Source organism: Acanthochromis polyacanthus, chromosome 3, assembly GCF_021347895.1.
Source record: "Acanthochromis polyacanthus isolate Apoly-LR-REF ecotype Palm Island chromosome 3, KAUST_Apoly_ChrSc, whole genome shotgun sequence".
Lineage (NCBI taxonomy): Eukaryota > Metazoa > Chordata > Actinopteri > Pomacentridae > Acanthochromis > Acanthochromis polyacanthus.
Window position 1 is genome coordinate 15,426,964 of NC_067115.1, and position 122,420 is coordinate 15,549,383.

The 122,420-nt window shown below is 39.4% G+C and overlaps 6 protein-coding genes across 8 annotated transcripts; 5 read left to right on the forward strand and 1 right to left on the reverse strand.

The window, feature by feature from the left end:
- Positions 1-10,322: 10,322 nt before the first annotated feature.
- On the forward strand, positions 10,323-12,172 carry LOC110960342 (GTPase IMAP family member 9-like). The gene is made up of 2 exons (XM_022207552.2): positions 10,323-11,060; positions 12,161-12,172. Exons 1-2 carry the CDS (start codon positions 10,323-10,325, stop codon positions 12,170-12,172), a joined length of 750 nt encoding a protein of 249 aa, XP_022063244.2.
- Positions 12,173-14,047: 1,875 nt separating this feature from the next.
- Positions 14,048-16,643, forward strand: LOC110961089 (GTPase IMAP family member 4-like). Its single transcript, XM_022208564.2, is given in 4 exon segments — positions 14,048-14,396; positions 14,587-14,658; positions 15,327-16,001; positions 16,004-16,643. Coding segments are annotated over 4 exon segments (1,011 nt in total). The 5' UTR covers positions 14,048-14,386; the 3' UTR covers positions 16,258-16,643.
- Positions 16,644-18,616: 1,973 nt separating this feature from the next.
- Positions 18,617-19,459, reverse strand: LOC110960307 (GTPase IMAP family member 4-like). The gene is given in 3 exon segments (XM_022207505.2): positions 18,617-18,854; positions 18,856-19,214; positions 19,314-19,459. Coding segments are annotated over 3 exon segments (483 nt in total). The 5' UTR covers positions 19,336-19,459; the 3' UTR covers positions 18,617-18,752.
- A 1,854-nt stretch (positions 19,460-21,313) lies between these two features.
- LOC110960316 (claudin-4-like) lies at positions 21,314-23,319 on the forward strand. Its single transcript, XM_022207518.2, has 2 exons — positions 21,314-21,519; positions 21,636-23,319. Exon 2 carries the CDS (start codon positions 21,832-21,834, stop codon positions 22,495-22,497), a length of 666 nt encoding a protein of 221 aa, XP_022063210.2. The 5' UTR covers positions 21,314-21,519; positions 21,636-21,831; the 3' UTR covers positions 22,498-23,319.
- Positions 23,320-27,476: 4,157 nt separating this feature from the next.
- On the forward strand, positions 27,477-38,432 carry slc25a10b (solute carrier family 25 member 10b). Its single transcript, XM_022208575.2, has 11 exons — positions 27,477-28,027; positions 32,591-32,710; positions 33,644-33,758; positions 33,882-33,930; positions 34,014-34,055; positions 34,162-34,205; positions 34,302-34,372; positions 35,341-35,433; positions 35,529-35,606; positions 35,710-35,766; positions 36,698-38,432. Exons 1-11 carry the CDS (start codon positions 27,938-27,940, stop codon positions 36,797-36,799), a joined length of 861 nt encoding a protein of 286 aa, XP_022064267.1. The 5' UTR covers positions 27,477-27,937; the 3' UTR covers positions 36,800-38,432.
- An 18,755-nt stretch (positions 38,433-57,187) lies between these two features.
- On the forward strand, positions 57,188-110,977 carry gcgrb (glucagon receptor b). 3 transcript variants are annotated; one of them, XM_022208588.2, is made up of 14 exons: positions 57,188-57,612; positions 91,484-91,630; positions 91,774-91,870; positions 91,957-92,064; positions 95,033-95,121; positions 95,414-95,520; positions 97,366-97,522; positions 98,430-98,589; positions 100,118-100,178; positions 100,390-100,459; positions 104,422-104,510; positions 104,952-105,096; positions 107,470-107,511; positions 107,858-110,977. In XM_022208588.2, the coding sequence occupies exons 2-14, from the start codon at positions 91,577-91,579 to the stop codon at positions 108,269-108,271; spliced, it is 1,593 nt and encodes a 530-aa protein (XP_022064280.1). In that variant the 5' UTR covers positions 57,188-57,612; positions 91,484-91,576; the 3' UTR covers positions 108,272-110,977. The 3 variants fall into 3 exon arrangements, with proteins under 3 accessions (XP_022064280.1, XP_022064297.1, XP_022064287.1); XM_022208605.2 differs by having other exon boundaries at positions 97,366-97,510; XM_022208595.2 differs by having other exon boundaries at positions 57,188-57,608.
- Positions 110,978-122,420: the final 11,443 nt, after the last annotated feature.

Sequence of the window (122,420 nt, forward strand, 5' to 3'; positions counted from 1 at the left end):
GATAAAAAAAAATAATCCAGGTTTCCAGTTGGCATATACCTTCCACATCCTACACTTCTCTATAAATGACCACTCAGATAGACCTGCCTCTCTGTGGGCTCTGTGAATTCATGGTCATCCTTGATCCTGTGCAGCTACAGCAGCCTCTGTAAGAGGCGTTGGATGAGGTCACGGGAGCAAAAGGATGTGAGGGATGCAGGGTAACAGCAAGACATCATCAGCAGGATGTGACTGTTTTCACCAGGCAACAGAAAATACTGAGTGACGAACAAAAGTTACAAGGTTGTACTGTGGGAGGTGTTGCCATGATACATTTCTAAAGGACAGATTTGTCTCTCTTTTTTTGGTTGTGAATAAGCTGGGTGTTTTTCTGTTTGTGCTGCATTCACTGGAGGCTGTTCGCTTCTCATACCGGAGCTACTGCTGCTCTGTTTCCGTGGTCACTGCTTTTGAGTTCACCGAGCAGCAGATAACAGACCACTCAGGCTTAACATTTGCAACAGACCGAAGGTGATCCTGACCTTTTAGCCGTTTTTCCCCTGCATGGTCATTTGTAACAAGGACAAAAAACAATCTGCTTTTCATGTGTCTCAATAGAAGAATTATTAACACCCTTCCCACCTAAAATTAGTGATAAAAGTGGGACCTCTGAGGCCTCTTTTAAACTTGATAATCACACTGCCATCACTGGTCCCGTGTGTGGTTTTCTCTGAAAAGAAAATTGGATTCAGTTGTAAAGGTGTGTGCTGTGAGTCATCGTCCCTGAAAGCCTCAGAACAATGTCTGACCCAAGGTCAGACAGACCCTCTGAGAGATTTAGAGGACCTCACACAACTCAATTCTTTTTACAAAAAGAACTGCTCCTAATAACGCACATAGGAAAGAATTAGTCTATTATCCATTCCAGTTTAACATTCAATGAGACAATAAAATGCACAGTCACCCAATGATACCTTTTTTGTGCCATTCGAAGGACAGTCAGTGAAATTGGTCATGAAGCACAGGTTTGTTCGGCTGAACAAAAACGCATATCAAGCCCCAAGAAAAGCATATATTTTCAGCTATCCTTAGATTACTAGCAGTATTATTTAGCTGCTGTCACTACTTAGGACACATTTTCTGTTCTTCTATAAATTTTGTGCAGCTTCCAGTTGTAACAGGAGCAGGTTTGCCACTTGGCATTCTCAGTATGTTTTGGAAAAATGAGTCCTTGATTTCAGGCAGAGGCTTCTCCCTCTCTCCGACCTCGATGCAACCTTACACTTCTGCGGCTCAACTGACAGCTCTAACTGGCAGACACGCTAATGACAGCTCCACGATCTGGTTGAAAAATGCCAACATGTTTTAGTGCCTCAAAATTCTTCTTTGAAAATGAGAAAACTTACAAATAGGTACAGAATATGCTAAAAGTCTGAGCCTAGAGCTACATTTTGTATTCTTGTACTGTGTAGTATTTGAGCAGCTGTTACAAAGCAGTGTCCCTGCTGAGATTAATCAGGTTATTCTGATGTTAAAGGCCAAAAGCTATTTTGCACTGTGGAACCAGTGAGCTGTGTAAGTTGAGAAAAGTGCATGATTAGATATTTCATTCTAAGACAGCCCTGCCTGCATGGCTGCTCACATATTTTTCAAACAATAACTGCTTGTTTCTAACATTAGGTTAGTAGAGAAATGGCTTTTATGAGGATTTTGAGAATGTGCAACATGACTGCAATTTCTCGAGTATAAATGTCCCCTAATCCAATAAAGAGAAGAAAAGACAGAGCTGACAGACCTTCATCCTGGAGCAGCTTTCAAACATGGAAATACTGCACAGTGGAAGGAAGTGAATGGAACTTTACACTTAGAAGTTGGATGACTTGGCTGGAAAGAAAAACTGTTAGTCAAACACGAAAATGGCAAATACACATAGCCTGTTTGTTTGTTTGTGTTTTTGACTATAGAAAGACACCAGCCTTCAGATTTCTAGCACATAAACTTCACACAAATCCAAAGATAGACAAGCTTCTTCTCTTAACTATTAACAACCAACTGGGTTCCTTAAGTTTGCAAAGACATGATTGGACAACCATTGTTTTTATGGAAGAGGTAAACAGATAATTAAGGTCAATAGACACCTATTGTATGTAGAAGCTTCACTGTTCTTATTAATTATTGTTTATTTGTATTATTTTGATAATTTCTTGATAACTATTTCCCTGTCACACACAGTACAATAGATACTGATGTCTTCATTGTGTAAAAAAGATAGATATAGATACAGATATATAGATATCAGTATAGATATATAGTTTGCTCTTCCAGCAAAATTCAAAAGGATTCATAACAATTAAGCAGATTTGATTTTTATTCAAATAACATGTGAACTAAACATCAACAAAGTATTAATCCTAAACGTCTACTTTGCAAATGGAAATATGTTTCATTTAACAGTCTTACTATGAATATGATTATGGTTATTATTGTTATTAATACTATGCTGAACGGCAGTCTGAACCTTTTGGACATGCTGTCGCGTGCTGGCGAGTTCACATTGCAGGAAACTGCCATCATTTTTCTCCTGTGTGACCCCAGCAACTTTACCGCACGTGCAGTAACCCTTTACTTTGTTAGCGCAATCGCTGCACACACACACAGCCAAACACTGGTCAGAACAGATGCTGCTGTCTCTGTTTGCACGTGAGGAGCATTCACATATCTTCCCATTGTTCTGTCTGTTTCTACGGCACACACATACAAGCACATGCAACAGAACATAAAAGACTCGCTCCCAAGCCTGAAACATGATGCTGTTTTTCAGCTCAGCCTTGTCCTTCACTGGAAGAATTGATATTCTATGAAAGTGGCTTACAATCATTACATTTTCACAAACCCGATGCACTGCTTTGCATTCTGTTGTTCTGTCGTTTACTGGGGTGAAACCAAACATAGAAATGAGGAGGATTCAACTCGGCATAGAGGAGATGTTGTTGTATTGGTATAGGGACCGTTTGAGCTGATCTATAGCTGGAGTTTGTAACATTTGCAGGAGGTCAGGTGGAAGATAAAATGATACGGTAACTGTTTTTAATACAATTTTTGTAATTATAATAAAAGGTCTCTCTCCATCCCACACAGCTTTCCTTGTTCTTGCAGGACTTTAGCCTGGAGTAGAAAACAAGCATCACATAAAATCCACATTTAAATTTGAATATAAAAATAAAATCTAACTTCTCTTGCTAGTTTTCAACCTTGCCACCTCCTCTATAATGTTTTCAGCACACACCATATCCACAACTGCTGTCATCACATCATTTCTTGACTTTCTCTGACTTCAAACAGAGTGCATGTCGTCAGTCCAATCAGTTACCACTTCAAAGCCACTATAAATCAGATCACGTCCCGGAGATAAGGATGGAGGAGGCTGGTAGGTTGTCACGCAAATACATGACAGAGAAGTGAAAGAAGAGCAATGGAACAAGCACAAACGCACACCCAGGCACCTGCTGCTAGTGGATAGCTCCCTTTTCTTGCTGATTAGTCTCCGGCTTGGCTGCTCAGTGGGCGTTTGCCATCACTGACCCAATCAGGTTGGATAAATACATACAGTCTACTACTACTAATAACTACGACTTGCTGTTTTCTTGACAAATCTAACATTCTGTCAATATCATAGTGGTTAAATAATTACAGCCTCTTCTAAAAGACATTGAAAGTCCTACAATACTGTAATACAAGCAATAAATTATGCTTCAAAATTCAGACTATGTAGCTGAAAACAGTTGGTGAATCACCATTATTCTGTATATAAGCTGTATATGCAAAGTCAATAGATGTTTCAACTAAATTGTGTTTAAAACACAAGCACGAAGAAGGAAACGGTGAGAGGCTTTGTTAAACGGTTTGGAATCAACAAAAAAATTTTCATTGAAAAGTTAAGACGAAAACTCAATAAAGTTCCACCTATAACCACAAAGGAAGAAATCACAGTCGTCTAGTTTCTCCACCCAAACTGAGATTGTGAGAGGAATGCTTTACCTACATTACCGCACAATTTAGGGCACATTTGTATTTCATGATTACTTTTTCAACTGTAATGTTTAATGAAGGCATTTCATTGTTTTAACCAGCTAAACGTTTATCCTTTAAGAAATTAAAGACGCTACAGCATAATGTGCTTCAGACATTTCTCAACTTGTTTTCGACATGTTATATTACATTTTAAATATTTTAAAATATGCAAGCTAACAAAGTAAACATAAACAACTGAAGTACAATAGGCAGGGGCGATTCTAGGATCAGAGGTTTAGGGGTGCTGAGCACCCAGAGGTGCCAGGCAAGATAAATTTCACTGTTTTGTACATTTTAACGCAATTTCATTCCCACATTTGTGAAAGAAAAGCATAACACTTTTTGAAAAAGTCTGTGACTTAACCATCCAATCTGATGAAGGTTATTTAAATGCTGAGTCACAGCAAAGGAGGAATGCACTGGAATCTGAAAGAAACATATCGTAACCCTAATTTCTGAGAAAAGATGACTCATTTAGATACAGCAGCTTCTCAGCATACACATAAACAGCATGTATGTTTCTGGAGTAAACCACCCCCCTATACTGAGTACCAAAAGCATCTAAAATGGACCTTGGATTTATTTTTGGACTTTTATTTCAAATGCAATAGACAGCATCTCTTTCCCTGGTCTGCTCTCTCTCATCTCCCAGAGTCTCTACCTGTTCTTCTCCTCCTTGTATAGTTTTGAAATTAAGCAAATAGTAAAGCATATAGATAATGAGGAAAATGTAATGAAGATATCCTGTTTAGAATGAAGTCCACTGATATCTGTTAAGCGTGCTTCTGGAAAGCATTTAATGTGGGGAGAACACATAACTTTCATGACATATATCCATCCATCCATCCATCCATTCTCTATACACCGCTTTATCCTCACTAGGGTCGCGGGGGGTGCTGGAGCCTATCCCAGCCGACTCGGGCGAAGGCAGGGGACACCCAGGACAGGTCGCCAGTCCGTCGCAGGGCCACATACACAGACGAACAATCACACTCACATTCACACCTACGGGCAATTTAGAGTACTCAATTAACCTCAGCATATTTTTGGACTGTGGGAGGAAGCCGGAGTACCCGGAGGAAATCCACTCATGCACAGGGAGAACATGCAAACTCCATGCAGAAAGATCCCAGGCCCACCCCGGGATTCAAACCAGGGATCTTCTTGCTGCAAGGCGCAAGTGCTAACCACTACTCCACTGAGCAGCCCTCCATGACATATATGTAAAATTATATTGTGAATGGATGTTTTTCTTTGTCAGCTTAACAGGTGCTGTTTTGCGTGCCTCTATTGTCTGTTTGTGTTCTTACCTGGTTCTTCCTGACTCTCTCCTCTCCTTCCCCTTTTTTGCCTCTCCCTCTTTGGACTGACAATCATACACAAATAGATTGTATTCAAGTAGACAAAAAAATACAGAAAAAAGAACAAATACCAACAAGACCAATAAATAACGTCCTCTTTCTCTCTTTGTACTGTCAACTTAAAGGTAAATAACCAAACAATGTGCTTCATATCTAATAAGCGATACAGTCGAGGTCAAAAGTTTACATAGACTTGTAAAGAACATAATGTCATGGCTCTCTTGAGTTTCCAGTTATTTCTACAACTCTGATTTTTCTCTGATAGAGTGATTGGAACAGATACTTCTTTGTCACAAAAAACATTCATGAAGTTTGGTTCTTTTATGACTTTATTATGGGTTAACAGAAAAAGTGACCAAATCTGCTGGGTCAAAAATCTACATACAGCAACATGAATTAGCAATTTTGGTTACTTAGAAAGTTGTGTCAATGAAATGAGCTTCATAGCATGGCCTCTTAACTTCTTGTGAGTGAGGCCATTTAAATAGGGCTTAGTGGATACAAATGCCCACAAACACTACTACGGGAAAGTCAAAGGAGCTCAGCACGGATCTGAAAAAGTGAATCATTGACTTGAACAAGTTAGGAAAGTCACTTGGAGCCATTTCAAAGCAGCTGCAGGTCCCAAAAGCAACAGTGCAAACAATTGTTTGTAAGTATAAAGAGCATGACACTGTTTTGTCACTTCCATCATCAGGAAGAAAATGCAAGCTATCACCTGCTGCTGAGAGAAAATTGGTCAGGAGGGTTAAGAGTCAACCGAGAACCACCAAAAAGCAGATCTGCCAAGAATTAGAAGCTACTGGACCACAGGTGTCAGTGTCCATGGTCAAGCGTGTTTTGCATTGCCATGGACTGAGAGGCTGCCATGCAAGAAGGAAGCCCTTGCTCTAAAAGCGGGTTGAGGGGTGAGGTGGCGGAGACGGCGGAGACTAGCCAAATATTCGGATCCGTTCGTGTGGTTCGTGTGGCGGCGCGGCAGCGGCGGCAGAGATGGCCCGATTAGTCGGATCCGTTCGTCTGGTCTCCCAGGTCCACATTTTGCCCTTGTTTAGTCTTTAGTTAAACTGAAGAATTCCCAAACACCAGTCTTCATAATCTTGTCTTGTGTTTATGCAACGAAGTGAAGCGTGGCTTCAGAGTCGGCAGCCACCCGGCTATTCGGGTGGTGTTTACAAACACGAATGGAGGAGCCGAAATTAGCGAAGAACACGGTGGGATGAGCCGAAATGGGCCGAAGGCGCAGGGAAGAGACGAGCTCCGAATATTTTTGTCTGGGGGGAGGAGGGGGTGATCACATCGACATATGTGTATATGTTATAGACATATGTGTATATGTTTATGTGATCACAGGACGAGATGAGTCGATGTGGGCCGAAGGCGGAGGGAAGACAGTAACGCTGCATATTCTTTCTGCCCGGTGACGACGGCGGGACGGGGACGGGGGGCGCGAATATTCGGATACCAAAATTAATATCCGGATAGGGCCGTAGCGAACGAATATTCGGATATTCGGGTCCAGCCCTAGACGAAGCTAAAATCGAGCTGTTTGGCCACAATGCCAAGCAATATGTTTGGAGGAGAAAAGGTGAGGCCTTTGACGCCAAGAACACCATGCCTACCGTCAAGCACGGTGGTGGTAGTATTATGCTGTGGAGTTGTTTTGCTGCCCATGGAACTGGTGCTTTACAGAGAGTAAATGGGATAATGAAGAAGGAGGATTACCTTCAAATTCTTCAAGATAACCTAAAATGATCAGCCCAAAGGTTGGGTCTTGGCCACAGTTGGGTGTTCCAACAGGACAATGACCCCAAACACATCAAAAGTGGTAATGGAATGGCTAAATCAGGCTAGAATTAAGGTTTTAGAATGGCCTTACCAACGTCCTGACTGAAACCCCATTGAAAACATGTGGACAATGCTGAAGAAACAAGTCCACGTCAGAAAGCCAACAAATTTAACTGAACTGCACCGATTCTGTCAAGAGGAGCAGTCAAAGATTCAACCAGAAGCTTGCCAGAAGCTTGTGGATGGCTACCAAAAGCATCTAAATAAAGTGAAAATGGCCAAGGGACGTGTAACCAAATATTAGCATTGCTGTATGTATATTTTTGACCCAGCAGATTTGGTCACTTTTTCTGTTAACCCATAATAAAGTCATAAAAGAACCAAACTTCATGAATGTTTTTTGTGACAAAGAAGTATCTGTTCCAATCACTCTATTAGAGAAAAATCAGAGTTGTAGAAATAACTGGAAACTCAAGAGAGCCATGACATTATGTTCTTTACAAGTGTATGTATTTATTGACCTGCTGCCTGGATGCTGGACGTCACATTGAGCCGTGTTCTTGCGAGTGACGTGTATTACCCTATCATGAGTACTTTTGACTCAAAGACAAGACGTGTCTTTCTTGGAGTGGAGCTTTAATATACAGGCTTGCCATTCTTGAGTACAAAACGATGTGAAAGTACAGGCGTTGCTTCTCCAGGAGTAAATAAAAAAAGGCACGAAACGTATGGGAATCGGAAGCTCCGTGTTGTCTCTCTACATCAAGTTTGCGCTCACATGTCACAGTGGAAAATCCCAGCAACACATCCGGTGGAGTGACACGTAAGAGCGGTAATTTCACAATAAAATTCTCTATATTAAAATGCATTGAAACGCGCCTGAAAGGCAGAACAATTTATTTTCCAAAGTTACAGGGAACCACAACAGAGGGCTGAAAGAGCCGCATGCGGCTCCGGAACCGCGGGTTGCCGACCCCTGGCCTATGACGATAGGTATGAAAAAGGAGAAAATGTTTTTGTAGTGTCTGTGGTGAATTGGCATTTGCAGTAGTGTCTAGCGGCCACTAGAGGGCAGACTGTGCACACAGAGATAGATTGAAGTTTTATATACTGACTTCAGTATAGAGAACTTTCCTTTGTAAAACACACTAAGACAGTATTACTTGTTATTTTTCTACTCTAGTCTTATTTTAATGTTCTTATTTTTACTTAATTTTCATAATATATTGTACTTACACTATCAGTCAAAAGTTTGGACACACCTTCTCATTCAATGGTATTTACTGAACTATTTTATACATTGTAGACCAATACTGAAGACATCAAAACTTAACACTTTTATGTTGATAACATAATTCTGCATATATTCTTTTAATCTCCAGTATTAATCTAAAATGTAGAAAATAATAATAATAATAATAATAAAAGCATTAAATGCAAAGGTGTGTCCAAACTTTTGACTGGTAGTGTAGATCTTAGTGCTGCTCTATTATCCTCTGTATTTATTCCCATTTAGTGTGTGTGTGTGTGTGTGTGTGTGTGTGTGTGTGTGTGTGTGTGTGTGTGTGTGTGTGTGTGTGTGTGTGTGTGTGTGTGTGTTTTTCTTTCTTTCTTTTTTATTTAAGCCTTTTTAGAATTTAAACGGGTGACGTACATAGAGACCAAAATGTTTTTGTTTTGCTCATTTTACTTTATTTTATTTATTACAAGCCTGTAAACATGTTTATTTCTTCTGTAAAATTGGACATTTTAACATGGGCGTCTGTGGACACTGACTCACTTCTAGAGCCAGTCTCAAAGTGGCCAGTTGTGGACACTTCAGTTTTTGAAAACTTCCGCACTGGCTTCATTTTTTCAACCCTGAAGGTTTGCCACATGCCAGATCCTCATACCATTCCACCTGCCACCAGTGATTTGGCTTCCTCATTCCTGTTCATAGTTTCTTTCCTTAAAAAAGTGCTTTCCAGGTTCATGAAAGTGAAGTTTAAACCACTTAAATTCTTTGCTATTTTACAAAATTTCTAACAATGTTTGAAAAATGGGACCAGCTGTCGTCAAAGTGCGGTGATCTCCAGGGATGAAGGGGTTAAGGAGACACCTGAACCTGTTTTAGTATCTCCTAGTTGAGTGTCATCAGAAAATGGGCGTGTTCTGTTTCTTATGCTATAAAAACTCCGTGCACCTTCCAGCATATTGTACACCTGAAGAAAAACTTGTACAGGCAGGTTCAAAATGAAAGCCCTTATACATTTTAAAGAAGATTGTTTTGCCTACTCATAGAATGTACAGATGTGTCTACACTACTTGGTTATATAACAACAAAAATAGGCCGTTATTTATAATTTCTGTTTAAATGATAATGTTTACTTACTAGCTTTCTTTAAATCTTTTTTCTTTTTTTGGCAAGTGTTTCTTTTTATTTTATTTTTATTTTTATTTTTTTACAGAGATGATGGGTATGAAGATGGTGCGTGGAAAAGCTTGGATCGCGGGTTGCATCCTGGTTGTGCTTGTCACATTTTGTGGGCGAACTGCTGACTGCCAGAATCAAAACCAAGGTATGTGATTTAGAAAAAAATGTCACTGGAAGAGCAGGTTTGTCCTGAGAGCAGAAGAAAAGAAAAAGAGGCTTTAAAGGAGCAACACACAAGATTTTCCACACAAAATTATTATTTTTTTGGTTACATTTTTGTTGTTTTAGTGAACTACCTGCAGGTTTTTCCTCTTTATCCTTCTATTTTCCTCCCAACAGTCATACAAATAGTTCTGAAGTAAAATCATTAATTGAGAAGCTAGATCCTGCTTTTTGATTTAATTACAATAATTGTTATTAATGTCACTTTTTGTTTTTGAATGCATTTGTGCTCTTCCGATACTTAAAATGAAAATCTGTAATTTAAATGCATATGTCATTATGCTGTGTAAATATTACAGTATTATTCTGCAAAATATGAGGTTGGTTAAGAATAAAATGTAAAACTATGTTTGGAAAATTTAAATTTGATTAAATTCATACTGGTGCAACTGATTAGTCTGAATCTGTTTCAGTTTGGTTGTTCACTGAAAAGACTGAAAGTACTTTCAGCGACTCCACAAAATGGATTATTTCAGTAAATGAAAACAATGCTTTGCTCATTTTCCACAGGCTCGAAAGAGATGAGACTCATTCTGGTCGGAAAAACTGGATCAGGAAAGAGTGCCACTGGAAACACCATCCTGGAACGTACAGGGGCATTTAAAGTTGAGGCATCACCTGAATCTGTGACTGATAGCTGTCAGAGAGAAGAGGTAGAAGATGGTGACAGGAAGATTGTTGTGATCGACACACCAGGGCTGTCTGACACAAGCAAAACACAAACAGAAGTGAAAGGCCACATTGAGGAGTGTGTTAGACAGTCAGTTCCTGGCCCCCACGCTTTCCTTTTAGTAATCAGTCTGAAGTCAAGATTCACACAAGAGGAGAGGGATGCGGTGAAATGGATCCAGGATAATTTTGGCTCAGATGCTTCAATGTACACAATAGTCCTGTTTACTCATGCTGACCTACTGGGAAGTAAATCTGTGGAGGACTACGTGGCAGAGAGCGTCCATCTAAAACGACTGATTAACCAGTGTGGAGGAAGATACCATTCGCTCATCAACAACCAGGGAGCAAGCAGAGGTCAAGTCAGAGAACTTCTAGAAAAGATAGACAAAATGGTGAAAGACAATGGAGGAAGTCACTACACTAACGAGATGTATGAGGAAGCCCAGAGGACATTACAGGCGAAAGAGGGCATACACAAAAAGATTCCTTGGCTTAAAGTGTTAAATGCTGCTTCCACGGCAGTTTTCGCTGGGTCAGCATATTTTATGTCACCTGTAGGATTAGCATTAGCAGGGGCAGTCAAAGCTGTTGAATTAGCTTATTATTTCATAGAGTAGTTCTTTTCATTTACATCTAAGACCTTGGGATGAAAAGAGAAAGGTGGAAGAAGCTATGAATGATGTCTATAAATGAGCCAAATAATAGCCTATCAGCTTCATTTTAAGCTTGAAAAAATAATTGTGCATGCTTTCTGTTTATTAAAAATGTGCTTCATGCATCAGTTTCTCTGTGTTGTATTGGCTGACAAAAAACACCTTTTTTTCCCCAATGAAATCTGAAATGCAGATTAATTCTTCTGACTTATTTCCAATTTTATGTACCTATTTATTTGTCTGCATGTTTATGCTGCAGATTGAAGACATTAAGTATCAACCAACATGGAACCATCCTAATTTATGCTGCTGACTAACAGGTTTTTATGTTTATATGTAAAATTATTTGATTTTAAGAAAAGTTAATCTATGCCTCATTAAGAAAACCTTATGTGCTCTTGAATGCTGCTTGTCCTTGTCTTTCTAGGGCAACCATCATTCAGAACAGCCCAGGAGAAAGAAAAAGTTCTCCTTGGGCAAGACATTCATAGTTTACATGATTTTGACAGGGAAAATTTTGCCCATGTGATAATTTATCTAACTACCGCTGATTATGGTACAGTACAATGTTTTATCATAGTTACTGGGCTACATGTTGTAGTGTACTGGTTAGCATTGTTGCATCATTGCTAGAAGGTTCTGGGTTTGAATCTTTCGGTGTGGGGTTTGCATTTTCTCTTGTGCCTGCATAGGTTCTAACCTGGTACTTCCTCCCACAGTCCAAAAACATGCTCTAAATTATCCGTAGGCATGGATGTGAGCGTGCTTGTTTATCTCTATGTGATAGCTATGTGATAGTCTGGTGACCTGTCCATGATGAACCTTGCCTTAGCTCCAAGTCAGCCCCATCCACGCGTATAATAATGTTCCTGCTGTTAAATGAAAACATCTTTTGAAAAAAAAAATGTTTCCTTTGGAAACAGATCAGACTTTTACACAACAAAACATCCAGATGTGATGGAACTCAGGGTTTAATCATGTAACTAATGACTTACCTGCAGCTGCTGAACTGACTGTGCTTGTGTAGTGAAATAAAGTACACAATGACATTTACCAACAGATCCTGACTCATCCTATCTTCTACTTCAGTGTTGTGTTTGGTGTAAACAGAGTTTTTCAATCATATTTCATTATTTAGGAAGCTGAATAAACTGCTTTAGCCTTAGAGTCAGAAGCCAGCATAACAATTATACGTAACCTAACCACCTGGGGAACCAGTATAGTTTGGACATGTTTGGCTGAATTACTCCAATATTACGTACAATTTGTTATTTTGCAGCATAGAACAATTTTACAGTGTCTGAGCAGAGTCATAGATGAGCTGGTGTGCGGAGCTGCAGCAAATGAAGAGGAGTGGGTAGAGAACGAGACTTCACAGATCTACGCATTCACAAGCAAACAATGGTGCAGTTACATCTAAGCTGGGTTAAGGCACGAAGGGATTACTTTCATGGGAAAAAAAAAAACTTCTAAATATGTATCTCTGAAACACAGAGATGAGTTTAAATGTGTTGAATTTATTATGTCATACATAATAATACACCAATCAGAGAGACCAAACCTGTACATTTACTTCAATGCTCAACAAATATGTACATTTACTGAAGTAGAATTTTCATGCAGGACTTTTATGTGCAGAGCAGTATTTCTACATTGATGTACTGGAATTTTTAAATACAACATCTACTTCTCCCACCCTTGATGTTTACTACTATCTGCCGTGAAAGACTTTCTCTTTTTTGTTTTCAAAGTTTTTGACGGTGACTGCGGTTAAAGAGATGTTGCAGGGGAAAGCTGGGATGTGTGGTTGCATGTTTTCTCTGCTGGTCGCATTATGTGCTGACTGCCAAAATCAGAACAAAAGTGTATGATTAAGATGGAGTTAAGTAATGTCACTGGCACAGCAAGTTTGTCTTGTGAGAAGAGTAAACAAACAGTGTAGCAGAACTTCCCACACATGTAATTAAACTAATCTATAAATTTGATATATTCTAATTTTAATTTATATTGATTGCTTAACTGTTTATATTTATACAAAAATAAATATCAGTGCTTTAATTGTGTTGTAGCACTGACGTTGTATGGTGAACTTTGTGCCTCATCCTATTGGTCTATTTAAAAGGTCAGTTTACCCTTTCTTTTTAGAAGCAGAATGTGTTCTTGCCAAGTTGTTTTCACTTACAAGAACTTTGACTATGTGTTTTTGTGCATATCAATAAACAGTAACATCTGGATTAAATTGTTTCCAGTGAGTCGGCAGTAAGAATTAGAAGACAAATAAGAACCCATTTCCTGTCAAACACACTCAAATGCCTATTTATGTAGGTGAAGAACCGTCTCTGAAGGTGTACAGTTAATCCTCTGCATATTTAATAGTTAATGTGATGTATTTTCTATGCAATGAGACAAATAATAGCTTTCAATAGTCTGTAATAAGAAGTCTGTAATCTTAAACTTAAAAAAAAAAACTATTGTGCATGTTTACTTTGTTGTTGGTGATTAGGAATGTGACTCATGCACTGGTTTCCCTATGTTAATTGGTACGTACAAAATATATAGATAATATAGATAAATATTTTAATAATTTTTAAGTCTGAAGTGCAGTTTACTTCTCCTGGCTTCTATTTTCTTATATGAATCTACCTATTTGTATTTGTATGCTTGTTTATCATTAACGTGAGAGAAACTAGGCCCTAAAAATTTGATTTTACATTCATATTTTTACTTCTCAGTACATCAAATCTCAACCAAAGTAGAACCATCCTCATCCAAACTGCTGTCAGATGGGCCTGTCTTTGTTTTTCATATGTAAAATTACTTGGCTTCAATGGGAGGAGACTTCAACAATGGAAGGACGTGATGCGGCCCCAGCAGTTTTTTCATATGCCCCCTTAAAAACAGACCTCATAACATAGTAATGATAAGAATACCTAAAGTGATCGGTTAAAGAGCTTTATTGTTGATCTTGTGTTTTCCTCACCCTTTCTAAAGTGTATCGGCCATATACAGACCTGTTTGGAAAACCTGAGAGCCGTGGACAGCCTCTGTGGGGATTCACATTTTCAGATGTAAACAGAGACAATACAAGGAAATAGGAAGCCCCCTGTTCATAACACAGGCATCCAGAAGTTTCCCAGAAAACTCATGTGAAAGTTGAGCCACAGAGCTCACAGCTCAGGTCTGGAAGAAGAGATTTGGTCACCTGGGACCTGGACAAATCTTAAGTAATGGCTGAAGGTAAGAGAATCTGTCTGACTTAATGTTGAAAGTAAAAACAGGACTGAGCCTTTGGTCATTGTGAGATATTCATGTGATGCGATGACATTGAAAAGAGAAGGAAATAGGAAATATGTAGACCTTGTTAATGATGTCCATGACTAATTGTCTATTTTTTGTGCTTCTCAATGGTATCATTTTATTGTCACAGCAATACCACTCCGAGAGAAGAAACAGAGAACTCTACCTCGGTCTGATGGGTGTGGTCTGAATAACTTTGACGGTAGGCTCCATTGTCTCATTTCTCAAGAAATCTCAGTAATTAGACATGTCTAAATGATACTTTGTCATATGGATGCGAGCTAAACTGTGTTCATTGTTATTGTAAATATATGGTATATTATTGCTTTTGGAATAGTGGGTTTGGGTTGCAGGGTTGGGAAACATTTCCTTCTCTGGTGTTAAAAATACATTTTCTCAGCTTTGGGAAGGGTTTGCAAATATTAAAACTCAATGATTTGAAAACATGAATTAATAATAATTTACCTTGTCTTCCCTCTGAACAGCTTTGACATTCTTCTTCTATGATGTAATTCTTTATCTTGGTTGGATTAAGGCTGAGTAGCTGCAATGACCTCAGATTTGTTAAATGTTTGCTAGCTTGTTGCACTCTTCCATTCGTTGGCACACATTAGCAGCTATTTGCTGTGAACAACTGCCATTCAGCAATATAGTGTGCATATGCATACATATCTGTGCATGACAGGGGCAATGCTGACAGGGTGCTGATTGCTAAAAAGATAAAAGAACACATTGTAGAGTATTTTATACACCAGCCAAGGAGGTTTTTCATGAGACCATGATCCAAAAACACTAATTAAAACACTTACTGCAAGCTAACATGACGATAAATTTGCTTCGTGCACAGCATTAACTTTGTGTCTCCCACAGCTCTGGATCTGTCTGGAGGTTTGAGGATAGTCCTGGTGGGCAAGACTGGATCAGGAAAGAGTGCAACAGGAAACACGATCCTTGGTAGAGCTGCCTTCAAAGAAGACCCGAGCCCCGTATCTGTTACAAAGCACTGTGAGACAGAACATGGGGAGGTTGATGGGACTGAGGTCCAGGTGATTGACACTCCAGGTCTGTTTGATACAGCCATCTCAGAGGAAGAATTAAAAACCAGAATAGAGGAGTGCGTCAAGATGTCAGTGCCCGGCCCTCATGCCTTCCTACTGGTGATCAGACTCGGCGTGAGGTTCACAGAGGAGGAAAGAAACGCTGTGAAGTGGATCCAGGATAACTTTGGAGACGACGCCTCCATGTACACTATCATGCTGTTTACGTGTAAGGATCAAGCCAAAGCTGACAACGCTTTGAAAGAGTGCAAGGAGTTGCGGAGACTCTCGATCACATTCGGACGCAGATACCACGCCTTCAACAACAACGACGCTGATGACCGCGTGCAGGTCACCGAGCTGATCACCATGATCAAAGAAATGGTACAGGATAACGGGGGCAAAAACTACACGAACGAGATGTACGAGAAGGCCCAGAGGAAGCTGAGGGAGGAGGAGGAGCGGAAGAAGCAGGAGGAGGAAGAGAAGAAAGAGGAGGAGAGGAAATATGGGATGCAGAGAGGGAAAAGCAAGAGAAAGAGAGAGAAAGGGTGAAAAAGGTCAGAAGAAAGAATATACGTGTGGCCTCGGCTGCTGCTGTTGCGTTGGTGTTAGCTGGGGCCATTATAGCGGTCGGAGCTGAAACCACGGTGGCTTTGGCTCTAGGAGCTCCTGCACTCGTCCTGGGAGTGTTATGTGGCTTAGCTGCCATTTTGATATGGAAAGGCATAAAATGCAAACCCAAAGCTAATGTTCCTGTATAGCTATAACTGAATGCACAGCAGAAATATTCCAAATACAATATTAACACAATACGTTACTATACTTTTTACAGCAAATCAGTGAATGATGTGTTTTATCCTTTTTTTTGCATTCTGCTTCTGAAATTTTGACTCAACACTGCCATAACAGAAGTATATGAAATTGATAGTAAACAAACGGTATGAAATTCAGTGTTCTTTTTGTTTTCTTTTCACTCGCTTTTTGTATGAAACCGATATATGGATATGAGTTATACTTGAACAGATATTTTGCATTGAGTCCTAATAAATAATATTTAGAGCATAAAATTTGCAAATGTTTTCAGCAACAGTTTATACTTTCTTAACTTATGTGATAATTTCTCAAATAAAACAACTACGCCGATGAATTACTGCTCCTTATTCAAACCATAATGCAGCATTTCCTTTTGTTTATTATTAGTAACATTACAGGCTCATTTCCCTAAAGGAAATGAGAAACAATGGGAAACATCCATTGACTGATCGCATTTGCGGAAACAGAGCAACACCTAACTATTCTGCCACTGTGACATTGTCAGCATATACCATCTCCAACAAAATGACCAAGTATGGGCTGAAAATGGTAACATGTACAACTCCCACCTTTAGATCTGCTTTCCAAGAGTTTAAAAATCCCTGTACAATCTAATCTCCAATGAACTAGGTTTAGGTTGACGACATGCATCTCCCTTTTTTCCTCTGAGAAAGAGACATCATCCATTTGAGCAACCAAACACTGAATTAATCAGTGTGCTCCAGCCTCCTTTAAAAAAAAAAATAAAAATAAAAATTGTTGTCAGGAGCTGAGAAGCACTTGTTTCATCTGGATTTTAAACAAAAGAGCACAGAAAAGCCTGCTTCTAATAGGCAAGGTTCAGAAACTTTAGTAGCAATGTTTAAAACATTCTGAGCATTGTCACTTCACAAACTGTGCAATTAAAAATCAGACTTCCATCAGCTGCTTCATGTCAAAAGACTGTAAAGTGAGATGTGAGTGTAGCACTTAAAATGCAGTGATGTTAGGATATCTATCTACCAATGTAAGACTAAATATAAAAGGTAGAGTATATAGACTGTGTACATTTATGTATAATGCAAGATTATTTATATACGCCTTTTTTTTATTATAAATAATGAAAAATAATTCTAAACCTGCAATACAATGCACAATAACTTATGGGGTTGTTTAGGGGCCAACTGATTATTATAGCCGCAAAGCCAACACTCATCTTTATTCTTTTAGGTTTGAATTTTTAGCCCACCCACCCCAATGCCTGATAAAATTAATTAATTTTTAAAATGGACTACTTTGGCTCTGGTGCAGTCATCTGTCTGCACCTGCCGGCACCACTCTGATCTCAAGCATCGTACCATCCACAGCGCTATCTGACAACCAAATGTGGAAAAGCTCTCCTAATTAAACATGTAATATCTAATTAAGGGCCTTTTAACTATGTTTCCATTGTCCAGTCTGTCCCTTTTACTGCATCTGTCTTCACTAATCAAATATTTTAAATAATTCTGTGGTTGCCAACAGTGAGGTATTATGAGAGTTCAAAAAGACACAAGGGATGAGGAAATAATTCCACCAACTATAGACAAGTTGACACAGAGGGCTACTGAGGTGGTGGAAGAAGAGAATGAAGCAACAGTCAAACCGAATAAAAGACTAGAAATTAACCAAACAGTCACAGCAGTTTCAAGTTGTCATGGTGTGGCAGCACTACTAGGCCTCACATTGTCCCACATGAGTTTTGCATTTTAGATTACAGGTCGTTTTGCCAACTGAGTATTATTCTTAAATGGTGCCCTGGTAGCATTTGTGTGGATATTTGAATTCATTTTCAACAACATCACATTTATCCCATGTTATTTTATTCTCAGAGATAAAATTACATTCGACTTTTAGCAATCAACATATACAGGATTAACATTTGAAAGATTTGTCAAAGCAGGCAAGGTGCGACTTATGCATATCATCGTACACTAATGAAATTATAAACGCAAAAACATAAAAAGTCAAATATGAATTTGTGCTCATGTACAATTATGACAAAGAAAACATGGCTGACTTCATAAAGGTCATGACCCGACTTAGTCAGTGTTTGTTTTTGGTTTGAGCCACCTCCCAAGAACTCCAGTGACCCCTGCAGCTGCAACCATCACCCCTGATCGTGCAGCTGCAGCTACTACTCCTTCCATGGTTGCAGCAGCACCAGCTACAGGAGCAGCAGCATAGAAAGCTGCCCCTATCAAGAAAGAACTTGTAGAGTTCAGGGTATCTCCACATTTTTGCCAAAATTGATTCCTACTCATTTGTTTCTGGAACTCTTCGTATTTACTGCTGGTATAATGGCCCTCATTTAACTGCACAGTGTTGTCTATCTTTTCAAAAAGATCAGCTACCTGTGTGCGATCATTCTTACATGTGTTGTCAAACACAACGTACCCAGCTTTACACTCATTGATGAGCTTTCTCAGTTCTGGACTTCGGCGTATATAGTCCTCGATAGAAGTTTCTTTGAGCTCGTCACCTCGAGTAAAAAGCACTGCTGTGTACTTGGAGGCTTCTTCACCAAAGTTTTCCTTGATCCACTTTACAGCATTCTTCTCCTCATTTGTGAAGCGTACACCCAGTCTGATCACCAGCAGGAATATATGGGGTCCTGGGAGAGACAGCATGATACATTTCTCGATTTCACTTTTCAAATCCTTTTCCTCAATTGATGTGTCAAAGATCCCAGGAGTGTCAATGACAGTCACGGTTCTTTCATCAAAGTGGCCGATTTCTTTCTTACAGATCTTTGTCTCGGAAGATGCATGCATGCTTGTGGCAAAAGCTTTCTTTCCCAGGATGGTGTTCCCTGTGGCACTCTTTCCTGATCCAGTCTTGCCCAGCAGGACAATCCTCAGGTCACTGATAACTGGAGAGCAGGAGTCTTTGAACAAATAGACAGCAAAGCATTCATCTTGAATTCTTGAGTCACCTCACAGTAGGAATGTAAGAAGTGTGCATAAGCAAAAGTAAACAGACTGACCTTCAGCTGACGTTAATCCCATGTTCTTGTAGAGAGCAAGAAGAACCAGGTAACTCCGATTTAACCGCAAAGACTGCCTGGGCTTGTTTCTAACTTGTTCTTCCTGATCACAGTAAGTCTATACTTATGTTAGCCAGTGAGCCCTCCCTCTCTTACTTTCCCTCCCTCTGTGCCAGAGCGGTTTACAGAGAAGTGAAACTCACTCTCACCAACGTGGCTTCCCGGAAAATGAAACTACCAGAAGGATGCTGTATGGATTTAAAGCGTTTTGTAATTGGCTTAATTACAGATTTTGCACACACTCGAGCAAGTGACACTAAATCTGTTTATTTAAAGAAGATTTTTCATCAGAATTCATTGACATTGAGAGGTGATTAGCTTTTATGCACACATGCAACATTCATTGCTAATCAAGGTTCAAGGTACATTCTTTGTACTGTGCAGTAAAATGCAGTCATTGCTGCTCCATGTTACATCCAGAAAAACTGGGTCATTCTGTGTCAATTCATTATCGCTGACTTCATAATGGTTCATATTAAGATGGTTGCTTGACTATCTCAGATTCCTTTTTTTTCAGCTGAAATTCCAACATTATCATGATCTTTACTTTTTTTAGTTTTTGTTTATCCAGTGGGAATTTTCAGTAAATCTCTCACGAGCTGAAAATTGAACAAGACGCCACTTTTACATGTCCATATCTCTTGAAGTATAGTCTTAACATATTCAGGAGATGTTCAGAAGTTTCTGATGAATGGACAGAATACAGCAAGTACTGGCAAACACGCCTCAGTTTTGTCCTTAAAGCTGCTGTCCGGAGTTTGAATCGCAGCGTCTCCCAAAACACTGTTGGTCCCACCCTCCGTCCCTCTGATTTCGCACCTTTATTTGTGCACGTCGACCGGCGCTTTTTGGAATAACATGGGGGTCTATGAGAGGAAGGCGGAGCTCAGGAATAAATTTTCATATCGCGTTATACTAACTTTATATTATAGTATCGAACTAGACTAACACATTTAAGCTTTGTTAAAAAATGATACATAAATTGAAAACAAACGGAAACTCCGGACAGCAGCTTTAAGCCCTCTCACATTCAGGATTTGATTTTAAAAAAAAAACAAACAAAAACAACAGAAAATACAGTTGTTCCCATAAGTTTACATACCCTGGCCAAATTTGTGAATTATTGTCCTTTATTTTTTAGCAAAATATGTTTGTTAATGGAAACATTTTACTTTCATTTAGGGCTGATGTTCAGACAAAGCTATTTATTGTCATGCAATTGTATTTGTTCTGATCATACATGTTTACATAAAAGAATGGAGCACATTTTACAAATTCTGCCAGGGTATGTAAACTTATGAGCACAACTGTATATCTCTAATACATAGGATCTGTTCGAACGATCTTACTATCTAAATGACATTACTAATGCTTAAAAAGTTTTCCTATGTTAGTAGAAATGGGAGTTATGGCCAATTGAAATTGACAATTAAAAAAGTAACTAATTTCCAAAAAGCCAGACAGACATCTTGACCCATGGGTATTTTGATGAAATCTGACATAGTAAAATATGGAAGTATCATCTATTTATGTGCAAAGTTTCAATATCTTTCCATGTTGTCTTCATGTTAAATGTTGAATCTATTTAACCTAATAATTCAACTCATGATGTAGTGCTGCAAAGTACCTCAAACAAAATGGAAGCAGAAGTGTTGTCTCTAACATCATCTGGTGGCTGCTTATAGAACAACTTTATAGAACAACCTCCACATAACCAACCCAGTGGTAACAGCTCAATTGATTACTATGAAAATCAGTGCAGTGGTCAAAACTTTTCTCACAAAAAACTGAATTTGAGGAGTTTGTTTTCTTCACTCCTTCTGGGGTCTCGTCCCTCAGCTTCAGTCTGCCCACTACAGCTCTAAGAGATGACAACATGCTAGCAACCAACAATGTTTGTAACAAAGTGTCCTAGTGTCCTCATGCTGTCACTTCATTTTTGCATAACTAGCTGTGTGTGCATGTGTGTGTGTGTGTTTGTGTTTAATATGCAGTATGACACTGCTGCCCTCCTACACTGTGTATGAAATCGAGCAAGACAGGCTGGCCACTCACAAAAGGATAGAGACACCAGCTACTGACATCATATGGCTTCACTGCACCACCGGGAAACCGTCAAATGAAACCTGAGACCTCTGTTTGAAAGGTAAGTTTTACAGAGAATTGGTGGTAAATTACTTAAATCTGTTATTTTTATGTCTGAATTAATTTAAAATGTGCTTCTATTCAGTAAATTTGCTGAACACAATTTCCTCTTCACAGTATATTTAGGTGTTCAACAAGAAGACTGATGAGAAGGAGGGGACTCACTGAACAACTCACGATCAGTGGACACCTTCCTGTGGACCTGGGTCTCAGTCTTCAAAGTAAGAAAGACAAGACAAAGCCTAGACTCAGGCACTTCTAAAGGCAAAACATCTTTTGACAACAAGAGCCTTCTAAAGTGTCCTCAGTGATCATGGCCTCCACAGGTCTGCAGGTGCTGGGCTTGGTGTTAGCGGTGCTGGGTTGGGTGTGTGGAGCGCTGGTGTGTGCGGCTCCTCTGTGGCGAGTATCAGCCTTCGTCGGTGGGGAGCTGGTGATCGCCCAGGTGCTGTGGGAGGGACTGTGGATGAACTGCTTGTCTCAGACCACGGGACAAATCCAGTGCAAGACCTACGACTCCACTCTGGCCCTGCCCATGTCCGCCCAGGTGGCCCGGGGCCTCACGGTTCTCTCCCTGCTCCTCTGCCTTCTGGCCCTCATGTTGGGGGTGGCCGGGGCCAAGTGCACTCACTGCATGGGCGACGGGAACCAGGCCTCCAAGGCTCGGCTGGCTGGGATAGCAGGGGTGCTGTTCATCGTGGCTGGCCTTGCCTACCTGATACCCATCTGCTGGACCTCCTACACAATCATCAGGGACTTTTATGACCCAAACGTTGCAGCGCCTTTGAAAAGGGAGCTGGGGCCGGCGCTGTACCTGGGCTGGGGGACCAGTGTGCTGCTCCTGGTGGGGGGAGCTCTGCTGCACGTTGGCTCCTCTGCACCAGGAGGAAGAGCGCTGCCTGTTTTCGGAAGAGGAAAGGACAATGCTTCTTCGGTGGCCGCAAGCGAGGGGAAGCAACCGGAAAAATCTTTTGTATGAGGTAATTTTATCGGACGTGCAAAATACGAACAGACTCCGAGGTCACGCCCTATCAGAGGTGTATCTGGAAACTGCAATGTCTTGATCTATTAAAGGATTTGTTGTGTTTTATATTTTCACGAAGAAGAATTTGTTTCTTTAAGTTATTTCATTCCCTCTTTGACATGATACACTACAGAGCAAAAGATTTCCAACAGGATTTACTTTAAGGGCTTTGTGCCATAGAAATGGTTGAAATGGATTGTGGGAGGACTTTAGATGTTTACTAATGCATGTGACATTTCTCAGATTCCACTCTGCCTCTGCTTGTGTTAGTGTGTGTGTGTGTGTGTGTGTGTGGGTGGTGTGTGTACAGAAGGCCAGTGTGCGCTGTGCATCTGTGTATGCTGGTGTTTGTGTGGGCAGTTGGAAGATGCTTGTTTATTTTTCCACTTTTAAAAAAAAATGTATGTCTTTATGCTTAACATTTTTTCCATTATCTTTCTGTGATTTATTTGTTTGATTTATTGATTTATTCTACAGACTGCTTAGTTATTAATTCAGAACCAACTATTTTTGTCAGCTGACTTGAAAAAAAGTTTTTGCATTCATCTTCTGCTTGTATTTGAATAATTCTGTATACAATGAATAAAACAGTTGATTAACATACCAGTATGTTTGGATAGTTGCAAAATGCAGAGTTATAGTTGGTCGTATGATGCTTCTTCTAGCTAAGGTTACCTAACTTAAAAATATTATACCATATACATAATGTTTAAGTGTGACAGTGCACCACTTTTCTTTTGTTTTTCTAATAAATAACTTTCTTTTGATATTTCCTCAGTTATGGGCAATCAATATGTGTGTTTGCTTTCACTACGACTGCTTCTCATTTAAACAGACATAAGCTTCCTTTTCAGTAAAGTGTGTAAGACCATTAACATGGATGGATTATGAAACAAAGGGGCCTTTGGCACAAACATGTAAAAAGCATCCCACCCATCCTACAGAGCAAAACAACCACAAACCCTGTAGTTGTGTTTGTAGTCATCTTGTCCCTTCAAAATGTGTATCTTTAACATGTTTTGCATCCTATTGTAGTCTTCCAATTCGTACTGTCCATTTAGGACATTATTGTGACCGATTTGCTTCTCCTTGAGTTCTTATATTGCCTCTTTGCAGTTATTATGCATCACTTTATACTTGTGTGCTTCCATTTGCACTCATTTGCTATCTCTTTCTGGTCATTTTGTGCTATTTTGAGACCATCTGTGTTGGTTTTATGACTTTGCAGATGGCAGTTTATTTTGCAGATAAAGGCCACGGGTTGACTCATAATCCATCCATGTCTGTAAAACATTGGAATGCTCCACTCTTTCTAATGACCTTATAATTTCAGTACTTTACAGTTGGTTTATTTACTGATGCCTAGAGCTTTTTTCCTTCAAGTCATCACATCGTCTGAACTCATGCATTGGACAAAATCCTCATACAGTCCCATATTAAACATTACTCAGGGCAAAGATTTAGTCTCTTTCACTAACCTGGTTCATGCAAGACCACTGGAAAACAACACCAACGAAGAAAGAAATGACTGCACACTGACTCCAAGCCGCAACTCAGATGTCAAACTAGTAACAGCAGACATGAAACACTTGGGGGCAGCAAACACAAAGTAACTAATGTGTCTCTTACTGAATCATAAGACACCTGCTGATTAGTTTACATGACTACAAAGAGCTCTGATCATGTAAAATTTACAACATACAGCATGAGTTATTCACTGAATTACAAACAGTCCTGTCAATGTGTTTCAGTTTGAGACCACATAAGCAGCTTTAATCAACTTCTTATTTGAGGCTCTGACTGTCTGCTCTCTTCTTGTGCGTAAACACGTTTGTGATTTTTAAAGCCTATTGAGTTTCCTCATTTTACTTTCTACTCTTTGACCTACATGTAGCTGTGAATAAGATAAAGGTTAAGTTGCTTCTTGGTTGCTTTTGGGTGATGTTTTAGAATCCTGTTGTAACATCTGTACCTTTTAAACGTGCCAGTACATGTCAATGTTTCTAGTTTAGCTTCTATAATTTTGTGTTTTTAGGTGTGTGTTAAGCGTGGGAAATAAAAACCTGTGCACCAGTCGAAGAACAGCTTTAAGAGGAGACAATGTTTCCTAAACTGAGTTCACATAGAGCCGACGTGAAGTCAAGTAAAGAATCTGATGTCTGACAGCGTCTCCATGGAGCTTTCCCAGCATGCCACCCTGCTGACTGTGCACAACAGCAGATTTACACCCGTTTTTAAATGCACACGGGGCAGGGCAATGGCAAGCAAAAACCTGCAACTCTCCAGACTGAGCCGGAGGTTCCTCCTTCTTGGAAAGAAAGAAACAAACACTGCAAGTTTATTTTTTCAGTCAGTCTTATCTCTTTTGTGGTGACTCAGCATAAATGTTTCCAAGAACCCTCAGCTTCAAAATCACACCATTTCAAGACAGAACTAAGAAATGTAAATCCAGTATTGATACTGTATATCTCATGTAGCTTTTCAGATAATGCGATTCCACTTAAACAGCATCTAATCCCTCCTGCATACAGTAAAATTTCTGAAAATGGCACCAGAATTACAAGCAGTCAACACTTAGTTTCAGTTCATGATTTGGATTTGTGTCACGTATTCATAAATATGATTCATCAGCTCTAATAATCACTTCTGTCAGCAAACAAACCACACAAGCAGCTACCGCATCTAATGTATGCAATACAATCAGTTTTAGAAAGCATGGTGTCCTTGGAGCTAATGCTCTGCCGTTACAACATATTCTTTGACCATCATAAAGAGTGACCATTAAAGGAAGTTGTGACCTTTGTTCTGAGAACCTGTTGAACTCTGGTAAGTTTTAGATTTATTTCTACTTCCAGATACTGGTAAACATCATCTGCAGAACAAAGATTAACATAGGCACATTTCGTCAAAAAAGGAGCAAACAAAAAATATAGGGCCATGGACGCTTTTCTGCATGTTATTTCCCATTTCTACTGTTTGCTACTGATTATTTGATCTTACAACATCCTCCAAAAGATATGAATAAAGAAAAAACAAGCGGTGTGACTTCTTTAAAGATAAAAAAAATCAAATAAAAAAAACTTTGATGAAAGGTGAACACGCTGATGTGCGTAATTCCACAGTTGAACATAGAGGACAGCAACAGGTTGAACTGTAAGCTGAAAAATTTGAATGTTGTGAAGAAGAAAAGCAACACAAATGTAAAATGTGTACTTCAGCTATCCTCAGGTACTATTTTTCCTTTTAAAAAAAGCTAAAATTATCAAATATGGGGGCTAATGTATAGGCTGGACACAATATCTTGGATTTACAAACCAACAGAATGATGCACATAGTCTGAAACATGTGGCAGCAAATCTGTCTCCACATTCTGAAAATTAAAAGCAAATTAAATGCTTGCATTGAAATTATGTATCTGTATCCCACGCTATTTTTTCACACTTTACTGTTTTTTGTTGTTTTCATTTATTTTACTTTGGTTAACAAAATGACATTAATTTGCAGATGTTGTACCATCCGCAGAGTAGCAATTTTATTTCTTTTGTTTCTGGATTATTTCACCTGCTCTGTGCCCCAGATTTTAATCAACCCAGTTGTTCTACCAGTTTTAAAACGATTTATATCGCAAATTCAACTCATACAATACAGTTCTGCTCCTATCAGGCAGCCCCTACATGGTGACTGAAATGCTATCATTGCAGCAAAATGACTTGATTTCCCTTGTGAGGTTGTTTTTCCTAACTCTCATACAATAATTTATGATACAACGAGTCTTCATTAATCCCACAGTGGGGAAATTTGCATTGTTTCGGTAGAAAAAGGGGATGGTGCAACATTTAAGGAATATCAATACAAAAACTCAAAAAAACAAAAAACACATGACTTTACACTGATATTGTACATAAAAAAACACAATTTAGCATTTCAAACAACACGCCAGTAATTTATGGGCGTTGCAAACATTCATGTTCAGCATGTTCACTTTTTATAGTTGTACTTATCTTTTCTTTGTCTTACTAGTGCTGGATATCCTGTCTTCTGTGGTTGCATTGACCTGGCTGGCTTCAGGTAAATGAGACCATCAGGGAGCAGCAAGTTTTTATACCAGAGCCACAATCAGATCATATCAAGTGTCTCCACTTCAAGGGGTGGACAAGGTTTATTTGATTTAAATATTACTTTACTCATTTGATTTGTGTTGGTAATTAGGCATATTTAGGATGTGTTTTTTTATTATTATCATTCTTTGGACTAAGTAGACCAATTGCACTATCATGTGCTTTTTTTATGTATCATTGTTGTAGTTAGTGCTGGGCTGTTGTGTTGCTTAGTTTAGTTTGGTTTTTTGACCTCTTTTACCGGCCTAAATTTAGTTTTGCTTTTTGTAACTGTCTTTTTTTTGTGTGAAATTAAAGCTGCGTTTGTAATTCACTTGTAAGTCCTTGGTCTTTGTCCTTGGTCTTTGCAGCTTAATGCCTCACAAATGGTAAATGCACAGATTCTTTCATGAGCAAAAAAACAGAGAAGAACTAATGTTGCAAAGATTCTTGTATATATTTAAAGTTTGATATTGCATTGTATTTAAATGTACAGAATATTCACAGTGTACATAGTATACATATGAGAACAATTCTGTAACGTTGCTATCACCACACTAAACAACTACAAACATTCTTTGGTCTCAAAGGTTGGCATAAACTTGGCAAAGCAGCTTTTAAGGCACATGAACTCACCACAGTGGAACACCCTGCTCCACTATCCCATGCAAACAACACGTTATCTCACCAAACCACGCACTCTGTGTGCCAACCCATTTCTTTTTAATGTGTAGTTTGCGCCGGTTTGAGAATGTGGACTCTTAAAGAGACAGGCTGAGGGCTGAGTGCTCTGCAGCTGCGCACAGGCGGCCTGTCGCTTTAAAAACCACATGACAGTTCTGTGGCGGTGACAGTGGGGTATGTAGTGCTCTGTGCTGTACAAGACTTCACCATACTCATACCCCGCTGTTGACCTTTGGATCTCGGGCCCCCGGGGCGGGTAGGCAGCTCCGGCGTCCACAGAGGCAATTGGCTGCGCTCTTTTCTGTCTGTAGCTTCTTCCTCCACCGAACACAGCGGGCAGAGCGTGCGCGCACACACACGTACACCTACACACACGCACACGGCCTTTTACGCGCACTAACATGTGGCAGCGTGCGTGCAATGCTGCTCGAGCCCAAAGTCCCCGGTCCGTGGCGCACTCCCTTATCGGCATGTTTGAAGATTAACGAGGCTGTCGGTGTCCTGTAGACCACGAGCTGCTGCCAACAGGACGTTGGAAGCTGCCAACTGAAAACGGACGCGTAGAGAGAGGAAGTCAGCCCCGAGTGTAGCTGCACCGGACGACGGCTGCTGCCATGACCGAGAAACGGATGTCCCGGTGGTACTTCGGTGGGCTGGCGTCCTGCGGAGCCGCCTGCTGCACGCATCCTCTGGATCTCATCAAGGTGAGGGGCTGGGGGGGGTCGCAGGCCTGCACGCCAGCTGTTCACAGTAGAGGACAACATATCCCGCAACTACCCGCCAACGACAGGGCTCATCGACTCATCGTGTGGCATCAGATGTCAGTGTGTGCTTCCTATAGCAGCTGTGAGGGTGTCACATGTCATCCATGGCATCACTGTAATGCCTGGAGCTATAAGAAGCTGGTGGGGATGTAGGACACAGGTCAGACTGGATAGCTGCATGTGCTCCCTCACATTCACTAGAGAGCAGCTTGTCATCACCTGACAGGTTGATGTTGCAGAGGAGTGAAGCCTCACATCTCATCCACATGCCGGAATACTCAGCGGCACATGACTTTGGTCAGACAAACTGGTCCTCAGGAAGTCATGTGGTGCATAACTATGTGGTCAAGGCTGCTAATCATCACCTTGCAGTGAAATAGTCCTCTGGAGGGCTTCGTGTCTGGCCAAGCATGCTTATTAACTGGTGATGCAATAGAAAGTACAGCTTAGTGTGCTGCTTTCACCAAAAATTTAACAATCAAATGTGTGCCTGTCTATTATGGCTGTTGCCAATGCTTATTCTCATTGCCGATTAAGCTATCAGTTATTTTATGGATTAATCAATTAGTAGTTTGCCAGTAATGTAAAAAAATGATAAAAATGTTGGTCAGCATTCCCCAAAGCCCAAGATGACACCAAGATACTCAATTTATTGTCACAGAGAAGGAAATAAACCAGAAAATGACCAAATTTAATGATATATGAAAGTTAAAACTTGTGAATTATCACTGAAAATTAATAAAAACCTGCAAAGGAAATCCTTACAGTTTTTTTTTCAAGGAACCAGGAAAGATTTTTTGTGGCTCAAATATTTTTTTTCTTCCAGGTTACAAACAAAGAACTCATTGATTAAAAGGTAGACCGCAGAGCTGAGTAGCTGTTGTCAAGTCCTGTGTTAGGACTCAGTATCCAGGCCGAGTGTCTCTAATGCTGACGAGTTTTGGATGCGAGCCTTCATTCATCACAAAACATGACAAGTCAGTTAGTCAGATTTGATAAGATCTACTGGAATGAATCCAGTAAAAAAAATGACGTTAGCTCAGAGGCTCGAGTAAGTGAAAATGCAGAACAAACTTGTCGACATGTCCGTGCTGTTTCAACACCATGTTCGAAATGAGAGCACTCACTGAGATCCACTGTGAGAGCAGACTGGTGCCTGATTAAGTCAAATCTGGTGACTGTTGCATAGCATACAGTTTGTGTATTTCAGGTGCTGTTACACCGTTTCCTCACACTGCAGATTTGGTTTGCATTGTTTGCATAAATCACATGTAAAATGACTTTCAAAATAATGAGGTGTGCTCCACTGCAGCTTTAATAGCTTCCTTTTACTCTCGTGTAACGTAAGTTTTGGTCTAACGCTGTGTATTAGTAACAATAAGGCACAAAAGACCTGTTGTGTTCCCTGTGACCCGACACTGAGGAGGATTGGGACTTTGCAATGCTGTGCTCCATAATCCTGTATATTGTACGGCAGGGCATCTAAATTTAGAAGTTCTGAACTGTAATTTAAAGGAATGGATGCAACTTTCAGCAGAGACAGACATGACTGTTCAAAAGTTTGGAGTGGCTTAGAAATGTCCTTATTTTTGAAAGAAGAGCCATTTTTTTCCACTGAAGATAGCATTAAATTAATCAAAAATCCAGTCTAGACATTGTTAATGTGGTAAATGACTATTCTAGCAGGAAATGGCTGATTTTTAATGGAATATCTACATAAAGGTACAGAGGAACATTTCAAGCAACCATCACTCCTGTGTTCTAATGCTACATAGTGTTAGCTAGTTGTGTTGAAAGGCTCATTGATGATTGGAAAACACTTGTGCTGTTATGTTAGCACATGAATAAAAGTGTGTGTTTTCATGAAAAACATGAAATGGCCTGAGTGACCCCAAACTTTTGAATGGTAGTGTATGTATTGATCAAACACACGTATCATTTAGTAAAGACTCTCTGGTCATGGTGTATTGATTTCCTTGTCTGCTTCAACCCAGATGTGCATTTACCCCTCAGAGATCCTGCCCTGCTGTTGTCTTGAAGTTACTTTGCAGAGTTGCCAAACAAGATTTAATTTGACCTCGCCTTAAGAAAAAGAAAACGATATTTTAGCCCTTTCGGCTCTCTTCGGTGTAACATTTCACAGTGAGTGTGCACAAATATTTCTGTGCAAATACATCCTAGTTTGCTGATAGCGTAACAACGGCAACCCCTGAGGGCTGAGCACACACAGCAGCGAAACCACAAACACGTAAGTCATGCTCTTCAAATATAAAAAGGCTACATGTAACTAAAACACATAAGAGTAAAGAAATGCAAAAATGCATACAAACAGGAGCTGCTAAGATTATTTTAGAGCTCTGGGACACTTTGTGTAAGCACGAGAAACGTAGGATAAAAGCTAGTACAAATACTTTTCTTCTGCTATAATGTGGCTTGATGAAGTCTTGATGGTGGAAGTAACCGTCTAGATTTCAAATATATGGTCAGTTTATTGAAATAGATGTGATTTTGAAACCTGCTGCAGACATGAGGAGCTGCCTGCCTCCTAAAATAACCGACCAGCTCATGTCTGTCATCATCCCAGTAACAACAGTGTGACTAATTAGTGTTCTTAGAGAAAATTTCATCTCAAAGTTGAGATGCAATATGCGGTGTTGCCAGTTACAGCCTCTATTCTGGCATTTATATTTTCTATGCGTTTAGGAAAATTCACCCCAGGAAAGAGCCAAAAGTAAATATATTGAGACTTTTGATGCAGCCGATGGAGGCAGAATGCTGCTAAATATGAGATTCTGAAGCTAAAGTTGCTGCAGGTTGCTCCTCAGTCCTTGTTATTACGTCGTTTTAAGTGTAGTTTGTTGTTATGTTTGGTCTTTTCATGGGAAAATCACCAAAGATAGCCTTTAATTTCCTTTGTGCTTTCCCTCTTTCATGTGTTTTGCCAGCAGGCCCCACTGCACCGAACACATTCCCTTCAATGGTGCATCACAGAAAACGTTGTAGCAGTTATGCTCAAACTACACAGACTGGTAGATACTTATGGTTTCCTGACAGTGATGCCCAATAGTTTTACCTCTCGTACATTCAGAAGCTCAAAGTTTTCAGCCCACCTGGTTATAACTTTCCACTGATGGATTGGCAAAAAAACTTTTCATTCAACACCATCATCAAATCAAGATTTAAAGTTGATGAAAATTTTGGTTAATTTAAAAGAAGAACCTGCAAATGTAATGACAAAACTGGAATCGTCAGCTGTATGTTCTTTTTAGTGCTGATTTGCAGTGTGATGGTGAACCGGTTTAACATTATCTGCTAAATATCAGCATGCTAACATTGTCTTTGCCTTTGCTACTCTAAGATGCACACAATTATCTTATGACTTATTCTTAACTGTTGGAATTTGTTGTAATTATTTATTTTATGTTTTGGATATTTATCTGTTTTTACACTAAAGCACTTTGTTTTTTTAAAGGTATGTATAAAGTTATTGTTGTGATTATAGCATATTAGCATGCATTAGCATTTAGCTCAATACACTGCAGTGTCTAAATACAACCTCACAGAGCTGTTAGCTGTTGTGTTTTTCTTTTTTTTCTTTTTTCTTTTTTGTTGTAAAAGTCATTTGCTACTGGCTCCGTGTACCCTGAAATTACATGATGAAGAGTTTAGGAGAAACTCAGTAAGAAAAATCCTTTGAATCCGTTTTTTTTGGTAAACGGAGGTTTTATTTGAAGCCTGGTTTCCCACTTGAAAAGTTGTATGCTCAGAATGTTTGAAAAATTTATTGTTCTAGATAACTTCTGTTAGACTGGAGTCACTGCCGATGCCTTGAAATCCAGTGAGCTGCAACCAAGATTTGGATTTTGGAAATCATTGAGCGCTTGAACCAAACTGTGAACTAAATGTTTAACTTGCTGTCCGAGTCGGTTTGTGCTGGAACCAGTGTGTCGGTGTGGACCAGCAGGATAGAAGCTGGCAGTGAGTCAGCTGAAATGACTTAGAGATTTATGAGTTGAACTGTGCCTTCATTTAGTAAAGACATTGTGTTTTAAAGGACTCTGACATTCATACCGAAATCATGATTATAACAAAGGACCAAAGGTTGGACCACACCGAGGATTGTTAAAACCTTTAGAGGCCTTGGGCATGATCTTATAAATGCTTGAATCCTCCTCTTCTACCTTCTTTATTGAAACAACGTGGATTTGCATTATGGGAAACGTAGGAACCTATGTTTTTGGGTTTGACCAATACTACAGACTCAAATTCAGGATGTCTCAGCTTTTGCTTTATGTAAAGTCCCCCAACATCACCACAACTAAATGGCTGGAGAATCCTTCTAAGCGGTGGTACATTTAGCTACATGACAGATCAAATTACTCCACAAAACAATTTCTTTCAAATTGTCATTATAGATTTTTTTGTCTGCATTCTTTATCATGTCACAATGTTGCCATACGTGGCTTTAAAATGACCTGAATTCTAATACGACTGTTTTTGCAGGTGCACCTGCAGACGCAGCAGGAGGTGAAGAAGAGGATGTTGGGGATGGCCATCCATGTGATGAAGAACGATGGCGTGTTGGCTCTTTACAACGGCCTCTCTGCTTCTCTGTGTAGACAGGTACATTGATCTGAGTGCAGTCTGATTATCGGCCTGTGTGTGTGTTGTTGTGCTCCTTTGTTTGCACTTTTACACGAAGGCTGGCTTATATAGCTGAAAAATAAACCACAATAAAATATTTTCTGCCAGTCTATATTCATAGTTATTGATCATTTCTAATTTGTAATAAAGACCAGGAGAAAAAAACTTTAGTCTGTTTGCGGAGGTGCGCAGGCAATAATATTAGCTCATCAACAAACAATGCAGACATATAAATACGTTTTGCATGTAATTAAAACTCAATAAGGATACAAGAATGATCTCTCCTTGAAACACATTAAAGAAAAGAAGTAAAAAACATGGAGGTGGACAGTTTCTATATCAGTGTATCACTATTGTTTTATCACCAAATCTGATTTAATCCTATGATTTGCAGATTAGAGTTAAACATTAAGTAATGTAGACATCCTACTACTACTACTGCTACTTCTACTACTACTGCTGATCATGATAATTTCTTTCCTCAACCTGTTTATTCTAAGAATCAGCTTCATTATAGAACCAGTTTGCTGCTTTAACAGGCAAATTCTAACAAGTGCATAGCAGTTACGTTTAAGGCTTGCTCTTTAAACATGGCATGTGGTTATTCTGACTTTTTGTTAAGCTGCTATTTTTAACTGAGCACGTTGGTTTATGGCACCAGGACACTAACAATAGGACAGTTTTTATATAGTGTACAAGAACAACTGTGTGTTCAGGTCTGCAAATGCTGCAGGAGACAAAAGGTGACTTCAGTGAGAAAGAAAGGTTTAATTACAGCCACTGGATGTTGAGAAAGAGTTGGATAAGTTTGATCTTGTTCTTGCAACAACATTGTGTAAGTTTAATAGTTTTGCCCAAGGCTCCCCCTAGTGGCTGAAAAATATAAATGTATGTTTTTTCTTTCTTTTTCAGATGTCCTATTCGCTCACCAGATTCGCCATCTATGAGACCGTGAGGGACATGATGGGCAGCACAAACAAGGGCCCGATGCCCTTTTACCAGAAGGTCCTGCTGGGAGCCTTTGGAGGTGACAGCACACACACATATTCTGCTTCTTCTTGCTTCATACCTCTTTCTCTCTCTTGGTCTCATTCACTTATGTCAGACTTCTATAAAGGACAATGCTCCAACAGGGTTTTTCTGCCAACAGGTTTCACTGGTGGGTTTGTTGGAACACCGGCAGACATGGTGAACGTCAGGTAACATACTATGACAATCCTGCTCAAAATCAGTCATCAAACAGTGGAATTCAAAAGATCTCATTTTTCATTTTTTCCTCTAGGATGCAGAATGACATGAAGCTACCACCAGAACTGAGGAGAAAGTGAGTGTTGTAATTATGTATCTAAGGAAAAAGAAAGAACAACCAAAAAGCAGTTTAAATGTAAATTTCCGAGTAAATAAACACTTAATTTATGGTTTTTTTGCAGTTATAAACATGCCTTTGATGGACTCTTCAGAGTCTTCAGAGAAGGTAAATCCAAAGCAGAATATTGTCGGTTGGTATTTCATCTTCAGGAAAAAAAAATGGCATCATATCTGATCTTTGATCTCCATCCTGTCTTTGCAGAGGGTTTAAGGAAACTGTTCTCAGGAGCCTCCATGGCTTCCAGCAGAGGAGCGATGGTCACTGTGGGGCAGGCAAGTCATACTTTCTCAAAATCTGCAATCTTTGTGGGGTTTTTGGTACAAATATAATTAAGTCAAAAATCCTTTTGAATTCTCAGGTATAAGATCAATGAATAACTACATAGAAGTACAGTTATGTAAGCTTCTTGGGGCAACTCATGGAGTGTTTAATTATTATACTACAGCGAGATAACGCTGTTAATATTTGATTTAATTCATTCATAAGCTGCTCTGGAGCTTCTGATGCTACAACTGATAACAAAGAACACTAAGAGAGTGTAGTGAGGGCTCACTGTGGGCCCGCTTTTACTGCAGTATAAAGTCCAGCACCTCAAAGGAAACAGCACAACCATGGCTAGAGGTAGAGAGAACTGAAAAATGTTTTATAATTTGAATGGATTACCTATAGACCAGACAATAAGGTTCAGTCCAGAATGCACTGAAAGTTAGCAGAAAACTGGTTGTGCTCTAAAATTTTACCACAGAGTGTTAATGAAGTGCACCTGCACCAATACATTTAACAAAACACTGAGTTAAAAGATACCTTCCATCCCAAAACCTGATCGGTATGATCATTGTATAACTGTTATAGTAACAATTCTTTTAGTGTTGTGAAACCAGCAGTATTGTTACTCAATGTATCAATGTAACATTTTTGTCTTACCACTAGAGGGAGCCAAAAACTGAAATATTCAAATGTTGTCACTTGGACTGATTCATATTTGTTGTTTTTCTGACTGACTGTACATAATGACCAACAGTTAGTGTGCTTTACAGTTTTCATTCCAGTATATTAGCGCCATGTGCACAAATTTGTTAAAACAGTCCAAATGTATACATTTGAAAACAAACACAGGCAAATATCTGAGCTCTGATTTAAAAGCAGTGAGAGATTGTGGGGTGCATCTTCCTAAATATTTCTTTTCCCCAGTAAAATTTCACCAGTTTTCTGCTTCTACCCTTTACATTTCCATCTTCAGTTGGCCTGCTACGACCAGGCCAAGCAGCTGGTGTTGGGAACCGGCATGATGGGAGACAACATCTTCACACACTTTCTTTCCAGCTTCATTGCTGTGAGTACCTGATTTTATCCTTGTGCACTGGAAGCCAGAGTCAGTCGGTGTAAAGTTCACCAGGCCCCTTTGCTGACTGAACTGCTCCTCTGCAGGGAGGCTGCGCTACGTTCCTGTGTCAACCTTTGGATGTAATGAAGACGAGGCTGATGAACTCTAAAGGAGAGTACACAGTGAGTACATCCTTCTTTATCCTGAATCTAATTCTCTCAGTCCACTCTGTTTCTTTATCTATATCTGAGCATCCATTTTAACCCGGCATGTCTCTGTCTTCAGGGGGTGACACATTGCTTACGAGAAACTGCTAAGCTCGGTCCGATGGCATTTTATAAGGTAAAACAGTCCTACATGCTAGATATTTATCACTAAAATGTGTTAATTTGACTCGTGAGGAATATCCCATGATGGTTTGATTTTTCCTGAGAAGTAGGAATTGTTCCCTGGCTGCTGTTGAGCAAATAAATTCCTCCCTAGCAGTGGATGCTCTAACAGCATTCATCTTAAATCACCTCTAGTCCTATAAAAAGAAGTGGCTGTGCTCTTCTTTCTTTGTGACAATGCTTGTGGCTTCCTGTTTTCCTAGTAAATAATAAAGACAGACAGCAGCATCCAGCCCGGCAGTCAACTAAACACAGGATTACAACTAAAATACTTTAAATCAGTCCTGCGGAATCTTTCTATTTAAAAATAAATGCAGGGTTTCACTGTCTGTAGTACATGCAAGTAAAGAGTCATGATATAAAGCTTCATACAAAGTTTGGAGATTTTGGAGCCTAACAGAGGTTGTCCATTTCTCTGACAAAACTGCATCAACTGCAGACATTAGATTAAAAATGCCATCTATAAATGCAAACCAAGTGAAGACATGATCATTTTTGCTTTGTTGGTCTGGAATTTGATTTATCAGTGTGATTTAGAATGTGTGTGTGTGTGTATGTTTTCCTAATAATATCATTTTTAATTAATCAGATTGTTGTACAAAAAGAGGCCCAAGTGAAGTAAAAATTAAAAAATAGGGTTATAATGTAATGGTGAAGTATTTGGTTTTAAAAATGTGTTCCTCTGATTCCAAACAGCTGCTCATAAAGAACAAAAACTTTATATTTTGGCTTATTTCACCAGAAGATCACCCTATTCTGCCTGCCACCTTCTTGAAACTCAGCGTCACTCTGGATAAGATCTCAAAAATAGCAAATTAAAGCATTGTTTGTTTTATTGGCCAAGCAAAGTACAAACAGTGATCTAACGCTACATTTTGTCGCAGGGTCTTGTTCCTGCAGGGATCCGCTTGGTTCCTCAAACAGTGCTCACCTTCATCTTCCTCGAGCAGCTCAAGAAACACTTTGGCATTCTCATCATCTCCTGAGCACGCTCAGTGACCGGCCGCTCTTCAGCCCCGCCCACTCAAACACCGTCACCGCCGATCACAGCCCATCAATTGCCATCACTCTGCTCTGCTAGAAGAGAAGGGAAGAAAGGAAGACGTGCAGTTTATTGCCAGCTCGTGCATGTTTTTCTTCTCCTTTTGCTCTACCTCTTTCTCACAAGTAAAAGTTAAACATTTTTGTTTTTATCAGGAGCATCAACTTTCAGAAGGGATTTAATTCTCTTTCAATAAAGGCTTTTAAGGATGCTCAGAAAGAAACTGCAAAATATAGAAGTGCTTTAATAGGATGAATCGATGTCCAGTATAATTTCAGGTACAGATTGGCACATGACAGAAGGAGACGGGCTGAGATTAATTATTAATTTTGAGTTAGAGAGACTCCAGCAGTTCATCTGCCATGCTGAGGACTGACTAAATACTTATTTTAACTCATTCTAAATGAGATTTTGTGATTTATGTTTAGCTCAATCTACAAGTGGTGCCTTCAGGGCACACACCAGTCCAATAACAAATGCAGATTGTAGCTTAAATGTGTTTTCTGTTGTCCTCTAAAACACTTTCTTATTATATTAGGCCGTGAAAGTGTTTAGAATTTTAGCAGAAGTAGAGAATTTTATATTAAACAAACACAGCTTAGCCGTGTCATTACTGCCATTCTGACCAACCCATAATATTTCCCAAAAGCTATTACTAAAACATGACTGAACAAGTTTTAATGTAATTACATAGAAGTCATTCCCACTCGTTGTGACCAAACGCGTTACAATGGTAGTGCTGATTTATTTGTTTGCTTTGTCGTTGCTTGATTAGTCCTTTAGAACTGGAAACCAACTACTAACAGGTTAAAATTTCATTCATTTGGACCTGATGCTCCTTTATGTCATTCCACAAACATCATTTCACTGTCAAATCTGGAAAAGGACCAAGCTTGTGTTTGTGTCGTGTCTTTTAAAAAGGAGAGCGTTAGAGGGGAAACTGTGAAACTGAGAAAAAGGGGGTTGTTGAAATCCTGATGCAAGCAGAGGGTTTTTAAAAATAAAAATACATGACCACTTCATCTCTTAAAGTTTAGTTTTTTAATAGGGATGTGAAGCCTGTGGAGAACTGCTGCACAGTGTGCATGTAGCATTTCCATCTGTAACATCATTGTCTGGTCTACCTGTACTCATGTCAGACTTTATGACTCAGGGTGCTCCTCTGTTTTATAAGGCACTTTATTTTAAAAACCCTAGATTCATACGGACTAACCTGCTGCGTAGAAACACATGCTGTATGTTAAAACGTGTTCTAAAAGGAACATTGTTTTTGTTTTTAATGGTTCCAGTTGGTCTGGCTTTGATTCAGTGAAAGTAAGGACTATCTGTGCTGTGCCTGCTCTGTTTACAGAGATCTTGTAACGTACTGTTGCCTTACAGTGTCTGTCCTGCAGGGGGCAGAATAGTAACGTGTGACTTATCCTGTTATGCATCATAATAAGCCCTGCACCTTCATCCCAAGAGGAATAATAACACTGAAAAAAAATTAAACTGGAGGGACAGTTATGTGCTTGTGAAACTGCATTTTGTAGATCCTTAACTAATGACTTTGGAATTAAAATACTAATTGAAAATAACTGTGTTTGCTTGTTTTTTTTTTCATTGAAGAATAGCAGAGTTATCTTGAGAGTGAAATCAACCAAATCACCCCAGATTTTAATAACATTTTTTCATGCTGCAGACTCACTGGACTGTATTAAATCCATCTCATTAAATGAACAAATGTGATCTTTGCGGCGGTAAACGGCAGAAACGCAAACACACACAGTACCGTGAGGCTGACTGCGACTCAAGCTTCACCTTCAGGGATTCGTCCTCATTAGAACAAGGGCACACTTTAATGTTTTCACCACCAGTTCTTCACACGAGCCCACAGACTCGAGATGTGTACCTATTTTTGCAGAATTATGGCCTCCCAGCCTGAACCATCTGCTTAAGTGGTGGTATTCAGGAGTGATGATAAACGGCTGCAGTGTAACTCCTGTTCCTCTGCCTAGATGAACATAGCTGTAATCCTTCATTAGCACTATCCATCACATTAGCGACACTGACTGTTCACCTCTAGCATCACATATATGCGAATAATTTGCCTCTGCATGCACCCTGCTTCATAATAGCAGTACTATTTTTCCACAGCATGGTATATTCTATCTGTGTGTCCAGTGATATGAACATTCAGGGTTTAGGCCCCAAATTTTCTTCAGAAATGCCTTTTATCCCACTTTATAAGGAGCAATAGCCATCAAACATTCCTGTTTGGAATAAACATTAAGCTGCTGCTTGAGACAAAGAAGACAGAATATAAATTTTTGGCTTCAATTGGTTAATTTTTAATAAACACCTTGTACAGGACAGTCAGTACTGGCACCAACAGTCAGTATTCAGGGTCCATCTTCTGTGAAACACAAACTTTCCCCAGTCTGAAATTTTTTCCTCTCAGGAGGCTCTAGGTGTGAGCTTTAAGCCAAGAAAAGCAAAAGTTCTACGTACATTCACTGTCATGTTTGATTAATCTTTTGAAAACTTTCACATATTGAAAATGCTGCAGCAGATTTGTATTCTGTCTTTTCTGATGTGGAGATTAGTATAATTTGTTATATTGCTGCTGAGATGTGTCAACCTACTTCAAATATTCCCTGACAGGATGGCATAAAATACCAAATGTATTCATAAAACAACAAGGAAAATGGGGCCGGAGCTACAGTTTGATTCGTTTACCATGCACTGCTAAATGGATTAAATTCAATATCTGTAAAGATAGCTGGAAAGAAATTTATTTTCCTTCTTCATGTCAGGGCTGATTTAGAACCACATCTGTGTGCTCTGACGTTGACAGGCCATCGCATGATATTTGACTTCAAGATTTTTAAAAATGTAGTCTCCGATTCCATCTGTAATTCTTTTGTTAAAGGCTCTCTGTGCAACACTCAAAAATAATAGTAATAACAATAAAATAATAATTTTGACTATTAGGCCACATTAGCTTTGTAAAGCACAATGAATGGCGCACACTCAAGTAGCATTATCTTCATTTCAGAATCAGAATCAGAATCAGAATCAGAATATTTATTGTCATTGTCACAAGAACAACGAAATTACGCTCGGAGCATCCATACAGCAGAGTTGATAAGTGCATTTCAAATTCTCTCTGCTTTTCTTATCTTTTCATGCTCTGTTGGATCCATCAACAGACTGGGTCCACTTCTGGATGAACCACAGTAGACTCCTGTGTTGAAATAGTGACACAATAATGGAATCGAAACAGATATGATGCGAGGACAAGTAGCAGAGGAGACTGTCAAAACAGCAGCAGAGACTCTCTTACTGAGCAGAGATGAAACGAGTGCACATAAATTAAGGAATTATTACCGCCCGGCAAAACTGCGTTCCAGAAGGTATTGTTTTCAGCTGCATGGCCTTGCTTGCTTGCTTGCTTGTTTGTCTGTAACAATTTGGTTTCCGCGTGATAACTCGATAAAATATTGATGTAGCCTCACCATATTTGGTACACAGGTGTACCATAATAAGACACAGGTCAAGTTCGAATTTGGTGACCGTGACCTCATTTTCAAGGTCACAGGGGTCATCTTTGTCGCCGGGTGGTCCAAGTTTGGTAAAACTTCTTGTTAAAAATCAAATACTTTGTTCATGAATCTTTTCTTTTTGGGGCTTAAATGCTAAACTGCACTTTTGCTTTTCCAGTGAAGTGTGGGAGGTCATTTTTGCTCTGTGTATAAGCTACAGTTTCAACAGGAGGGACTCACATGCACTAACATGCGCTAACATGTATACATAGCAGACGGTTGTTTGTTGCTATATTAATGTTTTATTTGTGTTCTGTTCTTTAATATTTTGTCATGCATCATCCTTCACTCTGAAAAGTAGGAAAAAGACGGTTTTAAACAGAAGCAGTCATTTGGCATACAGTAACTTTACAACAACAGATGCCACTGAAACTTATAGGATTTGTCCTGTTAATGCTGTAGATGGACAAAGTTGAGAAGCAGCATTAAATATTGGGGAGACAGAGTCAAGATTTAGATTTTTGACTGTTTGCATAAAAAACACAAAATTTAGCTCCTAAAATCAATTATCTGTAGAGCTAAGTTCACCAATATTCAATAAAAACAAAGTGAAAAGATAAGATAAGCAAACTTATGTTCACTGTTGTTATGTTCTGTGATTCTTCTTCCCGCTCCACAATCAATGTTTGTGCATCGACAATAATCCAGATCACTGGATTGTAACATGACAGAGGTCACTCCGTGTAAATTATCACTGACGCCGCTGCAGCTCCTAACTTTACAGCTTTTATTACCAGATGAAAACAATTTTGCACACACATGCTTGTCCAGCACCCAACAGCAGACTCAGTTAGTGAGTGCCCAGTGAACCCAGCTTTAAATTTTACCATTCAGAAAATAAAAAATACCCCACGGCAATACTTCCACTCTGTTTATTTTACAGATGATCTGATTTCACTCCATCTGCTTATGAAGAGCATTGGTGGTATTTGGAGGGCTGTGATTACGGATAATAAAGTAATTCCCTGCTTCGCTGACCAGTATGTGCCAGGCTAGCTGCAGCTCCGTTTAGTCTGAGTACAGTCGAGAGGACAGGGAAAAGTGATTTTAGGTTTTGAGAGGCTGGATGCAGAAACTGCAGGAAATAATATTAGCACAAATGTCACGGTGACCGTAAATGGCAACTAGTTGGTCAACATACTGTCAAGATCATGAGTGTTTGGACACCTTTGTTTTTTTCAGGCTTTTTTGTACAGAAGAAACTATGTGGAAGATGCAAATCTTTTAACACAGAGGGTCAAGGTACTAAAAAGTATTTGGACAGACACAAGTTAAATGATAAATCCTTTGTAGTCAATGAGCACATCAAGCCTTTAGCAGATGTTTTGTTTTACGGTGATGCTCTCCCATCTACACTGTCATTAATGTGATCTTTCTCTTAAGATCAACTGGTTAACTTGACTAGTTGAGGATACCCCCTCCTCTTCACCCTCTAAAGCTCCTTGGCTGACTTGGCTTTCTGTTTAGGATCATAAATGATGAGGTTACCCACTGAGTTTTATTGTGTTTTCGTGAGTCTGAGCATTCATTCTGTTGCTTCCATCAGCAGCGAGATCATCAATAAATGCTAGTGTGGCAGCTCCACTGGCAATCCAATAACCCAGTAACACAAACACCACCATGTTTGACAGATGACTTGTTGCTTTGGTTCTGAGCTGTTCATTTCTTTTCCTTTAAATCATTTTGGCAGGAGGTTGCTTTTGTTTCATCAGTCTCTTGAACTTTCCTTGCAACTTTCACAACTTGGCTTCTCGTAGAGTTGTGAAAGTTTCTCTTCATCATCGACAACATGTCAGTCTTCCTCCTTCACAAGACTTGCTCCTTGGTTTGCTGGTTGTATCAGTTAGCATTTTTAATAAGTTGTGGTATGAAGCATATATGTATAATGTTATATTACAGACAGATTTTTTGACATATGTCATTTTTGCACAGTGTGTATTTTTTTACATCATAGATTTTTGCACATTTTATTACACAAACATATGACAGATGCTTTTTATAACCTTCTTCTAAGCTTTCAGGGTGTTTTAATACGTCTGTGAATAGTTTTTGCACTGAGACTTTTGTGTTCAGGGTTAGATGTGAGTTCTTGACTGTGGTTGTAGCTGCTGTAACAATTTGATCAATTTTATATCTACAATGAAGAATTCATCTACCTTTTATCTTGTTTACTTATTATCTTGAGACATTTTTAGTGTTAGTATTCCAGTTTCTTTGATCCCCTGTAATTTGGGCTCTCTGTGGTAAAAAGACTAATGTCACACATAGTTCTTTTCAGCATTTTTATGTAAAGCTATTCAAGTGAAAGCTGATTGTTGGCATCTTAATGTAGTATCAGTTTTCAGAAATATCAATCCATATATTTATGGCCTAAAAATGTAGCAACTAAAAAGAAAATAACAACAGGAGGATTAAGTTTAAAAAACAGGACTAAAGAAATCTTCCACCTGGCAGCTTTTATGTTCAGCAACAATTGATCTATCAGATATATCTTCTTCCTGACTCAAACACTTAGAGGCTCCTTACTATTACTTTAATTCTCATCACAATCAAGAAAATCCATTGAAATGCAAAGACTGTTCATCTAATGAACAAGAAACTCCTGGTTCCTGCTGGATTTTATATCACACTCCGGTTATGATGAACCAGATGTTTCCATCAGCCTTTGATGATTCGGGGTTGGTTCAGGGTGCTCTGACTGAAAGAATTCTTTCAGAATTAGCTCTAAGTGTGTCTACATGAGTTTCCTCAATGGCTCTTTTTGTAGTAATTTCACATAGAATAGTCCTTGTACAAGTGAAAGCTGATCTCGTGGCCCTTTTAACATTATTGAGGAGATTATTAAAATGAATTCATTGGAAATCGTTCTTTTCTTACTTCACATGAGGTCTGTGTTTGAGATATCATTCTTTTTAGTCAGCTTGACAGGACTGAACATACATTAAGTATATTTTGCAATATTTAGCAGCAACACCTCAACCACATATACACTGAAGTCACAAACTGGATCTCTTCTCTTTCTCAGTGTCCAGACATGTGCATGCATAAATTCATACTTGTACACAGGATGCCATTTTATTTGTTTTTAAATATAACTACATAACTAACAATCTGTTCTGTTTCCTCAGCAGCAGATAAAGTGGACTTATGACTAAAACGGAAATCAGAATAACTGAGTTGGTGTTTATTATTAGCACTACCACAAACACATATTTTTGTTATTTGGCGCATAGTAAAATATCACATCAATAAATAACCGTCTTCAAAGAAGTAAAAATCTGTTACAGGTTGTATCTTGTAAAGGGTTGAAATATAATTCATATTTCAGTGGCTTAGTGCGGCTCCAAATGTCATGTCCAATATTTTTTTCTGGTATCAAACACTAGAAAAGACACCTGATGTCAGTTCACATTCTGGCCACAAGGTCAGGATTTTACAACCGCAGAGACTCTGCAGGACTACCTGATCAGAACACTGAGCTGCAGAGATGTTCCAGCTGTTTGCTCCTATTCCCCACCTTTATGATAGTGACAATGAACTTATGATTGAATTTTCAAATTTTTTTTTTTTGAGAATTTAAAGCTTCCAAATAATGAACCTGCAGAAAACATTAAACACTGAATCTGCAGCTCCCCCTGGCTCTAAATAGTTGTATAGTGAGTTTAAACCCACTCAAATACAAAAAAATGCCCTGCAGTCAACAAAAAAAGTGCAAAAAGCAAATAATATTTAAAGGAGAATAACGTAACACAAAATATAAAACAAGCAAAAGCTATTGTGCAGCTACAACAAAGGCTCGAGCTCCCACCAGCCTCGATTGTGGAACGTTAGCAGCAGTTGTTCTGAGGATCTGAGAGGATTTACAGTTGAATGGGGCATAGAAGTTCAGATATAAGCAGGTGCCAACCAAGGCACGGCTTTCAAAACAAAGAATTAACATTGTTTTGGTGACCAACTCAAGGCCTTAATGCCCTGATTCACTCTCTTCACTCTCATAATGGTTTCAGGTGTAGCATGCACTGCTGCTCTGCATCAACAGACACAACACAGGGAATTCATTTAAGTGCTGAAGAGGCAGATTTTCTTTTTCTTTTAAAACCTTCGCAAAACTCTATACCTAAGTTGAGAACATCTACTGCTGCATGGCATATGGAGGACAAACCGTTACACAGGCAAACAAATGTGGTGGAAAACAGGAAGCCGTTTATTACAACCTCCAAACAAATAGCAGGCTTCAAAAGTAATAAAAAAAATGAGGGAAACTTTGAGGAAAAACTTTCAAGCAGCTACTTCCAACACTTAATCATGAGTCCATAAAGCTCCCAGTATACTCTCCCAGTATATACAGGACAGAGGGCGTGGCTTCCTACTTCAAACTGGCCAATCAGGTCAGAGCTTTAGAAGGGCTTTGACAATCTTAACAGTAACTTCAGGTCAATTTCTGAACATTCTTCCAACCACAATGATTAATTTAGTGGTTACACAATAAGTCATCAATGTCCAACATCCAAGATAAACAAAACATTTCCTTTTGACTTTACTCTCATTACTCCATTGGCCAATCAAATTTAAGTGCCCAACTTCTCATCTACCAATAAAAAAGCGACTTTTGAGGCCGGCTTCCTCTTTGAGCTGCAGCACAAGTTGGCTTCCACATGGGACAAACTCTGACAGGTGAGTACTTTTCAAACTTAATGTTTTATAAGTAGAATGTTTGTTTTAATCAAACAATCAAACTTAGCTTTAAGAGGAAATGCAATTCTGCCTGCAGCCACTGGAATTGTTGCATTAAATTGACAGGAAAATAGTGACTTCGGTCCACCTTTCTGTACAAAAGGTTTACATGTAGAGAGCATAGAGATGGAGAGCTTGATAATACAAAGTATTACAATGCATGCGTGTGTGTGTTTTGTTGTTGTTGTTGTTGTTGTTGTTGTTTTTGTGGCTTGTTAACTCTATTTGATGGCTTTGACAGTGAAAACAGATGGGAAAAATGGGGAAAGAGAGCCAAGAAATGGTATGCTGTAAGGGTTCAGGAATGGAACCAGACTTTCTCATACCCATAGTCACTTAGCTATAGGATCGCCTACTCAAAATGCACATTAAAACCACAAATGTAAAGAGCAACAAGAATAATATTGATGGCAAAATATGTACACCTGTTGATATTAAATATGGAATTGTAGATGATACCTTCATGTGTGACTTGAGAAGGGAGAAGTTGAATCAGAAAGGTGAACACATGCAGAGGAAGAAAAGAAGAAAAGGCCACAAACACAGCTGGAATATATCAGATTATTTATTGTAAGAAAATCCTGTGAAAAATAGAAGAGAGCAGTATGTTACTGAGCCATTTGTCTTTCTTTTTTTAACCTCAACACGTACTTCACCTCCTTCCATATGATTTCATGTTACCCAATAAGATCGATGCTTCTGCCGGCATCGGTGTTATAAATTCCATGTGCAACAGGAAGATAAGTCTCTCTGTGACACACACATTACATTTCTGCTCTGAGGTGTATGTGAATGACTTTCCCTCTGACTGGTTTGCTGGTTTTGTGTGTTTGTGCAGGTTGTGTGGTCAATAGCACGGATCAGAATCTCCTCTGATCGGAGATGTGTAGATAGATGCGAGGTGAGGTGGTTTCAACCTGAGTTAATCTCTCTTTACCCAGGCTTGCATTGCATTCCTGTCACAGTGTCAAAAACATCTGTCAATGCTTTCAGGGAAAATTGTGTCTGTGCAGTGTAATTACTTGTCCCTTCTTGTGTGGCACATTTAACTCCTATTGTATGTGTGCGCATATAATGAGGAGATGGTGGTGAACGATTGTGATGAAGGTGTCGGTGAGTGATGGGAACGGCGAGAAAAGACGGAAAAAGTGGATTGATGTCATTGTGGGTGTGTTATATCTGTGTGTACGTGTCTGTAGCTCTTTGAAATGACATTGAGGTCTGATCTATGCATGTAATGTGACTGCTCTCAAGTTTAAGTGTGATTGAAGTGATCTGTGTCTGTAAAACATGCATCAATAACTTCATGATGGTGTTTCTCTGCTTTGCTTTCCCTCCGCACATTTCCTTTCATCTCTACATTTCCCTCTCGGTTTTCAGGATTATTTATTCCATGTAGTGAGTGTGACAGTAATGTGAGCTGCGTCAGGGGAAATGTGGACTTGCAGATTATAGCAAACCTGTATTACAGGGCTTTAAAGCAATAAACCACAATACTTAGAAACGGGGGAGACTGTGCACCAGCTGGAAAAGCAGATCATTTGCGTGTACAACAATCAGTCACAGCTTTAAAACTTCAGACAGGTGAAATGAGTAACACTGATCATGTTGTTACGATGCAAACCTCGGGTCGAGACGTTCATATCGTTACTACGGCAACATGTACGTGCACTTAAACTGTTTTGCATACCAAAAACAACACCCTCCCCTAATGTCAAGAGCCTCCACCTGCTGGAAAACGCAACCTGTCACAATACAAAGACTGCTCAGGAACATGTCGAGGAACATGACCAAGAGCTCAAGGTGGCCTCCAAATATCCCCCTTATGCCAAACTGATCGCACCGATTGCAGCGACGGAAAGCACCATATCGTTTGGTTTGTGTCCCCAGTCAAGCATGGCAGACGTTATTAGGATTGTCGCCATACAGAATGTGTTCTATTGGTAGTATCGCTTAAAATGTATATTTCAAATGTTTCTATATTGCTCCCATGTCTAAAGTAATTTCTGCATCATTGCTGTTATGGTAACCAAATGCTACACCGTTCGTCACTTCACATTTTATCCTATCTATTTACCTGAGTGGCCAAGCATTCGTGAGAAATGGCTTAATGTTACAGATTTTCTACAGTCTGTAAATTGTGTTGAATGCTGTAATTTTCCTGTGATACATGTGTGTAGCTATTTGTCCACTGAAGCTAATCAATCTACTGACCTTTTTGAATTTTAAAGTACTTGAGAAAAAAATACTGAATCTTCAGTGCAGTGAATGGGTTGCATATGATGGAATTTAATAATCTGCATTTGTTCTGTGGAGGTTTAAGATCCTTGTGATCAAGCATCTGACAGGTATGGTTCACTGTTATTTAATTTAACACAGAAGTAAAATGGAAGTGAGATGACCAAAAGATTGTGTAAACGATTAACGAGACACATTTTCAATATTTATTTTGGGTGAATGAATTGTTGTATTTACTTATTAAATAGCCATTGCTATAGTTTGCTCAGTTGTTCAATCAGTATTATTATAATAATACAGTATAAATCGCATTAATCAACAGAGAAGAGTTTAGCAGCCGCCATAGCCTCTTGATGGTGCTGGTTTTACCTAACAAGGTGTCAACTAACCTGAGTTTTAGTGGTAACAGTAACATTGTAGTCAGTGTCAAATATGATTTATTTTGGATGATTACTTGGTTCTTGTATTTTTCTGGACTCGTGGGTAAGAATGTCTTTACTGTGTGAAGCTTAATACTGTCATGGGTTGGAGGGTGATGATTTTGTGTCTTTCTCATCATGAGAATCATCACCTGATGCTGCAATTTCAGTCAGTTCTACAGAAATGTTGTGCCGTCTTTCAGCTCATCCGTTTGGCTTTATTAGTTTGGATCACTCTCTGCTCACATTATTGTCATTTTGGGCTTCAATAGACAGCTGTTTTCAGCAAAAAAACCAAAACAAACAAGAAGCAAACAAACCAAAAAAACCTCTGAAAAAACCCCTGCACAGCACCAAACAGCAGCCAGACACAGTTTACCGCTTTTGAACAATGTGAAGCTTTAACAGATATTTTTCTCTGGAGTTGGTGGAAAAAGAGAGTCAGGACTGATCTTAAATTAATCAAACACAATACTATCTGAATTATATTATGGTGTGCCAGCTGGATTTTTCATTGAACAACTTCAGTGCCTGTGGTCATTATATTTAGGGTTTTGAAGACAAGAATCCACAGAAGAGTCTTTCATGTCAAAGTGAAAACAGATTTCTTTGATGTAGTGCCAATTAAATACATTTTTGTTTGTAAATTCTTGTCAAAAAAGACAAATTAAATTGATTCAGTGGTAAAGGTGCAATAAAAGGGGAAGACTTTCTAGGGGACTGAATACTTTTTCTAGGCACTGTACATGCTAACAAATTCACCATATCATCCTGCTTTTGTCGCTCCAAAGGGACCAATCAAAAATCATGAGAATATTCCTAACCACACTATGTACAAACAACTCACAAACAGCAGTCAGTGATGGTTAAACCCTGCATCTTAGAATTAAACACTTGTCAGCAGGATCAGTGAGTTTTATTGGAAGGCTTCATAAGGGAACTAAAATCCACAGAAGTCAGATCATCGCCATCTGATTGTCTGGTGCATCAGCTGCACAAATTGCAAACATGTCCTCGGTTTAGATGGGCAAACTGTGGCCTGAAAAGTATTTGCCAAAGACAAGAAAAGTGTGCCAGTCACCAGTTAGTCATCAGCACTAATTTAAAGACACTGAGCAGGATTTTTTTAACCGCACAAAATACAGCCTCAAACATTCCTGCAAAGTTAAATCCACACTTCTGGCTTTTCTGGTTTTGTGTTTGAGGATCTGTTGTGCAGTGCCATGAAGCCCCTAGTTATTTGTCCGCTGTTTGATATAAGCTGCAGATCAAATGATAATCCAGTTAAAATATATCATAAAACATTGTATTTTACATGATGTCATCAGGACACCGCCATTCCTGCACACTTAAGGCACGATTATTTGAAAGTTGTTTAATTACTGTGCATATGTCCTTTAGGATACCCCCAAGTTAAAGATTTCACTCCCACTAACACACATGCACGCATAAGGCACATGCAAAATATTGGTAATAATTAACTGAATGGTGCAGATGGTAGCAAAGACTGATGAATATGAAGAGCTGCCATCTGAACAATGCTTACAAGTCTTTTGCCCAGATTCATGTCTGTGAACCCAAAATCACTGTTGACTCTGTAATCAGAGCCATCAATTCACATCAGCGGTCACTTTAATTAAGGAGTCATATTTATTATAGAAATTATATTTTTGACATTTTTATTCACTCTGTTATGCCATTCATCTGAGTTTGCTCTGCATGGACTCAAAAGCCAGATTTGCGACATCTGATCCAATTAGTAACTTACAAGCATAATGTGGAAACCTGAGGACTACATAGCACATATGCATTGAGGATGGATTTTCAGTGACACAGACGACACTTTACACCCATTTGTTGAAAAAAGAACTCTTGAAATGGGAAATATTTGCATATTAATTGGATTTGTCATTGGGAGAATGCTTGAGTGTCATTTAAAGAAGTTGTCGACAGGTAATTTCCATTTTTGAAAGGAAGAACCATACGAGACACATTATTATTCAAAGCAGAGTATTACACACAGAGCACCTTCGGACATGTCTGGAGATGTTTAGAATATTTAAATTGTGTGCATTAGAGGGAGAGAAGGAGTGATGCCCTAAGTAAATGAATTCTTTGTTTATTGAACAAAACACTCCGACGGCTGAAAACATTATAGGACATTGTTCCGATGATAATCCTCCAGTTTGCAGCTCTCTGTGAATTTAAAGAGTTGAGACAATTTCAGAGCTTAACGCAGTGAATCTATCACAGCTTGGGAATGTGAAAATAACCACTCATAACAATCATACGTGTGCTTGTTCATGTGTGGCTGTACGCACAGTATGTTTGAGAATCCTCTTCCAAAGGATCTGATCTTTGTTAAGCTCAAGGTCAGAGGCCACACGGATCCTGAAATGTGCTTTTCATAAAGACCAGCTGCAATCTGAGAGAGAGGAGGCAAGCTGAGTAAGAGGCGGCGTTGAAAAAGTACAATGCCGAGAAATGAGACCATTCGGCATCTAACCTGACGGGAAAATGGGGAGCCAGGCCTCAGATGAATGGATTCTCATTTACATCTCCAGGATCAGACTAAAGTAAGACTTGGAGATATTTGACAGAATCCTTCAGCTTTTTGTAATTCTTATTCAAAGGCTGTGTGCGTCACAACGGCTCCGTCAGCTCAAGGTCCTGCTGTTTGGAAAAACACGTCTCGGCAGTCACACTTGATCCACAGTGATGTTACGATGCCGTGCAAAGCATTCATTGCTAAGTTTACTCTTCAGCTGCTATCAAGGTTAATTAATTGTCATGAGTTACAGTGTTCAATCATCAAAAAGTTTTAAACCACTGATTTAAATAGTTGAAATATAAAAGGGAAAAAAATTACATGAAAAAATCTGACGGCAAGGGCGTCAGAATAAACACTGGATGCTTAAATACAACAAACAATAGATATCTGTGAAATACTGATCATTTTTATCTGCTTTAAATAAACTAATGGTGGTATATGTCTATAAAATGACATGATTTTGTCCCAGATTTTAAATACAGTAAAAACATGTCATTTCCTTGTTAAACATTGTAAAAGAATGAATGACCATTTTTAAAACCTACAGATTTTTGATGAGGACATTATTTACAATTATGGACTGTGTTTATGATGATGAACATGTAAACAAAGACTTTTTCTGCCGTTTTACTAATTATCTGTAATTTGTGTACAACACCTAAAATCTGTGCAATAACAGCAAACTGCTCAAAAATTTCTCATTTAAAGCTGCTTATAAAAGGCTATTTTGTCGACAGTGTAACCAAAACTAAATCATTAAGCACTGCTTTGTACAAAGGCAAATCTGCAGAATGTAATAGACGATTAATTATTGAACAGTTTACATAAAATCATCCAGATGCAGCATCATTGTGTCTCCCTCCTCATTTACTTCTATTAACGCTGCTGTTACTGAGATCATAAGGGGGGAAAAAAAGAAAGCTTGGAAACTAACAGACTGTCTGCTTTAGATTCCTCTCTGCTCAGACTAATTTTACTTTAAAATGTTGCTTCTTCTCTTTGCAGTATTGCTTCATTCGCTACTTTGGTCCAGTCGTGCCTTGTGGCTTCATTCATAATTTTCCTCTATTATCATATCATTTTAAAATTCACAGAGCAGCTCCATCCTCCCTGACATCACTGACGCGGCCACAACCTTCTCCCCCCACCAGCATTTAGATATTCAACTGGATTACTCATTATTAATAGAGTTTTGCTGCTAATTATGAGACATCGACCCTGAATCGGAGCTATCTGAGCAGTGATGCATCACACTGTGGCTTATTAATGCTAAGTTGTTGTATAGCAATGGAAACTCACAGGAGACAGGAGCGCTTGTTCAGTAGTAACAGAGCAGAAAATGATGCGTGGCAACGTCTTGCACAACACAAATGCACAGTTTTTTTTCAATTAAGAACGAAACGTGTAGCCTACAAATTAATGCAAGTGTAGAAATTGTCTCGCAAGGGAGCACCGTAAAAGATATGTAGCAAAATTGTTCCAGAAATTAGTCTTGTATGGCGGAACCAAAAATAGATGTATGTATGTGTAGACTGCAACCTGACAGTAGAAACTACACTTTATGATTAAAATTGCACTTGTTAATTTAGATGCACCATCCTCAGCTTGTCTAAAGAAATGATCAATTTAGACTAAGTCTAAAGAAGACTTTGATTAAAATGAAGTTGATCAATCTCATTATGAAAGTCATAAACTCTAATTTCCATTTCCCAAAACAGAGAAATACACGGTAGAACCAATGATAATTACATGCAAACATTTATTAACTGATTCGTAGAACAAACGATAAACAACAATGACATGACAACAACAGACGGTGGATAAATGAATGAATAAATAAATGCAGATAAACTAGTGAACTGTGATCATCACTGAAAGCAGTTGGTAGAAAAGGTGATGAATTTAGTGTATCGTGTGTGCATCTCCCATAAACACTTCAGATTCCATGTGTTGTTCTTCCATACTGGTCCTGATCGACCTGCTATCAGAGACTGAGTCCAGATCATCGCTCCGAAGATGATGCATTTCTTTAATGTTCTGATTTAAACTGTTCAATCCATTCCTGCATAGCAAGTGCTGTGAGCTCGGTTGGAAGATCAGAAGGTCAGAATGTCAGTCCTCCAGAGGAGTGGTTTTCCTCACAGTTGACACTTTGACCCTTATCAGATTCTAGTGGAGGTAGGAGGCATCCTGTTGTCTCCAAGAGATCCATGAGTGGTCCTTTAGTACTAAGCATCAGATCGGGAGATGTTCCATTTGCTGGTGAATTTTGGAATTTTCTCTTCTGAAATGGAGTCTTATCAAATTTACAGCTTCGGGGAAGGGTCTTTGGATCTTTGTGCGTTTCTCTGAAATGTTCTGCTCCCTAATATGCTACACAAGGTTAGCACTGATGCTAATTATCAACAATAAACAAATATCAGGAGACTGTGCTTCTGTATGTTTGTTGTAAATCTATGGCTGCCATTACTAAAATCCACTTTAAATGTTTTTTTTTTTTTTAAATCATCTGGAACAAAAATGTGAAAAACTAAACTGCACACATTTTTCTTCATCACACAGAAATGTGATTTAATTTTCACCTTTGTACCCTGAGCTTCTGTACCCTTTAACCTCGCTTTCTTTCCGTCCTATTGGCTGAGCGCCCTATTATTCTGAGGCATAAAGCTGATTCACAGAGCCCAGAGTCATGAGATTGTAGTCAGAGAAAAGATAACGAGCATTGTTTCCCTCATGAGTGTCGTTGCTTCATCAGCATGTGCGTTTACTTCCACGGTCCTCTCCTTGATTTCATGCTTCAGTGCTCTCATAAGCCAACGAGTGCATTACATAACCTGATACTGAGGCACTGCATGAGAAAACTTTTTTTGGAAATCGCTTGTTGAAAAGCTATGCCATAAAACTGATGTTTTATCATTTCATATTTTACCTTTCTCTTTCACCAACTTCCATAATAGAGCTACTTCCCAGACTTCTGACTTGTCAGAACAGGAAAAGCAGAACTGATATCATTATCATTAACATCCAGCAGCAGCATGGACATTAGCACATGACACACTGGAACACCTAACTAGAAAATCCTAATTAGCTTTATTTGTGCGTGACAAGCACAGTTCCGTTGGGTCTCATGCTTGGTGTCTTGTTTTGTGGTCTGCACACAAAAAACTGCTACATGTCTAGAACAGTCGTCAGGTAAAATAAATACAAATGAACAAATCAAACAATTATACTTGGCACATGTGTCCAAGCTGCCCACAAACCCAAGCAGAGCCAACAATGACAAATTTATTCAAATGAAAATACCGTTTAAAAAAAAAATCATACATAAGCTAAAAACATATTCAAATTGAAATATACGTTTTTATTTTTTCGTGCACTGTGCGCACACAAAAGGCAAACAAAGCTTTACAGAGGCCTGGGAGCTGGGCGGCTGTGTGCGGTACTTTTGCTGCCAAAGTTGGAAATTTTGCATTCTTAAAACATTCACAGAATGTTGGGGTTCACTGTTCTAGTGACGTTTGCAGTGGGAAGATTTTTTCCTGATGTTCTTGAAGTAGGATTGCGTTCTGATAATGTTTGGTGTGTACATTCTTACAGCAATATGACCGAACACTATGAAAACATTTTCAGATTTGATATTATTGTAAGATAGGATAAGGTAGGATATAAGTAGCATTATTAAAATGTTTTTGATAACATTGTTTGAACATGATGCTGCAGCTTACCACTAAGAAGGTTTCTTCTTGTTCCGAGAGTGTTCCTTTTAAAAAAATTACAACATTGTGCCCAAACATCCTTAAAACATTTGCCGAATGCAACATTGAGAACATTTTTCATTTGTTGTCATGTAGCATTGCCCAGATGTTTTATAAAACGTTCTTCGCTCTCAGAATGTTACAGGCAAGATGGTGACGCATTGCAATGCAGAAACTTTTTATAAGAACTGTTCTGTCATCTCAGGTCTCAACAACATCCTCAAAACATTTTATGAATGTTGCAATGAGAATGCGTGTCATCATGTAGCATAATCTGCTTCCCTGGCAATCCTTAAAACATCCTCTGAATGTTGTAGCTTAAACATTACATCTCAGTTATCATTTAATCTTATAGGAGCATTATTTGCAGTTGTAATCATTCTTAAAACATTCCTTGAACATTAAATTAAAACTTTTTCTTTAAAACATTATCAGCGCTTTCAGCAAATATTAGCTGGTGTTGTGGCCTAACTGGACTCTTCTGGACAGAGACCTCAGATGTTGTAGCTGGAATCTGCTGGAGGAACTCATAGCCCCAAACTGGTTTCACTTCTCAAGTAAATAACATCAGAATATCTTCACAGTAGATCCTGGTGACTTGGAGCAGTGAGCTGATGTCTCCTTCTCCTGGGTTTTAAATGCAAAGCTATCATTCTCACTCCAGTTTTTTCCTTACATATACCCTTCTGTTACTATAAAGTTCAAACTTGCATTCATCAGCAAATAGGACTTTGTTCCGGTCACGTTGTGTGAAATGTAATTTGTCTTAGTTAGCACAGGCCAGACACTGTTCAGATCACTGACCTTTTGACAGGGCTTTTGCTGATTAGACTCTTGTCTTCTATATTTCGTAAATTCTTTATCTGGGATGAAGTTGTTTCTATCACTCAGTGAACAAAGCTTGATATTGATCTTCTGAATGTGTGCTCACTCTCTGATTGTGCTTAGGACTGAACTGATCCAGCTTCTAAAACGGTGTTTTCGACTGACATGAGTGTCCCGTTTAGAAACCTTTAGCTTCTAAGAGGGACACTACATTACTTTCATTGTTATTGATAGACCTTCCAGCTATAATTTGATGCTGAGGAATCTCTTCCCTCCTTTGATCTGTGGTACTTTCATTTACATCTTAGGCCATGTTTCTCACAATCATAAAGCTTCTTAGTAATATTCTGAGGCACAATCATATTTATAACAGGTGAAAAATATCTAAAAATTGATTGACTTAAACAAGCCTCTGACGAATCCGTTAAATCAATCTGAGCGATTTGAAATCTGACCTTTTGTTCCAACAGGATCATTGCTAATAATGTCCTTCAAATTTGATTGCTGACCTCAAGGTTTCTACTTCATTTTGCAACATGGAACTCCTTGTGTTTTTTTTTCTTAAATCCTCCAACTTTCTGAGTATTTTGCAGATTTATAGATGAAGATGACAGACTTTTGATGCAGTTGGAATGCTGTTTGTGCTGCAGGGATTTGCAGGTTGTGAGTGATCATTTGGAAAAAAATAGCTGCAATGCTGGTTGCACATATCCCCTTCCCTTAATACATCCATGGCCTAAGTCGAAGGCTATGTGTGTGGTTGTCTGCGTACAGCCCCAAACGTGAGGGTATGCATGGACCGTTTGCATATAGCCAGTAAAATAACAACACATGCCAGAAAAGTGAACTGATTTGTGCTTTTTATGCATCTACAGTCATTGGTCTTTCATCTTCTTGCTTTGAGGTAATTGTCTTGTTTTCTACTGTGCGTGTGTGGAACGTGTTGGCGTACGTGTAGCTCTGACTGCAGTAGTCTATGTAAAGAAGTGGCTGCATCCTGGAGTATGATCAGGGATTTACAGCGGCAGGCCTGGACTTCCATACTGCAAACAGCTGTACACTGCAGCTGTGCTATTGTCACGGATGTCCAGACAACATTCTGGTGCGCAGATCTCTTAAACAGTGTTAACACTGGGCTAGATTATGTTGCTCATGACACTGGCTGCTTTTCTGCCCACACCTCCCTGAGGGAAAGCCATAAATGACACCCCCTGTTCACCTCTACCTCATATTTTCACCCTGTAGCCACTACAGCGTCATTGTTCACGATCTAGTAAACAGTTTTATTTATTTTAAAATGCAGAAATAAGTGTTCCATATGTAAACCTAAATCGTCATCTCTTGATATAAAAATCCTTTGGAGTGTGAGGAGGCCACCACTGCCCACTCAGTCAGCGAGGAAAAACGTTCATTCACATTGAGGAGTAGACTCCTGTAAAGCTACCAGAATTTAGGAACAATCTCACTGGAAGTTGAGAGAACAACATTTCACAATAAAGCTTAGACCTGATACAATAATGACAGTTAAAATCTAGATTCTTTTGATTCTGTTCAGATGTTTCGATTGAACTATTATGTTTAATATTCCGTTTTTCTTTATTAGATAACAGTTTTTCAGTGCAGGTTTCCTACCTTCAGAACCTCTGGCTTTAGTTTCATCTCGAATTTCATCATTCTGTGACATTTACAGAGAAGAGAAGGAAACGGAACACTTTTGGAATAAAAAGATGCAACAGAGAGCACCAACTCAAATTTGTGAATGTTGCAGGGTTTTTACATTCCTGTGTTTGGATTAAGCAAATACTTATTCTGCTCTTGGTTTGCGCTCAATCTAGAAAATTGTTAGACTTCAGTTTTGTTTTTCTTCTTTCCTCCCAAATGGATGTGCTTGAATATAGTCTCATTGTGAGATTTAGGCCTTTTACTGACTTGCTTTAGACATTTTCTGAGAGCATCCTTATAATTTTTTTTAACAATTCTCCATGCACTTCAAATAATATGACCCTCTACATGCACCTATTCCTAAGCTAACATATTACTTTATGCATATATACACAAGACGTCTGGTGTTCTGTTGCTGTTAACGTGAAGGTAGAATGCCCCTAAAGGAATAAACACAGTTTAAATATTAAAATGCTAAATTCAGGTGTTTTATTGAGAAACACTCTCACATGCACGCACTGATTTTCACTTCATCTGCAGACGTCCACTGCTTGGAGCTGTATTTTGAAACGTATCACTGGAAGTTAGTCTGTTTATTCTGAGAGATTGTCTGCAGAAATGTGGAGTTTCAGAGCAGCAACAGCGCAGCTCTCAGCCTCTTACAGTCCGACGGTCCGCGCTGCAACAGGAACGAGATTCAGTTCAGAAAAGTGACTTGGAGACATTTTCAGAGAAACGGAGAGATGAAACTCAGAAGTGAGCCTGAACTACTGCCTGATTAGAAAAGAAGCATCTAAGAAGTCACAGTACCCGTTTTCTTTCTTTCTTTCTTTCTTTCTTTCTTTCTTTCTTTCTTTCTTTCTTTCTACTGGGGTGATGCGTCCCGGTTCTGCTCTATGGACTGTACCTGCTGTGATGGGTCGAGCCGGGAGATGAGCGGCGGGCAGTGTGGGGGTGCCAAGGGCGCAAGAGGAGGTCTAGACGTGTAGGTAAAGAATTAGTTTGTTTCATGTTTCCTTTCTATATCTGACTCCTCCGTCTGTGCTCTTTGTGGATGTTAGCTATCTGACATGACTTTGTTAACTAATGCTGGGCTGATTCTCTTTTCCTCTCTGCTGTCTCTGAAGCTGCGTTATTCCAAGAACAGAGCGCAGGCGGAACTTTGTGAGGTGTTTTATGTTTCCATCAAAGACACGAAAGTCACATAATCCGAAAAGCTTGAAAAGTCACTTTATGCTTCTGTGTTTTATGACTTCTTTCTTCTTCTTCTCGAATTCTCTCTGTGTGTGTGTATTTGCACTTTAATGCAGAAAACGTGCGTTCAATGTTTCTCATCCTCACTTCGCAATGAATTACATCGTTAACTGTATTATCGGAAGCAAACCAATCTCACAAATGACCTTTATTAACCATCTGTATGCCTCCATACCACAGTGGCTGATGTCCAATGCAGATACCCTCCAAATAGTCATAGCCCAGCTGTTGTAGCTCGTGTCACACTGGATGATAAGGCAGACCACAGAAGATGAATTCCTGCTGTGTGAGAATTAGTTGATAAGTTGAATATAATTCTGCAGAATTTGATGTGTGATAAATATCTCTGGCTTTCTTCCCCCATTTGGCTTTTGCTTTCCCACAAAGCTGTGAAATGCAGTCCGGTTTTGTGGCTTCCAGTGAGCTGATAAGGTTCCAGCAGAGAGCGATAAGACTGCTGGGGATGCTGAGTATAAATATTTTGTTCTGCTTTCTTGCAATGTGGCTGTTGAGTGATTACTTTGTGGTTTGTTTTCATCAGAAATTGGAGCAAATATTTTGCCGTCTCGACTCCTAAGATTTAATTTCTTGAACCCAAAATGAAATTGATGTCTTGTGATCACGCAACTATGAGTAAAATCAGCAGATCTTTGACAATGTCTGTGAGCTTTTCTTGCTGTCATCTGCAGAGAGGAGTTATTATTGTCTAATGCACCTGCAAACAGAGTCCGTATGCCTTTAGGGACTGAGAGTGCACCTGTAGTTATCAACAATTAGTCATAAATCAATGTTAAGTCCCTGTAGGGGGGTAATGGTGGACAGGTGGTGGTTAGATTGTTTGCAGTTTAGATCATGTGGAGAAAACAGTGATTGTTGTAATGTTTTAACCAAATGACCATATTTTATTTTATTATTACGCCAAAAAACGTATATTTCTATGATTGTTTTGCGTTCATAAAGCTGCAGATGGTATCAACAGAAAACTGACATTTATTATAATCGGATGAACTGACAGTTTGTGCCATCAGAGAAGCTGGACTCCCATCAAAGGCCATTTAAAAGTGGTCCTCTGTTTTAAAAGTGAATGCTGATGTGACAAGGAATTGCTAAATTATTCCTTCCATCCATTCTGAGTTTGAATTTGGCTCTTTGGCAACAAAAACACCTCACGTTTGTGCTTGTGTCTGCACCCAACTTCTTCAGAATGGAGTCTTTTCTTTCTCTCTGTGTCCTTTTGCCCCTTTCTGTGTTTTCATTCACTCTCAAACAAAGTAATAACTTAAGTTGTCCTGCCTGAGGGCTCAGTGGTTTCCCGCAGACATCAGACCACTCTTTTGTAATGGTAGGATGGCCAGAGATTTGATTTGGCTGGTCAAGATGGGCCTGCGCACATGCAGGGAACATTTACAAAGGACAGATATTGATTCACAGACGTCGGTCTACTTCCATGATAGAAGTAAGCTAATGTCTTTTTTCCATTACCTTCTTCCACCTGACAGGTTTCAGGGGCTTAACTTTTTCAATCAATAAAAAAGACAAAGACTGAGGGTTGTCATGAAGGAAGAGTGGGTAAAGTCTCATTCAGCATGACTGTAAATGGAGCCGATCGGGGCCCTTTTTGATCCATGACTGCAAGTCCATTAATACACTGGAGCCTTTTTTTTCATGCTAGAAGATGCATCCTTCTCTGTTAAAGTTGCTGAGACTCCTTTTCAGCGTGCGGCTTCAAAGCTTCAGTAGACAGAAATTTGAAAAAGGCAATAATATAACTAAGAACAGTAAATGTACAGGGAATGAGCACTTCAATTGCACAAATGTAGTCAAGCTAAAAGTAATGTGTGGCTTCTCTTATTACTCAAACCCCACGGTCCCAAGTGAAAGCCCTCATCAAACCCATTTTGCCGCCACATCCAGCCCTCACTGTGGCATCGGTTGCTCTTTATACTGTCTAACATGATCTAGTTCAAAAGACCTGTGATTGGCCAAAGACTCACATGAGTTCACTTTATTGAAAATAAGTTGAAAGGTTACATTAGTTTTGCAAATAATTAAAAAAATCCCTGCACAAACATGACATTGGGAATCATTTTGTTTACATTTATTCCACCTACACATGCTTGTGAATGATTTAGTATAACATTCTGATCCATCCTGTCTCTTCTTATATCGACTAGATCACAAAACGATCAATTCTGTTGCCCAATATACAGTTATGGTTGACACACAGTGACTTCTTTGGGGTTTGCTTGCGTCTTTTCACCCGGTAACTATGGATATCAACTCTGCAATTAATCATAATTTGCTGCCTGGAATTGCAAATTCATAGCTTACAGGAAACATTTACATAGGACCTTGACTACTACGTCCGAACAGCAGGAACAGCGCGTGGGCATTGCTGTTGCGTGTCAGTTAATATAAAACTTAATATAAAAAGTATTCATCTCAACTGGAAGTTTTCTCGTTTTGCTCCTTTTCCACAAGGAATCATGGTCAAATAAATTAAACGGGATGTTTAGACAAGAATTTGTTTAAATCAGTAATGTCAGTGAATTAAAATATAAATTGTAAAATATGCAAATAAGTATTCACCACTGCTCAGGTGGATGCATCTTTGGCCACAGTTACAGCATTGAGCCTGTGCGAATAGATCTGTCAGCCTTGTACATCTAGATGCTGCAATTTTACCCCATTTTTCTCTCCCAAACTACTCAATCTCTGTCAGTTTACAGAGGGATTTGGAATGAACAGCCTTTTTCAAATCCAGCCTTTAATTCTCAATTGGACTGAGGTCTAGGCTCTGACTCGGCCACTCCAGATCATTCACCCTGTTGCCTGTAACCATTTCTTTGTAGCTTTGGCTGTGTGCTTCTGGACGTTGTCTTGCTGGAAAACAAATCTTCATTCAAGTCGCAGTTCTCTTGCAGACTGCTTCAGGTTGCGCTCCAGCAGTTCCTTTTGTCTCATTTGTTTTACCCTCTACCTTTACAAGCCTTCCAAGGCATGCTGCTGAGAAGCATCCCCACATCATGATGCATGATATGCAGTGTTTTGGTGTCTGATGGCCGGAAACTTAGACTTTCTCTTTGCCGTTGTCCAACACAGCTGTAACAGGTGACGGACAGGCAATGGTTGTTATATGCGCAGTCTCTCCCATCTCAGCCACTCCTTCAGAGGAGTCATGGGCATCTTGTCCTCCTTCGCTAGTCTCTTTCTTGCAGAGTCAGTCTGTTTCTGAGGACATCCTCCTCTGAGCAGATTTATACATTTGTCAGATTCCATCCATTTCTTATTCATCCCCTTAATTATGCTTTTCCTTTTCATGGATTTACTTGGAGTGTGCTTTTGTTTTAAAAGGGTCTTTATGCAACAATCACTTGAGACATTCGCTGCCCTTACATGATCTCCATTTTACAATTTGTGTGACTTGTAGCCCCCATTTACTCTGGTGCCCTGTGGAGCTTTTGGTCACTACTATGCAGACAATATTGAGCCTATTTCAGCACAGAGTGGTGCAGTTTACGCTCTGCCATTTGGTTTCGTGTCATTCCACTGTTTGACAGCTAGTGGCAGTAATTTGTACACTAAGGTGGCCGTTCTCCACAAATTGAAGGAAGGGAAGCAGGAATGTGCTTGTTAGCAAATGTGGATGAAAACACACAATGCGAAACGGAAGTCAAAAGTTGGCTTTGCAGGTTTTAGTGAGAAATGCTGGACTTTGCTGAAACTCTCTGGATACCTGAGCCAAGCACTTTCATAGCTGCAGGTTTTTATTTCAAAATATTGATAACATTTTGAACATGTGTGGTTGTATGCTCTAAACAGTGAATTACAGAGCTTCAGTAGTCACACGGACTAAAAGAAAACCCTTTATTAAATGTAATAATAATACTTATCTCAGCAGGAAACGCATATAGAGTATTAGGGCTGCCAATGTTGAACTGGAAAGTGTAGTCAAAACTTAATTTGCTTCACAGGAAGACACTGATGGTAAGAGAAGCGAATAGGAACTGCTACAGAGGCTTTAAGGTGTTCTGAGTGCTCCAGTTTGTGTCTGGCTGAAGTCCACTGCTTCATGAGCTGCACTTTCTAGCAGATCATCCACAGAAACTGCATTTGGCCGCTGGTTTCATTCATGTTTGGCATCCTAAGCTACACAGGAAAGATGATGTAAACATGCACTGACATTTCAGCTCTCAGCTGAACAGTTTTCACTCTCACTGTTTTCTTTTTTTAATCTACGGCAACACACAAGAAAGACAAAAGCTTGTGACAGCGATGTAATGAATGGAAGTCTGAGAAGACGGCGGCGAGCTCACACCATCTTTACTCAAGCATTCGTATTAGTCTCTCCAGCCTTTCCTTCCTGAACTCCTCTTTGTAACCAGAAAACATTGAATACAAAAGTGATAAGTGATGGGTTGAAAACACTTCATGTTAAATTTAAAGTAAAGCAACGAGAATACACATACATGCATACTTTTTAGGAGGAAAAGAGAATACATTAAAAGCACTGGTGAGGAGTAAAACTGAAAGGATGGTTTATGGTTGTTGTGGAATCTTTGCAGTTTCAGGCCATTGTTATCACACTCCAAAACAGAAGGAGGTTTTATGTAAAAGCCAGCCTTGCATATTTCATGTCTATTTTCTTTTGTAGACTTCTGCATTTGGTCTCCCTGTTACTTATTTATTAAGGTAGGTTTATGTAGAGGGTGAGTGATTATGCACGGAGCCTCACGTTAGTTCCCCTCTCATATACACACACACACAGCTGCATGTAAAGTAAATGTGAAGATATACATGCATAAGGCTCATTTAAAGTTTCAATTCTTGATTTTCTTACAGCATCAAAGGTGCTGAGTGGGGTTCTTTAAATGTCGTCCCAGCTGATATCGTGATAGTTAGATTTTTTTTTAAGCTTTTGTATGCTGCCCATTTATCATTTACGCATCTTAAGAAGCCCCATTATTTGTGATTTTTTTCTTTTCATTAGTGATTAAAAAAAAAGGTTTGACAGTTCAGCGAGTGCGTATCGTGTCTGTGTGTGTGTGTGTGTATGTTTTATGCATGTGTGCTGAAAGAAGGCCTGCTCCATAAACACAGTTGTTTATTTAATCAACACTGACCCAGCCTGGTTTCTGACGTATTCTGCTTTAACACACACACATGCATGCAGACACAGACACACACACACACACACACACACACACACACACACACACACACACACACACACACACACACACACACACACACACACACATTCAGAGCACATTAGGAGCAGATTGCTGGTGCCTGGTTAAACAGAGATGTTTTATGTCTGTGAAAATCACATTAATTAGTCTCCCCTGTCTGATGCTGATGTCATCGACGTCAGAGGCCCCTGTGACCGTTTAATGAAAAGGCTGAAGGACGGCGGGACGTAAGGCCTTACAGATGTTAGAAATTGCTGAGCATTCACTGTGTTTCATAAATGCAGTGTAGTTGAACTGGAGTTCCATCCTTTTGCTCTGTGAGTAAAACAGAAGAATTGTTTTTGTGGTCGATAAATTGCGCTGCACAAGAGAGATCACATGTGCAGACACATACATTTGATGAAAGGATTATTACAATATTATCATACTAATATATGCTCATGTATACTGTGTCCTGATGCTACACAAATGTAATTCAGTAAGGATTATATACACCAATTTTTATAATACACAGTTTTTGCACTTGAGCAAAGTCCATATTGCAAACTGTAGCACTACTTAAACTTGACATAGGGCTTTTCCAGACCTACATTACATGCTTATTAAAGCATAATTTAGTATGTAGTGTGCTTTGAACAGAAAAATGATGAATTACATTTCACATAATGGGTTATTTCTGAGTGGGATATGAATGGACAGTGAACCTCATTGTCTTTAAACCATTTCTGTGTAGCTTTGGCTGTAATATTTAGGTAATTGTTTTAACCTGGCAATAGCCAGATTAATAATTGTGTAGTACTTGATAGTACTCCACAATATTAATCTGGGACAGCTCCATGTAAATCCATTCGGAGGAAAGAGGCACGGATTGGACAATGCAACAGTACGTCCCGCCTCTGACAGGTTTGTTTTTAGCCAATAGGAGATTCAGCTAAAACTGACTTAATAGCAGCATCTACACGATCGTTGTCCTCCGTTGCCATGTTTGTTTTGATCTACTGGCGCTTGGTCTCGTCTTCACACCCGGATATCCCGCCCCACACACGAATACTGCTACGTGATTGGCCCGTGCCAACTTGGCTCTGTACGGACAGTGAATGCGGGAGCGGAGCAAGATGGTTTCTTGAGAGATTTGTGAACTCACAAATATTGCGAGAAATCAACTTGCTGGCAAGGTTATAATTGTTTGGCTAGAAAACAAATCATCTCCCAAGTCACTGTTCTCTTGCAGAGTACATTAATTTGTCTTCGAGGATTGCTATTTGTGTTGCTGCATTCATTTCACCCTCTGCCTTTACAGGCCTTCCAGGGCCTGCTGCCTGTGTAGAAACATCCCCACATCATGATGCTGCACAGTAGGAATGGTGTGTTTTGATATAGCATCAAGTGTAATGGCTAAAAGGCAGAATTTTTCTGCCACAAGACCAAGAAACCTTCTTCCAGTTGACTTCAGAGTCTCCCATATGCCATCTGGTGAGTTCTGAGATTTAAGGTGAACTTCTTTCATCAGTGGCTTTTTTTTTCCCCAAATCACTCTCCTGTACACCTTTGAGTAGTGAAAATCAGGTGAAAACTCCTTCATAGTAGTCATAGGTGATTTAGTATGTGGTGTGTTTACAGACAGAAAAGTGATGAATTAAACATCTCTAACAAAGATGCGTTATTTCTACATGTGATATTAATGGATGCTATTTATAACTGTGAAATAGACAATAGAAAAGGAGGAGCAGCGTACAGATGGAAAAGTAAATCTAGAAGTTGCAAGTGGTGATAAGAGAGCTCAAGAAAGGTCTTTCTGATCCCTGTGGTGCGGATACTCATTAAAAATATGTTACTGTGACTTGTTAAGTCTCAGTAGTTAATGGCACGTAATGTGAAAGGTGATCTCACTTATTAGAGTTGTAGTTTCTTTTTTTTTTTTGCAGTGCAGCCCTTACTGATCTTCATGCACATGCCTGCAAAGTCACAGCTGTGTTCACTGAAGTCTGTCATTGGATGAATCTATTCTTCATGCTCCTCTGAGTTTCTGACTGTCAATGAAACTGAGAGCCATTGATCAGGCCACCACATCCATTACTCACTTATGTCATCCCTCACTACTTCCTTACTGTGTTTCTGGCAGGCATCTGTAGTTCTCATCTCATAATGTTCACCATCACTGATAATAGTCCCTCCTTTTTTTTTTTTGCACACCTGCAGGATCGAGTTAAATGCACTTCTTTTGTTGTTCCTGCTTTGTGTCTTTATTTCTTTATCTCTTCACACTCTAAGTTAACCACATCTTTGTATCCTCCACTACACTCTCCCACTCCTCCTGCGAGGCTCGCGATCAAATTACCCCAGTCCTAATCTCCCTATATTTTCTCACTCTCTTTCTTGGAGCGTAAAATTGAACCTCTCCTGCCCCTGCTCGTCCTACTCGGTACGTTGTGTGCATGTGTGCGTGTCTTTGTGTACGTGCAGTCCGCTCATCCTTTCTGCCAGAGTCCTTGCCCTTAACTTTCATTTGACCCTGCAATTGTTTCACAGTGGGACTGTTTATGTTTGGACTGACTAGTATTTTCTCGACACTTGGAGACAAATGATGCCGGATGAGATTCATTGAAAAGACAAATGTGTGAAAAGAGAGGAGAATACTTTAGACACAACTGGAAAAGGAAAGAGGAATGGATGGAACATTGAAATGAACATGTTTCATTTAACTTTAGTTATAGCTGTAATTGCCAATAAATTACTAAATGTAGTGTTTATTTGTTTTTGTCTACAGTATGAGTAAGCCCTGTATCAGTGTTCCTCAGGCAATGTGAATCTTTAAAACTGGCTTACTTTGTAACATCACTTCCTTTGTAGCAGCCACATGGGCACTTAACCAGCTGCTCTCAGACGTTGTTAGTTGTTCACTTCCAGTTGTAACACAATAACTACATTACTGCAGGAAATGGTTTCTCTTGAGTAGCTGCTGATGCTACAGTAGAAGGTCAACTGTTATCTACACAACTGAACCTACGAAAGAAAAATGACTTCTTTTTTTCTTAGCACGCAATACAGTTAAGAGCTTGACAGTGACTCAGAAGACTTTGAAATACCCACCTGGATGAAAAGGCCTTTTGTTTTCTGACTCTGAATTAACAGCAGTGTGGGGTTGAAATGCTAAATGATGTTTAAAACACTAATATAAACTCTAACACCATTCAGACTGCATCAACATTGGTGATGTAGAAAAATGTTCTTCTTCATTGTTTCCCCAGCCAAACTTAGCAAACATACACACGTCAGTACTGAATCGCCTTCAATGGTTAGCTGAACCAATACAACGTAGCATTGTGTAAGCCTCTCTTGCTGCTAAAACAGCTCCAACATGTTCATGTCAGGGTTAGGACATGGGACCTCCAGGGCTGTCCTGTGATGTTTAGCACTGCGATGTTGGGTTGTGGGGTCTTGTTCCTTTGCATCCCGGGATGCTCGATCAGATCTGGGCAGTTTAAAGGTCAGGTCAATGCCTTGAGCTCTTTGCCATCTTCCTCAAGCTGATTCTTAGCAGTTTTGAAGTGTTACTTGACACGTTTTTCTAGCGTGATTGGCCTGCAACAAGATTTAGGTGGGTGGTATGTGTCAGAGTAACATCCACATGATTGCCAAGACTCACAGTTTGCCAGTAGAACACTGCATTGTAATGAGTTGGTGGACATTTCAATGACGGATGTAGTTGCAGGCTCAGATTGTTAGCTGCTAATCTATTCTTAGCTGCTAATCAAATTTATGCTTTAAGGTGTTAACTCACAATTTGTCAAGAAAACAGAATTTCCTAACAATGCTTAATAAAATACACTGAAGTAACATTCACACGGCGTTTTGATGGCCTGGTGGACATATGTTGTAAGTCCATCCACTCTTTGTCTCCTTGTTTCTGTATGTTTACACTGTTAACAGCCAGATAAAGGAAAGACTTTTCTTTGCTCTTAAATAAAGAGCTTTTTGTCAAGAAATTAGTTTGGGCATTCTGATCGGAGCAGTAGAGGCAGGGAATGTGGGGAAAGACAGCCGGGGACATGCAGTGAAGGTCCAGCAAGCACCATCACTGGTGTTTGTACTCATGTGGTATGAACCCAAACAAACACCTGTGATAGATGTGAGTGTGTGGTTGCATGTAATGCAGTTTCCTGAGTTCTGGCAACTTCTCCCACACCTCCATGTAGGTTTTTACTAAGTGCAGCAAATGCACCCAAGACACGCTGGGAGCAAAGCTGGTGAACGATCCAGCGCTTCAAAGCTGATCCATTATACATGAAGAGCTAATATATAATGGTGTGATCTCCTCTGAGTAGCCAGGGGGGGAAAGACAGAGGAAGAGAAGAGGTAAGGCTTTTGCTGTCTGACACTAGGATCAGTCACAATCAGTGCAGATCTGCTGTCGCTGCTGTTTCCTGACACCAGTGAATCCCACCTGACAGTCTCTCTGCACCACCCTCAAACCCGTGACACATCAATGATTTTTAACCAACTACAGCTCTGAGATGTGCATGCATGCCCACAACTGAAGGAATGCAGAGGGAGGATATGTCCAGACCTGTCAGCACTGAGATCACACAGGCGCACCGCTGATGACATCTGAGCGTTACTGAATGAGGTTTAGTGTGGATCGCGTGTGTGTGCTGTTATGTAAAAGACGGTCGGGCTTGTGGAGACCGTATTTATAATTAGACAGGTGAACATTTACCCTCTAGGATATCACTTACCCCCTCTACGTCTTTCACCGACACCTAATGTTTTAGTCATGCTGCATGTCTGTTGCCATGACGGCTGCTGTTGAGACAACCATTATCCCAGCTCTCCATGGGACACACGGGACAGCTGAAGTTTATCCTGTTCAGTCTGCTCTGATGCAAACTCCCCATCCATCACGCAAAGATGTAACTGATGCTGACAAAGCAACAGTAAAATTACCATAAGATCAAGTCAATTAATTTAATCTAATTTAGAAATGATTACAACAAATTTTATGAAGTGATTAAAAATTAAGTAAATTAATTAATTAAAATATAATGTAAAAGTTTTTAAAAATGTAATGCATTAAGTAAAAAAAACAAATTTAAAAAGTCCAGTAGCTAATAAAAAAATTAAAATTAAGAATAAAATCAAACAAATTAAAATGGAGATATACAAATAAATGTACATTTGTATTTCATTTTTTAAATTTATTTCATGTTTAATTAAAAATCAAAACTTGCTAAAATTAACATAATTTAAAAACGTATTTCAGTCCTCCAGTTTAAGGACAACAGGGAGTTCAGAAAAACTACCATGAGGGTTGCCACGCCAATTAAACAATCCATTTACTTTTAATTGAATGGAATCTATTGAGATAATGATGAAGCTTGCAAACTTCCTTGTTGGCAAAAAAAAAAAAAAAAAAGGGAAAAAAAACTAATTTGACAACACTACATATAGGATACAAATAGGAAACAAAAAAATAGACATACTTGTCCAGCTATTCAGCCATAGTAGCAAAGTGACTCTATAGAGTAGTAACCTTTGGCCCCCAGAAGCGTTTTCCTAATGCTTTTGATGATTTCTTGATTTATTTATTTTTTGACACTGGTGCAGTTTTGGTTTCTAGTAAAATATCTCAGTATCTATTAGATGGATTGTGTTGAAGTGATAATATTTTAGGTCATTCCGTAATTTCATCATCATCTGGGCCAAATTCCTCACCCACAAAACTAATAACATCCTTGTTGATCTGAGCTGTAGATCATCCTGCCAGCATTGTAATTTTGAACATGTTGCCATAGCATTGAGCTCAAAGCACCGCTGGGCCACATTACAGCCTCACAGAGCTGCTAGCATAACCGGAGGCTCTTCCAAGCTGAAATATTTAGAATTTACAGACCGTCATTCAGTTGTGTAGGTGGACAACAGGGGGCACTGGGCCAGTAGTCGACTAAACCACATAGTTTGTAATTTTCCTATAGAAAGACACATTTAGTGCTTTCTAATCTACCTGCAGGATGGTATCATCTGCACCACTGCCTTCCACTCCTGTTAGCAATCACCATCACTAAAGCAGGAGGATTTTATGATCTGACAGAGCCATGGTTAAGGTTTGATTAGATTAAGGAACATAAAGCTTTTATTCAGAAATCTGGATTCAGAGAAGCGTGAATGTTTAACAGCGAGCATCACATGAATCTAAATGAATGGAGTGAAACTGGTAGATGAATGAATCAGCCTTCAAAGATATTTTATGTTTGTGAGCAAATGGAAGTTGTGTGACAATTTTTTCCCCCCGGAATACTTGTTATAAAATGTTCTCTGAGACAAAACATAGAGACGGAAGAAAAAAAATTATCTGTAATGAAATGTTTTCACCAAGGCCGAGATCTTTTCATGAAATTACTGGGTGCTGTTTGTCGTTTCTGTGCGTGACACTGACAGGATGTGATCAGATATAATCACACTGTCAGGTAGGCAAAATACATTTCACCAAATTTCTGTGCTGATGCTGTGATCAAGAAGTGTGGATGTTATTTTCTGCAACCTGTTTGTGATTCATCCAACGCTGAGACAATAAGGGACGGCAGCGAGCAGAGCGGCGGCAGGGTGAGCACAGTCAGGCCAGCAACACTGCAGGGAAATTTCTAAATGATTTCTCAGTAATGGACTGCAGAGCCATGAATATTTACCTGACTGAGCACAGATATTCCCGTTGGAATGTTGCAGACATTGCTCTGTTGTTGCAGATTCAGTCCAGATGCAGTTACTGTGCAGCTAGACTGAATTAAGTGATTTTGAAGTAATGTGGGCCCAAAAATATACGCCACTGAAATGCATCAAAGACTTGCAAATTTGTATTTTGCATGATGATTCTTGTCTTTCTTTCTTTTTTGCCAGATTATTTATACTTTCATCAGTCTTTCACTCTTCTCTGTTTTGATTGTAGCCATTACCAAGATATCCTGATCTGAATACGATCTGGTGGTTTCCACAGTTAGTCAAAGAAGAAATGGAAATTAGAAAAAGGAAGCACCAATAACAGCTAAAGGAAGTGGATTATATTTGGTATCTACTATACTTAGATGTCCAAAAAGAGGACTAGGACATGGCTGACTGAGTGGAACACTGTTGAATGAGAATTGAAAATGTTTATTTACATCTTCCACTTTGATAGCCCACTATGTTTATTACACCTTTTGTAAGTGTCTGTAAATGTCTGCTTAATACATAAAATGTCAGTTCAGTGGCCTAATTACCTAAAGTATTTTAACAAATCATCCCCACTCTGGCTGCTGCCATGTTTCACTTTCCTTACATGTGATCATGGTCACAGATCTCCACTGAACACTCAAGGACAGCAGCACACAGAGGAGCAAGGGTATTGATCTTGAATAACAAAAAGTCATCTAATTACAAAGCTAAATGAAACTTGAGATCTATTGTGAATTACTGAATTTATCCACAATGTCACATCCCAAAGCACATTCCTACGGTGGCCGACAAGGGCATACGTGCCGCAAACAAAAACACGCAATACAAACGGCCAAAACGCTGCAAACACAGGAATGATGCAAACCCAAAAACACATTAAACAAATGCAACAGAGAAATGCTGCAACAAAAAAACGATGCATTCACAGAAACGCTGCAAAAGCAAAAACACACAAACCGACAAAACAAATGCAAAAGGGAAATGCTGCATACAAACCCCGAAACAACTGCAAGAGAGAGACGCTGCAAATTCACGGAAGGTCACCAGGCCACTAGGGGGAGCTGTTCTGATCAGCGTCCCTAGCAACGGTCTGCTAGACAGACGCACGCTAATATTTGCTACGTAAATTTGCTGCTGTTGGATAATACTGTAAGAGACTAGGGCCGAGTGTTTAAAAAGACGTAAGGGAAAACATACCTTTTTATTCTCCTCTCCAAGTGTTTGCAAACTTTCTTATCCCGCTGTCTTCTTTGCAACTTTCTCCTGGGTATTTCCTGTCTGTATAAAAGATCAGTCCCTTCCGTATGGTCAGCTCCCCCTAGTGGCCTGGTGACCTTCCGTGAATTTGCAGCGTCTCTCTCTTGCAGTTGTTTCGGGGTTTGTATGCAGCATTTCCCTTTTGCATTTGTTTTGTTGGTTTGTGTGTTTTTGCTTTTGCAGCGTTTCTGTGAAAGCATCGTTTTTTTGTATGCAGCATTTCCCTTTTGCATTTGTTTTGTCGGTTTGTGTGTTTTTGCTTTTGCAGCGTTTCTGTGAATGCATCGTTTTTTTGTATGCAGCATTTCCCTTTTGCATTTGTTTTGTCGGTTTGTGTGTTTTTGCTTTTGCAGCGTTTCTGTGAATGCATCGTTTTTTTGTTGCAGCATTTCTCTGTTGCATTTGTTTTATGTGTTTTTGGGTTTGCATCATTCCTGTGTTTGCAGCGTTTTGGCCGTTTGTATTGCGTTTTGACCGTTTGTATTGCGTTTTTTTTGTTTGCGGCGCGTATGCCCTTGTCGGCCACCGTACATTCCCCCCTACATCAGCCCAACAATCAGCCTCAGACGCTCAGCTGACCTGACCATGACCATCAGTGTTTTGGAGCAGCGGTCCAGCTCACATCATTATGCTGAGGCAGATTCAGAGGCTGATTAAGATCCTTGCTTCGCTGTCAACACAGCTGCCACTAACCTGCAGAAACACTGCAAAATGAGTACACAATATCTCAAGATGTTCATCCCTTTATGACGCTAAGCTCACCTAGTTAAGAGAATTATTGACAGAATATGGAGCAGCATCCTGATGATAAAACAACTCGTACTCCTCAAGGTGAAAAATTAAGGCATTGTCACGGCCATTTATATTCTAAAACCCTTCAAAATCACAAAACACCTGGTCTGCATCAAGCTTTGAGAATAAACAATCAACAAGATCAGGAAGAAGTATAAAAAAGTCATTATTTCCCAACAGCTAGCTGTGAGAAACTTTGACACAGTCCGGTTGGGTGTCACTGCTTTCCAACTACCCACAACTTTTCTCCTGCATTATTTCCACAAACCACTGACATGCAGTCCATGGATATGGAAAACTAGAAGGGTAACTAGTACTAAATCAGCAGTAAAGGTAGCAATCAACAGCAGCAATGAGAGCTTCAGTGTTTGTTTGAGCATCACAACAGCTCCTTGCTGGAAAACATCGCATTTTGTGACACTATAATGGGAACCAAGTTTAACGTTTTGTTTTTTTTAGATCACCATATTACCCTTCCACATACACGACAAACCACATATTTAGCACTAATCAATCACAGCTAGCCGTCTTTTACTACTACGTCCAGAGAAAGGAAGGACCAATTAGCAGAAACGGGGAAAAAGAAAAGAATAATAGTGTGAAAAATACTAACTCCCTTCTTCTCATTGACTGTAATTTAGCTCATCTTCCTCAACTGTGAAGATGGTAACAAAAAGTTATCTCACTTTTGCAAGGAAAGATTTGTTTTTAGCTCAGTGGAAAAATAGGTTGCTAGTCTGATTCTTAGTCACACTGCTGTGAGGGCACCTTTGACTCATATTGTTCATGTGACACACAAACACACACTTTCAGTCTCCTCTTCTAGAAGGAAAGTACCGTATGTCTGCTTTACTGTCAGGTTTGCCGATAGTTTTTTTTGTTTTCTTGTAGTGATCATTTTTGATAGAGAACGTAGTGGCTTAAAAAAGTGCTTTTGTATGCTCTTATTGATGGGATATATGCATGACATCACAGTGAAGGTGTAAAAATTAAATGCCAACCATCGCTCAGAAGCCTCTTTTTTTTTTTAAATTTATAACGTCACTGATGTAAAAAAGTGCTTTAACTAAGCGCTTTAATTAATTTTTTTGTTTTTTGTTGTTTACCTGCATCAGCCAAACAATCAGAATGCATATTGTGTAAAGACACACACTTGGAAGTATTGTGTGATAGACAGATAGTACTGTGAATGGTGATGGATTAAATAATAGGAACAATCTTTTGCTTTAGATGCTCTTTTTTTTAAGAAAAAATATGCAATTTGGAACCTTACCGTGTATCTAAAGTGCTTTAGTACCAGTGAAGTTCATGTCTTCCTTTCTTTCGTACATGTTTGTGTTGATTTGTGTGTGACTTCTCAGCTTCACATTGTCCTATATGTGTGCATTCCCTCTTTTTTCTTCATAATTGGTTTCCCTTCATATTTTCTTCTTTATGTTGTAACAGAAATGGTTAGAAGCTGACTAGATGACAGGTGTCAGGTTGATGTCTTGATGAAGCCACTCATCTCTCAGCTCTTCAGTTGTGACACTGATTCTGCAGCATTTTGACTGACATCTCTTAAAGTCTGTCAACTGCTTCCTGTAGCAGCTTTCCACTCTAGTGACTCTTTCTAATTTCATGATTGTTTTTTTAATTCATTTTTTTTAACACTGTTTCTCTTCCTTTTCTGTCATTTTTCCTCTGAAGCAGAAAGACGGCAGTGGGGAGCTCCGTCAATCACACCTGTCGGATCTGATTCAGAAGCAGTAGCACTTGTTTATCCGTCTCTTCCGTCACCTTTATTTCACTCACACACACACATACTGGTGAAGTTTTGTTATTGTCAGGTCAGGTGTCTTTGCTGTTTTTCACCCACCATGATTGGTGCTGTTGACAAAACAAAACTCCTGCTGAGTTTGTCTTCACGTATCAATGCTCTGCACAATCACACACATTGTCCTGCTGCTTTCACCTCAGGAGTCCTGTGCTGGTAATTCACACAACTCACACACACACACACTCATGCAGACAAAGACTTAAGCCTGTTGAGTGTAAATATTTGCGAGTAGTGACTGGTTTCTCGTAGCCGCTGACTTTCTGCAGAGCAAGCTTCGGCCCCGTTAATAATCGACAGTGGGATCAGGCTCAGACAGGAGAGAGCGAGCCGCTGAGGGGGATTATGGGGGAATAGTGGGACTGAGGAGACTCTCAGGTTACATGGACTGGGATTCTGTAGGGATGGAGATGATTGCGTGGGTGCACACACAGTTTGCTGCTAAATAATGATGCAAAGGCATGGAAAGAGTGTTTTGAAATCATGTTTAAGTCAATTTTCTAGTTACTACTGTTAAAATAGTCAAACTTTTCATGCAGTGGTTAGTAGGGCTAGAAGTATTTTGTCCTTTCTGGACATTATTTTGAAAGTGACACCTTACTTTAAAAAATGAACAACGGACCACATCTACCTTCATATGAAGTCATGCATCCATTCATTGAGCACCTCAAAATCTCAGTTTCTCGGACTCAGGGTGATGTTTTTGCTGGATATTTATCTGTTTATGACTGAAATTTTTCATTCTTTATTTTGGTTTGTTTTACAAATGCCATGTTACTGCTTGAATGTGTTTGCTTTAAGTTTCTTGCTGTTTCTGCTAGAAAGGGACACTCTGAGTCACAGACCTCTCATAACAAGGCCTACAGACTGTGTCAGTTATGATTCCATTTAACTGATCCATAGTCCTATTCAGATACTAATGCTTTATGACTTTTCATTCATGTTTTCAAACATGCCTTCACAGCCTGCTTTGGCCAAAAATAATAAGGACTAAAAAGATATGCAAACATAATGCCCTCTTGTTTAACAAGCTTACTCGGGGCTGTTAGTGTAAAATTCCCCCAAATCACCACTGAGTAGGCCATTTCTCTAACTTTGTCCTGACATAATGCTGTCCCAGACTGACTATCACACAGTGGGCAAACACCAGATGGTGAATTTTTAAAATACCACAAACCTGCAAAAACGTAAAGTACTGTAGTTAATGCTCGTTAATAATTAAGCTCTGTGGCATTCAAAGTCATGCTAATTTAACTCTCTGTGTTGTAGCCGTGTCTGCTAACAGTTGTAGCTTCATTTGTCCCTCTGGGTTCTTATGTAATGAAGAGTAAAGCAGTGACCCTCTGCTTCACATTACACATAACATATGGTCTGTCCTCTCCTACTGCTGAGGCTTTTCTACATGATAGTTAGACCCACTTCTCAATGTTATCCACCTCTCCATCTACAGTTCAATCTCTGTACGCTACACAGCATAATGCGGTTTAGATAAAGAACAGACCGCTGCAGAGACCAGAATGAAGCAGTGTCAGACCCTTCCAGTATACACATTTTTTTTTGTGCTTTGAAGTACAAAAGCACCTGTTGAACAAATTTAATCTAAAGATCTTGTGTTGTTGTTGTGGAGATAAAAGTGATTTAAACATAAATATGCTTGCTAGGAGGACTATGTTTGCAGAATATTAATACTTAAGTGTCCATATGAATGTTTTTTGCTGTTTCCGCTGCTCATCCATGGTAGAAATTCCTTCCTTGCCTCTTTACTGTGCACATCGTATTGCTATAATACAGGCCACTGCACAGATGCTACTCTTGATAAGTGCAGATTTTTATTTGTATAGTTGTTAATTTATGCGTCGCATGCGTAGCTACATGTCTGCAGAACACAGTTGCACATGTGTCGCCTCAGTCTGGGGCCTTATGTGTTATTAATGCTGATTGGGAGTAAAATTAGACCTTACAAATGTGTACAGTTGGCTATAGCAGATGAAGCCCCCCTGCTTGACATCTTATCAGCAAACGCCTCATGTTAGCAGCTTCATGAACCTCCACATTGCATAACTGGGTCAGTGTTCAGAAAGACGCTAGTTTAAATTGCTGATATAGTCAGTGGTTTCCATTGCAGAAAAAAATCTAACTAAAAGTCAACATTAAACTAAACCCAACCTCCCCAGTGAGAGTCCTCCATTTAACCTGTTGAACCACCACTTCCTGATGTCACTGTGGATTTTGCTGCTATTTATGCTGGTCAGTGAAAAGTGATTGGCTAAAATTTTCCATCGTGGCCTTGATTCTTCTAAAGCCTGAAAACTACAGTTTCCACTTAGAACATTTGAATTGCAGTGTGCTAGAGGGTTAATAAGGAATTTTTGCCCAATGATGCTAAAAAAAAAAACCCTGCCTACCCTGCTTTAATGAGTGTATTCACAACCAAATACAGAAACAAATTGCTAAAAGACAAAATATGACAGGAACACAGCTGGTCAGCAGTAGAAATCTAAAGTCACACATTTTCAGTGAGGTTTGGATTCTGCCAGGGTTGACCCTTTTCTCCGTCTCTGTGATATTCACTGATGGGATCTTGAACTTATCATGTGAGATGTACCAATGAAAAAATTTACCAAATCTAAGTTTAACATTGTAGTTTTTCATCATCATCAAGTTATCCTACATGTCTCAGATGAATTTGTAAAACAAACAATGCAAGTTGTAAAATATCCATAGTATTAGTGACTCTCAGTTATTTTTTAAGTATTACTACCACATGTGGGCACCAAATATGTTGATGCCAGATATTTCTTTTTTTGGAAAATAAATAACCAAAGATATTCAATGTTTGTGCTTTGTCATGGCATTTATGGCGTTATAACTATTCAGACTACACAGAAAACAACTTTGAGTTCTTTCTACTTCTAGCCATAATTGTGTTTCTATGAAGATGGAGGAAGTTATTTGTTAAAAAAAAACAAAACAGAGCGCTCAGTGTGTAAAACTGAGGGAAGCACAAAATGCCGAGAAACTGCTCAGTTTTCAGACGATACCCATTTTTCCTCATAAAAACAAATCCTCTCTTTGCGTGTTGGTTCAGGTTTTAGTTTTAAAAAAGTAAATGCACTACTGTCTTTATTGCAGAGAAATACTGAATGTTACATGCACGTTTAAACAATTTAAAAAGCAAATATGAGGAAACTAGCTAATTCAGAAGTGCGACGAGTCATTTTTGCACACAGACATCTTCAGAAAGCTCATTTATTTTCTAAATTAGTGACTTGAATTTAACAGAACATGCAACTGAGTCTTTGATGCACTTTTATCCCTTTGAGCTTCCCTGAAGATAAGTTAATAAATCTGATTATCCCTCATGTGATTTAAAGGGAGTAAGAATGCAACCAAACTTTCAGCTGAGTTATGAGCCGAGCCCTTGAGGATGCAGATGCGGACACACATTGTGTCTTTGTGCTTTCTGTGTTGTACTCATAGTAAAATTAAACGTTGTGTCTCTTTATGCCTCTGGCACACACGGGTCTATTTAGCTTTCACTGAATTATCTAATTATGTGTCTTCAGTAAGTCTGAACTGTATCGTATCCGACAGAGAAAAATGGACACACATTCTCTCTCCTCTGTGTGTTTGGCTCAGTTTTCGTTCTCTTGCAAAGACTCTCGGTCAGTTTGAGCCCATCAGAGAGGAATGAGAGAATGATTTTATCCCAATAATATCTTTACGACTTAATTACAGTCAAACCCTAATATGTGTGATTCCAGAGCATGTTTGCCTCTGTGAAAGCAACAGCTGTGGTCAGAGGCTTTCTGTCTTTGGGTTGACCAGCCGTCCCATTCTTGTGACCATGTTATCTCAAGAATGCCTCATATTCTTTCAATTTGGCACAAATTATGCATTTTAGCTTAAGGATGAGCTGATTTAATGATCAGGGGTTAAAGTTCACTGAGACCACACAAAAGACATTTTTGACTGTAGCATAGGAGTTCTTTTGCTAATTATGACAAAATTTGGCATAAACACCTTAGAGAATAAAATGATGAAGTGATGAAAATTTATATTCAAAAGGTCAAAGGTCAGCTTCAAAAATGCATTATTCAACACTCATAACTCAGGGACAGAATTGATTGTGATAATATGCACATTTACTCAGATACTGAATGTCTGATACTTGCTCTGATCTTGAGTGCTCAAATTGCAACTCTGGTGTTTATGTAGATCTTCTGAAGCATCCATGTGTCAGAAATTGTAGCTACTTTGCAGAAACACCCATATTTGAGGCTTTGTCTACTGTCATGACTACAACTTTATTGGCCAAAAATATCAACACATGCACGAAGTTTGACTCTGTTTGTTTCTCCTAATGAACTAAGACTCTTTAAAGTATTCTATGCGTAGTATAAGAGCCTGCAACTGTGAGGTGGGAATTTGAGTTTTGATGTTGAGACAAAATTGTGATTTACTGTGAACACATTTTCCAAAACTCTGTTGAATGATTTCTTTCAAAGTGCAATATTTGTAAGCAGCATGCAAATTAGTTATTTCTATTCACAAAAGAGGTGATGAGAATTCTTGACTGTAAAAAGACAGTAATATTCCAGAAGCTGGAATTCTGTAATTTAGAAAACCAAGACTTTTATTTTATTTGTGACTAATTTAATGTAATTTTACAGTTTTCAATTTGAATTTACATTTGTTTAGTTAAATAAAAAATGAATTCTTTGTAAAATTACAGGCAATCTACAAATGTTTCCAATAGTCTTTTTTTTTTTTCATCAAAAGCCAGCCAAATGTATTTTTTTTAAATCAAGATTTTGTTTTCAAATATTTTAAACATACAGAAATCTACTATTTCTTTTATTTATTTATTTATTTTACTGATTTTATTTCCAAAGCATAAAGCATTCTAAGGTGATTTGGTCAAACTTCTCTGATCTGTTCCACTTATTTTAAATATAATGCAAAAGTTGACCAGTTGATCGAAGTGCTGCAGAAGCAGCAATGCAAGAATGATAGTTCAGGACGTCCTGTTCCATCATTCCAGCTAATCCCAAAAACAAGATTTCTAAAATCTTCTAATGTTCCTAGAAAGAAAGGATGACGTTGTTGTAGAGCCACAAACTAAATGAGGGACTTTCCCCACTATGACTGTGTCTATGTAGTTAGCATTTTAACTATGACTGTACCCTGAACCTGAAGTTATTTTTACCTAAACCTAACTACCTTGACCATTGCCTTGATATGCCATGAAACTGAATTTATTTTTCTATTGAAGTTGTAGTCAACAGGATACACATTTTTTAACTTTTAGATGTATTTCAAAGTGATAAACAAAATCATCTGAGAAATCTGTGGTTGCATGTTTTTGTAAATGAGAGGAAACTGAGTTTCAGCTTTAAATTTTATATTTTTAGTGTTCATCAAAGCCTTGAGTTTGTGCTGAAAATAATCCCAATGAACTTGCTATTTAAGGTGTGTTTTTGCCATGTGACTCAAACCCGGTCAAGTATTTCCAAGTCTCAGTTGGTACTTAAGTATCATTTCAGTGGAAGAAAACAAGACAACGGGAACCAAAGGTTTGACAAGTACAGAAGAAAGTGATTTTGTTAATACTGCACATGCTAAAGTTCTGAGCATCAAAACGAAAGTTCAGGAAGGATGGATTTCACAACATTAAAATCCTGAAGAATAATTAATTAAAGCTTCATTGGATCTGGGCTGCAGAGTGGATCAGCGGTTAGCAGTGTCGCCTTGCAGCTCGAAGATCCCTGGTTCATGTCCTGGCCTGGGATCTTTCTGCGTGAAGCGTGCATGTTCTCCCTGTACATGTGTGGATTTTCTCCAGCTTCCTCCCACAGTCCAAAAACATGCTGAGGTTAACTGGTAGATAGATGCTTGTGACGTTAATTGGTACATGCCACCCCCGATAATAGACAGATAAATGTGGGCTGCACAGTGTCTCTGTTGTTAGCCCAAGCCCAATTTGCATCCCTGGGCTTGGGGTCTTTGTGGAGTTCTTCCTTCCACAAAAATGGACAGTGTTGGTCCCATGTTCCCCATAGTCATTTGTCCTTTCCTGTACCTCCATTTCTACGAGCTCCTGCAGGAGTCAATAAGTATGCATGCAAGTAAGTAAAATGGAATTGTTACGGGGACAAAATGGTTCTCTACAAAGTAATAAAAAAATGAATGATTTAAAACTCCTGTTCGCGAGGATCTGACATCAACAGTTTGCTTTAGCTGGTTATGTGACGGGTCTGATTCACTGCTGTCATGGTAACTGTAGTGAAAGTATTTACACCCAACAATTACATTTCAAGGTTTAAGAGTGTTATTTCACAATGGACAATGATTTTTTTCATTTCTGTCCCGTTTTCTTGAGTTTTTAATGGATTCAGCCAAACTGTAGTAATAACTGCAGCCATGGTTGCAGAGAAAATGTGTAGCTTTGAAGGACAACATCCATCTGTTCTTCCTTTGAAGCCCCAGCAGTATTTTATATTTTTACAAAACACCGCTTGGAGCATCTGGTTTTGACTCACTGTAGATAATGAGGGTCAAAATTGTGTCCTTATAAAGCATCAGCTATTTTTGACTGTTTATTGTGTGTTGTCTGCCAGTTTTATTTTGAGAGGGTTGACTGGAGCAGGACATGACCATATTTTGTGGCATTTGACTGATTTGCGCTGATTTTTCACCACGGTTTGTAACATGTTTTCATTTTTCCACCTCGGTTTCTCCAAGTCAAAGAAACTGCGGAGAAAGACAGAATGGGTTTCAAATGATAGATTGTTCCAATGCATGTCAGTCATATATGTATACAGAAATGGAAACTATATTCTAATCATTTAATTGCTTTTCCAAATGTTACCTTGGTTAGAAGAACCCCACAGTTGCGTGTTTGCCCCACAACCATCATCCTGTGAGTGTTTTCGTGTACTATGGTCATAATATGGGTGCCATGATTGTCTTCATGCATTCCTTTCAACAACACACAGCATTTATGTACATATGCAGGCGCACTCATGCACGGTTATGGAAACTGAGCAGTTATATATGTCGGCTTTCAAAGAGATTTTTTCTTCTTGCTACTGTTTTTCTACTTTTGTCCTTACATGTAGCAGCTGGTTGTTTTTTATTAGCTGTTTATGAAGCCCATGAACAGAGCTCTTGTCTTGAGTGTGTGCATATTTTCATGTGTTTTTGTCACTGTGGTGTTTCACACTGTGCCACCAGTTTGTGTCCCTCATGTTTTGGTTGTCACAGGTTTGACGGTGTGTGTTGGCAGATGCGCCATTGACAAATGCATGACAGGCAGGTTAGAGGGGTAGTTTGAATACGATACACACTCAGCTGTGACATTTCTCAGCACAGACTGTGGAAACCCTATGGATCAGACCTGTTTCCTCTGTCCTTTTGTCCTTTTGCATATCAGTCTGCTCATTTCCTTGTATAAACAAAAGTATTGGGCTTTAATAGATGATGTAGAAGCACAATACAATGATGTGATTACCTGCAGGAACTTGTAGAAAAAGGAATAACAATTTAAACTCCTTCAGTGCAACCATTAATCCTATATTTTATTTTCTACATTTTGGGAGCTAATTTCTTTGTTGTTCCACTCAGTTTCACAGTATCTGATGTGAACATTGATCAACTTTGCCCTTGTTGATGCAGAGTTTAGATGCTATGCTGCTCCAGGCGACGGGAGGTTGTTAGCTTCCTCAAAAACAGGTTCATTCTCTTTTCTTGTGATGCTAAAGCTTTTCAGTTTGTATTGTAGCTTGCTAACATCAACTGCTGTCACAACAAGGCTCAAATGAAGGACAACGATGGAAGAACTATGCAAATCTGACAGGCAAATGCATGTTAAAATTGTAAAGGATTTAGTGCTGCTTAACACTGTGAATCTGAACCAGTTTCTGGGCATATTTTTGCTCCTGTCACAATTTTGCTCACTGTGGGCTTATTGTTCTCTCCAATGTAAAGTCTTGCACCTCTATGGAAGCAGAACAAAAGATAACATGGAGAGAAGAGAGAACTCACAAAAGTCTTCTGTGCAGTACGATGCTGCTAAAATGCCATAAATCATTAAAAACAAAACCCAAAACTAGAATTTCTTCAACAATTAATTTTACCTACTTCAACCTGAAAGCAACATGTAAAACAGTATTCCAAAAAAAACAACAAAAAACCCAGGTATAATAGATATTAAACTATTAACATTTTGCATTTATTCCCATACTTTTTTCTATCTGCTCTGAATAAACACAGACTGTTTATCAAGACTGTGTCACTAAGTTCATAGTTTTGCTCAGAAGGATAGAATTGTTTATTTATTTATTTTTAACAAAATTTGGTTAGTAAAATGTATAGTTTTTGCAATTTCTAAAATGAGACATGTAGCTTTGATAGAGATTTTGATGAATTGCCATTTTAAACTCTGACTAATTCAATTTTCCTGATGGAACGGTGCATCAAAAATGAGTAGTTTAAGGACAGGTGGCAAGCTGAATATCCAATGTTTCTTTCTGTTTTTACAGTTTCTGACTCATATGGTGTGATTTTTGATGGCTTGGTTCAAGATAAAATGCGTTTCAAATTTGATTAATTGTGGCTATTCTCTACCCATTGTTGGTAATTTTTTCGAACCGTGCACCTTGTTAAGCAATTTAAACAATCTCCAGCTGTGTTGCCTCAAATATTCATGAACATAAGGTAAAGATTTTAAGTGAAGCTGCTGCTCTTGCAGGTGATTATGTTTCCACATTAAGATTTCTTTGGTGATCGGAAACATCAAACATTTACTCCAAAAATGAATTCAAAAATGCCCGATCCAGATCAATCCAACTCAAAGGGAGGACAACATTTTCATCAGTGAGGATAAAGCGGTGTATAGAGAATGGATGGATGGATAAATAAACTGATGAAAATGTAGAGTACATGAATCAGAAAAATGCGTGTTCTCTTGGGTCTATGAATGGGTAGAAAGAGATGACCATTTCTCAAACAAGAATAAGATCGACTGAATCCACCAGCTCATAGAGCAGAAGAGCATCATCCTGCCTTATTTACAAAAAGGAAAAGGAAAACCAATATCCAAGAACCCAAAAAAGAATTCAAGACTTTGTCACGATTTGATTAAAAGACTCACTTTTGATACAGCCGGTGATGAAAATCATGCAATGCATAATCTTTTGTAGTGATCAATTATAGTAATTGAACACGTTTTCCACCATGATGGTGTTAAAACAGTTTGACATTGTAGAAAAAAGTGCTTGTTGGACACCTTGATCAATAGCACTCCTATATCTGTGTGTTAAATGCGAAGCACATTTGTCTAAAGCTGACTCCTAAAGGGTTACATGCAGGACTGTTTCTTGGCCGGCCGCAGTGACTTCAAAGCCCTGGAGTAGTTCATTACATAACTGCCATAAAACCACAAATTGCCTTTTTTAACACTTTATTTGTTGTAGGATTTAAAAAAATGAGATGCAGCAAGTTAATGATGGTATATCTTTAAACCACAGCCTTTAGACAAGCTTCTTGTTGCATTTTCCTTCATTTCCACTGTTTGTACTGTTTGTAAAGCAACCAACTGCTGGCTCCTGCAACCTGGTGATACACACCTCATTATTGAATTCTGGCTTTTCAAACAGACTCTAATTAATCAAAAGGGGGCACAAGTAAGTATCCAAATGTCATTTGTGCTATATTACTGCCACCTTTTTATCTTCTCAGCCAGGTGCATAAACTAATTTGGCTGGTGTTTTCGTGCATCTGTCTGTGTTGGCAGAGAAATACGTGGTGTTATCTGTTTCCATAGAAGATAGGTGTATGGGAGGGATGCAAGGCTCGATGAGAATATATGGAGAGCAGCCTACAGTCTGTGTGGTATCAGCAGTCTTATGGGGGATCCCAGAGAGCAATTCTGAGGATTTAGGGTCTGTCTCTTGGCGTTCTCCACAGGACACAGAGAATGGTATGTACTGGCCAAGCCTTCTTCCCATGTGCTCTTCCCTTCTCTCCTTCGTTCACATAAATTTTTTTACAGTTCTCATCTGGACAACTCTGCACTTGTCCACAACCACCACTGGACGTTTGCCTTCTGATGTTCTGTTGCCATTATTTCATCTTACTGAACAGAAAAAACACCTTATTCTGAATGCAAAGCTGCTTGTACCATCTGCCCGGTACCCACATTTCTTTCCAGCCCAGATGTCTCCTTAGTGGAAGTGGTGATGATTTAAACATGATAGCACTGGGAGCCAAACTTGTTTTAATATGAGAACCATGAAGAAGAGACATGGCTCTGCTGCAGTTTCTGTGTGCAGCAGAATGTGAAACTCGTTGCCCTGTCAGAAACAACAGGGAAAAATATGGTCCAGCGTTCTCCTTGGAGGAGGCAAAGGGAGAAGAAACGATACAGTGCAAGAATTTCTGAAAGCACTGGCACATGCTGTCTTTTCCATGGACGAGCTTGTGTGCTTTTGAGCAGTCAGAGGATTGTAAAATAAAGGAATTGGAAAAGGACAAAGTGAACCTATGATGTGAGGAAGATGTGGCATTTTTTCCACACGGAGGAGTTGGAGGATCTTGAAGGAGAAGAGTGAAGAAAGGACAAGGAAAACTTATGATGTGAGGAAGAGACTGTTAGAGATGAAAAGAATAATTTAAAAAATAAGAAGATAGCTCTGCTCTATTTGTGAGGCGCAACAAATGCTGAATGTGCAGATTCTGGGTTACCTCTGTCACACTCCTCAGTTAATCCTAGCACACATCCTCGCACACAGACCCCGACTCACCACATACGGCCGCTTTATCAGGACCTCTTGGCATCAGATTCGAAGGCACTGGGTGGCCTTTAGCCTCAATTTACGGTAACGGCAAACCAGAACCGGAAGGAAAAGCTCTCATTTTACCAGTCAGTCTGTTCCAGTCCCTACCTACAGTCATGAGCTCTGTTTTGTGATGAAAGAAAATGAGACACACATGGCCAAAAAGAGTTTCTGTAGGGTTTTTGGGTTCAGACTTAGAGATAGTGTGTGGAATTTAGATGTCAGGGGGGAGCTCAGAGCAGAGTTGCAGCTCTTTCCCATCGGAGTGAGGTGGTTCAGGCATCTAATTAGAATGCCATCTGGACGCCTCCCTTTGGAGATTTTCCAGGCACATCCAATTAGGAGGAGACCCCAGAATAAACTCAGAACTCGCTGAAGAGATTATATATCTCATTTGGTGTGGGAACTCCTTGGGATCCCCCGGAAGAACATAGTTGGGGAGAGGGATATCTGAAAGGGGCTGCTTAGTCTGCACAGCACAATCCTGGGATAGGAAATATGGATGGATGGATGGATGGATAGACACCATGGGACTGTAGTAAAATTTTCTCTGCTGGTGTTGTCAATGCCATTTATTTTCTGGGAATGAGAAGTTTGCCTTGCAGCATGTGATGGCCATTGTGAATAGATGTATGTCAATCAAACCATGATCTCTTCCTGAAGCTACCGAAGTCATTTGATTGCCTAAACTTAAGCAAATATCAAATGAACTGCAAGTCAAAAAACAAAATGAAACTGAGAAAGTAATTGTCCAACATGGGACTTGAACTTCAGTCTCTTGTATAAATATCCTGTGACTTTGACATCCATGGTGTTCATGACATTAAAAAGATGTGATGAGACTTTTGGTTTTTAACTGAGAACAATCAGCATGTTGGTCTGAGCACCAAATACAGTTAATTATGTGATTGTACTGCTATTTTGGTACGAAGAATGCCGTATGTGTATTTATGAGACACTAGCAACTTGGACAAAACACCAATTTTTGATGCCCTGTGAATGAGAAAAGGTTGCCATAAACACCTTTATGACCGTCTGTATTTAAGTGCCCCTGATTTCCCCAGAAAAGAGAACTATGGTTGCCTTCAGTGGGATAAATCAAACTTTTGACTTTCTGCATGGAGTTTGCATGTTCTCCCTGTGCAAGTGTGGATTTTCTCCAGCTTTCTTCCACAGTCCAAAAACATGCTGAGGTTTATTAATAATTGTAAATTGTCTGTAGTTGTGAATAAGAGTGTTTGTATGGAGCGACCAGTTCAGGATGTCTCCTGTCTTTGTGCGACCCTCATGAGGATTAAGCGGTGTTCAGATAATGAATGGATGGAAAATCTGCTTCTTTTTGAATGGAATTTATTTTATGCAATATCGAAAAAAAATAATCCCAGTAAAGCACAGGGATAGTAACAAACTGAAATGAAGAATAAGGGGGGAAAAGGTCATGCAGAGATATTATGGTGCATTTGGAGCTTGAGAGCAGTCAACATGGGGGGCAGAGCAGCTCACCAAGGCAGAAACAACATAATTACAGCGCCGTTTAGCTCCATTACAGCCACAGCACTCCTGTCTCTGTTACCACCTACATGCGCTCCATACCCTGCCTAATTGCCTTCCCCTCGTCACACACGGAAGGCTTATTGATTTAAAAAAGCATAATTGGAAGGCGCTCAAAGTGAGCAATGCAATTATTTAATAACGCTACAGCCTGAATACAAATGTACAGCGTGAACTGAATGGTAATGGGGGGAACTGTCTTTTCAGCACCTGATCATTGGAGATCGAAGCCCCTGGGGTGTGTTAGGTTGTTCTTTTTCCTCAAATGAGCTGCTGTCACACTCTTTCACTTGACTTCCATCAGCCTCTCCCGCTGCTTTATTTTTATTCTCCTGGACAGGCGCACATATTGTACACTCGAATGCAAATGTGTGAGAAGGGAGTGAGGGACACACGGTCTCACTTCTTCTGACACACTGATAGAATCTGAGAAAGAAAATCAAGAAGGTGAAAACATGAATGAAAGAGAACATTTGACCCGCTGACTGAGATTATTCATGCATTTTAGAGCCGCGTTGTAGAAAAATAAGAAATTCCTCTGGCCATCTGTTGATGATCAATGTTCTGAGCTAAGGGTGCCAAAGACAGACAGAAATTATCTTATTCGCATCTTCTTTTCTTGAGAGAGTGGGTGTAAGAAGCAGTTAGACAAATGAACAATAAAAATAATGGTATACACTCAGTTGGATAAGCAAATACCCCTCAGGAGAAGTAACTAAAACTGGCCACAGATGCACAAACTCACACAGCATACAGTATGTGACCATCTGTCACGCATTTTGATTTACGTATGTAGTCGTATGAGCAGCACATTATTCGGGAGTATTCAAAAGGAAAAGCTGTGAGTCATGCAGCCTGATTGTGCTCATCCAAATATGTGGTTGTGCAGATATTTTGCTCACTTTCCATATCTCACTCTCCATAGAAACACAAACGGACAGAAACAGCCATGCACTCTTTATGTGATTACAGGATGAGGACGCTGAGTATTTCCCGCTGAACTGTCATGTAAAATAGATCCAATGTGGCTATTTAGAGGAAGAATAAGAGCATTGGCTCCTGAACGGCATAAGTTCGCAGAAAGGTTTCTGTAGCGACTGTTTAAAATAAGATAAAATCAACTTTAATTATACTCTGTTGTAGGGATGTACAATAACAATATTTAATTCAGAACGGAGCTTCAAAAGCAACAGAAGTGAAGATACCGTTCTTACTGTTGGGCAAATAGAGGACAGCCATTTAGAGGATTTTGTGGTTGTTCTTTCACCAAAACATGTACATCTCAAAAATGCACCATTATGTTTGTTTTTGTAGATACTAACAGCACATCTGGCCACTGCTGTAAATCAATGTAGGCGCACAACAAAATGTGAAACAGCTACACTGACTCACAGCACAAAAATGCAAAAAATAAAATCGTGAGATACAGTCATAAGGCCCTTTTCTGTCCAATGGTTGACTTGTTCAGTCCAGCCCGCCCACTTAGCGTACTTTATAACGGAGGCAGCTTTCGTTCATTCTGCCTTCTCCGCTCTCACCACATCGCTGCTACACCAACCTCTAAATAACCACAAATCGATGCACCCTCCTCTTGTAAAGGATCAATGTCATAACCCTCAACAAGTTAACAAAGAGGTCTGCAGCACACCTTTCTGCATCTACTCTGTTAGAGGATGGACAGCCTGCCGTCCTGTCATGACATCTTAACAAGCTGCTCACACACCTTCTAATCTGTTAAAGAAGGACAGAATCAAGGGAGCAGTTGATTCTCATATTTTGTGGGGCTGCAGAACACAGATGATTCATTATTGTTCCCTAAAACTATGTAAGATAGATTTTGTATCATGTGGCCCATTTAGTTTGGTCTCCTTCATACTGTGTTCATTTAAACATTGTGAATCTCAAGCTCTGCCGGGGGAGGTTTGTGATCTAATGGACTGTCTGTGTCACGTTTGCTCAAATTGGTCCAGAGCATCACACGAGCAGAACTACAAATGCATGATGTCCTGAAATAAACTGTTAAAACTGACAGTGTCTGAATTTGTGAGTTTCTTTGCTTTACACAGAAAAATGGCTCTAAAGTTGACATAAGGATGCTGGGGGATCAACTACAGGAGTTTGACTAAGGAGACTGCAGTTTAGGTTATTTTTGGGACCGTTCCTTTGTTGCTTTTTTAGTTGGTGTTTGCTTGTGTTTACGCTGCAAAAATATCTGATTAAGTTTAGGAATGAAAAGTACTTGGTTAGGTTCGGAATAAACTCATGGTTTGGGTCTAAATGCATCTGCGCACATGCTAAATGAGCAAAACTTTTTCTACAAGGTAACAACTTCTTTTATTGACAGCTTGTATGTACCTGACAATCCTCCTTGTGGAGACAGAAAAATAACAGTAACAATATATTTATGTACTTAATGTACCTGTGCACATAGAGTATGTGAAAATGTTGATCTCCAGAAACAAACAGTCGCTGTTTACATCCATTCATGCTTCACCTCAGTCCAGTGGAATAGATTTCAGTGTTTTAAAATCCAATAGGAAAGACTGCCAGTGTTCATAAAATTTTTCAGTTTAGCCACAGACAGCAAATCTGATCTCCTCCAGTTTCAGAAATTACATCAAATCCTGCAGCCAGGATGGGCTGCCAATAAAGCAGAATTCAACGATGGTCAGTTTAAGAGACAAAATAATTTATTTTGGTTTGCTTAGCAGTCATTTGAGCCCCCTCCTTAGGGAGACAGACATTTGAGGTGAACGATGCAGAGCCAAATATTTTATTGACACATAACATTTAAAAATAAAGAAAAAACCTCAGGCAAGAACCTAAAGCTGACTTCCTCTCATGAGAAATTTTGATTGTTGTCAAGAAATCTGTAAAACGAACAAAAATCAAGAACATATCGGTTTATTTTTGTGCTTTCTGACTTTGATAATCATCCTACATCCACTGGTCCCTACCCAAGAACCAAATGCTTAAAAATGTGTACAAAAAAAAAATCTAGTGTCACCTTCACAAAACCCACAGTAAATCCCCTAAAACAGCAGGAGGCCACTGTTCCTTATCATGTATTAGGGATATTTGATTGGATAAACTTAAAATGATTTAAAGAGTTCATCATAAACAAAACTGAAATCTATGTTGATGTGAACTGAGCTCTGTGGCAAATAGGAATAAGATAAAACAAGTTTCAACACAAATTTGGTTCATTGTTGGTTTTGATCTTTTCTTCGGGTTTAACAACAAAAATAAACTGATTATCATCAGACTTATCTGTTAAAGGTCCCATAAGGTGGAAATCAATTTTTATTGTGTTTTATGGTTGTTACAAACTTGGGAAGTGTAAAATAAAAGACGTAAAGGTATAAGACGTTCAAAAACCCCTACAACTAGTTACCCAGGTGCTAACAAATAATCATCCGGCTCAGAGAGCGTATTCTTCCTGAAGGGGGCGGGAACAGCAGCAGCTCATTGGTTTTCAGAGCAGAACAGTCCATTTAGAGCAGCACTAAAACAAACTATAACACAGCCATGGTAAAATAAATCATCTTTGCAGTAAAAAGAAAATAAACTGAAGTGACATTAATTAATATGCAGAAAAGGGGCACAATATGGGGCCTTTAAACTGAAATTTTAAAGAAAGGACAATTGGATGACAGTGAAGCAGCACAAGTCCATCGCTGCCCATCCTCTCATTCATATTTGTTATTCACACATAAACTCTTTAGGATATTTCATTGTGAACACTGATGCAGCTAATCTTTGGACTGTGTATTTAACATGAAGCTTAATCTGCCCCATAGAAACTTGTAAACTGTCCATCTGTCCTTTTTTTCTCTGCTTGTTGGGCTTTGCTGCTGTGAACTGCATGTGGTTACAAAGAGGAAGATTATTACTGTAACACCGTGAGATAAAAGAAAGACAACACAGCAGGAGTTTGCTGTTGCTGTTTGCTCTGAGGTCCTTTAAAACTACAGGACTAATCTGCGTGCTGTGATAATGTGATAAGCTATTGATGCTCAGCTCACATCTTTGTCAGGCACAAAAAAAAAACACAACAAGACACACATACATGGCTTGAAGATGCACTTCAACAGAGACAAAGAGACTGGAATAGAATGGAATTTGAAACGTTTTAGCCAAAAATGTTTCCACGGTCAAGGTGTTTTTTGCAGAAACGTTTCAGATTTCGTTTTGTTCTCCAACTGCGTGGGTGAAGACGGTCAGCTGCCACAGGAATATCAGCACGCACAAAGAATTTCCTGCTGTAGATTTCATTCAAAAGAGTCTAAATACAGATGATGTGTAATTCTAGACCTGAGGGTGAGTGTAGACAAGGAGTCTGCAAAGCTCTCCTGAGGCTCCATGCTCTTCTCTGACCTTCTGCAGCCCGGTTTTTAATCACATCCTGAGCTCCAATAGCTGATGTCTTTTTGAGAAACATGTAGAAAAACATGATAGTTCTGTAAGCACAGTGCATAGCAGGCTTGTAATGATGACTGTTTTGTTTATGTTGTCTTCTTTCAACTTGAAATCCCATGCAGAGTAACCTTCTATGCAGTTTCTTGGCATTTTGTTGCTCCTGTCACATTTTTACTCACGGTGGGCTCATTTTTCGCTGCATTAAAAAGTCGTGCACATCTATGGAAACAGCACAACTATGGCTATAAGGAGAGAGAACTGTTTTATCAAACCTGAGTTTTTTATATTTATTTTGCAACTTATGAAATAAAATGGAATCAACATTGTGCAGCCTTAGGCCAAGTGGCTTCAGGTGTTTCCAATACTGTAAAAATGAATCCTGGCTCTACATACGACAGATATTTTTCTGTACTTTAATTTTATTTCCATACTTGTGCTCCATCTGCTCTGTGTAAACACTGCCTGCAATAGCTAAATAGTCAAAGTTTGTCTGTTGCACTGAGGAGAGCAGATTTTTTTTAATTATTTTTTTGTTAGTAGAGTAATTTTTAAAAAGTGAAATGTAACAAATTTAAGCTTAGATTTGGGTAATTATATCAACAGAACTGCAATTCCTAAATACTTATTTCAAGGACGATCAGAAACTTGAAAATGCAACAATTTCTTCCTTTTCTATGGTTTAATGGCTGTGTTAGATGGAATAAATTGGCACTTTTCAAACCCATTCATGAGTTTTGGGGTCTAGAGGGTAATGTAGGCAGATAAATTATTCAGTCTTTTGTGTAAATACAACAACTTGAACTAGGTCACATATAAACAGAGGCCCTTTAGTTACCGGTTTCTTTTAAAGCTGGCATTATGGAGACAGAATGATTTACAGCTCTGATGTGTTTGTTGTGAGAAGCAGCTGGGATCCCTGCCTTTTTTTTTTTTTTTTCTGTTTATTGATTCTTGATCCTTTCATGATTTTAAAGGAATTGTAGTTTGATGAACACACAAACACACTTAACAATCTTCTCCACATTGTGTGCTGTAGGCTGCAGGGGAGAGAGGGCTGAGCCTGCCTCATGTGTCGGGGCTCCTCTGTGTTCTGGTCCCCACCGACCCCCATCCTCCCAGCATCAGTGGGATGTCCCAGGTGTGTCTCCTGTTGCCCTTGCTCATGCTCTGCAGCTCCACAAAGGTACAACTCCAAGCTTTTTTTTTTCCTCCTTTCACACTCCCACACACAGCCCAAAATGCTTCTTTAGCACACCGCTCTCTCTTGACTGAAAATCAGCATATTCAAAACAAGGAAACGGCTGCAGAAGTTCCCTCTTCCTGCAGGTCTCCTCTGCTAACTCTCTGGAGCTTGTGAAGAAGCAGTGGAGCAGCTACAGGAACCAGTGTCTGGACTACCTAAACGCCACGCCCCCTGCTACAGGTGAGCTCCTGGCCTCATATTTCGAAACGGTGAATCCTGACAGCTGGATCCCGGCACAGAATTTACCAATTTGCTCCCTGTCACAGGGCTGGTGTGTAACAGGACCTTTGACTTGTACGCTTGCTGGCCAGATGGACTCCCAGGATCCACAGTCAATGTCTCCTGCCCGTGGTTCCTGCCATGGTACCGTAAAGGTCTGTGTGTGTGGTTTGTGACTATATCAGTGCTTGAGAATAATAGAGAGATGAGTAAATTTTAGTGTTTTGATTATGCACTAATTTGTCATAAAACATGCATTAGTGTAATTCTTATTCAAGTTTTTCTTATTTGACTTTTCATTGGGGGATGCACAGTAGCTTGGTGGTTAGCACTTTCGCCTTGCAGCAAGATGATCACTAGTTTGTGTCCTTCTGCATGGAGTTTCCATGTTCTCCCTGAGCATGCGTGGGTTTTCTCCGGGCACTCCGGCTTCCTCCCACCATCCAAAAACATACTGAGGTTAATTGGTTACTCTAAATTGTCCGTAGGTGTGAATGTGAGTGTGATTGTTTGTCTGGATATGTAGCCCTGTGACAGACTGGCGCCCTGTCCAGTGTGTCTCCTGTGCCTAATCAGCTGGGATAGGTACCAGGATTCATGGATGGTTTTTTGTTTGTTTTAATTTAGTTGTAGTCAAAAATGTTTGCTTTTCATAAGTGACATTTTAGTTTCATATTTGTGTTTTAGGTTTTTATTTTATCAATTCACTTTATGGTAATGGCTGTTGCCCTATTTTTACACGGTTGCCATGGTTACATGAGGTTATTCTGATGTATGGTGGGGTCCATGGAAGAGGCTCAGTGTCTGTGTCCCTCTGCTCCACAGTGATTCAACAGATGGACTCTCAGTAAAGCCAGTTATTTCCAAAGTCTGAACCGGTCCTTCTGCTCACCTGCCATTAACACAACTATATCCTCAGTCCACTGAGGAGCAAAACATTGCTATGTATTCCAGTTCCATCAGTTTTCCGATTATATAATCTGAGCTGGACTTTGTTAAAATGTTTGCGCTAGAAGGTCATCATGTTTATTCCTACCTGCCTGTGTACAGTTTGCATGTTAACCAGTAAGTCTGCAGTTACAAATTGTTAATAATAACAAGTCGCTAATGTGTTTAAAGCTTGTTGCAGCTAAAGAAAGACAGATGTGTTCTTAATCAAATCTATGTGTCACAGTTTGAACTCATTGTGACACTGTTGTTTCACCATTGCAGAGATTAAAGCAGCAGTTCATAGCACTTTATTTTCACAGTATCATCTGGGTGTCAGAGTTTCATGCAGCGCTTTGTTTTGTTTTTTATTGGAAGATTTTTGAAAAAGACGCTTCTGAAGCCACTGATTATGCGGAAACCGTTTTTCTTGAATGTTCACAGCCAATAAGTCAAATTCTCAGTCATCTCGGTAATCCTTAGTAATCCTATAAGCCGAAGTAAAAACCAACTGGACTTCTCTTACTTTAGTTGTTATATTTATTCATGTTTCAGGCTCTTGACAGATTACTGGTGTTTTTTTAGCAGGTTATTTTCACATCACACGAGACTCTTCAATTGCCACTCTCACCTTGTGACACAACAACTTGTACACTCACAGATTTTAAAAGAACACGTGAGAATATGCCCACGTTTCCGCTCCAAGAGCTATGTATAGGAAGTGGAGCTTTTTCTCAAGCACATGAAAGTGTAGATCATAGGGTAGCCCTTGCGTCACTTGTTCACACAAGACATTAGTCCATCTTAGAAAAAGGACGCAGTGCTCGTCTAATGACGCAATATGAGTAGAACTGTTGAATGGAAAGTGCTTTGCTATGGCAACTCTCTCATGATATGTCCTTGCCATTCAGTGGAATGAAAGAAACGTGCAGAATGTAGATGAGTGGTGTATTGAATAGAGTGTACTAATAGGGTGTGAAGGCCAAATATGAGTCAGCCGTCACGCTACCATTTACAAGAGTAGTGTTAAAACTTCACGATGTGCCCCATGGAGCTTTCTGGGGTGTTTGCCTCGTGATTTGCAGGACACAAGTCTGACCTGTAGCTCTGCCAGTGCAAAATCTTCATTTTCATGTACAGGTTTCCTCCAGGTGTTGTAGAGATTGTAAATAGATGTTGAAGGGGAGTTTGTCTCTGTTATCTCCTGCTGACTGGTAGCCTGGCAGGAGTCTTTGCTTTTCCAATGTGTGAAAAGAGCTGAACAGTTCTGAGTTTCCCTCTGATTGTCTGTCCCAATACGTTGTTGCATGCTGAGTGGCTTTCATATGAGAACATATGGAAGTTATGAAATTATGCTGGACCCGTGTTCAAAAAGCCACGCGATAAAAGGCAAACGATGCAAAAAAAAAAGCAACTAAAAAAACTGCCACAGAAGTGATGTTAAAACACCGTATGTGGTTTAAACATTGATTTTTTTAAAAAGGTATTCTTACGGATGTTTAAGCTTTTATTTCAAATCCAAAAATTTTAGTGCATTGTTTATTTACTTACCTGCTTATTTTGCAATCATGGGGGTGGGCATGTACCACTATCTAAAGAGTGAGGGGTACACTTAAAATAGGACAGAACGTTATTAATCCCACAGTGGGGAAATTTGCAGCATTACAGCAGCAAAGACAGTGCAAACATTAAGTGAATTGTAGTATAACAATTAAAATAAACCAAAATGTACATCAATACAGCCATGGCCTTAAGTTTGGACACAGCATGACTTACTATGTCTGTTTTGATGTCTATTACAGAACATAACTAATATTTTTTGACAGCACCAGTTTAATTAGTCAACAAATCAACAAGGGATATAATATTATCAATAAATTCCAACAATTGGAACAACTTTGTTCCCAAAACATAATATTAGAAGAAAATAACAAAAAAATGCAGTACTTTCACAACCAAATTTGGTAAGAATAACAAAATGACACCAAACTCTTTTGATGTTTTTTTAAAATATGAAACTTAATATAGTTCTCAGGAGTTGTGTACTGTATTGTAAGTGACAATTTTGTGGTATTTTCTAAGATTCACAAGCGTCATGGTACTTGTGTCCAAACTTATGGCCATGGCTGTACTAGCCCTAGAAACAACAATATAGCTTACCGCTCTATGAAATCTCAAACATGTCTGTGTGAACAGTTCAGCAGGGTCTGGTCTACAGAGTCTGCACCGAAGACGGTAAATGGGCCAAAAAGAACACCAGTGAATGTGAGGACGACCCCGGTGAGGTGTGTGTGCATACACTACAGCGCTCTTGTGTGTGATTATCTGTGCATAAAACTGTGTGTGTGTGTGTTTGCCTGCTCTGGTGAAGTGACCGTCGCCGTGCTCAAAGTGACAGATGGTTGGGTAACACTGACGTGCAACGTTAACTTGACACATTCAGAGACCATTCTGCATGTAAAAAATCGTCTAATCTCTTGAGGATATTTTTGTTCTGTGCCAAATATAATCTAAAGTGTCTGTCCGTGTTTGTGTTGCATGGACTTAACTGATTCTGTCTTTCTGTTGACTCTGCAGCAGCACTATGGCCGCATCCTCAGTCAGTTACGGATCATGTATACGGTGGGCTACTCTCTCTCACTGGGAGCTCTGCTGCTGGCCCTGGGAATCCTCATCTCCTTCAGGTAGACCATGGAAAAATGGGAGGGAAGGAGGAGGGAGCAGGAGGAAGAAGAGGGAGAAGAATGAAGAGAAAAGAGAAGGATTAAATCAGTAAAGGAAAGGAGAGAGAAAACTAGAGAAAGGAAAGCAAGAAGAAATAATGGAACAAAAGAGATGATAAAGGTGAAGATGTTTACATAGAAAATAAAGGAAACATAAAACAATGCATTAAAGAAGGAGAAAGTAATTAAGAAAGGTAAGAGGAATGCAATTACTGTAAAAAAGATTTAACCTTCTCAGATATTTTCTCCTTTTGTTGCTTTTCAACATTAAATTCAGAGTCAATATAATTTGTCTTTTGAAACAAAAAATTGAAAAAATGGCTCTTTATTGTCAAAATGAAAACAGATTTCTATGAAGTGCACCTTTAGCTACAATTACAGCATTGAGACAAGGTCTTAATCAGTTTTGTACATCTGGACATTGCCATTTTACCTCATTCTTCTTTGCAAAGCTGTTCAGACTCTGTTAGGCTAGATAGCATCATGGGTAAACGGACCTTTTGGAGTTCAGCTACAAACTCTCCATTGGACTGATGTCTGGGCTCTGATTCAGCAACTCTGAAACATTCATTTTGTTGTCCATAATCCCATTTCTGTGCCGTTTTGACTGGATGCTTCGGGTCATTGTCTTGCTGGAAAACAAATCTTTGCCCAAGTAATAGTCCTCTTGCAGACTGCACCAGGTTATCCTCCAAGATGTCCCTGCTTTCATGTTGACATCTCAATTTACAAGCCTTCCAGGGCCTGCTGCATAGAAACATCAAGTCCACAACATGATGCTGCCACCACTGTGCCTCATGGTGTGGATGGTCTTGATGTGCAGGTGTCTGATGCGCAAAAAGATCTGGTCTCAAGGCTAAAAAGCTCACTTTGGTCTCATCAGACCAAAGAACCTTTGTCCGGTGGACTTCAGGTTCTCTCACATGCCTTCTGGTGAAATCAAATCAAGACTTAATGTGAACTTTATTTAACAGTGGCTTCTTTTTTTGCTACTCTTCCACGAAGCTTTGACTAGTAGGAACAGGCAACAGTTGCTGTATGCACAGTCTCTCCCATCTCAGTTGCTGAAGACTGTAACTCCTCCAGAGCAGTCAAAGGTGTCTTGGTGGCTTCCCTCACTGGTCTGTCTCTTGTCAGTTTTTGGAGACAGAATGCTCTAGACAGATTTATGCATTTGTGACCTATAAAGTGGCTTTACTTTACTAACTACATGAAATCTAGCACTAGTTTTCTGTCACTGTGTTCAATTAGTGTGAGTCACTTCAAGGGGTGAATACTTGTGTTATCACTTATTTTACATTTTATATTTTTCATTTAATGACATTTCTTTGTACAAATTGGGTGGCAAAAATAAAGGCAAAAACTTCCAATCAGAGATATATTTTAGTGAGCACCGCAAATGGATAGAAGAAAGAACAAAGAAAAGAGAAAGGGAAGGATAATTGGAATAAAGAAAGCATGACTGAAAGTATTAGGGGGTCAGATGAGAAAATATAACAGTCAAGACAAAAAAGGAATTGGACAAAGTTTAAATGAAAGAAAAGGTGCAAAAATACTGAAAAGGGAATTGAAGATAAAAATGAGGCTGTAAGAAAGCATAAAGAACAAGGAATAAAAATGAAGGAAAGAGAGATGGATAAAGTAAAAAGGAAGACGAGAGTGAAATGGAAAAACTGCAAAATCCACAAGTGGAGAGCAAGAATACATAATGCAAGGAAATCAAATAAGGGTAGAAATGATGGTTTTGGTGTTGAGGCTGCATGTACATTAGATATGACATTTCACACACTGTCATGTCTGCATTAGGAAACTCCACTGTATGAGGAACAACATCCACATGAACTTGTTTGCCTCCTTCATCCTGAGAGCGGTGTCCATCCTGGTTAAAGACGCTCTGCTGACGCTCACTCTGGACCCGAGGAGCAGCAATGACACCCAGACACAAGCCTGGGTCAGCATACCGGTCAGAGCAAAATCAAACTCGGTGTTCATGGGCAGCTTTTTTGGAAGACAATAATACATTTGAGGCAACATGATCACTAGAAATGTTTTTCTATTAACTGCTCCAGCTCCATGGATCTTGTTAAATAATAAAAAATACTGAAGTGGCTATAAGAGGAGATACAAACCTCAGCTTTTCCTTATTGACTTTGAACATCTTGTTACTTCCTGCACTAAGATGTTGTTCAAGTTGAATTGCAAAGGCAGATTAGCAAATATGAAAGTAGAAAGACAACTACAGAAATCCCTTCTTACTTCTTCTCACATTTGATATTCAACAGCAAAACATATTGTTTAGTGTGCCCCGGCTTCTCTCCACATCAGCGAACGTGCTGTTTTTGGTGTAATTCCTGGAAATGACTCTCATAAATAAGAATATTTCTATTCAAAATGACACTCTGTTATAGTTCCATTTCAAGGGTTCATACAGAGAAATGTGAAGTCATCAGGATAAATCAGTTCTTCTCGCTAAACTACACCATATTTGCATTGGAGGAATATCTCACGTAAAATGAAACAAATGACATTGTGTCTGCAATAATCCACATTAAGAATAAGCAATGAGAAATTAAAAATGCCCTGTAAATGTGATTAGTAGCTTGGAGACGTTGGGATGTAGTTACTGTGCTGCAACGTCATAACTTTCATTACTGTTCTGCTTAGTGGGCAGATAGGAACTAAATGTGGATGCGACAATCAAATATTTCATGTTCATCATGGCAATTATCGTCCTCTAAACTGCTTTCATTGAACAGGATTTGAATATTGCAGCACTCTGACATTAAACCATATTTACAATGAGAATCGAGGACACCTTGACTTGTTGTTTGCATTCTCGTGCACCACCTTTATCTCGTGTTGTGCATCAGGCTGTGTCGTGGTGTCGTGGTGCCATGGTGATGATGCAGTACAGCGTAATGGCCAACAACTATTGGCTGCTGGTGGAAGGTATCTACCTGCACAGCCTCCTGGTCATCACAGTGTTCAGTGAGAAGAAGTACTTCCACATTTACCTCGCCATTGGCTGGGGTAAGAGCTGAAACTGTCCCACAGAGACGACCATCGCACTGTAACTGCTTTGAGGTTATTAGAGAAACACACTGAGTTGTACTTCAGCTGTTTTCTGGTCAGTGTGTTGAGAACAGTCAACAGTACTTTGACCTTCAGTAAGACTTCAGGTGTTTTTAACAGCCTCTGTCACACATCGACAGCAAGAAGTCAGTCAGGAATAGAAATGGTGAACAGGAGTCCAAATAGACTTACGAGAAAATACACTCAGATGATTGTCCTCAGGGTGAATCAGGTGACTTATATACTCTGAAGGCATCTAGTGGGCAGGTATGGGATAACAGGCTCTGACTGTCTTTATTACTCCACCAAGGAACGCTGAAGTGTGACGATCATCGTACGTTTGTCTGTTTGCAACATTATTCAAATACAGAGTGACGGATTTGGATGAAATTTTCAAGGAAGGTCAGAAATGACACAAGTAATTAGATTTTGGCAGTGATGCGGCTTATAGTCTGAGCAATAGGTCATTATAATAACCTCAAAGGGTGAGAAATGTGATGTTAGTTCTGTGCTATAGATTGACCAATTTTGAAAAAAGTTTTCATATTTTTTTAGATTACGAACATTTTCCTACTTTCAAGCGCCATTCATTTGTGTTGCATGCTGCTAAAATTCACTGCACAAGAAATACATATGTGACAAAATAACTCACTTTTTCTTTTAAACCTGTAACTTACACTCCATAGTTCTTTCTTGAGACACAAAAGGCTTCATACATTGTAATATTTTTTTCTGTATATACACTTGTATTCCCCAAGACTCGCAGACTTTGATGTGTAAAAATGAGTTCAGTTCCCCTTTAGAGTGAAGACTATTAGAAATCTAATTCAAAACTTTAACTATATATGTGACTGTAAGCATGCATAAATTATTGTGTTCTGAAATACGGCAAAAATGAATGTAACTCCAGCGATAATAAATAAGATTCATTAGCCACGAACATCTGTGGTTCATTGCATCGGATGTCTTGTCCAGAGATCACAACAGTTTTTCATCTTTAAATAAGTGTTGACTCAGTTTTCAGCCTGCTAATCTGAGATAACAAATGAATTGTATAATTCTCTTCAGATTGCTTTTCATGATTATGAAAATCCTCAGTGAGTGGAGAAACTGCTCATGGCCATGTCAAATTAATAAGTGGATCATCCAACTGATGTTAGTGAGTCACTGTAGCCTGACGGGACTGATAATGTTCAAAGAACAGACCAAGTTCATGAGCCGATAAGATTTTACTTTGTTTAAGCTCAGACAAAGGCAGAAATAGCTTAACATCGTCAGTTTTACAGACCTTTTAAGTCTTCAGTGGCTAAGACAAGAACAGAAGTATTTGACTTGAGATAAGTAACTTCTTTGCATTCCTTATGATAAGAAAACTATATTAGGAATACCGATATAATAAAGTGATGTATGTGTACTAAAGATGTTGTTTTGCAGTCAGTGATGTACCAGGAGCATATTGACAATCTATGACCTCTTTCATTCCTAGGTGCACCTCTCATTTTCGTGTCGCCGTGGATCACAGTGAAATATCTGTATGAGAATGAGGAGTGAGTTTAACCAATTTCATGAAATGAAAGACACTTTAAATGTTACAGCTTTAGACTGCATCCTGTAAACAGACAGAAGACTGTATGTTTTGTTTTTGATTTCTTTATAACCACTCATATTGCAGTGTATTAACACGTGGCTTTTTGTGCAGAATTTGAGTGATAGCATCAGTAAGTTGGAGTGTAATTTATATTTTTTCTGTGTGTCCAGGTGCTGGGAGAGGAACATCAACATGGGATACTGGTGGATCATTCGCTCTCCTATACTGTTTGCTTACCTGGTAACACTGTTTGCGTCTCTCTGTTTCTCTCTTGCGCTCGTATTCTGATTCTGGCAGCAATGTGTTGAAGGAATAAAATTTGAAGTCCAGCATTTGGGAACAGTGACTTGACAGATGTTGCTGTGATTAAATAGTAGCAGTGTGAAAGACATGCTGTGTCTAAAAAAGTACCCCACAAGAATCCATAGAGCCAAGAACTGTAAAAATGGAAAGAATCACAGGCTTTCCAGCTTTCTGATGGTCCTTGAACTCCTCACAACTAATTTTAATGTGGAAAATTAACCAAATCCTAAATTAAAAATGTTATGTTGAATCAAAATCACCCTGTCCAAGACATCTCTTTGAAAATTTTTGCTTAAAATGAATAATTTTTGCTAACCAGATTCTGTAAAAAATAGAAACAACAACAACAACAAAAAATCGGTGGGCTCTGCTGTGACCAGCAGGTACATGACAAAAGGTTGTATTGGGGGTGTAATCCACTGAAGAAATTGAGCTCTCTTGCCATTACCTGCATTTGACCACACTCTGTGTAGTCAAGTGCAGCTCTACTTATAATCATGATGTCAGTCAAGCTTTGCAGTACTGTTAAGATTAAAAGGCATTATTTACAAGGTATGAGGCAAAAATGAACTCAATCACCCCTACAATTTAGTAATAAATAGTATTTTACTGATCTTGACTTGAAGTCAGTGGCTATTCCTTATCCTGTCTATGTGGTGGTCCCTAAAGAAAAGCAGTGTCTAAGGTTTGACCTTGGTGAACATAATACGTCAAAATAAAACCTGTATATTGTTCTGTATTCTGAAAGGACTTTCCTAATTTAGTCATGGATTTGGGGCTGCACGGTGACTCGGTTGTTGGCACCGTCACCTCACAGCTAGAAGGTCCTCATTTCACATTCTGGCCTGAGATCTTTCTGTGTGGAGTTTGCATGTTGTGTAGCACGGATGTTTTTCGGGTTCTCCGGCTTCCTTACACAGTCCAAAAATACGCTGAGGTTACAGTAACTGGTGATTCTAAATTGCCCATAAGAAAGAATGTCAATGTGCTCGTTTGTCTCTATGTGTAGCCCTGTGATAGACTGGTGACCTGTCCAGGGTGTCCCTGCCTTCACCCTAAGTCAAGACTCCATCAGCCCTCGCAAGCCTAATGAGGGTTAAGCGGTGTATAGATAATGGATGTTTGAACATTCAGTTTGAAAAAATAAAAAGTGTCTCTTTTGAAGGATGTGCACAAACAGCTCAGAACAGATAGTTCAGCCCATTTCAAATCCTCTTTCTTTATCCAATGCAATCATCACTCAAGTGTTAGTGAAACAAGCACACGTCAAATTTTGTTTGGAGGTTACAAATCTCTACAGGGAGCGATACGTGTAGATATAAATCTGCTCTTCAGTCCTAAAATGCTGTTCTGTTGTCATCCAGTTATGAGAAGTCTATCAAAAACCAGATTGATGACGCCCAATAAAAACCGGCTAACTGGTCTGTATGTACAGCCATGGCCATAAGTTTGGACACAAGTACCATGACGCTTGTGAATCTTAGAAAATACCACAAAATTGTCACTTACAATATACAGCCATGGCCATAAGTTTGGACACAGCATGACTTATGTCTGTTTTGATGTCTATTACAGAACATAAGTATATTGTAAGTGACAATTTTGTGGTATTTTCTAAGATTCACAAGCGTCATGGTACTTGTGTCCAAACTTATGGCCATGGCTGTACAGAGCAAACAAGTGTACATGAGAGCAGCCTCAAGATGCTTTTAACATGAGTCAGGAACTGAGCCAGAAGTTTGCCAATTTGTTCATTTTGTCCATGTTTAATTTGGATAATCATCAGAGGTTTGAGGAGATAACACAATCATCGTGTTCTGTTGTCTTGCTTTGTTCACGACCTCTCCACTTCTGAAATTTGTCCTGCAACTGCTTGTGGGAGTCCAGAAAATTAAAATCACTTGGATAGAATTGCTTATTTTAGTGTGAACCAAATTTTGACCTCCAGAAAATGGAATCAAATTAAGATTCAAATCTGAAATTTATTTTGTGTGGTTTCTGTTTGTGTATGACACTCTTTCTGAAAAGTTTTTGGCTGTATTTTTTTCTTAACAATTTACTATTATTTTCAAATTTCCCCTGTTTTGGTGAATTACAGATAACCAGTATAATCACAGACATGTACACTCAACAAAAATATAAATGCAACACTTTTGTTTTTGCTCCCATTTTTTATGAGATGAACTCAAAGATCAAAATCTTTTCCCACATACACAATATCACTATTTCTCTCAAATATTGTTCATAAATCTGTCTAAATCAGAGTGGCCTTTTACTGTGGGCAATCTAAGGCACACCTGTGCACTAATCATGGTGTCTAATCAGCATCTTGATATGGCACACCTGTGAGGTGGGATGGATTATCTCAGCAAAGGAGAAGTGCTCACTATCTCAGATTTAGACAGATTTGTGAACAATATTTGAGAGAAATGGTGATTTGTGTATGTGGAAAAAGTTTTAGATCTTTGAGTTCATCTCATAAAAAATGGGAGCAAAAACAAAAGTGTTGCATTTATATTTTTGTTGAGTGTATTAATTTACATGCTAATGTAAAAAAGAAAAAACAAATAGACAAGCCAATAAATAAACATTAAAAAAAAAAAAGAAAAAGAAAGCAGGCCTAAGCTGTAAATAATGTTCACATTGAAAATCAGCATTTTCACAATTGGGAATTTGTTCTTTTAAATTTTGTCTTTTTTGATCGTGAAATTACACTTTTCTTTTCTTTTCTTTTTTTTTTTTGCTGCATTCAAATTAGAAACAATGCATAATTATTTTACAGATATTTGCTGAAAATTTGGTGTATATTAAGTATCAGACAAGATAAAATATTTTAATTTATACTTTTCCAGATAATATCCCATATACCTTAAAAAAGAAAAGCAAAAAACCAACAAAACAGGCTAAAAGTATAAATAATGTGCATTTGAAATAGTATTTTTATTGTAATGCAACACACACACACACACGCACGCACGCACACACGCACACACACACACACACACAGAGAGAGAGAGAGTCAGTCAGTTGTGAAATTCCTCTTGTGTATTTCCTGCTTCTTGTTCCCATAGAGACAAACAATGTCATGGATGGAAACACTTAGGAGCACAATTGCTTATTAACAGTAGTCACATTTGTGACCAGAAGTGTACGTACACACTCTGCAAAACATTCAGAAATATCCGTTAATTTCTGGATGGTGTAATGCAGTCATACCATTCTGTGCTTCGTGGAAACACAATTTTTATTGTAATCACTGACATAGTGGACCAGTTGTGTAACAGACAATGAAGTTACGTTACACACACATTCAGTCTGAATCAAATCTTAAACACACACACCTTCAACCAAACATATCTTGCAGGACGACGTACACGCTTTACCAAACTTGGAGCTCCAATAACCTGAGTGCTGTAATAATGAATGTTCTCTGTCATCAGAGAGGGTCCTGCACTAGATCACAGTTTGAGTGTGTGCTCTGTGTTGTATTACTCATGTTGTGGGGACATAAATCTTTTTACACTGTCATAGTGAGGAAACTCACATCCCTCTTGGCATCATAAATAAATCTTCCTACCATAAATCCCTAAAATTTATGATAAAGACTTGGTTTAGGGTTTATAATTTAGGGTTATTGTTGTTGTAATTAGGTTGAGTTAGGGGTTATGGTAAGTCTCCAGGAAAGAATGAAAGTCAATGTAATGTCCTCTGAAGTGATGGAAACACTGCTGTGCATGTGTGGCCAGTGCAACCCCGAGAGACCACAGGCCAAGACTTAAAAGCTACAAAACAGTCCAGTTTTAGATGTTTTGGGGAATTTTTCAGTCTCCTTCACACAATATACCAATCTTTTACATGTGTTTTGCTTCTGAGTAACTCACTTACTCTTCTTATTTCAGATCAACTTCTTCATTTTCATCCGAATTATCAAAATTCTGATGTCTAAACTTAGAGCTCATCAGATGAGATACACTGACTACAAGTTCAGGTAAGAAACACAAAAATGTTTAAGACATAAGGGAGCATTTGTGCAGGTTTTGTGTTGCAGGTTTGAACCATTTTTTTTTCTTCTGAAAATTACACTAATAAGAGAGATGAGACTAAAGCAGAACAGAAACACTGCAAAGTCAAAGGCGCTGCCAAGTTCTGCAGAGATAATTCTTTGCAGCTGCACTTTTAAAAATGTCCGAATTAATATTTAACACCCCATATTACATTGCAGAATGTATTTCTCTCCTGCCATGCGTTTGTAACATCATTTAAAAATTCTTGGGCACCATAAGGCTTGAATGATCAATGTGTCTTGGACCAAAAGCTCTGCCGACTACTGTTTCCTGCTAAGATAATTTAACTGGAGTTATGACAGATTTTTCCGGTTTCTTGTAATCTTTAAACTCTTTACTGTTTCCCTTTTCCTCCTTCGCTTCAGACTGGCAAAGTCCACACTGACGCTCATCCCGCTGCTTGGGATTCACGCCATCCTCTTCACCTTTGTCATTGATGAGTCCGTCCCTAAAGGCTCCATGTTGCGCCTCATCCGCCTCTTCTGCGATCTGCTGTTCAACTCCTTCCAGGTTCAAGCTCAACTCCACAGGAAACTCTGTTTTTCCACATTTTTGCAAATCACAAATATTTCAGCAGGAGTTTTTCCGCATTTTCTTTCAAAGTTTCCAGTGGCCTCTTCATTTTTCTCTCAGATCTAAATTAGATTATTTATTGCAAGACATAGCATTACTTTTGGGTATATCTATATCAAAGATTTAATTTTATTTCAGTTGTATAGTATTAAAATACCAGTCTGGAGTAAACCTTGTACAAATAGACTAATTCTAGTAATAGATGAATAGTAATTGTTTATAAGCAAAACTAACAATAAATTTATCCTAACAGGTGATACCAAGTCTGCGTAGCCACAACTCCAGAACTATTATACACTAGATGACTAGATGATTACTCCATTGTGATGAGCCGTGTTTTATTGTTCTCTATTCATAAAAGCAAATTCTTCCAAATTTCCAACTAGCAAACCATCAAATGAGTGACTGCTTTCAAGTGTGGTCTGTTCATCCCTTCATCTTGGAAAAGCATATCACACGCTAACATTGACCGATATTATTGTGTTCTCTTCCTTCCTTTTCCTCATTTCACATTCATGGTAATGTGAGTGTGATTGTTTGTCTCTATACACTATATTGCCAAAAGTATTTGCTCACCTGCCTTAACTCGCATATGAACGTAAGTGACATCCCATTCCTAATCCATAGGGTTCAAAATGACGTCGGTCCACCCTTTGCAGCTATAATAGCTTCAACTTTTCTAGGAAGGCTGTCCACAAGGTTTGGGAGTGTGTTTATGGGAATGTTTGACCATTCTTCCAGAAGCACATTTGTGAGGTCGCACACTGATGTTGGACCAGAAGGCCTGGTTCTCAGTCTCCACTCTAATTCATCCCAAAGGTGTTCTATCAGGTTGAGGTCAGGACTCTGTGCAGGCCAGTCAAGTTCATCCATACCAGACTCTGTCATCCATGTCTTTATGGACCTTCCTTTGTGCTCTGGTGCACAGTCATGTTGGAAGAGGAAGAGGCCAGCTCCAAACTGTTCCAAACAAAGTTGAGAGCATGGAATTGTTCAAAATGTCTTGGTATGCTGAAGCATTCACAGTTCCTTTCACTGGAACTAAGGGGTCAAGCCCAGCTCCTGAAAAACAAACCCATACCATAATGCCCCCTCCACCAAACTTTGCACTTGGCACAATGCAGTCTGACAAGTATCATTCTCGTGGCAACCGCCAAACCCAGACTCATCCATCAGACTGCCAGAGGGATTGGACACTCCAGAGAAAGCGTCTCCACTGCTCTAGAGTCCAGTGGTGGTGTGCTTTACACCACTGCATCCGATGCTTTGCATTGTACTTGGTGATATATGGCTTGGATGCAGCTGCTCGGCCATGGAAACACATTCCATGAAGCTCTCTGCTGAAGCACTGTTCTTGAGCTAATCTGGAGGCCACATGAAGTTTGAAGGTCTGTAGCGATTGACTCTGCAGAAAGTTGACCACCTCTTGGCACTATGCACCTCAGCATCTGCTGACCCCGCTCCGTCAGTTTATGTGGCCTACCACTTGGTGTCTGAGTTGCTGTCGTTCCCACAAACTTCCACTTTCTTATAATACAGCTGGCGGTTGACTGTAGAATATTTAGGAGCGAGGAAATGTCACGACTGGATTTGTTGCACAGGTGGCATCCTATCACAGGTCCACGCTGAAATTCACTGAGCTCCTGAGAGCGACCCATTCTTTCACAAATGTTTGTAAAGCAGTCTGCATACATAGGTGCTTGATTTGATACACCTGTGGCCATGGAAGTGATTGAAACACCTGATTCTGATTATCTGGATTATTATTGAATACTTTTGGCAATATAGTGTATGTAGCCCTATGATAGACTGGTGACCTGTCCAGGGTATCCCCTGCCTTCACCCTAAGTCAGCTGGGATAGACTCCAGCTCCCCCCGTGACCTTAATGAGGATTAAGCGGTGTATAGATATTGGATGGATGGACATTAACAGTGTTGCTTTTTTTGTGTTACTGTTTTGTCTTAATGTGTGTTAATAGTGTGTTGTAGCTAGTAATTGTTATCATGTTGTTAGTTGATAAATGTACATCAATGTAAGTTCTGTGCTTCCACTGTTTTGTTGTTCACATTTCACGTCCCTAACTTCTATAGATTCCAGTTACAGAGCTTTTATAAAGAACTGTCAGCGTACATAATTTCCACAATCATTCCCGAAGCTCTTCTTGACAGCACAACAAGAGATGCTTCATGTGGTGCATTGTTACATCAATCTGATCTAAATGTTTCACTGGTCAAATATTAGTTAGTGTAGTACTTCTGCATAAGCATTTAAGCCCCATTTGAGCATATATTGTCCGCTTTCTATTCCAGGGCCTGTTGGTTGCCATCCTGTACTGCTTCGTCAATAAAGAGGTGAGACAGATTTGCTTTCATGTCGACCATCTTCCTGGCTTGATCTCCCGCAGTTGCTTCCTTTCGCTTTGTAGACGGGCGATATTTTTCATCATCAGTGTTCCTGCTGCCAGCCTTTATCTGTCCTTTTGTAAGTCTAAAATCTCCATCTTTGTTCGAGCTACACTTCATTCTTTTGTCTGCGAAGAAGGTCGGACAGAACAGCATCTATCTGCTCAAATCTCAACTTCTAAATGCAGTTTTTGGCAGCAGACATCCGTCTAACAAAGTGCCCTGTGTCTTGTCTAATCTTCATCACTGCTGCTCTGCTCTCCACCTCTCCAACTACCATCTCATCATCTCTCAGGTGCAATCTGAGATGCTGCAAAAGTGGAAGAGGTGGAAACTGGGTAAGGACATTGACGAAGAGTACCGGCACACCCACAGCCACACGCCGCATGTCAAGAGCGGCAGCATCGCCACCGGCAATCTGCCCGATCCCCACTGCAACAACGGCAGCGAGACCAGCGGCGACTTGCCTCACCTCAACAAAGCTGACCGAGGCCCATCCTGCTCTAGCGCCCCCGAGGAAAACCGCCGACTGGTCGTCTCTTACAGCAACGGAACAGGAAAAGGCAAACCCGCCAAGAGCAAACACATCCTGCATTTCTCTTTCCATCCACACCGCGGCACCACCAGCAACACGACAGAACATGTATGCCTGGAAGAGAGGGTGCAGTACCGATCATATCCTCTGGAAGGAGAGGAAACTAACGTGTGATGACTGCATTCCTTCATCGCGAAAGCTCTGATTGTGCTTATCGGTGTCCCAGATCAGTTTTTATCATGCACCAACAAGACAGCTTGAGTGTGAAAAGGAAGTAGCCTGCATGGATCATTATGTTCACTGCTGACTACATAGCAGCAAATGCTGTTTAGCCTGCATAGCTGCAAATTAATATTTTCTGGTTTTGGGACCTTGAGTGAAAAAAACTTACTGACATCAGACATCAGGAATGATTAAGTAAATTAAAATGAAACTCTGCTGGTGTTCAGTGTGTATGTCCATATTGAGGGTTAGGGGTTAGGGGTTAGGGTTAGGGTTAGGCCATTTTAACACCAACCCTGATCACATCCTTCCATCTGTCCGGCTGTTTGGTAAAAGGTTGTATTTATATAGTGCTTTTATCCAAAGTGCTTTACATGATACGTCACATTCACCTATTCACACACTGATGGCAGAAGCTGCCATGCAAGGCGCTAACCACGACCCACCAGGAGCAATTAGGGGTTCGGTGTCTTGCTCAGGGACACCTCGACATGAGCTCGAAGGGCCAAAGATCAAACCGGCAACCTTCCAGTTACAAGACGGCCCTCTACCCACTGAGGCATGCCAGCCCCCAGCAGCGGTGGACGCTTCTTTCCTTACACAACAACCTCTCAGTGTCAAAATAGGATTTTTTTTCTTTTCATTTATGGTCTTATGAAACTGAATGTGGATTGCAGTGTACATGATATTTGATGTCTTCTTCACAGAGGGTCAAGAGATCAGCAGAGGTGAGCGATTCGCTGGAGAGCACAGAATCTTATGAGGAGAATCAATGGGAAGCTTTTCACTTCAGTAACTAGAGCAAGGCGAGCATGGCTCCCTAATGAGGTTCTTGTTGGGGTGTAGCTAACTATAGCTTCGACCGCAGTGTTCAGCTGTGGAGGTTTGTTATATTAGCAAGTAAGATCAATTTTACCTTGTTGATGCCAACATTTGAGAGGAGAGGATTGCTACTCGATGAAGACAGAGTTTAAACCAATCAATGTGGAAATCTGCATAGCAATTTTTGATTGTGGCTCAGAAGTACCTTTGATGGACTGCGTTCCAATTGCATACTTTGTCTTTTTACTTTAAGTACATACTACAACCGCTGTTATTGCGTACATACTGTTTCATGTAGTATGCACTGAATTTGGGCATACTGCTTAATCATGATGATCATATTTAACTGTGACCATTGCAGTCTATTGTGCGAAATTAGTTTTCATCTGTCTGTGTGCATATGATGGTTCATATCATTATTTATACTTGTGTGAAACTCCATGGCATATGTGGCATAACTATGCAGAGGATTGTGGGTCAGAATGGACAGACAAGTCATGCTGACTTGCATATTGCAAGCTCTAACCAGATGTGTAGGACATCCTGGTATTTTTGGCATTCGACATTTGGGTACTACACCTTTCTCTGGCATACTATGTAGTATGGTAGTACGGATAGCAGAATACAGCCTCAGCACACTCTACAGGGTCTTTTGTTGCAGTGTGAACATCAACAAAGGCTTCTAAAATCATCCACAAGCTTCTGTGGTGGAAAACCATCCAATGTCTGCCACGGTGAGGCTGCTTCAATGACAATGGGTGCTTTTATTTTCAGAAAGACTGTGCTATAATGTTTAAATTATTCTGGTTTCAAATGACCAAAGCCAAACAAGAAAATAATAATATATCACAGGTTTCATATCAGTTTCTGCTGTTTCTTGCCTTTCCTTTCTTTTTGTACCAACACCATCCTTGCAACGTGCATTTTTAAACATATTTTTTGATTGAATGTACAACGGAACAATATGGGTGAAAATATCTTAATGTACATATGTAATTATAAATACATGTTTTATCCATACCACCTGAATTTAATTCTTGATTTGCCTTCGTGCATACTCAGAGTGAAGATCAATACATGACGCAGTGATGGGTAACTGGAGGGAAAGCAGTTTTTTATTTTTAGTGTTTAACTTCAGTGAAAATTACTCCAGATCACTGTCATCACACTATTTTCTTCATTGTCCACGTAGTGCCACATTTTTTTCAATGATACAGTATTCTTTAGAAAGAAGATAGGGAGGTTTAGTATGTTGCAGGATATGTGACTGGTACTTTGTGTTGGACTGAACAGCCCATTAACAATGGAGTAATGACGTTTTATCTTTTTTTTTCTCCTGCAAATAGGATGAGCACTCATACCTTCTGATACAAAGTAAATGGTGCCATGCAGAGCCACTTTTTGTGTTTTTGGAAATAAGAAATTAACTGGAGCCAGCAACAGTTTTCACAAAGAGATCCTGACTTTTTTATCAAGAGCTGAGAAAACTTATTATATCTGAAATGAACAAGAGTGTGCTGTGCATTGTAAATACCGATAAAGAGAGTAATATAAAGACAAGTGGGTGAAGGGGGCATATTGTTCTGTGTTGTTGCTTTCAGTGCAGGTGATGAAATATGAAAACATGACTAATTATTGTGAGAAAAGACTCCTGTTTCACAAAACGTGATTGTAAAGGTCAGATCCTGTCTTTCTACTGAAAATATAGCAGCTGTCAGAAGGAGCCTAAAGCAAACAATGTCATTGAGAGAAAAGAAAGATGTTTTGTATAAAAGCCAAACTTCCTGTATCTCATGTGTCTCTGTGGATCCAATTAAAAAGAATTCTTTCAGCAAAGACAGACTCAGTATTTATTATGTATTTTAGATGGTTAATTCCTTTTAACTGCCATTTGTAGCACACTGCCTGGGAGCTAATATACTGTATATTCCTCAAGTGTGTGATATTAAAGTTAAGAAAAAAATGTACTTGACGAACATTTTCTGGTGCTTTACTGCAGGAATGGTCAGATTTTGTAGTCTTGGCTGAAAAATGACACATATTAGGCACATGAGTCACATAAATTCTTCCATGCTGGCACATGCATGTATGTACATTATTGCACAGTTATTTATCATGTACAAAGCCAATCGGTGAACTTATCATCCAGCAAGTTTCCACTGGAGATTCCGACAACATGAAACTATTACAACTCATCTGTGTGTTGTTGTGCAGAAGGTAATAAGATGTCAGTAGATGAATTATGTATTAGGAAGGCGCACATGTCCAGTATTGTTTGTTCTTGTCGGTAACTGATCTAGGAATATCTCTGAAAACATCTCCCTACTCGTGTACATTTACATATTACAGAGAACAGAAGCCACTGGAGACAGCTCATTGAATTGGTAGGATAAAGCCAGCCGAGAATATGAGCTTATGTTAGCTCACAGTGCCTCGCAGGGGAGTTTCCTGACTTTCACTGTATCTAAGGAGCTCTGACTACAGAGGTGCATTGAAGTACATTGGAAATAAAAGGTTCGGACAGGTTTATTGACCCTGAACATGGAAATAATTCAAGTTCCCAGAACTAAGTGCAGCCAAAATCTGCACTCGGTCCAATTTTTTTAATCACCTTCATAAAGTGTCTTAATGTGAGCATTGGCACCACACTGCCTCTTACTGTGCACTTCACATACACCTCACTGTATATAGCGACACTTAGGCACATATAGGGACACAACAGTCAGGGCCCTGAGGGCAGGTGGGGGCGGGAACAATGGGCTCTTTGGTGAGGCAGACGGCAGGGCTCTATGGCCCCGTCTATTCCCCATCACCCTCTTTCTTGTCTCCCCTGCTCTCCAATTTCTCCACTCCACCACACACACTCACCTTGGGGGTAGGTCTGGGATGGCTGACATCTCGCCCAGTCTCCCCACTTTTAATGGACCACATGACACTCAGGGTTACACTTATCATAGTGCAGGGATAATATTTCCCGTCAGGGATCGGGAAACATAGTAATTGGGGGTAATGGGTTTCATAGGTATGGCCTCGCTGGTGGGACCCGGCCCCTTTATGGCTATGGGGCAACAGGGGTGGACCATCAACCGTGTTGCTGTGGCTGGGGGGTCCCCGGGGCCTGGGAGCTGTGGCCTGGGGGGGTTCTTCTGCATGCCCGACGGGTCCCGGCTGGTGCAGTGGCTCTTGGTGGTCTGTGGGGGCTGGATTGGCTGTCCTGGTGGGTGCTGTGGTCTTGGCGCGGGCTGGTGGTGTGTGGTGGCTCTGTCCTGATGGGGTGTCAGGGCACGTCGTGGGGTGTGGGGACCTTGGGCGTGCCATGCTCGCCTGGTGCAGGGGGGATATGCGGGGTGCCTCCCCGTCGGTGTCGCAGGGCCCCACCGCTCTGTCTATTTTTGTCCTCTGGACTTGCATCAGGGCCTGGCTGTATCTAAGGACAGCTGGGGTGTGGGATTCTGGAGGTGCTGGGGCAGGTGGGGTTGGGGCTTAGGTGGCGGGTGGGTCCTCATGCCCCGGGCCACCTGGGTCAGTCTTGGCGCACCGGGGGTGTCAGTAGCTGCTCCCTCTTGTTCTCGGGGTCCACGTGGTGCACGATGGCCCTGGTGGCTCTCTGGGGGTGCCACCCTGTGGCTCGGCCCTGCCTTGCTGTGATAGCTGTTCTGGGCTTCGGGGTTCTTCACACTTGCATGTTTGATCAGGTCTCGCCAGCTCCTGTCAAGTCACATGGTAGACAAATGATGGGACCCGCCAGAATGTGCTGACACTCTCTACAGAGTCTCTACACTAAACTCACCTTGGGTCCTGCCATTCATGTGGATGTTACTTTGACATGTACCGACTACCTAAACACTGTTGCAGACCATGTACACCCTTTCTTGCAAACAGTATTCTGTGATGGCCTCTTTCAGCAGGATAATGCCCCGTGCCACAAAGCAAAAATTGTTCAGGAATGGTTTGAAGAGCACAACGATGAGTTTAAGGTCTTGACTAGACAGGATCTTTTAAAAAGAAGATTCTGGCTTCTACCTGCTTTGATGTCTTTGGCTTTAAACAATTTCTCCAGGACCTGGTCGTGGTACCGACCTTTGCCCAGAGCCTTCTGGCAGCCACTAAGCAGATGTTCCAGTGATCCGCTCCCAGAGCACAGCTGACAAGAAGCTTAAATAATATACATCTTAATGTATGGCTATGTATGAAAGAGAATGGTATGTTATTATTTAAAATAATAAAATCTAAAATATTGGTAACACAAAGTATGATTTTATATATATATATATATATATATATATATATATATATATATATATATATATATATATAATAGCTTGGTTTCTAATACGAAATATTTAGTAATCAGTCCATGAACAGATAGAAAAAATTATGTGAATTCTTTAATTTTTTTTGTCTGGTGTGATTCAAGTGGTCCCTTTTCCAATTAAGGTGCTAAACTTTGATTTGGCAAGTGTTGGTTGGAGGATCGTAACAAGAAGCAAGAGAGGGTTACAGCCAAGAGTGTGGCTCATAATAACACGAGCTACTGATGTGTTAAATTCTAACAAGATCTATTTTTTGTTCATGTGCAAGCCTCACGTAAACAATGCAAAAAACATTATGTGACCAGTCTGAATGAATCTTCAGTCTGAATGGTGTTACTGAATTTTTATTTACTCATTATCTTATTTTTCACTGCCTAGTCTGGATATAATGTGGCATCTCCTTTTATGAGCACACATTAACCAGAAGACTATTGAAGGTTTAACCAATTATGTTCAGTGTATTCATGAAAATACTATTTTTTCTATGGTTGAGTGTAGAAAAGCTGTTCTGACATCACCATAGTGAGACCCACAAAGCTGCATTAAGAAGCTGCAATTAGGGCAGGCTGACCAATCCAGTGGTAAATCTTGCCTTGTATCTACTTCATTTAAGTTAGATTTGTTTTCATGCACAATTTTGCCAACCTCAGCCTCAGAATTCCTTTTTGCCTTTAGTGGCCAAAACAACATCCATCTGGAGGTCTTAAGGGCAGACAAGTTGCGTTTTGAATATTGCAGTGATAATCAAATTTTAAACCCTGAATATCAGCAGAAACACAGTCAATATTCTTTTTGACAAGTCAATTGAATATATTTTTAAACATTGACTGGATTTCTGTTTACATATTCCTAATCACAAAATTATCAGTATAAGGTATCACAATCAAATAAAGAAGCTTCTGTCATCAAAAAATACAAAATGCTATTACTTAGTGATTGTTTAAATAGTGACCAGAAAGTAATTTCTTCATGATTAGACAAAAGAGGACTCAAACTACAAAAAAAAAACAAGCTAAATTGTGGTTTGCTCTGTCTCTGCCCATGCAGGAAGCATCTACACACATGGACAAAATTGTTGGTACCCCTCAGTTAAAGCAGGAAAAACCCACAATTCTCACTGAAATCACTTGAAACTCACAAAAGTAACAATAAATAAAAATTTATTGAAAATTAAATAATCAAAATCAGCCATCACTTTTGAATTGTTGATTAACATAATTATTTAAAAAAAACAAACTAATGAAATAGGGCTGGACAAAAATGATGGTACCCATAATTTAATATTTTGTTGCACAACCTTTTGAGGCAATCACTGCAATTAAACGATTTCTGTATTTGTCAATGAGCGTTCTGCAGCTGTCAACAGGTACTTTGGCCCACTCCTCATGAGCAAACAGCTCCAGTTGTCTCAGGTTTGATGGGTGTCTTCTCCAAATGGCATGTTTCCGCTCCTTCCACATATGTTCAATGGGATTCAGATCTGGGCTCATAGAAGGCCACTTTAGAATAGTCCAACGCTTTTCTCTCAGCCATTCTTGGGTGTTTTTGGCTGTGTGTTTTGGATCGTTGTCCTGTTGGAAGACCCATGACCTGCGACTGAGACCAAGCTTTCTGACACTAGGCAGCACATTTCTCTCCAGAATGCCTTGATAGTCTTCAGATTTCATCGTACCTTGCACACTTTCAAGACACCCTGTGCCAGATGCAGCAAAGCAGCCCCAAAACATTACTGAGCCTCCTCCATGTTTCACCGTAGGGACAGTGTTCTTTTCTTCGTATGCTTGGTTTTTGAGTCTATGAACATAGAGTTGATGTGCCTTACCAAAAAGCTCCAGTTTGGTCTCATCTGTCCAAAGGACATTCTCCCAGAAGCTTTGCGGCTTGTCAACATGCATTTTTGCAAATTCCAGTCTCGCTTTTTTATGGGTTTTTTTCAGCAGTGGTGTCCTTCTTGGTCGTCTCCCATGAAGTCCACTTTGGCTCAAACAACGACGAATGGTGTGATCTGACACTGATGTACCTTGGCCTTGGAGTTCACCTTTAATTTCTTTGGAGGTTGCTCTGGGCTCTTTGGATACAATTCCAACGATCCGTCTCTTCAATTTGTCATCAATTTTCCTCTTGCGGCCACGTCCAGGGAGGTTGGCTACTGTCCCGTGGGTCTTGAACTTCTGAATAATATGAGCCACTGTTGTCACAGGAACTTCAAGCTGTTTAGAGATGGTCTTATAGCCTTTACCTTTAAGATGTTTGTCTATCATTTTTTTTCGGATGTCCTGGGAACAATTCTCTCCTTCGCTTTCTGTTGTCCATGTTCAGTGTGGTACACACCTTTTCACCAAACACTTGTCTCCCTTTAAATAGGCAGACTGACTGATTATGAGTTTGGAAACACCTGTGATGTCAATTAAATGACACACCTGAGTTAATCATGTCACTCTGGTCAAATAGTTTTCAATCTTTTATAGAGGTACCATCATTTTTGTCCAGGCCTGTTTCATTAGTTTGTTTTTTTAAATAATTATGTAAATCAACAATTCAAAAGTAATGGCTGTTTTTGATTATTTAATTTTCAATAAATTTTTATTTATTGTTACTTTTGTGAGTTTCAAGTGATTTCAGTGAGAATTGTGGGTTTTTCCTTCTTTAACTGAGGGGTACCAACAATTTTGTCCACGTGTGTATTTTAGAGACTGCCATATAGTTTTAACCTCTGGGACCAGCTAATGCCCTGGATGGGTATTTGCGATGTTGCAATTCTTCAGGGAGGATCATGGAAAATACATTATACGCAGAGGGTCACTGAAAACATATTACTGTAGTCAGAAATCTTCCATGCACCTTCCCCCAAAACTCCCCCTCAGGATCACTCTGCTAAAAACATCTGTGAATAGAAAAAGCTGACTGAGCAAACATCTTGTAGCACTTATAGCATCAGTCAGTACCCACAGCTAAACGGATTGTAGATGTTTGAAACATCTCAGTAGTTTAAGCATTGATTGAATCTCTGCCACACATAGAGCATGAGATGCACAAAAGAAAGCAAAACCAAAGAATTGGGGAAAAAAAGAGTACTTCTTCAAAAATGCATGTTGATTATCAAATGTACATTCAACTTTCCAATCTCACGGAAAGAGAGAAAAGCTGTGATTGACAGGAGATGAAGTGGCTCCATTATTGAGTGCCATCTTCAAAGCAAAGCCCACCATAATTATTGAATAAATGATTAAATATATCGTATTTATTAAGGGAGGATAAATATTTTAAAGCTAAATCCACTTCTCCTCAATGGTTCCCGACCTTTCCTAGCTGGAATTTAGCTTGAAATCGCGGTCTTCGTTATTGCTTGTATGTGTGCGCAGGCAGATTTTCTCAGTGGATCGCTGATTCTGTCTTTTTGTGTTGTTTAAGTACATGACTTACTGTGAGTTAAAACTGGACAGGAAGTTGTATGCATGCGCCACACGATGTGCAGAGGCTTTATTTTGGGAACAAGACATAAACACCTCAAGGAGTTCCATGGACCAGAAATCAATCAGCTGCGACAGCTCTATTGTGGAAAGTACTTGAGTCCTAAATAAATCAAAGACTGGGTGAGGTTTACAGCCCCACGACAGTGAAGGAAGAGGAAATAACACTGTTCACTTCAGGGTGAGGAGAATGAGAGACGACGTGTTTGTGTGTACTGAGGATGGGTGGGGTGTCGATATTGCACAAAAATAGTGACGCTTCTCATGAGCAAAATGCAATTAGGCCTGTGATATGAATCAAATGTTGTTCCTGCTGTAGTTATAGCTGGCATTCCCCTCATGTTAAATGATCTCACACACAGATTGAATCAGACTTTGTAATGTTAACCGGTTTCCTTTGTACTTCAAGACAACAGTGTGACGTAACTGTAATCAGCTGACACACTTCAGCATTCCTTTGCTCTTTGTTCTACCAAGAGACATTGAGAAATTGAAACCAAAGCCATGGAGTGGTTATTGACATTCATAGCAAACTGTCTGATCAATGTGAATGCTAATTTTAACTATTTCCTCAATCCTAACAACAAATCTACAAGGAAAACTACTTATTTTTACCCTTTATCTCAGTAGATGTTAACCAAAGTCAAAGCTTTTTACAAACACAGACAAACAAAGGTGTTTCAGCTTCATCTGCGGACCCAACATTGTAGTTGTGTGTGTTTATTTGGAACACTTGGACGATGGTTCGGCTGCTCTTGGTGAACTTTTCCCATCATCCCCGTTCTCCTGAGGCTCGAGATCCCCAAAGAGTTGTCGCACAGAAGTTCCGCCTGCTTCAAAAACACACGTCCTGCAGGCTGAGTTTCTGCTACAGAATGCAGATGACTGATGGCTCATTAATTCTTAATATATGTAACAGGAATAGAAGAAGACAGAGATAGATGCTGATTCCTCAGACACTTGGCTCAGCCTTCCATAACTGCTCATAACTTGTCAGCTCATCTGCTAGAAAAGTGCCACTGCTGCACCTTTCAACCGTAAAGCGATTTCTCCTCGACCCCGCGCAGTATCTTTCCATCAAACTATCTTTAGTCTCCACATCTTAAACATCCTTGTCTGACGGGAGGAGCTGCACTGAATTTAAATGACTATGAGAGAGGAGATTGATGTAGGAAGCCAGAACCACAGAACATATTAAATACTGATGTGTATGACCACTAATTATCTAAAAGACTGTGTGTAGGAAAAGGGAAGAGCATGCTTGAGAAGGTGAATTAATGACAGAATCAAGCCACTTTAGGCCCTGCATCGATTAATGTGACGTCCATTTTATTATTATTAAAGCTTTTGTATTTGACACTGGAGCCTTACTTCAAAACTAGTCATTAATACTTTTCTTTTTGTAACCGTGAGCCTGTCTCAAATCAACTGATTGAGTTGAGACATAGATGGAATATGTCTTCCTTCTATGACTTAGGTTGTGTCCACCGATGGAGAACCGTTCCAGTTTTTAGTTTGCAAACTAAAACTCAGATATCACCAAAAAATGGTGTATATTTCCACAAATTTATCCAAGCACCGCTGTACAATGTAAGTAGCTGCACAAACAGGGATAAGAAAACACCAGCTAGGTGGTGAACTGCATTGTTTGACTGGAAACCTTCAAAATTTCAATAAAATCACTTGTTCTGCTTCAATAGACTTACCAACCACAGCTGTACAAGATGGATGTGCAAGACGACCGATGCTCAGCTGTGGGAGCAGTTCATGGAACTCTTCAGAAATATAATTATATCTGAAGCTTCCTTGAGTTTTAAAGAACTGTCATTTGGCTGTACCGGTTCAAAGCAGGTTTGCATCTCACTGGGAAGAGTGGCAAGCGAGAAACCTGTTGGTATCGCTACAGTTCGTCACTTTGTCCAGGATTTTTGCAGCACTGTGATCAAATTGCTGCTCTCATTGCACATTAAATTACAAGATGCTGAAAATTTAATGGAAATGTCTACTTATTTCAAACACCACAATGCATCGACGCATTTGACTGCAGCACATTTGGCACCAAAGCAAAGGTACCACTGTAATCAGAAAAGGTGTCATTCAGCGATATAGCAGGGTGTTGTTGATGGAAAAAGTCTTTTCTAAGATGTCAGTTGGCCTTGCTGAGAGTGTGCACGATGTAGAAGTGCTGAAACAATTCCATTTGTGGGAAGTCATTTTTCAGTCACTGTAAAATCACGATCTAAGGCCACAGGTCACCACTTAATACTGCAGGAGAGTCTGTTTAACAACAGACGTGGCTGATGAAGCCCATGACACAGGCAGACTGACTCTACAGCAACAGAAGTTGAAAGCAAGGCCGAGCAGCACAGGGGCAATTGCAGAGACCACTTTTGAAGACCCTTAAGGTAGATGGGGGTGAGTACTTGAAAGAAATGGCTGCCATTTTAATGTGACCCCGAGCTGCTGTGTGCTGCACAATAGCTGTAATGAAACAGGGTCGCCTTTTGGAAGACAACCCAGTGCCTGTATGCTGTGAATCCAGTTAGAATCAAGGCACCCATAAGGAGTTGTACATATCTCACTATTTTTTGGTGAAGGTTACTTTAAAGGCATTAGAGGAGATTTAATTTCCTACGACTTTGAACGTAGCATGCGCATGCGCACATACAACCTCTCCCTCACCCCCCTCTAACCTCCCCCCTCTTAACATTTACGAAGAAACGCCCCCCTCCAGAAACTTGCGTAGCACTCGTGAAGTTGTCTTTTACGGCTGGGTCCCCCTGGATCTTTATCTGCCATTATGTGAAAAAAGATGACCAAAACAAGTCGCCAGCTAACTACGAAGCTATACCAAAGCAACACATGCAGAAAACACGTAAGTCCAAGGCGTACGTAATCTACGTAACTAGGCCTGAGCCGGAAGATTTTTGATTGACAGGAAAGGGAGCAAACCAAAGGCCTCGGTCCGAGCACATTGATTGGCTGATGTTTTTCAGGTCCTGCCATGTCCACAGTTTTTTTTTTTATTTTATTCTTTTAGAGACCATACATACAAGTCCACTAAAGGTCAGTATATTCATTTTATGTGAATGAGACAAATTAAACAAAAAAAAAACATCCTCCATAATGCCTTAAGTTGCAAGCATATATTTGCATGTTTGTTTGTGTAGGTCTGTTTAATGGTCATAATAGTTGCTGCAATGCCCATATTGTGTCTCCACTGTCCAAATGATTTTGTTCAATCAACCAAAAAGTTGTTGTTGCAAATATATTTACTAAATTTAAACAAACTGAACTGTGGTCGACATTTATGAAATGATTTACAAACACCACAAGACATTACAAACAACTTTTAGTATAACAACAATATTAATGTGTTTTGTTCACATATCTGGCACGTATTACAACTGTGACTTTCTGAGAATCTCAGCAAAATATCCACAAACCAAATGTTTGGCTGCATATTTGGAGTTGTTCAGTTTGTTTGCAGCATCCTTCAGATCCTTTCATTTCTAAATGCTCAAGAAAAATATGAGAATTCATGAATTACTGCATGCATTCCAACAGGGAATAATACAACAATATGTTAAGTATTGTCTTGTCAGAAATGTAAAAGTAAATGCGACACATACTGATATTGTCCAAAACAGATCTTTCACTGGTGAATACATTTTTCTAACTTCCATGCAGTCAGTAGTTTCTGCTCCTTTAGCAGCTGTGCATGAAAAAATGCAGACACTTGAATTTCACTCACAGTAATCAGTCACAGTAACCACTTTCAGTTCTGTTTTTATTACGTGCTAGTAGTTTAAGAGGAACTCTGTGCAGTTCATCAAAATGTTAAGGGGAGACATTTGAAAGATGTACAGACACAAACTTGATTCAGATCATGTGTGTGATGACTGGAATATCGAGGTGCCCACATACTGTAGGATGACTAAAAAACAGCCAGTACAAATGTCACAATGTGTGCAGCTCTCCTACTAATATTTCAGTGTGGAAAGTACATAAAACGCCAATCTAACTTGTCGATTCTTATCCACCCAGCACCAGGTCAGGCATTGATGCCAATAAGAAAATGAAACGGGGCAAGATTTACTGCAAGATAAAACTGTGATTTTTCTTAAAAACCTATAACGCACACACAACATTATCAGTATATTCAGTAACAGACAGTGGAAAACATAGAATATTCTAAATGCTATCCCAATCAACACCTGCTGCAGCTGCTGAACAATGGCTAATGTGGTTAGCTTGGTCATTTTTATTAATTTGCTTTTTTTAACGTAACAATACACAAATGCACTGGGTTGCAAACTTTCTCAAGTGCATAAACTCATTCATCTAACATATGCAGTGCATTTTGCAACCGTAAAACATGATGTAATCTAATTTTGGTGCAATATTATAACATATTTTTAGTCTAGGGTTGGTTGTGACAGTAAACATTATGTCTGACGGAGCTACTTCTGCGGATGAAAGTCTAGATAAAGTCTCATTTTAGCTTCGAGTTTAAAAGACATGATTTGCTTTATTAAAAATATAATCTGTGGTGTTGGAGCTTGAACCAAAAAAGAGAATAAAGGTTAAGAAACTGCATCAATTTAAGCTATTGTTTTTCTTTTAACCTGTCTATTGTGAGGCCCTGAACTTTATGGAAATACACCTGAGGCATTTCAGTGGGAACTCGTGGTTCATGTACCTTGCAAGTAGAAAAAACACACTGTAAAACTAATTTGCCTGCACACAGAAATTCACACTTCTGGAGCAGATCCACCAAGAATCCTCTGAGCTGAGAATCAACATTATCTAATGATGAGCTATAAAGTCAAACAGATGCTGGTCAGTGGATCCTCCGAAGGCCTCTGCAACATTTCTGTCCTTTTCATTATTTATTTTTAAATATTTTTTGCTGTGTTAGTGCATTTTGCACAACATTCGGTAAAGGTGTGTATTTTGACGGGAACTTTGAAGTTTTTGGTACCAGCTGCCATAAAACATTAATGATACACCAAGAACACCAAAAAAGTAACACCCAGGGCCTTAAAGATAACAATGACCCCCAGTGAAACCCATTTAAACAGCTGTGTTGTTAGGTTTTCATTCTGGAGTTTTGGCGTCAAATTTGCCATTTTTGTTGTTTTCCACCAGATTGTGTCATTTCTTCATATTTGGCCTATGGTGCAAATACAGGCATTTTTATTTTTGCTCAGTCTTTACTGTGCTATAGCGCACTGCAGACCAATGGAATAAATGTATACAACTGAAACTGTCTGGGTGTATTGGTAGGACCGCTAGATTGTAGTCTCTCTCTCACACATTCAGACATCAAGATTCAATAGAATATGATCAGACCACAAAGGTGCAGAACATTTGTGTAATACTGGAGGCTTTTGAGCTTTGATGACGTGTGTGTCTGTGTGTGTGTGTGTGTGAGAGAGAGAGAGGTGGGGGGGTGTATCTTTGTAGTGATGTACTTTTGTTCCTACAAGCAGG

What these genes read in the sequence shown, in the direction of transcription:
- LOC110960342 (XM_022207552.2), top strand. Translation starts at nt 10,323, where the DNA reads ATGCTTTGCTCATTTTCCACAGGCTCGAAAGAGATGAGACTCATTCTG.
- LOC110960316 (XM_022207518.2), top strand. Translation starts at nt 21,832, where the DNA reads ATGGCCTCCACAGGTCTGCAGGTGCTGGGCTTGGTGTTAGCGGTGCTG.
- slc25a10b (XM_022208575.2), top strand. Translation starts at nt 27,938, where the DNA reads ATGACCGAGAAACGGATGTCCCGGTGGTACTTCGGTGGGCTGGCGTCC. An exon ending in CGATGGTCACTGTGGGGCAG is followed by an intron (nt 34,373 to 35,340) that starts GCAAGTCATACT and finishes TTCCATCTTCAG; the next exon opens with TTGGCCTGCTACGACCAGGC. An exon ending in TTCTTTCCAGCTTCATTGCT is followed by an intron (nt 35,434 to 35,528) that starts GTGAGTACCTGA and finishes GCTCCTCTGCAG; the next exon opens with GGAGGCTGCGCTACGTTCCT.
- gcgrb (XM_022208588.2), top strand. Translation starts at nt 91,577, where the DNA reads ATGTCCCAGGTGTGTCTCCTGTTGCCCTTGCTCATGCTCTGCAGCTCC. An exon ending in TATCTGTATGAGAATGAGGA is followed by an intron (nt 100,179 to 100,389) that starts GTGAGTTTAACC and finishes CTGTGTGTCCAG; the next exon opens with GTGCTGGGAGAGGAACATCA. An exon ending in CTATACTGTTTGCTTACCTG is followed by an intron (nt 100,460 to 104,421) that starts GTAACACTGTTT and finishes TTCTTATTTCAG; the next exon opens with ATCAACTTCTTCATTTTCAT.